Below are 107,746 nucleotides of genomic sequence, written 5' to 3'. Positions count from 1 at the left end.
TTGTTCTTAGATGAACACACTTGTTGGATGAGCTTGCTATGTCCTCGGCCAATTTCGGAGCAGAAACTTTTGGATTTTTGTCCACTTCTTTTAGTATCAAGCTGACGTCTCTGCGAGATAGTTTGCTCGGGCGACCACTGCGCGGCACATTTTCGGTGGAACCAGTGATGGTAAATGTAGGGAAAATTCCCTACATGTAGGGATTTTTGTCGAAAAAGGAGGACAGATTTTTTTTAAATTCTGTTAATGTAGGGGATTTTCAAAAAGGACAGAAAAAATTTTAAAATAGCGGGAAAAATCAAAAAAGTTCATTTAAAATAAAAAGCCGCAGATTTCATGCCAGTATTTTTTTCCTTATGGCAGCATACTTTTAAAGCGTTAATACGGCAACATTTTTTCTTCGTTAACGCTAACGCGATTTTTTCTTCGCGCGAAAATTGTTAGTTGTCCCGCGTTTCCTGGTGCTTTTCACTTTTGAATTAAGTTTGCAATTATTTTAGTTTTAGCTTTTTTTATATTTAAAATTTATATATTTTACAGAAAAGAGCTGCTCCTCTTCGACTGACTCTTTGGAGGAACACAAGGAGAAAAATTCAAGTATCGGAAACAAAAGTGGCTTGACGACGACAATTTTAGTGGCTGGTTGGAAGCTGTGGCTAACGATCCATTCAAATGAAAATGCGCTGCGTGCGACAAAGTTTCGAACTGCGGCAAGTCCGATTTTCAGAAGCACGCCGAATCAGAAATGCACCGAAAAATATGAAGGCAATAAAAAAGACTAAAATAAACAGTTTTTTTTTAAGAAAAAGCCGAGTAAACCAAATGGTTCCAGAAATTTCGAAATAAGACTTAGCATGTCCTTCGCTGAGCATAACGACGCGCTGCAAATGGTTCACCCCATTTAATCCCAATCTTAAAAGTAATCGTGCCGGATTCTGAAAAAATAGAAACTCTGTCTCGTTTTAAACAGAACTGAATGTAATGAAAAAGTCTAATTTTTAATCTTTTTGCGGTATTTTTCATTATATATGTGTTTATAATATAATAAATATTTGTATTTATACAATATATATTTTTGAAATAAAATTTCTTATTAAAGTGTCTTATAAAGTGTCAAAACTGCACCAAGCCCAAAACTTAAGCAAATAATTCAATTTTGACGTTGCAAGTGCCTCATTATAGAGGAGAAAAATATGTAGGAAATTTTGTAGGGAAAATTTTTTGAAGCGTAGGGAAAAGTAGGGAATTTTTTTGGGCTGGGTAGGGATTTTTGAAAAAATCATTTACCATCACTGGGTGGAACCACTATTTTTAAATATAATACAATGGTCTGAACTGTTGCACGACTTTAGTTTAAGATTTTTGAAATTTCACCATATAATTTTTTTTTCCTCTGCTGAATAACGAAATTTCTGACGTCAACTGATATTTCTTTTCGAGGAGCCATTGCAGATGCTTAAGTATTCAAATTGCAACTAAAATCAATATTAGCAAAGCAACAAACATAAGAAAAGGAAAGATATAGACAATCGGTATTTTACCGTTATCACAACATAGGATATGAGAGTGCAAGCTAGGAAACCGGTTCTGTATGTACACTTTTGTCAACGCTGTTTTTGCGTTTTTTTAGCACAACTTTGTTGTTTTATGTTAAAGAATGGATTTGTTTTAGTTAAGTCGATTAGAAAAAGATTTCAAATGAAATTGCATAAACACATTTTTAAGAAGTGTTTGTATGTACTTTGTAAAAAACGAAAGGGAGGGGTGTATATGTAGACTTCTGTCGGCCACGTATCTATCTCTCTCTTTGTTAAAATCTATATTAAACTCGCCTATCTTAGAACTTTTGTTGGGATCTGCAAGTACGGTTTGGCGTTCAAGTGTCCGAAAATATGTAAATTTTTTGCAAAATTTTATTTGGTTTATTTATCGTTTTTCTTAAATGCTGCATATCATTTTCAAATTTATAGGCGGAAAAACTATCTAAAGAACCAAACTGTTTTACGCAGTCTGGTAAGTGCAGCAAATTGTGTACGTTAATGCTTATTCAAAAGTCGCCATATAAATTCCCAAATAACTTTACAGATTCTTTCTAAATTTCATTTGCGACATTCAATTCTACCTTAAAAGACTTTTCGCAAGAAAGAAATGGAATTCCAGCATGCAATAAAATAAAAGGGTAGTATAAATCGTCTTTTGAAACAAATATAAGCCAATATAAAGTTTAATTCCACTAATCCACATATAAAATTTAATTCCACTAAAAACACACACAAACCTTGAACTACTTCTTCAATTTGGAAGTTTGCGGATTTAGTCTGCATAATGGAATTCTACCATTTGTCAACACTGTTAGCGTAGCTATGTACTGTAGAAATTTCTAACTATCAGTCAGCAGAGGACGCCGTACGATGGCCTTATTACCATATTGCCATACCAGATGTCGCTGTTATACGTGCGGAATTTATAGCTAACAATTCATAGATGACGCTGTACTGGAGCGGTACTAAAAATATGTGTAGTCACTTGCAAACAACCCAGTAGATGGCGCTGAAAAGGGAGCGTAAATATCATAGTTGATGAAATGGAATGGAACCAGGCTAGGGAGGGATTCACACCACAATAGTAAAAGATTTGCAAATTTGATGTGAGGAATGTAAGAGAACTTGTTTGGATTTCGACATGTAAAAATGTAAAGGAAATAAAAAATTACTGCAGAGAAAGCGCATGAACTTATAGGAAACTACAAGAAAAGCACAATTAATCAAAATAAACCAATGGGTTTCGTATATTTCTTCGAAATTCCTGCTGTTGCATAGAAGCGAAAAAGAAAGATACATACATACATAAATGTGTGCAAGAGGTCAATTTGTTTTTTTTTCACCATACCTAACGAGCGAACTTGGTATCTATCATCCTTGGTGAAAAGATCCATCATCCTTAGTTCAGCAGTACCGAAAACTCAGCAAGTGCTCAGCCTTAACTACCCAGTATGCTTTTGTAACGTACCTGAACAGTGGTATCCAACAGGTGATGTGTCTGTCTGGGGCATATGAAGGAAAACAAATTTATTTTGGAATGCAACAGAGGTATACCTATGAAATGAGACTTTCAGCTATTAGTTCATAGATGTCGCTAGAAGTATGTTTGAACCTTCCCAAATGTCGTGTTTTTTTGGTTTGTCATCTGTCAACAATATTCAGTTCATTGTTTGTTATGTTACCTATTTTAGAGGACTGCGATATAATACCTGAACATCAGTTTGGGTTTAGGAGGGGGCATGGGACTCCTGAGCAATACCACCGAATTGTTCAAATTATCAAGAATGCTTTTGAATATAAACAGTATTGCACTGCGGTATTTTTAGCTATCAAGCAAACATTCGATAAAGTTTGGCATCCAGGGTTACTCTACAAAATAAAAAATTGGCTTCCAGCTCCTTACTATTTAATTATAAAGTCATATCTTAGTGGTCGTACGTTCTATGTCCATGAAAAAGATGAATCTTCAGAGTTGTACTCAATTAATGCTGGAGTTCCTCAAGGGAGCGTATTAGGCCCCGTTCTATACACAATATTTACCGCTGACCTGCCGATTAACAGTAATATAGATGCTGCAACATATGCTGATGATACAGCTTTTATTGCCACAAACTGTAATCGTAAGGACGCATCACTTCACCTACAACAACAACTGAATATGGTTGAAAAATGGCTAATGAATTGGAAGATGGAGGTTAACACTCAGAAGTCTGTTCAGATAACGTTTACTTTGAGAACCGGGAATTGTCCTCCCGTATTTTTGAATAGCTCTACCATACCTGAAAGTGAAACTGTCAAATATCTCGGAGTACATTTGGACCGAAGAATGACCTGGAAAACCCACATTAAAGAGAAACAGAAACAACTCAAGTTTAAAACGAAAAAAATGTACTGGCTCTTAGGCTCGCGATCACAACTTAGTCTCGAAAATAAAGTACTGCTCTACAAAGCTATCTTAAAGCCAGTATGGACATATGCAATACAGCTTTGGGGAACAGCGAGTAACTCAAACATTGAAATCCTGCAAAGATACCAGGCTATGACTTTACGAAGCATTGTTGGTGCTCCTTGGTATATACAATAACTAACTTCGAAATTCACAAAGACTTAAATGTACCTTATGTTAGAAATGAAATCACCAAAGCCTCTCGAAGATATGTACCTAAACAGACTGTCGTACCATGAAAACTTACTAGCAAGGAATCTTCTACACAATAGCACGGATGTCAAACGCCTTAAAAAAATTCATATTTGAGGAAACATAATTGATTTGTAGCGAATACAACTGTTTTACAATATATTGATTGGTCTCAATGGAGCGCAATTAATCCTGTCATAATTCTTATATTTAAAACAAATTTGCTGATTGTCAACTGATAGATTGCAAATAAAATTTATTCATAATAAAAAAAAAATTGTTTGTTACGTTTCATACAACAATGCCTTTTTTCGCTCTTAAAAATGTCGAATTTCGTGCCTTCAAACTACGATTTGCGGACATCGTTGATTTTCTGTTATCAGTTGAAGAAAAACGCTTCTCAGGCTAATCAAATGCTTATAGAAGCTTATGGTGGACATGCTCTAAGTAGAGCACAGTGCTCCAGGTGGTTTGAAAAATTCCGAAGTGGTTATTTTAGCGTGGAGAACGAGGACCGTGGCCGGCCACTGAAAAAGTTTGAGGACGCCGAATTGTAAGCATTGCTGGATGAAGATAATGGTCAAACGCAAGAAATGATGGCAGAGCAGTTGGGAGTGACCCAAAAAACCATTTCCAAACGTTTGAAAAACATGGGCATGATTTTAAAGACCGAAGATGGGTGCCGCATGAACTGCCTCAAAGGCAGCAAAAGAACTGAAAAACCGCTTGTGAAATGCTGCTCTCGCGGTTTAAAAGGAGGTCTGTTTTGCATCGAATCATTACGGGTGATGAAAAATGGGTGTATTTCTCCAATCCCAATGATCGTATGGTCGGCCGACCACAAGCCAAAAACAAAGGCCAAACTAAATCGCTTCGGCCGCAAGGCAATGCTGTGTGTTTTGTGGGATCAACGTGGTATGAGTTGGTAAAAGCTATTAAAACCAGGTAAAACAGTTGACGGTGCACTTTACTAACGACAATTGGCCGATTTGAACAGCGCTACACACCGAAAACGCCCAAAATATGCCGATCGGCGTCACAAAGTAATTTTTCTTGATGACAATGCACCGCCATATCGAACAAGAGCGACCCGGGAATTGGTGGAGACGTACGATTGGGAACCGCTAGTGCATGCGGCTTACTCATTAGACTTGGCGCCTTCCGATTATCATTTGTTTGTATCGATGGGTCCCGTACTTTCTGAGCACCGCATCAATTCTCACGAAGAAGTCAACAAATGGCTCGATGATTGGTTTGCGGCCAAAGACGGCCAATTTTTTTGGCGCGGCATCTATAAATTGCCGGAGAGATGTGAAAAGTGTGTCGCTAGCGATGGCTATTATTTTGAAGATTAAATTTGTAACCATGTTTTGTTAATAAACGTTTGAAATTGAAAAAACAAGTCTCATTTCAAAAATATAATAAACATATCGCACCCTAAATACAAAAGGGTCACAACTCAAAATTTTCCACACTCGAGCTTGATTTGTTTACAGTAGCACAGAAAACAAACTATGTGACATATCACGCTGAGATTTGCCATGTAAGCTTATAACAGTCCTACCAAAAAACAAAAAATTTATTTTTGCCATATGTCATCCGCGGACCGTTTTATTGATAACGTCTCGTTCATATTTGAGCAGAAGGTACATTTTGAGTTGTGACCCTTTTGTATTTAGGGTGCGATATTTGTCTTTGAAAACTAAACTTGTATTGGAGGGCCTCTTCTTTTCGCCAAGAGTTCGCAAGTGGCGAATAGATGAAGCAACTGGTAGAAATGAACATATGTTGGCAACGCGGGAAGGGAGCTGCCTTGAATTACATGTGTTGGTAAGGCAGTGCGCCTAATGAGCTATAGCCATACTCACTAACGGCGAGTTTTACTCAATATCTTGTTGTTGCTTTCGTTATTTTGCGAGCGGGGAAATGGCGAATAGAAGGGGCCTAGCGTAAGTTGGGGTATTGTGATATGGGAGGCTAAAGTGATATACCCGCATATTTTGTTTCCTATGCATGTCTATACAAGGATCTTTCCGTGAGTACAATAGTAACAGTTTTTAAGATGCAAGGCAGCGAGGGCCAATAATGCTTAGTTTTCAATCAATGTGCGGTTGCAAATATTTCAGTGTGGGCTTTCAATGAGGATTACTCCGAAATTTACGCAGATACTTGATTCCGATGTTCCGTCAATCTGTTTAATTATAATTTAAGAAATTTTTTAAGATTCTGTAAAGCTTTTGCATTTCCATTTGCAACGTTACATCGAGCTTCCCGCAGTGATAAAGCAATTGATGCATTATTAAACACGCCACTGCGGCGAATACCGGTATTTATCCGGGATGTAGAAATTGATCTTACGTATTTAAAAGAAATACGGGCTGAGTTTTTGAGACTCACTCGTGGCGATATTCGCTCGCTTGCATTTCAAATAGCAAAGCGAAATAATATTGAGAACTCATTTTCCGCAATGAAATAATGGAATGGAAGAAATTTGTTGATTGTCACACATCCGGATGTATATATCTATATAAGTCGCAATATTTTCCATGGACCTATTTCCAAATAGGTCCTCTTAAAACCTACTACAATGGAGATATAAGGCGATTTGTGCGAAACAAGATCGAAAATTGGCACAATTCGATTTTATAGAACTTTTTGCTAAAGCTTACCTAATAGTCCAAACGGCTCAAATAGCAATAAATGAGTTCAAATGCACTGGTATTTATCCACTTGATAAAAACGTTTTTGCAAGAAAATGATTTTATATCTCAAAATCACGAAAGTTAGTTGGAAGATACGCAATGCAGAGAAGAAAACATTTCAGAAGAACCAAATGCAAGCACAAGTAGCGTAGCCATGACAAATTTCATTACGCCATGGGAGATCTCAATACCACCTCAGCTGAAACAGACTGCCAGCTACAGACGTAAACAATCGGAAGCAACAGCATTAACGACATCACAATACAAAGCACCTTTGGCGGCAAGCATCAAAAATGCTGCAAAATGTAAGAAGAGGCACAAGAACTGAGAGAAGTAAATCGTTCAGATGAAAAATGTTGAGCAGAAAGTTCACCTACAGGATCAGGCACTCGAAGTATAACAAACTTCAGACCGCTCGTGCAGCTGTTGTACGGGCATCAGGTGTCTGTTAGTTGGCTAAATGACAGTCCAGAGTATTGTTTACAAGCGCGCGGAAGCATTTTGCCGAGAGTAAACGCGAAAAAAAACAATCAGTAATGCATTTCAAACGCAAAAGTGTGATTGCATTATATTTGGCTGGAAAATCACAAACAGCGTGAGCTCGAGCACTTTAAAGTAAATAAAGTTTTCGTTTTTCGAACCATTGCTCATTATAATGATACTGGTGGCACCGCGAAACTCCATGGAGGTGGTCATCAAAAGACTGCAACATCACGTGAAATGGTTCAAAAAGTGATGAAGTGACTTGAGGGAAACCCCCGACGAAGTGCCAATCAAATGGCGAAAGAACTGAAAATATCTGACCGTAGCATCCGCCGCATATTGAAAAATGATTTCAAGTCTTATAAGATCCAAAAGGCGCCTTATAAGATCCAAAGGCGCATAATCTCACACCAAAGCAGCAACAAGTCAGACTTGAGAGAGCGAAGGCCGAAAGTGGTCAATTTCCGAACATTGTGTTTTCTGTTCATACGAAAATTTGAGTCATCGATTGGCCACCAGGAGACAGCAACCGCCACAAGCAATGGTTTGGGCCGCTGTAACCGCAGATGGGCGCTCTTCAATTGTTTTCATCGAGTCTGGCGTCAAGGTAAATGCCAAATTTTATGGGGCAGGTATTCTGGAGGTTGCTTTGAAGCCGTGAGCAGAGAAGCATTTTGGTGGCAGACCATGGAGAGGTCTCAGCACCGTCTTACAAAGCTCGAGTGAACTAAGAATGGCTAAAAAAGCAACTATCCGAACATCATAACGTCCACACAATGGCTCTTAAATTCAGCAGACGCGATTCCGTTGGATTATTCTCTTTGATATATTGTGGAGAGCAAGGGCCGAGTTAAAAGATTCACCAGTCTCAAGGTCATCGCCGGCGAGTGGGCCAAAATACCTGCAAGTTACATTCGGGCAGCTTGCGATTCGTTTCCGGATCCCCTCAAGGCTATAGTCAAATCAAATGATGGTCATATCGAGCAAAAGTAATTAATTTGTATTAATTAATTGCTAAGGATGAGTTTCTTGAGTGTGCGTAAGTGAGGTGAGCCTGAAGCCCGAACCTCTCAGCCTGATTGCGGTACGTGCAGCACATTTAACATTACATTAAGCGCTAGAGTAGGAGTGGTTCGAAGTGTCTCATTGATTCCTATGAGTGTAGACCTTTGTACTCTCTCTCTTGGGTAGGTCGACTCCAACCGCCAGTTTGCCCAGAGATTTAGTGATTGTCCCCGGAAGGACGTTATTAAAAGCCACCCCAATGTCGAGGAAAGCGCCAACTGTGAACTCTTTCTGATATAGAGACTCCCCAATATCTTTAACAATTGTATACAGGGAAGTGGAATCTAGCCTTTACAGTAAGCAGGTTGGGTATGCGACAAACGCTCCCGAGAAATTTCGCTTGTTACGTGCAGGTCAATCAGTATCTCGCGGGTTTTCAGCAAGGAAGATGAAAGGCTGATTGGCGTGAAATCCTTGGGGGATACATGTTACTGAAGTGCCACTTCCATGGAATTTTAGATAGAACTGAATGTATAATCCAAAATCACTAATGGCGAGAGACACCTATACGCGTTTGAATAGTCAAATGTGAAAGGTTAGGCTCCGCTCGAGACCGCTGAATGGTGCAATGTATTTTTCTTCTTCTTGTGGATTAGCGGGGTAGTCGCCGACGTGATTCCAGGTGAGTTCAACAAAGCGCGCCAGTCGCTTCTTCGTCGTGCTTATTTCGACCAAGTGAAGCTAAGCGCAAGATTTTTGGACCTTTGCACGTTGGCAACGGTAGCAGAGGAAGGTCTCCTCTGCGTAGGAAAGATCAGGTGGAGAAGAACTTGGCTTCACTTGATGTGCCCAACTGGTGCCGGTTAGCACAAGAAAGAAACGACTGGCGCGCTTTATTAAACTCGGCCAAAATCGCGTAAGCGGTTAACGCGCAAATTAAGAAGAAGAAGAAGCCAAGCGCTTTTTCACTTGATTTTTCCAGCGCAAAGTAGGTACTTCCTTGCTTTGCTATCACCAGCAAGTAATGTATCTAATATTTTAAAGCTTGCAGCATTTGTATCCAATGGTATGAAATGACCTAGTGCTCGGAGTAGCTGCTTCTGTATTAAGTAAGGCTCATACAGCTCATCGTTCTATCGCCTGCAGTATTTAACCTCGCCAACGCGCAAAGATCCATAAATCTTTCGTAGAAACTTTCTCTCGAGCAATCCAAGTTGTTGTCATCGCCCCAGCTTCTGCGCCATGTAATAGAAGGGACATGATGAAGAAGACTTCCACACACTCTGTTGAAATTCAGCTTCAATTGGTAAAAATAATAAGAACAAGATCGTATATGACCACATTTGGGTGTGAGGAAACGAATACTTGAACTCGAACTGGGTAATTGTAGATTTTTTTCGTTAAATGATAGAGTGGACTGTTGGAGAACTTCTTCAATAACAGCCATAAAGATTTCTCAAATATTCGAGCAACTTTCTTGAAATCGTTAAACCAGGTATATTTTTTGGAGAAAGATTTGTAAATAACCTAATACCAGCTAAAGATTTTGAAGGCTTCCGAAATAAACCATCCCTTTGCAGATGCGATATAAATCGAGTGTATAAACTAAATTTTATAAATTTAATTTCTACCATCATCGAAGCGCACACAAACACAAGCTCACACCAACACATATGCACACTTACTCGAATAGACACGATTGTTGCTCTCTGCAAGTGAATTTACAAATGCAATGCAACAATTAAAATTATTTATCGATTTGTTAAATGTACAAAAATAAACTCTCTTGTGTTTTGTTATTGTTTTGACTATTATTGTTGGCCTTGTTGCTGCTACTGCTGCTGGTGGTGATGCATACATGTACGACGCTACACCTATGCACCTACACACACGAATGCCCACATACATATAGGTAAGTACCAGCAGACAATGGGGGTTGAGAAAGTGGGTAGTAAAAGCTAGAAGCTCTCTCACTTAAATTTCCTCGCCAGGTTTTGCCACGGCTTTAGGCCAGCTTTAGGTGTGCGACGACGCGGGCGCAATACCAACCAAATACATGCATACATCTCTAGTAGAGAAGTGTGAGCGGCGTTGGGGTAAAGCAGCGCGTTGATGGGCGGTGGTGGGACGAGGTGCGAGTAAAGTTCTATGCGAAAACGAGCTGCGAATAAAATGTCTCACCCAACACAAATCCATGTCTGTGTGCCTGTACGTGTGTAACTGCCTATGCTGGCATTTGGAGAGTGCTGTCGTCACCGAGCAAGTGTGCGAGCGCTCGTGTGAGAGAGTGAGCGCCATATTTGAATAGCAACAGCAAGCAGTAGAACCGTTACAAACTTACCGTTACCCTGCGACAATCACAATTATTATTCAATTGGCATTTGATGACAACACTCGGGATAACGGGACGGCTAGCTACAGCAACATCAGCCGCGTAGCGCCAGACGCAGACACAGACACAGCAACAAAGCCAACAACAATCAACCATCAAGCTAAACACTTACACCAGCAAATACTTTGAAGTGAGTGCGGCCGTCTGCGCTTGTTTTGTGTGCGTGTGTGTGCGTATACGTGTGAGTGGGTGTTTGAAAGGAGCGTTTTTCTCGGCGAGTGGAGGAGCAACAAAATCAACAATTCGTTGGCGCCGCCGACCTCGTCCTCGTCGTGACTGAGTGCCGACTCTAACGCTACTATCACTATGACAATGATGTGGTGGCCAAATGTGACAGTGTGTGTTGTGGCGGCCATCAGCCAGCAACTGTGGCAGCACCAGAAAAGCTAAACGTTAAGAGCGTGCCACAAACGGATTTCCCGTAGGTAGAAGAGTAGACGCCATTTTTTCCTCAACGCTTGCGACATACGGCCGTGCTTGTATGTGGTCTATGTATGAGTGTGTGTGTGCGTGAATATAAGGAAAAATATATTTTATTAACGGCAGTGGAGAAGATTGCAGCGCCGCTCACTCAAAGGAGGAACACACGGCACAGTACGGAACACTTACTTTGGTTTTGGTAGTGTAATGGCAAAAGTTACGGGTAACGGTAACGGCGTCGGAGTCCGACATAATATTGGAGTCTGAGTGCGAGTCGGTGACGCTGACAGTGCCACACAAAACGATTTTTAAGGCAAAGTGTGAGAAATTGTTGTGCACAAAAAAAAAAAGAAAAATAAAAAATAAAAAGCAAACGAAGAAAAAATACTGATAAAGAAACGCCATTGGGTGGGACGCAACGCTTCTGGCGAGTGTGGAAACCTGCCGAACGGGCTTAAATACTTGTAAATAAAAGATTTGTTTGCATATTTTTTCACTTGGTTTGGCAAAGCAGAATGAAATAAATTTTAAAGTGCGTACAATTTCAGCAGCGTCGACGACGAATGCAAAGGAATTGTAACGAATTTATTGAAGTGTAAAATTCACAGGCGTGTGAGGACGGCGACAAGCCACAAACATGTCTTTGGCGATGTTGGTGAGTAGAAAAAAAGAGCAAACTTGAATTTTATATTCATTTATACATTTTAAGAAAATCAAACTAATAATGCATTCAAGCTATTTTCATCAATCTGTATATACTGATACAGTCATTACGGTATTCATATATGTATGTACACATGTATGTATATGCATATGCATTTATGTGTGAGTGTGTGTGTGCATGGTAAAATCTGACAAAAATTTTAAAAGCAAATGATACAAACATTTTTATTGATTTTTCGCCAATGAAAAACATCACTGCAGGCTGGCTAGTTGGCTTTAGCTGCAAATAAATCGTCGTCAAATCGACTAGGCTGCCAAATGCTGCGCAGCTATTTCGTCTGCTGCGCTCAGCAGCATTCCCACAGACTTTTGCTGTTACATTCTTACATTTGTATGTATGTGGACGCGCGTATGTAAGCACATTTAATAAGGTGGGCTCGAAGGCGACGGGCGGCTCAGGTGGCTGGCAGGCAAGTAGGTAATTGCATCAGAACGTTGCCACTTGCGCTCACACTGCGCACTGTCTGTCGGCTGTCTAACGATTTTTTTGTTTGATTATTTTTACTCAACTCGCTCAGCCCTTAATTTATTTTTATTTTTATGTGCTTACGCCACAACTCCTACCATTTATGTATATGTGCATGTGTGTGAGCGTATCTACCATGAATTCGCGCAAGAAGTGGGCTCACATATGGTGGCCGGAAGTGGCAGCCAGCACTGGGCGCCCTAACACAAGCCTGAAAATGTATGGGTTTGTGTATGTGTGCGTTTGCGTGTGTGCATTTTTAATCCACCTCCATTTGAAAAACTCTACACCAAACCATATCTTATTTGCGCCTTTGTTTAGCCTCTTATCCTTCGGTCATAAATTTTATCTATAACAATTTTTCAATGCAATTCCTTTGCATTCGGCAAAGCAGTGGAACAGCAAAGCAACAAAGCCACAAAGCAAATCAGACATTTGACACACATACCAGAGAACTTTTAACAACACATACTCGCACACACACACGCACAAACATACTCGCTCTAGCATTTACTCAATGTGCCGTTTATCCACTTCCTCTTTCTGCTGCTTTTCTCCTTTCTCTTTTGTCACATTGTTCTTTGCTGTTTTTATTTATGCGCCATCTCTTCATATAAACACACACACACACTTCCACGCACACTGGCGTCTTTCCACAATTCTGCCAATTTTTGTTTTGCTCTACAAATTTGCGCCCACTCTTGCCATCTCACTCTAAAGCGTTGAATTTATTGCGGCCACTTTAGCGCGTCTGAGTGAGTCGGCTAAGTTGGTAGTTTGAGTTTGTTTTGTTTACCGTTTAATGCTCTTTCGTTATACGCCGCTCGCTTTGTTCGATTCAACTTCACTTCTGCTCACTCTAAGGTGGCCGCTAGATGGCGCGCGTTTGGTATTTACGATTTGATTTTAAATTTTGTACTTTTGCGGTAGCGTTTTTTGCTTCGTGGATGGCGCACTGCTGTCTAATTGCCCTCTCACATTAATTGAAGAATTTGTACGTATGCGCAGAAATAATGAAAAATTACAAATCCAAATTGGGGTTGTACATATGTGCGCTTGTGTTAGTGCAAAGATTTTGTGTACTTGAAAATGTATCTAAATTTTCAATTTTTCACTTTAATCCACTCCTAGCCTAGAGATGGTCAAGCTGCCAAAATTTAATTTTGAGGAATTAAGCATTTAAAAAAAAATTAAGCTGAGAAATTTTTATTTAACGAATTAAACACTCAGTAGTTGAAATGAACAATAATTGCCCAATATTTATATAGTACAGCTTTTCACATTAACCCTCTTACGACCGAAAGGAGATAGGGCTTTCGGAATTTATCTTGGCATTTTATAATTAAGATCAAAAATATATCTCTAATTTATTTAAATTTTCAACATTTCACATTAACCCTCTCACAGCCGAAGGGGGGTTGACCTCCTAAAATTTACTTTGCGCAGTGCGGCACTTAATAATTGAATTCAAAAATATATCCCTAATTAAATTAAATTTTCAACATTTCACATTAACCCTCTCACAGCCGAAAAGGGGTTGAGCTTCTAAAATATAATTTGTAGAATTCGGCACTTTATAATTGAGTTAAAAGGTGATCTCGCAATGTACCTGAGATCTGAATTAGCTAAAGTACTTAAAAATTTAATTCGAAAGTATTTTATTTATTGAGGCTTCACTTTGGGTAATGAAAAGTTAAATATGTAGAGCTTCGATTTATCCACGATCTAGCGAGTAGTGAATAGAAAATAATAGAAAAATGTCCTTGAATGCATCTGATTACGCAGCCCTGCATTATTTTCGTTGTGATAAGCTGCTATGTAATATTAATTCCCTTGCCTCTCTAATTAAAGAAAAAACCCTACTCATACTTGGGAGCACTGGCCTAATCGGGTAATTGTCGTTTGTGATCTAAGCGATTATAAACTAAGCGGCAAAATCGCTTGAACATCGCTAAACTATTATTGCTTTTAAATAAACACTTTTCGCTTAGCAGGCAGCGGAGTTCTCTCGCGAGTAAAGAAGTAGTGAATCGAAAGCAGCTTACGTAAAGGCGTTCGCTTATGCTGAGAAACTAAACCTCAGTTTAGAAATATGTTTGTAGCTTTAAATTAAATTTGTTAAAAATGTTTGTATTTTGCTGCTTATAATGCTTATATTTAGATTGTAAGAGTAATCGATAAACAGTAAATAAATAAAAAGAAATAAATAAAATATGTTTTCTAATGCGATCACCCTTCGAAGGGCAATATCTGAACTTTGGGCGCGTTGCGGCCATATGAAGCTCTTTAAAAATTCGCTGGCGTTCAAAAAAAAACATTGTTTTTCGAAACAAATACGAGGGTTACCTTCTATAATTTGCGTCCAATAATGAAAACTCAGTAAACTCCAGTAATGAAAATGTCTTAGTTGTTTTTCAAAATATTCTCCTTGGAAATGAATGCACTTCTGCATTCTCAAAGCACTTTTGCCACCAATAAGTGGATACCTCCAAGCCGAGTTGCTTAAAGGCTTCAACAGGTTCTTCAGGCGTTGAAAGTGATTGACCTCGCATTTTATTTTTCATATTCGAGAACAAAAAAAAACCATTAGGTGCCAAATCAGAGCTGCAAAGTGGATAAACCATTACTTCGATCTTTTTAGTGCTCAGAAACTCTCTTGCGTGAGCCGATACGTGAGAGCTCGCATTGCCTTGGTGAAGGATGATTCGTCTTCGGCGGTTGGTTTTCCTTAATTCTCCGAAATCTTTTAGCAAACAAATGGTTGTGTAGCACTCAGAATAGAGTGTTTTAATTTCTCTAGTGGTACAGTTGCCGCATTACAAGATTTTCCAAAAAAACAGGTGACGATGTGCTTTGAGGTGATTCTTCCGCGAAAAACTTTTGTTGGACTAACCTCGTCTTAGACCATCCATACTATTTAATTGCTATTTAGTTTCCGGTTCATGTGCAGGAATCAAAGATTCGTCTTGTTACGATGACATAGACGTGCTTTGAATTTCTTTAGCATTTCCTTACACTAATCGGTACAAGTCCTTTTATGGGTACTTGTCAAATTATGCGGTATCCAATAAGAACAAATCTTTTAGACGATCAAACGTTCATGTAATATTGAATGCAGGTCCATTGACAGTAGGTCCAGTGTACTAATGCTGAAAGATGCCTCTATCTCGCGATATGTTTCTTGCACAACCACCGTTTTTGAAAGGCCTTCACGAAATTTGTCCTGCAACGATCAACGGCCACGTTAGAACTCGTTGTACCAGCATTTCGCATTGGCTAAGGTGGTGTTTAAATGCCGTAAGTCCAAGTCAGTTGATCAATGCACTCTGATCTCGATAATCCACGTCGTAAATCCTAATAGGTTCGCCTCACACACAAAGATTTCCAGGAGTTAATTCCATCTCTCGGGCGAGATGAATGGAAATGTTATACAAGGTAAAGTCTAAAATAAACAAGACTGGCGTCACAAAAATGTTTTTGATGGCACCATCTTTTCAAAACCGCGATTTATCGCATTTTAACTGATCATTTAGGCTTACGAAAGGTCTGTGCACTTTTCATTCCGCACAAGATAACTGAGGACCAAAAATTTCTCAGAGTTCAACATTCGAAAGACCTCATTAAAGAGGTGAGAAAAGACGAGAGCTTCCTTTACAATATTGTATCTGGTGATGAAACGTGGTGTTTCCAACATGAACCTGAAACTAGGCGTCAAAGTGCCGAATGGATGATCCCAGACGAGCCACCACCCAAAAAATCGCGTTTGAAGAAGTCAAAAATCAAGTCGGTGCTCATTTGTTTTTGCGATTCCAAGAGAATTGTCCACAAGGAGTTCGTGCCAACGGGCCAAACCGTCAATGCAATGCGTCGCCCTGAATACCGCGAAGGAGGAAGCTAGCGCTTATTGCAAGATAATACACCATCTCTTAGTTCCACTCTTGTGACTGATTTTCGGACTAGAAATCGCATTTTAATCATCAATCAGTCACCGTATTCGCCTGATGTGGCTCCCTGTGACTTCCACCTATTCGGAAAATTGCATTTGGTCATGAAAGAAAAACGTTTTGCGTCCGTAGATGTCATGTAAAAGTTTTTTTGTACCGACATGCTGAAGGACATTCCAATCAATGACCTAAAACACTCGAAAAGCTTTTATATCGCGCACAACAGTGTATCGAGGCCAGAGGGGTATATTTTGAATAAATAAACTCGAATTTATCAGAACAAAGCTCCTGTCGTTTCTATTTTAGCTCAGTCTTGTTTATTTTGGACTTCACCTTGTATAACTTCTCCTTAATAAAATTAAATTTAACTTTCTGTTAGCCACCTCTTAAAAACCCTCCGTTGGGCACCCAGGTCTGGTATTTTTTCGTCCTGTTCGAGGATCCTTTTTAAAGAATGGAAAATTAAATTTTAGGAAGCTAAAGTCGAAAAAGTCTGACCAGATCCGGCTGCCTAACGAAGGCTTAATATCCCTTTCATGAATCCCCAACAGTTGGAAGCATTAAATACTTGCTTCAGCGGATCTAAGTAAAATGTCAATGCTACTATCACTAGGCCATGGTACTGCATTAAATTTGTTATTAAATTCTTCAGATGTTCCTCTTTCGTGGCCATCTTAGCAAACCATCACCGGTCTTTTCTTCCTCCATTGATTTGATGGCTTTCTGGCTGTCCGCGAAGATATTTATTGTAGTTTTTGTTACGGTGTGTGTGTTAAGGTGCCCAGTTGCCTCCTTTATGGCTAAGACTTCTGGTAAACTTAAATAAAACTACATAGCCTACATTATTTTTCAGGTTGGATTCATCCGTGTAGAAATTTATTTCACCTCTTCTCCAAGGTCTTGAATTGTCTTGATTAGTCTTGAAGAGCGGGTTGAAAGTAGATTTAGGGAAAGGGTAGTCCATGTCCTGGTTATAACTACTCATAGTAAGCAGCATAGAAGCGTGGCAGAACCGGCTGGGTCTTCCATAGCGCCATACTATTAAGTCTAAGCGCTAAAGCGGAGGCCACGTGTTTCCTACCAGATTTAGAGCCGGCAAGTTGACTAGCACCTCGAGCGCTTTATTCGGAGTGGTCCTTAAAGCGCTGGTGATGCATAAAAACGCAGTTCTTAGGATCTTGCTCAGCAGTTCCGTATAACTTGCCTTTTGCGTTGATGGCCACTACACAAGTATTCCATATACTGTAGTAAAATAGGCCGAACGACCGAACTTTAAACAGTGTGATATTTTTTTTTTTCTTGTTCACTTCTCTCGGGAGCATAGCCCTCGCGACAAGACTCAGCCTTGCGTTGGTTTCGTTAATCTATTTTGACTTCTGACAGGGAAGGTTGTTAGCCTGCCGCTATCAATCCTAAGTAGTGGAAATGCCCGCCTCTCGTTGCTTAGGAACAATGCCGTCTTACTGCTTGGAGCGCCATCTGTGTTTCACATTTTTCTGGCAGAAGGATCACACAGATGTTTGAGGACTTCGCTAAATTTCGTGTGTCTGCGCTATTACCGCGATCGCCCGTTTCCTCTTGCTGGCACCACTGATGCAATGTGTAACTGTGATAGAGGTATTTATCCCCATTTGATTTCGACCTTTTTTTTTGCATGCAGTGCAATGTTGGCTCCTTGAACCCTTTTCTTAAAAATGATATAACGAACCATTAATCCTTCTTCGGCATTTACACTTTTTCTGATTTTTTTAATATGCTTTGAATTAAATAGTGTTTTACATTTTTAATAAAATAATAAATGTGTTTATAAATAATGGTAAAATTGTTTATTTTTTGCTTTAAACATAACTTTATATTTATTAATATCAATCTGATACATGACGATTAAATAAGGTCAACTGTCAACTCATTTTCTCAAAGAAAATTTATAAAAAGTAAAACAGAAATCAGAGCTACTTCTAAATACCGAATCTACTTCTCCACAGTGAAGCCAATACCAAACCTATGCCAAGGCTTAATAAAAATGTGCAACATTCCTTCGATTCACTGCGAAAATAATCATGAATGAATTTATGTATGGTAAATATGTATGTATGCCACTCAATTTCAGTTCACATAACTCCATCACACACACACACACGCTCACACCAAAATCATAACAGCACATCCGCTTTCAAGGAAGCCCTACTGACTCACTGGACGTTCACAGCAAGCTTGTTTTCCCCATCATTATCGATGCACTCCTCGAATCTCACAACCTAATTTCAATTTTCAACTTACTCAACAGGTTTCCCAACAAACAAAAAAAAAACATAAAACACAAAAAATAAAAATAAAACCAATAAAAGCTGCAAGAAGAGTAAACATTGGTAGTAAATCTGTATTGACCTTCTTGTGCTACACCACGGCATTATATCACTGTTACACACTCCTGTCAAGCCATTTGGCACACCACTTGGACATGGTCCGGCCAGCGAAACACAAGGCAACCACTGCCAGTGTAATACAAAAACGCATACATACATGCATGTACATGCATACTAACATACACTCACACACACACAAACATTCCACTCCAGCAAATCGTCAATCGAGCGCCACAAACTCGAATATTTACCATTGCTCACTACTGATCGCTGATCGCTTATTGCACGCACGCACGTAGCCCCAGTCCCCCAGTCGGCTAGACGGGCATTCAAGAATATCGCTACAACAATAAATTTCATATTTATTCGTTACGATTTTCCTGCCCAAATTGTCGTGATTGGAGCGAAGGTGAAGTGGAGTAGATGGTGTAATCCCCTCAGGTGAATCTCATGAGCTTGCGAAACCGGTTCTGACGCATTCGATGCCTACTCGTACTAATGCTCAAATGTTCACTGCGCAGCCAACTGCAATCGATTGAGGATGAACGGGGAACTCTCTTTATGTTGAGATGCTGCAATCATCATTGTTACTGTTTTTGTTGTTGCTGTTATCGTTCGTGATACTCATATTATTGCCGATCATTCACTAACTTGTTTTATACTCAAACTGTGTTGTGACTTTGATCATTGGACCTCATACGTACGTACGCCATACATACACTCATACATACATATGTACGTATGCACGCTATTGATGACGAAAGTGCTGGAGAGCAGCTACCGCGAGTATATGAATTGGTTGTTTCGTTGCCGGTCCAACCACTTCTCTTGACGTTTTGCATCGCTTCTGTCGCCGTAATGACTTTCAATTTCACTGAGTAAGGTGATTTGCACTACAAGTTTTTCTACGGGTATTATGGAATTTCCATAACTAAATAGTACACTTTCAATGGGCCAGTGAGTCAGAGTGAGGTAGTTAAGAAAAACTGGAATACATTTTTCTTGAATGATTTTAGAAATGATAAATTGGCTTTTCTGGGGGTGGAGTGTATTTGTAATCAACTATTTTTAAATACATTTTTCAAAAAGCATCATAAGGGGAACTACGTAGCTGCTATCTATTGCAGTTTGCAACTGTTTTCAACTTCTGGTAGGGCTCTCGCTTACTGATTGCATTAAGCAGAGTTTGCCAAATTTATTTCTTCACAATCTTGAAACCGCAAGCAAAGTTAATTTTTTCTCGATTACTTTTTACTGCTATCAAACGAACGGTGACGCTTGATTTTAGTGCCCTGAGTTATGACTATTGGTTCTTCCATGACAGACTACTAAATACACTTATGGTCACATAATTAAGTCATTTCATCATTTCACCATATTTGCATTATTTTTCATGCAAACAATTTTTTTCGTTAATTTTTTGTAAAAATACAGCTCATTGTATAACAAAAACCTTATGAATTCAAGTTCTAAAATTTGTATAAAATTGTCAACAATGTCAAAAGAAATCTCTTGAAGTCTCTGCTGTATTCCAATGAAAGTTTTGGAAATCTCTTGACTTTTAGCAGTTGTAAAAATTGTAAAATTTAGCAGTGCAATAGCCACTGGTCCTAACGTATGGTGCATAAGCACGGATGATGACAACGTCCGTTGAGGCGTCGTTTGCAGTGTTTGAGCGTAAGATTCTGTGGAAGATTTTTGGACCTTTAACGGAAGAGGAAAGCCTCTTCTGCGTTGGAAGGATCAAGTGGTCAAGGAATTGCCTTCATTTGGTGCGTCAGACTGGTGCCGATTAGCATAAGAAAGAAACGATTTGCGCGCTTTGTTAAACTCGGCCAAAAGTAAGCCGAGCGTAAGCGGTTATTTTAAGGGTAAAAAATACAGTTTGTACAGACCAGTTAGGGCTAATAAGAGCTAAAATTGCTACGTATAATTATTAAATAAATTAAAAAAAGGGTTTAAAAATATAAAATTCATTATTTGACACCGAAAAGTCGAAGAACTCGAGATCTCATTGAATTCGCTTAGAGCGCAGACAATAGGAGAACTACGCGCATAGTTTGTGTTAAGAAATTTAAGATGAAATGTAAATTATTGCGTAAGATCTAGCAGGGATATGAAAATGAATGCTCCCTAATAGGGATGAACAATCGATTTCTCCTTTAATTACACTAAAAACAAAAGACAGTGAGAGTGCAGACCTTCTACTCTCCAGAGATTTTAGTTAATTTAAATCAAACGGGAATTATAGTAGAGGATAGAATTTGAGAATTTTAACAACCTGAGAGCATATTTAATGAACACCTGTACACGTTCAATTCTCTCAATTGCAAATTGGCCTAGACACCAATTCTTCTTCTTCTTAATTGGCGTGATAGCCGCTTACGCGATTTTGGCCGAGTTTAACAAAGCGCGCCAGTCGTTTCTTTCTCGTGCTAACCGGCGCCAGTTGGACACACCAAGTGAAGCCAAGTCCTTCTCCACTTGATCTTTCCAACCCAAAGGATGCCTTCCTGTTCCTCTGCTACCACCAGCTGATACCGCATCGAATAGTTTCAGAGCCGGAGCGTCCATTCGGACGACATGACCCAGCCAACGTAGCCGCTGGATCTTTATTCGCTGCGCTATGTCTATGTTGTCGTAAAACTCATACAGCTCATCGTTCCATCGCCTGCGATATTCGCCGTTGGCAACGTGCAAAGATCCAAAAATCTTACGCAGAATCTTTCTCTCGAACACTCCAAGCGTCGCTTCATCAGATGTTGTCATCGTCCACGCTTCTGCGCCATACATTAGGACGGGCATGATGAGAGTCTTGTAGAGTGTTAGTTTTGTTCGTCGAGAGAGGACTTTACTGCTCAGTTGCCTACTTAGTCCAAAGTAGCACTTGTTGGCAAGAGAGATTCTAGGTTGGATTTCATGGCTGACATTCTTATCGGCGTTAATGCTGGTTCCTAAATAAACCAAGTCTTTTACGTCAACAGTGACGTGGGTGCCGATACGCGAGTGCCCCGACTGTTTGCTTGAAGACAGAAGTTACTTCGTTTTGCCCTCGTTCACGACCAGACCCTTTCGCTTTGCCTTTTATCCAGTTTGGAGAAGGCAGAACTAACAGTTCGTTTGTCAAGCCCGATGATATCAATATCATCGGCATACGCCAGCAATTGTACGCTCTTATAAAATATTGTGCCTGAGCGAGTAAGTTCTGCGGCTCGTGCGATGCTCTCCAACATCAGGTTAAAGAAGTCACACGACAGCGAGTCACCCTGTCTGAAACCTCGTTTGGTATCAAACGGCTCGGAGAGGTCCTTCCCAATTCTGACGGCGCTGCTGGTGTTAAGCAACTTCATCTTGCATAGCCGTATTAGTTTTGCGGGGATACCAAATTCAGACATCGCGGCATACAGATAACTCCTTTTTGTACTGTCGAAAACAGCTTTGAAATCGACGAAAAGATGGTATGTGTCATTCTCCTTTCATGGGTCTTTTCCAAGATTTGGCGTATTGTGAATATTTGGCCGATAGTAAGTAGTAGGTCTAAATCCACGTTGATAATATCCAATCAGTTGGTTGACGGTGGACGTCAGCCTTTTACACAATACGCTCGCTAGAACCTCATAGGCGATATTTAGAAGACCAATCCCGCGGTAATTGGCTCAGATTGCAGGATCGCCCTTCTTATGAATTGGGCAGAGCACACTTAAATTCCAATCGGCAGGTATGCTTCCATCCAACCATATTTTGCATAGAAGCTGATGCGTGCACCTTACCAGCTCCTCACCGCCATGTTTAAATAGCTCAGCCGGCAGTCCGTCGGCGCCCGTGGCTTTGTTGTTCTTTAACCGCGTTATCGCTATTCATCAGTCTATGAAGAAGTTTTAAACCCAAAATCCCATTTTCAATGTCCAGAGAAACAAGGTTTAAATAGACAAAATTCAAAGACGAAAGTAGATTAACATGGCAAGAAGAAAACGAGTTGCAGTTGCCTTGGTAGAATGCAAAATTATTTAAAATCCCCTATTTGTTTGTACTTTGCTTAACACTTTTCTTGGGAGTATTGAGATAGATACATCTGCTAATTTAAAATTCAATGAAATACAAGTTTCCGGCCACGCACTGGACATGCCGCGCCAAAACATTGCAGAGCGCCATCCATTTTAAACTATCACTCGTGAGTTTTTGTGCGCAAACTCAGTGCTAGCTTTACACCATCTGATCCAAGAATATTGAGTTTGCTTTCAACAGAATTAAGCATTTTTAAGATGCAAAGAAAAAGCAGTACATATAACACTTGATTAAAGTATGGCCGCAGACGTGGAACAGCGAACAACTGGAGACGACTGCCGGAGTCAGAAACCCACGCCATGCAGCTTAGCTAGAATGAAGTTAAGAGATTGGCGCAAAACAGACCCGCAGGTAAGAAATTCGTTGTGGCCCACACTGGAACTCTAAGAATTTATGATGGTTATTCTTACAGTTCACCAAAATTCGTTAGTTTTAAGCAGATAGTCTGAGACACTTATTTTTTGACTTATGAAGGGGCTTCTTTGCTGCAATTCTGTTATAGAATTCTTGTTTATGTAGCATAGACGTATGTCCCCGTAAGATAAAAGTAAACAAATTCAAATTTGAATGCATATAAAAAGTTGTCAAATGAATTCCCGCAATTTAGCTGCTGGTTTCCAAAGCTGTAAACCTCCAGTGAATTATCAGTTGAGGTCCTAAAATTTAAACGAACCCACGCATCGCTTAAATCTCATAATTATTATTTTTTATTCAAAAATTATTTCAATTTACAGTCTGTGTCAGAAGAAAACAACCGGTTTCTTCCTTGTAACTTTATGATATATTTCGTTCTGCTTTTTGCTGCATAACAGTCCCACTCAAGGGCTACGACGCCAGTGCTAACTCAGGTTAGTATCGTTCGAAACTTTCCCGTAAACGCAAGCAAACTAAAATAAGTGAGAAGTACGCGAAGCGTTTCGAGGCAGTATTTTTATGCACGCATTCGAAAGGGCCGAAATTATCTTACGCCGCGGCTGCAAAAGTGATTAAAAAATCAAAAAAATTTGTTGTGAAATGGAATCAGCGGTATAAAGTGTACAAAAATGTTGATGACTTTTCCGAGCGCAGCTTGAAGCGAGTGTCGACGAAAAAGCAGGATAAAGTTATCGTCCAACTTTTTATGTGGGACCCTCCTCTCCGCTAAAAAGGGAATAGATGTGAGCAGCAACACCATCGAACGTCGACTGAAGGAGGCGAACATATCCTACCGTCCTACATCATCAAAACCACTGCTCTCAGAAAAAACCCATTGGGAAACAACAAATGAAGAAAACGGCGTCACAGTATTGGGCTGACCTGCCCAGTCCCCAGACGCCAACCCTATTGAAAATGTATGGGAAACTATGAAAACGCATCTTACCGGAAGACCAGTCCATGATTTAAGGCAACTCGTGCGTCAAGTTCGCAAAATCTAGTCTACTTTGCCGACGAGCTACGCAGAAAAGCTGGTTCAAAGCATGAAGAAGATGCCAGGCTATACTCGAAAACGATGAAGATTACTCGGTTTATTGAGTAATTGCGAATCGTAGTTTTGTACATACTTTCATGCAAAAAAAATGTTTAAATTTTCTGACTGTACTTCGTATTATATGGCTACAAATAAACAAATTTTCAGAAAAATTAACTGCGGCGTTCAAAATACTTACATCATTTGGCATAGATCGGTCATTGCCAAAGCAGTATCAAACTCAGCAAATCAAACTCGCAAATCAGTCAATATTTTGCACCACTTAAGGTTTAAGAAATTGGGTATATGATGTATGCCCGGCCTGTTCAAATAACCCCAAGGATACCAACTCGCCGCAAATCTCTACAGCTCAACATTAGCCGCATTACCTTGAGAAGAATTCTGCATAAAGGCCTCGGCCTATTCCTTTATAAAATTGTAATTGCGTACAAAATTAAAGGCAAGTGAACATTCGCTCCAATACAAATATTGACTATCTGTAAGGGTGCATAGTAACTAGAAAAGGGCGCAGATGTTCCTTAATAAGTAATCTTTTCGGTTAAGACGCATTTCCATAGCGACGCCTAAGTTAATAAGAAAAATTGCTGTAGTTGCAGCTTAGAAAACACACACGTGTTCGTAAAGCAGCTACTAAATTCTTAGAATGCAACTTCTTAATTTGGGAGCGGCGACTTTCGGGCAGACCTAAATAATAGCGGCAGCGTCGGTTACCTTTCGAAGACTTCTTACGCCCATACAATTTGTATGAAGCAAACCGAAATAATGCGGCAGCAACGCGTAGCGGTTGGGAAATCTGGTGGTTGGTAATATTCACTACACTGCAAAGGAAAAAACAAAGAAACGGTTAGTGTTGAAGGTCGCTTTTTGTTGTTGCTCCTTGATTTCACCTAACGCTGCCGCGCTTGCATATTTACCTAAGTAAGTATGCCACCTTAGCATTAGAGGATTACAGACAGCGGTGCATAAATACATACATTCATACACACGTACATATGTATGAGGGTAGATACGGCAAAACAGAAAAGTAGAACTGTGTGTGTTGCTCCATTAGACTTAATGAAAATGAATTATCGCGAATATCCCGCTGCGGTAAATTCCCAACGCGAGCGCATAATTCGCGTCGGTGTGTGGAGTCCTTAACGTTGGGCAGCGAAAACGCGACACTCGGCATTGAAATTTAGGTTTATCTTTTTATTGTCACACTTTTTTTCAAAAATTAAGGCGTCAACAACGTTACAATAAACAGAAAGCACATTAGGGAGATGGCTGACCGTTGTTTTTTTTTTTTTCAAATGTATATTAAACATTTGTATGTATGTATATGGGCGTTAGATTCCGCACAAAACATCTAACAATCAATATTTCAATTTACTCTTACTGATAAAACGAAAACTAAGGTGAATACACACAAAGTGAGTTCGCTGCAGCAACTGATTAGTTTCTTCCTTACGATTTGCTGATTTGAATGTCAAAGTGTCCTGTTTCTTTGTTGTTGCCTTATTTGTTTGTTTACATTCTCGGTGAAATTTGGACAATCAAAATACCAAATTGCAAAAACAAAATACAGTACTTTCCGCTAACTACCGGCTAAGGCGAATCAAATGATCGTTCCCACTACGAAACGATCTAGATTTATATTCGGCCAAGGACTGTTGATTCAGCAGCATTCCCCGTATATTTATGGGGAATGTATATGTTGCTATAACAACAACAACAACGAATCAAATGAAAATGCACCGGCTGCAGTTTGAGAAAATACCACCTTGATCAAAAAGTTCCCGGAATATATTCAGAAATTTCAAAAGAATAAGTGCGCAACTAAGTTCTCGCTGTTTTTTTTGATGAAAATACAACGTCGTAGAAGCATGACCGGGCGGACCCCATGACTTTATTTTCTTTGGATTGCTGTAATGAATCCATTTTTCATCACCCGTCACGATGCGATGAAGAAAATCCTTCCTTTTTTGCCGCTGGAGCAGTTGCTCACAGGCGAAAAAACGACGTTCAACATCCCTTGGTTTTAACTCATAAGGAACCCAAGTCCCCTGTTTCTGAATCATTCCCAAAGCATGCAATCGATTGGAAATGGATTGGCGGGTAACTCCTAATACTGAAGCAAGCTCTTCTTGCGTTTGACACGTCTTTGACGTTCTTTGACGTCTTTGAAGTGACGGAACCAATCTCGGCACGTTGTTTCAATTAAAGCAGCATCTTCATAAACTTTTTATAGCTCTCGATGCGCTTCAGCCACCGTTTTTTTCGAATGAAAGAGAAAAATCAACACTTCCCGCAAATGACGATTATTCGGCACAAAATCAGACATTTTCACAATAGCAAAAGTATATGATACCAAAACAAAATCACTAATACATATGTCGAAGCAGTTTGTTTACCATATGTCTAAGCTCGGTTTATGAGGTTTAGGTTATGTTAGAATCGACTAGCACACACTGCTGGCGGCATCTATTGACAAACAGCAGGAACTTAGTTGCGCACCAATGCAAATTTATTCCTCAAAGGTGATATTGTTACCTTCAAAGTATTCCCATCAACAGCAACGCACAGATTTCAGCATTTGATCCAGCTCTTCAAACATTTCTGGAAATCTCTTTTCGATCAGACTCGTCATCAGAGTCGTCTTCGATTTTTCCATTACTTCCCTTCGGCTGTTAAAACGCGTTCCCTCTGGTGCTTTTTCGACTCGTAAAAACAGAAAAGAATCGGATGGAGACATAACAGGTGAATTCGATGATGCCAAATAATAATTGATCTCGAATAATCCGAATCCGAACTGGTGGGAAGGAATTAAGTTTCGCTGTCTCACAAAGTTTAGATAATAATTGTAAAAAACTAATTGGTCTTTAGGGAGAAGCTTCAATGCGTCTTTATTTGGTTTAGATATTACAATGATTTCTGCTTATTTTTCAAGGCAGTAGAAAATACTTCATTCGTCATGCTGAGTTAAATATATTTCTTAAGTAGAGAGTGGACTTGCCAGGTAACTCCTTTAGAATTCTTCCTGAGATTCCAATGTATCCTGGGAATTCATTTACGTCACATTTCGATTCAATTCACATTGCATGTTTGGAAGTTAGTAAGGCGGCAGTAATTAGGTTTCACGCCAAAATAAGAGGAGTTTGTTTGTAACCAGTCTTAGGATTTTTGACTGGAATTTTCGGAGTATCCCGGTATTAGAGTTAGCTGCAGTGCCTCAGAGCTGTGTACCATAGGTCCATATTGGTTTTAGGATAGCTGAGCAGAGTAAGAGCTTGCTTGTGAGAGAAACATATGAACTTCCATCAAGTAACCAGTATAGATTTCGTTTTTCATGTAAGTTTGCTGTCGAGATGCATGCCAAGATATTTTGTAATATAATTTTGGGGAATAATTACATTTTAGAATCTAACGGATAGGTAAGTTTTTCGTTTAAGTGTAAAGGTAACCTTAGGAGATTTGGTCTCGTTAGCTTTTATTTTGCAGTCTTTCAGCCATTGAGCTATTTTATCAAGTCCTTTCTGGAGTTTGAGGGAAGCCACTTCGGGTTGGGAGTCTATAGCGAGTAGATAGATGTCGTCTGAAAAAGTTCCGACGTTAGTTTCCGCTGTGATTGATAAATCCTGTTGTGTAAAGCTAGTAAAGTATTGGGCCTATTCTACTGCCTTAGGGAACGCGAGCTAAACTTTCATTGAGTTCAGACTGTTCTCAATTTTGTTTAACAAAGAAGTGCCGATTTTTGAGGTAGGATTTGACAAGAGTAGAATAATTAATGGGTAAAATGAGTTTGCAAAGGGAGTCGTCATGCTAAACGTGGTCGAAGACTTGAAATGTGTCGAGAAATGCGGCCGCGCAATACTTTTTCTGTTCAAAAGGATTTTTAATATTATTTACGAGTCTGTGCACCGGTTCGATGGTACCGTGTGTTTTTCTGAAGCAGCATTGGTGACTTGGGATTAGTTTTCGATCTTCAATGAAATGAAAAATGAAATGGTGATGCCCATTCTTTTGAGAAAAAGGGATTCCATAACTTAAGAGACAATGGGCAATAAGCTGATGGGGCGATAATGTGCCAATTTTTCTGCGTCACTGGCATCGAAACCCCAGTTACGTGGATTATTGGACCAGCTGACTGAGGCTGAAATATGCAGTGTAACCTCTCTCAATGAACGCCTCTGTCAGGCGAATACTTCCCTTGCACGCACATTTTTTGATACGCCAAGTTTTAGCTATCGGAACAAATTACCCTCTCGTGAGCGAGCATAACTTTTGACCGTCCAGGGAAGGTTTCACTGTATATTAATAAAATCCATATAAATACTAAAAAAAAAGAAATTGGAGGATTTTTTCAATACCTAAAATACATTAAGGAGTTAGGTTTACTCAGAGGCCCGAAAAAATTATGATTTTTAATCATTTTTTTTTGCTAGTCATTTGCTTTATTTCACAAAAATAAAAACATAGCATTAAAACAAAATTAATAATTGTAAAAGTTATCGCTGTTTGTGTCGAGCCCGTTTCTCCAGAAGTCCCTTGCGGTGATCATCATAAGTCCTTGGAGATTCATCTAAAATCAATCGGACAAAAGAAATTAGTTTTATTAATAGATAATCTTGTGCCGGATTGAAACTTTTTTTCAAAATTAACAATATGGTGGCTTCAGGAAATATTAAAAAAAAATCTAATCTTTTGAAAAAAAAATCCTTCAATCAGGCACGAATTTTTTTAAGCTTTTTAAAAGCAGTATAAATTTTATTGAAATCTATCAACCGGTTTTTAAGTTACAGTGATCACCAGTTCAAAAAACATAGTTTTGAGAAAAACGCAATCAAGTTTTGCTATCTGCTCCGGAACGTCCGTGCGTCCTTTGTTAATTGTTGACTAACTCGAAAAGTATTTGTCGGATTCACTCCAAATTATCACGCAATATTTTTAAGATATTATACTTTAAGAATGAGCAAAAAAATTAAATTTTTTGAAAATTCTGATAACCTCTAACCTCTTAAAAGTTCATTATTTCACGTAGATACGTGTATTTTTTTTTAAATATATTTGCTTAAAGTAAACTTTGCTTAAAGCAAACCGATTTTCTCCGCCTCTTGGAGTACGGCTTAAGCGCAAAATACTGTACGTTATTGTTGTTATAGCCTCACCTTTCAAAGATCACCTTCCGTGAATGCGATTTGACGAAAATAGCATTTAACAATACTAATTGTTAACCCACCCTTTAAATTGTAGCCTATTTTCCGTTGCAAACCTATTCCTCTCAGTCACGTGTTTGCTCACACTTTAGCGCAACCATTCAGAAAATATACCGCAAAAATATGGAAGTTCCAGTAACTCACTGATTTCCGGATTTTTCTAAACAAACAACAAATTCCCTATAAATTCACAAGATCACAACAATGACGTATTTGAGATTCTGCAAGTCATAGAACAAAGTAACATTTCATTGAATAGGGAGTCCCCACTTCCCACAACTTGAATTATTTCCGCAAACGGTAGCGTGTACTAGCGCATGTACATACATACATACATACATATGTGAGCACTCGTATGTAAAATATGTGGCTACAAATGTTTTGTTACCCACCAGTTTGAGCCCTTATCGTGCATCTCAAGCCGGTGAATTCAATATTTGCGCTCTCAATTCTATGAGTCACGACGCTTAGATTCAGACCCCCTTACGAATCTCAGTTAGCCGTTCGCTATGGTTCGCTGCACCTTCCGATGCCGGGATGCCGGCAGCGGTGATTGCAATAGTAATATACATACCAAGTTCTGAGCCCAATCTCGATCGCACTTATCATCTCTGCCTTTTAGGAATATTCGTAGGCTCATTATTAAACAACCACCACCGGCCACTTGCGCTGCTCATACAAACATACATACAAACGGATGTACCTACAGCTACATAGTAGGTGTGAGTGGACTGCGTGTATGTTTGTATGCAGCTATTTTAGTATGTTTGTGCTGACACTCGCATAACACCGCTTAAAAGCAAACCCAGTTTGGAGCGAAAATGAAAAGCGAAACGAAATCAATGATCATCAGTTAGCTAGCAACATAGTAGTTCAGGCAGAAAAAACAAGCAACCCACATAAAACCTGAGGAGGCGTTTTGGTATACCAAATTGACCTGCACTCTGTAGTTGCCCCTCACCCCTGCACATTGCTCGGTGATTTTGAGCTCGATAGCTGATCGACTTAGTAGCGTTGCTGTTGCTGTTGCTTTTGCTGTAGATGGTACAATGGCAGAATAACAACAACAAAAAGTTATAAAAAGTGTTGAAGGGGCAAAAAATGCACCGGCATACCAGCAGTCAATGCTTGTGAAGCAGCCGAGAGTCAGCCAGTTGACCATGCAGTTAACCCACCCTACTTGTCCGCATGTGCATACCCATTTGTACATACATACATTCATGCATACATGCATGCACATGTACGTAAGTATGTTCATACAAGCATATGGTGTGTAAATATTTTGCTGTTTTTATTGCCCCTTCTCACTCTAGCCTCCGCTCACACGTTCACCAAGCCACTCTTCTTTGCTGCTCACCCACTCAGCTGCTGGTAACGGCGCCGGCATGGTTGACCATGGCAGCGCACTGTGAAGCAATGTGGACTGAATAGACAAAAATATGGTGTGGAATGAAATTACAAAACATTATCTTTTATACAATAAAACAGTAGAAAAGTCTTGTATGCCATTGAGTGTGTGGACGATGCACCTAACGTAAGTTTGTTTTTCAGTTTATATACCGTCGTTATTGGATTTTTTTTTCGAATAGTAATTTTCAAAAGTTTTCATTGAATTTTATATCCGATCAAGGTGTAGCTTATACTTAAGTAGAGATGAGTTATAATAAATTTATTTAAGTTTAAATGGATTTAAGTTTGACCATTTATTTTAAACTGGATTTGATAGTAAAATTTTAAAGATTATAAATTTGATTTTAGCTCTAAAATACAATATTTATTCAAGAGAATGCGGGGAATTTAAAATAATTCATTTGAACCCTTTTTAGAATTTTCGTCCGGCTGTTTGTGCGTCTGAATTCACTAATCTCTGACGGACCTACAGTTTCAAGCCGACTCCGAACGGCAAATATTTTTTATGACGAGCTTTTTCATGGCAGAAATACACTCGGAGGTTTGCCGTTGCCTGCCGAGGAGCGCCCGCTATTAGAAAAATGTTTTTCTTCATTTTGGTGTTCCACCGAGATTCGAAGCTACGTTCTCTCTGAATCCCGAATGGTAGTCACGTACCAACCCATTCGGCTACGGCAACCGCTCTGATACTACTAAATGGATTTTAATGGGACTTCAATTAGTAACTAGGCAGTAACATAGGACAAAACATACCCTAAGCGAACCGGCCCACAATGGATATTTTTCGACTAATTTTGTTCTTAAATCCTAGAGAATGCAATTACTTTCTTATTTTAATAATTATTTTATTCTTAAAATGCTTGTAAATGATTTTGGAAGAGATTGTCTAGGCCCGAATTTCATTTTTTTTTATTATAATATATCAAAACACAGCCCTTGAATAGGGATACCTTTATGACAAATTTCAGAAAAACTTTAAAGATAAAAAGTTGCAAAGTTGCAATCGACGGTAATGCATCCCGACAAGTATGCAAATTTCGATCCCCCCTTAACCCGGGATTTGTTGCTAAGCAAATACAAGCACAAACGGTCACAACCGGGTAAAATTTACCACATAATATATGGTGTATAATTAATTAAGTATTTATTTTACATAGGGAGCGTGTCTTTTGTTTCTATGCAGAAAGGTACTTGAAGCGGCAGGTCGCGATATTTTGTAGAAAAAAAGTCAGAAGTGGTTTTATTACCTCTATGGAATTTTTTTCCCAGTAGCGACGAACAGCGGGCTAAGATGTGAAATCATCCCCCAACTACCTAAAACCTTAAAAACTATTTTTTTCAATCAACTTTGCTTTTGAAGTTGCTGAGCCCGAATTCGCTGTTAGTTTGTCCTTGCGGGCTCAAATTGAAGGTCAGAAGGTTTGAAGGTCAAACACAGAATATTCAGCCGAAAATTGGGGTTGCTGAGTGCGAATTCATTACCCATTTGTCCTTGAAGATCGTTGCTATTACTAGAATTCCTATGAAAATAAAAAGCGAACCGGCCGCCCAAAGCAGCTGTTCAGAAGAGACAAAAACTCCACTTTAAAGGAAATCGACCGAAATCTGAGAGAATCAGTTCTTCGAAATTGGTCCAACATATCGTCGAAAAAGTGTGCATCTAAGATCTACTAAAAGATATCTTAATAATAGCAGATATTTACGCAGCACACCGTTTAAGAAGCCTCTGATTTCAGAAAAAACCGATGCCGCCACTTGAGTTTGCACGGGAAGATATTGGCAAGGGGATGGATTTCTGGCCTAAAGTTTTATTTGCTGACGAATCGAAGTTCAATATTTTTGGAAGTGTTAGTCGGGCTAAGATGAAGAAGAAATGCGTTAAGAGAAGAAATGCGGATATGGAAATAAAAATGTGATGTCTACTGCCAAGCACGGCGTTGGAAAGATGACCTTCATTAATAGTACTATAGATCGATAAAAATATCAAAACATGTTGGAACAACTTTAGAAGCCGTCAATAGAATGCTTGCGTGTTGGGCAAGGTTGGGTTTTCCAACAAGACAATAACCCTAAGAAGCAAACTGCATTAATTGTCAAAGAATGTCTCTCATATTACGCACCCAGCCAATTAAATGCAATGCTCCAGAGTCCGAATTTAAATCAGATAGAGCATGTTTGAGCGCTTTTAGAGAGAAGAATTCGGCGAAGTATAGTAACTGATGCAAAATCGACAAGGAAGAATTGATGGAGGCATGAAACCAAATAACGCAGGAAAAGCTTCCCGAACTAGTTGGATCAGTGGCACGATGCCTTCAAGTAGTGATCGATAGCGGACGTGGAGCTACTAAATACTAAAAGTATTCAAAAATGTTAGCTTTAGAATGAATTTTTTTTTAAGCTGATTGAATTGTATGCAGACTCGAATTTTTTTTTTATTTTATTTAATACTAGCAACCCGCCCAGCTTCGCACGGGTATAAAATATATACCCTATGTCACTCACTGAAAAAATGATTAAAATCGATCCAGTAGTTGTGGCTTATTCATTACTGCCCGTGGCCCACACGCGTTAAATTTGGAGTAAAACAATTCCCCTTTTTTTATAGCATGAAGATTTCCTGCTATCTTTGGGATATCTAAATTCATACCCTACATTTTTGCATATTAACTTTTTGCATTTTTACATATGTGTTTATTTTATTTTTACAACAATTACTATATTACAGAATGTCTTTATATACAACGTTCATAGCCTTCTTGTCATTAGACAATACAAACATGTTTTCTCTAGAGGTTACTCTTGAAAGAGCGACATACAGTTGGCCATGTGAAAAACAGTCAACACTCAAATCTAAGCCTGCAACGTTGAAGGTTTGACCCTGAGATTTATTAATGGTCATTGCAAAAGATGTCTTTACCGGAAATTGTAAGCGTTTAAATTGGAATGGTAGATCCGATGGTATCAGAGGGATTCGGGGAATCAATAAATCTTCTCCGGTACCACATCCTGTGAGTATTGTGCACTCTATTATGAAAGTTTTCAGTGATTTTACCAGCAAACGCGTGCCATTGCAAAGTTTAGGTGGACTTAGGTTTCTTAATAAAATAACAGGACAACCTATTTTCAGCTCCATTTTGTGAGGAGGGAGTCCAGACGGGTTCAAAGAATTTAGAAATTCTGTAGGAAATTGAACAGCTTCTTCCAAATCGAGAACAGTATCGACCGAGTAGTATATTTTCGTCGGCGCATCAATCTTTGAAATAATCAAGTTATTTACTTTATCTACTTGTTCGTTAGTTGGTGACAGAATAGCTCTTTCTTTAAACCAAGATATTGTCTTATAACTTATGTTATCAATGTCAGGATAGACATTGTTGACTAACTCTTGGATGTTGTCTATCAAAACACAAAGGTTTTCTAGGTTAATCCTTCCCTCACTTTGTATTAATTCTCCATTGCCAACTTTTAGTAGCATCTCTGGAAATAGCCTGTTCTCACGTGAAGATGACGAAACCCTCATATTAGTTTTAAGATCTAATTTATTGACATGCGACCAAAGGTGGGATCTTTTTAGCGAAGCATTTATTTCGTCAGCACGTGTTCCTCGAGTCACAACTGGTAGGATTTGACGGAAATCTCCTGAGAACAGAGTTGTACATCCACCCATAGGTGAATTTTTGTTGTGCAAATCGCGCATTGTCCTATCCAGTGCTTCCACAGACTTCTTGTTTGACATGGTAGCTTCGTCCCAGACTATTAATGAGCAGTCACGCATCAATTTTCCTGTATTGTTCTGTCTAGAAACACTACAGACGCTGTTATCATTATCGGTGGCGATTTTCAGCGGGAGCTTGAATGTAGAGTGTGCGGTTCGGCCTCCTTCCAAAAGAGTAGCGGCAATGCCGGATGACGCAACAGCTAACGCAATTTTTCCGGTAGATCTCACTTTTTTTAAAAGCAGATTGATTAAAAATGTTTTTCCTGTGCCTCCTGGGGCATCAAGGAAAAACAATTTCCCTTCATTGTTATCAATTGTTGATAGTAATGCAGTGAATACTTTTTTCTGATCGATGTTTAATCGTGGCTCATCTTGAGCTATATTTTGTAAAAGTCTCGTTTGATCGTATGATGTTTCTCTTGTGTACTCGGCACTATTAGTTAAATCAGAGTTAGTATATTAGTATTAGCTGGCATCGGCAGCCCAAAATCCTTGATCGTTTTACCCGAAAGTAATTGCACTATTTTGTTTAATTCAAATAATGCTTCGTCAAATATGTTTTGGTCATATTGTACATCAACAGAGTTTGACTCTTGCCGTCGCCGAATCAAAATATCACTGGCCATATTTTCTTGAAATGTATTCCATAGACTAACAGAATCAGTTACTTGACAAAACACTACTATGACGGCAAATAAATATCTTAATGATGTAGCTGAACTACAAACAGCTGCTTCTGATAATGTATTTTCCCAGTGAGAATCGTCTTCCAAGAGCCCCATAGCTTTGCATGCTGCTTGATAAGTATTGTACACAACACCTTGTAAAGTTCTTAGGTGAGCAAAGGATGTCGGGTCTTTTACAATATGAAGTAACATTCTCAGATAAAAGCATTCGCTGTTGTTGGGATGAATCACATAGACTCTGCCAAGAGCATCCGTTTTTTTTACTCCGGGGAAACCATCAACCGCAGTACCTTTTTTTCGCCGTTGAAAAGCTTTAGAACTCTGGTTCCATGTATAGTAACTTGGAACTCTGTCATATGTCAGTGTTTTCGCGAAATCATCTTGAGCACATAACTTGAAGAATGCTGTCAATGTTGTATCCGGCGGGTTATTAATAACTTCTTGTATATTGTTCTCAGTGAAATATACCCTTTGTCCATTTTCTAAATGAACTGCAAGGTGGACAATTGTGGGAGACCGGTCGTGCACTTCGAATGATAAAATCCTCCATACAGCTTCAGAGCTGCAGATGTAACGTCCAGACTGATATATTTCTACTTCATTTGGTGATTGTATGCTGAAAGTGGCTTGATCACTGCCTTTATTAATGTACTTAGTAACATATTGGATTGACTTTATTGAATTGCACAACTCCACGTTGATGTGGGCATCAAAAATTTTCAAAAGGAGCGGATTATAGGGAACGATCCATCGGTTGTCAATATCAATGTTTCGGACGGTAGCAATTTGCCCACCCCCTTCTGGCGATCGTCGACGATATTTGGGGTATCCATCATCGCTAGTAATTGTTTGAGTTTGGAACGACTTCGGAAATTTTTTGCTGCATTTAGAATCTCGCATACATGGAGAATTCGGGTTTAAAGTCCCGCAAGGGCCGTGTTCCATATGTTTCTTTACGATTTCGTATAGGATAGGATTTTCATCTTTATCCGGTAATTCAGCTGAAATAACCCTGTCAATTTGGTTTGGTCTAATTTTGTTCACTAACCACACCAGCAGGTGTACATGTGGCAAGCCACGCTTCTGCCATTCTATTGTGTACATATGACAGTGCGGCGGACCGAATATATGAGACTTGTTAATGAGGTGCAGAATTTTCTGTACTTTTAAATGGAAGACTCTGTTAACTATATCGTATCTGTCTTGTGGTGAATTGGTGTTAATATTTTCTCTGATTTCCGACCAATTTGGGTTACATGTTGCAGTTATAAATAAATCAGGTTTGCCGAACTTTCTGACGTAAGCCATGGCGTCTTGCGATTGTTCGTGTAAATATCGAGGTCCACCTGTGAATGATGAATGTAGTATAACCAACTGCCCAATGCCGTTGTGGTGTTCATTCGCCTGTAAAGCATCCTGAAGATGAACGTAATTTTCGGCTCTCAATTTAGTTTGATTATTACGGATGTAGGCCAATCTCTCAGATTCAATTTTAGCATATTGATCTACCAATTATTGGTTTGTTAACATTCCATATCTAAGCAAAGTGTTGAAATCATTACGTCTTGTCATTATACGGTAGCAATAGTAGTTCATACATGACACTGTTTTACGCAGAGGTGTACCACCGATTGGGTCAACTTGAGAAATATTAATAGCATAACCATTTTCTCCACGACATAGCATCAAAGGATATTGTAAGCTGTCATAAGATCTGTGTAACTCTGAAATTTTTTGCAAATTATCATCACGACTATGCAATACAATATCTCTTTTGTCAAATTGCTGTCCGGCTATCACCACTGCTACTTCACTCGTGGAAGGCGCATTGTATCGTCCTCTGTGTTCTCCAACAGGAACTTTATTTGCATGGATTACGACATTAAAGTCAGGAGTATCTGCTGGAACACTCTCAATCGCAGTTTTGAAAGACTGTATGTAGCAATTATGAGAATGTAACATATCTTGGAGAGATCTAATCAAATCTCTATCAATTGGCCGTGCAACACTTGAACACCTCGTAGATGCTTGTGTATCTGGATCTGCAATAAAATATATTTGCAGGAATTTGTGATCATCGGGTCGAAGTGGTAGCAAGCTCCCAGCTAAGTGGTATACTTGCCCTTGAATTTTAAATGTAGGCATGAAGCCACGCTCAACGACTTGCTTACTCTTAAAAGAGGTCATTTGAAATGCGTTATTGTAATGGCGTATATAGCGCATGAAATGATTAGATTTCTGATGATCACCCGTAAGAAGAGAGTGAAGTGGTTCAGGTGGAGGGAGAATTTCTTCTAATTTGACTTTTCCTTGTAAACAACACATACCTTTCGATTCGTCCTTGAATTTCAATGCGAAGCAATGTTCACACACTACTGACATAGTACCTATTGATACTATTCGGTCGTCCTTGTAAGAAATCGAAGGATCATAATTCATGGCCGAATTTTCTTTACTCACCCATGAATTAGTAACTCGTGCTGATGATTCTCTGGCTCTCTTTTTTCGATGTCTGTCCTTATCTCGGGTGCGGCGAAGCTCACGCTCTCTTGAAGATTCTCCCTCTCTCTGAGCTCTATATCTATCCCGAAGCTGACTGAGTCGAGCCTCACGCTCTGCTGACGATTCTCTGTCCCTCTGAACCATATGCCTATCTCGATCCCGGCTGCAACGAACCTGACGCTCTACTGAAGATTCCCTCTCTCTCTCAGCTCTATATCTATCCCGCATCTGACTGCGGCGAGCCTCACGTTCCGTTGACGATTTTTCATCTCTTACTGAACGTAGTCTTCTGGCATCCACTGTACTACGACCTATGTTCGAACGACGACGTCTTCCAGCCATGACTTTATAATTTTTGTGAAAATTTACTCAGTTCTATATGTATGATTACCTATCCACAAATTGTCATATTATTAGTATGTGCCGCAGTTAAAAATATGTAAATACTTACCATTTAGGAACAAAAGATAATTACTGATGTAATATCTTGAAAAATATTTTTTTCAATTATATGCTGTAAAGAGTCATATACATAGATCTATATTAAAACAACAATGTATTTAAGGTATTTAATTGGTTAAGGATTAATGATGTACCTATTTGCTGAAATCACTTCGAAAATAAGCTATTAGTTGTCGTAAAAAGTAAATGACAAAAAATGTTATTGTATGGAATCGATAGCAAACTAAACGCGCTCCGAATCAATAAAAACTATTCAAAAACTGTATTTTAACACGTTCCCTGTCCCAATACAAAAATGCAAAATTGACCGACACGTCCAACAGCGTTTTTTGAATAATTAGTTTTTTTGTAGTCATAGGATAGCTTTAGTAATAATAATAATTAAAAAAAAACGGATTTAGGGTATTTCTACCTGAAACACATATGGTCCATGAGCGTAGAGGGACATTTTTGCTTCTGCACGTTCATGAAACACATGTGGTTTATATACCCCCTGACGCACATATGGCTCAGAACGTATCAGTGCTTATCAGGCGCACGTTTCCTGAACCATATGTGGCTCAGCAGACAGGGAACGTGTTAATTATGTGGGAATTACTAATATAGAACGTGAAAATAGCGTTTTATTTCGCTGTAAAATTGTATGTGCATATAATTACATGGAATTCAGTACATACATAGATACATATGTACATATGTCCGAAATGAAATAATGCGAGCGATTCGTAGATACATACATACATACGTCACCATACGATGTAATTCAACATTAATGAGGTGTGGTGAGATTATCGCTTAACGCCTGTTGCTTCATTCGGTTGACAGCGAACAAACACACAAACAGCTTTTTTTTGGAAAAAGAGCTGCTTTTGTTTAAACTATTTTGGTTAAATAACAAATATATCAATTTTTTTTTTGATGCAGAACGAAAGTAAATATTTCAAAGTTAAACTCTAAGAAAGTTTCATTTTAATTGGTTGATTCGTTTATGATTTATGGCCGTGAAAACAAAAAAATTATGTTTTTTTGCCACATTTTGGCCGATTGCCACGCCCCCTTTATATATTTCTTCACATTATATAGATATAAACCTTCCTCTTCAATCAATCTATCTTCAAAAAAAAACCGCATCAAAATCCGTTGCGTAGTTTTAAAGATTTAAGCGTATACGGGGACATAGGGACAGAAAAAGCGACTTTGTTTTATAATATGTAGTGATAAATTACGAAAAATTAAATTATTTAATTTTTGTAAATTTATTAGTAAATATGAATTCCGAAAAAAACTACATTGACAGGTTTTTCAATTCCCTCTTCTGTCTGGGGAATAAGAAAATATGCTGCTGTATGTAGACTAAAGTCCTTCTCTGTACAAGTAGCAATTTTCCAGCGGAGGCATTAGAAAGAGTTGATGGCAACCCCATATGGGCTAAAAATGCTGGTTGTCGGACAATTAGCTTTTTTGGGCTTGAGATTATCATAACTTTTATAATGTTTTGCGTTGAAACATTTTATTTACTTTCTGTAAATCCTATAAAATCAGTTAAAAATATTTTTCTTTTACGGAATTAATTATTTTTAGTTATATTAGATTTACTTAAAATTGCCGTTCTGCTTAAGCAATCGAACACTTTTTCATTTCGCGGACACCCAACCAGCTTTTCCCCAAGTATTATCGCGAAAGTGGCGAAAAGATAACTTCAAGAAGCTCAATTTTATGGCGCGAATGGTCGCTTTTTCATCTTCTTACCGTAAGCGTTAAGCCCACATTGACTCATATGGGGCACTGCTGAAAGTAACTTCTAGAATACACAGAAGCGTGATGCAAAAACTACTAACGAATGTTTTTCCTTTTTATTTCTAATTTATTCTAAAAAATTGCAAATATATTTCATTTTATTTATTTATTAATTTTTTTTTTAATTTTTCAATTTTTCTTAATTTTTATTTATATTTATTATGTATAGTATTGTAAAAATAAAAAAAAAATTGGTAAACCTTTTTTTATAGGAATTATCCTGCTCATTGAAGAGGCGTGAATTACCGCATGAATTTTCATTTGTACGTTTACGTTTAAGTACTTCATCTTTAGCGCAGAGGAAATGCTTTTGGAGAATTTCATTTGTGTATTTGAAACTCACTTCCAATAGGCAACCCGCTGTGCCCGCTTGAAGTTGTTTTGCAACTTTTTCATGGCATAAATGTACACAGACGTTTGTCATGGCCTGCCGATGGGCAATCGCTGTTAGAAAAAACCTGTTCTATAATTTGGTGTTTCATGCTTATGGTGGATTTCAAACCAGGGCTTCCCTATTGGTAGTCACCCACGTATCCATTCGGCTACGGAGAATATGAATTCTCGAATATTCAGGACACTTTTCGTGTGCTTTGTTTTCTTTTTCCAACAAACAAACAAATCTTTTTTATACAGAATAAGTTAAGTAACTGAAGGTAGTATAATTTGTTGTTGTAAAATAAGAACTACCTTACTAGGATATAATTAAAAAGTGAAATATAATACGAAAATGTATACAACAAATATAAAATATTTTTCCAAATTAAAAGTTATAATTCTGTGGCAGACGACGATATTTACACACTTTAGTCTTAGAAGGCTAGAGCCAGAGATTTAACTGATGAATAGAGAAAGATTTAGAGATAAACTGATGACTTAGAGAGGCCAACACACCATTGGAAAAGCTCCTATTGAACTATAATGTGGCAATGAATTAGGTTTGAAGCACTCCAGAGATTACATGAAAGTTGTAGATTCAGAAGAACTTCAGAACTGTCAGGCGAATTTTCAGTAAACTCCCTAAAAACTGGGACATCTTAAAATTTTGCAGAGTAGAGAACAAAAATGAAAGTCACATTCTTTCGCAATTCCCTACATCGATTCCCAAATTTAAAAAAATACGACACGATGAATTCCAAGGACTTAGCGTCCATACTATAGAGTTCCTTTCTACAGTCAGATTGAAAGACATTATCCAAAACCTGGAAGGATAAACAATAGATCTTAATGTTACAGTGCCCTATACCTAGCATACTTGTAATAATAAAATATAATGAGCCAGGGTATCGATAGTTCATAATATCCATTTTTCTTTTTTTTTTTGTTGGCACTCTACTCTACAGCACTCAGACAGCATTAAGTCCATTGTACTGAAACTCCGGTCTCCTTTTTAATTCCCTTCAAATCTACCCGACCTCCGAAGAAATCTGAGTAGATATTGTGGTGCCAAGGAGCCAAGGTGGTCACTTCTTAACACATCAGTGTCAAAGACCCAAGCCTGATTCGAGCGAAGGCCGGGCAGGCGCAGAGAAAGTGGTCCGTCGTCTCATTCTCCTCTCCACATGCTTAGCAGAGTGCACTGTCTGAGATGCTTACCTTTTTCATGTGTTTTGCCCAAAGAAAGTGGCCCTCATTAGTCCAACCAGCGGCTATCAGTCGGACATGACAGGTAACATCAGTTTTGCCCATCTAAAGCCTCTCTCAACCTGCCAGGCTCGCTTGTGGATTGAAGTAATCCGTTTGCTAACCGTGGCTTTGATTACGAGTATAATATACATACTTTTACATAAATATTTTAGTAGGTAAATTGAGCTAACAGCAAAGACAGTAGTAATACAAAACTTTAAGATGTAATATCAAATACGATGCTGGTGCTCTATACCAGCACCCGACTAGAATTACAGTGAGGCATGCCCGAATTAGGCAGACCTTACTGAGGCACGCCTCACTATTACCTTACCAGGCCCACGTTAGGCAAGGCAAAGATTGGTATGCCAGAATAATACCAAATTTGGTTGTGGTCACGAAAATCTGTGGCAGTGTCTCACTTAGACATAAATTGGAATCCCTAACTGATTTGTAGAAGGCATCCGAAGTATTACCGAAGTTCGGTTTTTCGAACCCGCGCCAAATGAGGCAGATGTGTGGCGATACCTTTCGGGGCTTGGGCCTAGTTTGGCTGCCTTATGAGGCGCAAATTTGGAATGCGGTCTGCCTTAATTGTGCCTAATCACCACCTTACCAAAATTTCTAGTCGGGCATCGGCGTCGACTTTTTTTTTTGATTTTACGAAAATTAATAGATCAAACTCTCATTATTCTGAGCTGAGTCATATTAAAGCCGGTCTTATACAAGTTAGAGGATGTGTTAACTAAAAGTCTACTTTATCTTAGCCACAGGCGAGTTGGTGTAGGCTTTTTGTCGAAAATATATGAGAAACGTTTTGTTCGATCTATAGCCGCTATAAGTTAAGCAAAGCCATTGAACAAAAATATGTATGTCCTTTCTATTATAAATCTAAAAATTATATACATACTTACATGCACACATTGTGTATCCTTTCTTATATATTTATATATATGTATGTATACGTGCATAAACTAATACATACACAGTTACATCACTTTTGGCTTAGTTCACATTTTTCCCTTTGCAACTACAAAGTGTTCACCTTCAAGGCATGCAACTCCTCAGATGGCCCTTCAGCATGCAAAAGCCTTCGCGCCTCACGTGATATTTGGATCTTTAGCTACCCTAACTCCTGCAAATGCAGCTCATTTTCTAGCCACCACATGCAACAAGTAAATAATTTCAAATTTTGCGCCGAGCACGTGTTTTCAATGGCGGTCTGCACATTCGTCGTTATCGGCCCGCTATTGACTAAACAAAGATAAAGCGAAAACGAGTGGGTGCCGCAATGTTGATCACAAATAAAGAAGTTTTGTATTTCCGGTCAAGTTTGTAAGTTTTGAGAAAAATTGATTTAAATTTAGTAAAGCTGTAAAAAAACAAAACAAAGATTTGCTTATAACATTTGTGGAATTAATTGAGAATTGCTGGAATGTAGATTTTTATGTTTTATAGAAGGAGAGAAATTTGTTATCATTTCTTCAAAGTTATTTTTCGGACAATGTACCTAGTCCTGCCATAAATTCTGTGACAATACAACAATGCATACGGCGAGAACAAATTTGCAGAAAAAGTTTCATTATTTTTGCTTTTGTTCGTATACATTTCTACTCATAAATTAAACTTCGCTTGTTAAAAATGGGGTGGGGAGCTAAGGAAAATCGCATTGCAGTTATTGCATTGCAAAAATGTGGTAAACGTGCAAGTGAGATTTGCGAATTACTGAAAGAACTTAATATATCGATAATATTTGCTTACCGCACGATCAATTGTTTTTCCCAAACATCTGAAGCGACAGACAGAAAAAAAAGTGTTCGTCCTCGCGTGGTTTGAACCAGTGCAGCCATAAAAGCCACTCAAGAAAGAATTCGCAGAAATCCAGGGAAATGAATGTATCGATCAGATCCATGTCAAGACTAATTAGAGATGATCTCCACATGAAAGCCTTTCGTCGCTCAACTGATAATATTTTGAAAAGGTGCTTGAGGAAAATTAGACTCGACAAATGAAAGCAGCTTTTTCGGTGGCACGCGGTCAACAGCCATGAAAATATTTCACTGTTGAAAAAGTTTTTACTCGTAATAAGCAAAACGACAAAATCTATGCTAAAACTTTTAAAGACACAAAAAATCTTGTTCCAAGGGTTCAGCGTAGTCACCATCCAACTTCTGAAATGGTTTGCTGAGGAACGTCTTGTAAAGGCGTTACATCTCTTCATTTCTGCGAAAAAGGGGTTAAGACCGGGGCAAAAGTGTACCAGGAGAATGTATTAGAAGGTGTGGGGAAGCAGTTGAGCAACTCTCTCTTCAATGGAGACCTTCGGATGGTCCAGCAAGATTTCGCTCCAGCCCATAAGGCAAAAATAACCCAGCAGTGGTTAAAGGACAAGAATCCAGGGTTCATAGCCGCAGAATATTGGCCGTCTGGAAGTCCAGATCTGAAGCCATTGAATTACAGTTTGTGATCAGTATTGGAGAACATGGCATGTCGAAGACTTTACAGAAAATTGGAGAATCTCAAACAATATTTGGTTCGAGCAGCGACGTCAATATTTATTTATTTTTGTTTTTTAGCTGGATGGCCTAGTCATTTGACGGCTTGTGTAAAAGCAAATGGACCATTTCGAATAATTAAACTTTTTTTTTAACAATTACATGGCTAAATGAAACTCACTTCATTAAGAAAAGTATTATAATTTCAAATCTATAACGGACTTAACTTATAACAGAATTTATGGCAGGACTAAGCATATAATCGCTTTTTCCGTTTGCTAGGAATAACATCAGAAACAATTATTTGTCTAATGCCTCCATTGATTGACCTAATCGGGAACTGAACGCTGGTAGCTATACTGTCTCTCTTGTGAGAACAGCGTTTTTGAATCTTTTGGATTCCGCTATTTATATATATGTACGTACATATATGTATATAAATGACGCTCTTTCCCTTATTGGGTCATGCTCCTATTTGTGATCTGTGTGACCTATGGTTTTATGCCACCTCCGAACGGCAGATGGTTTTTTTTTATGAGAAACTTTTTCGTGGCAAAAATAGACTCGGAAGTTTGCCTATTAAGAAAAAATCGTTTGCTATCTCTTCAGGTTACGTGTCCGTGGCTTCGAACCCAGGCAGTTCACAATGGTAGTCGCTCACCAACTCATGCGGCTCACCAACTCCGGTCGCCAAGTTACTTCAAGTTACTTTTTTCTATTCTTTGTTATTTCTAAGGGTGATTAAATAAAGAAACAGATTTTGCATGCTAAATTTATAAAGCGTAGAAAAAACGCAAACAAAGAAAACGAATTTGAAGGAAAGAGAAAGAAAGTGGCATAAGCACTTAAAGAAAGTCGACGAACAGGACTAGGACAAACAAAGCTGCTAAAAGACTTGGAATATATGTACATACATATGTATCCATGCATGTATGTATGTATTCACCGATTTCGGAAAATTTTAAAAATTATGTATGAGCGTACGTGCGTTTGAGCAAGGACACATTTGGCAATTGCTAGGAAAACTTGCACATAAAATAGCAAAAAGAGATACATACATACGCATACATATGTACATATGTATGTATGTATACATATTTGCTTGAAACTATACGATCTACATACACATTGCTATGAATCCCAGTAAAAATAGTCATTTCGTCGCTCTCATTTCCACTCCCAGTCTTTGGAAATTTTTTTAGGTTAGTTTAGGTTAAATGGCTGCCCTTGGTTGGGGCCCACTTGGACAAATATTCAAAATTCGTCCGTTGTGATACCATACAGGAGAGAGGAGAAAGGGGAATAGTTCAGGAGCCAGGGGTCGAAGAGATTTTAGTTTTGTCCTCGCTTTTGTATTTGTTTTTTGTGGAAATACTACTGTTGCGTTTCAGGTTTAGAAAGGGCGTCGAATTTGTTTGACTTATTTTACTACAATTTATTATGCTCTATATGGTTTTTATTTATCTTTTACTGATATCTATAGCTACTTTTTTCAATTTACGCCGTTTGTATTTAGAAAATTGCGAAGAAAGTGTGAAAGTGTGATGTAAATCATCAATTTCGATTACTTAATTTATTTCTTTATTTTATTTTTACAATTTTTTGGTTACATATTTTTTAATATTTTTTGCGATTCAAGACATCAAAGATGGAATTCGTAAGTAAGGAAATATATTTTAGATATACCTTTATTTATCATTAAATATGGCATGTTATACATTTTTTAAAATGTGAGTTTAAATATTAAAATAATTTGTGAATCGAATGAAATTGCGAATGGAAGCTAGTTATCTTCTTCTTCGTTGTCTTCTTCTTCTTTTTGTCGCTCTCAAATATTCAATTCATTGTCATCATCCTCATTATCGGTCATATTCATTTCCAAACCTTCTAGAATTTCAGGATCGTATGTGCTTTCTTCATCGGGATTACTTGGATATAGTGGAGCGTTGAGGCAAGCTTGTCCATTGCACTGGCCACAAGCTAAAGAACATAGTAGCCCTGATTTTCTGCATCCACAGCGGGAACCACAACCATTTTTGCAGTTGCAAAATATTGTGTTTAGTATTTCGGCTGGTGCTGGAGGTAATAACGTTGTTATGGGCTCCAGGATTTCATTTTCAAGCTTCCAGCCTGTACTCTGTAGGGACATCTTTAAGCTCTTTCAAAGTAAATTGAGAATCTGCATTATTTTCTATATAACTAAAAATCTTGAGTGGCTTGATCATCTTGGCAAGGGTTCTTATCTGCAGATGGTACACGGGTTAAAAAGTTGGTATAGCAAATAGTATGATACTTTGCTTCAGCGATCAAATCATACTCGTAAAGTATACGTTCCTTTATTATTTCTCCAAAGGAATCGTTTCGTTCTTCTGCTTTCTTAATTACGTTGTCTTTGAATGCATGGGTACTTACATTACTTATTGTCCGTCTATACTTATGTTTTTTTTTTCCTTTCTGCTGCTTTATTAGCCTTCATGAAAAGGATATTGTCCTGTAAGCGTGGTCGTGGTGGTCATTTTCCTGACATTATTTTCCACTATTAACGGCATACCTTCCTCTTTATAATGAAATAAACATCCAATCATTTATATTAAAAACTAGCATTTTTCTTTGAATATCAAAATAACACCTCTTAAACTTTATATAGTTTTTTTTTAATATATGCCACTTAATTATTTTTTTTTATTTTACTCTTTGTAATTTTTTTTTAGTATTTTTTACCTCATTTAATTTTTGTATTATTTATTTATTTTTATATTATTATTTTTGAAGCTTTTTATTCGTATTTTTAACATTTGTCACTTAATCTATTTTTTATTATACTCTGACTCTTTATATATTTTTTTTATAATGTTTACCTCAGTTATTTTTTATTATATTTTCGGAAGTTAACAACACACAAATTTTTTCGAAATTCACTTATTTCTTGCTCTTCTACCGACTTTAGTTTTTAAAGTCAACAAGAAAACAAAAATATTTTAATGCAATTTTATATGATACATAAATATCTCAAATGGCATTAAAATATAAAAGATTTATGTCAAAACTGGTTCTTATTAAAACATAGCACTAAGGCTGATATTAATATTGGCAAAGCGAATGTTGTTTTTTCGCAGTGACAATACAAAAAATTCATCTTCGATACTCGTTCGCCATTTTATGGCGAATTCGCTGGAGATTCCCATATCACAATTCGAGACTGCTAAATTCGCCTATATTTTCATTCGTTTCTCAAGTGACAATACCAGCTTAAAATTGTTTAAAAATAAACCCAGTTCTAAATATTTACTCAGAGTTTAACTAAACATGGGTTTAACGTAGGGCTAAGTTTTCTTGAAAACATATTCCTTTCTTGCTCACATTATAGTTTTCATAATTTATTCTTTTTTTAATTAAAATTACAAAATTAAGTAAATATTTTAATTTACTATTTTTCTTTAACAACTTCTTGTTTTCGTGCCACTGTACGGCGTCAACCGATTCTTCTTTTTTGCGCTTTAGGCGGGTGGGTTGGAGTTGAAGCCGCTAACGTTCTTTCTGTTGTTGTAGATGGTTAACATACAAAAATTAGGTAGGTAGGTAGGAGGTAGCTGTACATTGCCTGCGTCGGTTGCCTCGCTCTCGTCCACAAACAACCCAGCCGCAGCATTGTCGTTTGTTGTTCTCTCTTGCAATTTTCTTGTTTTTATTCCTATTTCGCTTTCTGCGATCATTCGGCGTAAGGTGGCTGGCGACAGCAGCGCTCGCCTGCTGTCTGTTGGTGTTGGCGTCAGCGCACGTTCGTTCTTAATACATAATACGTATGTACGCCTGACGACTTCGCCTGCTGCTGGCCATTGTGCGTTTGTTGTTGGTGGGTTTACGTTATTTTTTTTGTGTGTCGCATGTGGATTGTTGTTGGAAGTGACACTCAACTCAGCCGCCGCTAGCGTTGTCGTCGTCGCTTTTCTGTTTTCTGTTTTGAATGTGAACTGCGCTGGGGTAGGCGCTCAACCTCACGCTACCGCCTGCACAGTTTGACGGAATTCATTGTGGTGAATGGTGTTGTGTTTTCGTAAGGCGGCAAAAATAATTCGCATGTGCTCGGTGCACTTCCTAATTTCTTCTGAGCGTTTCGACCGAATATAACACCGCTAATAATAAAAGATTAAATAAAAAAAATTAATTTACTATATAAAGTACTAATAAAGAGAAAGGACTTCGAAAATGAGCTAAGATTGTGCATCCATATGAATAAAATTTAAGTGAAACACTGACAATTTGGTGTATTTGTGAGTTGCTGTGTTAAAAGTGAAATTGTCATTTATTTGTGATAAAGTGCATTTCGATAAACAGAATATCAAAATAAATAAAACAATATAAATTAACCGTTATCAACCCGTTCACACCCCCTAGCTGCTTCGTTGGATTGAGATGATGCTGACTTGGAGTTTGTAGGCAGCTTAAGGAGATTTGCAGTTTTTATTTATAGAAAAGGTATGTTTTTCATTTGATTTTTGTTTTATTTTATAAGCAATTCGAGTTACAGTTAGGTTTGAAATTTGAATAAGTATAATAAGTACAGAGCATCACTGTGGGCTGATACAGTTTTTGTTTACGGTGCTATTTATAAGGGTGGGTGGAATGTAGGCCCGTTTTTTGTATGGAAATGAATAACAGAAACGGTGAATTTTAAAAGTAACAGTTTAAGAATATGAATTAGCAGGTTGTATAAATGGATTTTATTATATTATAGTAATATTTTCTAATATTCTGGTGTATTGAACTAATTTGATTTACATATGTATATGGCAAAATTTCTCTTTGAATAAAATAATTCAAGATTTTTGTCATTGAAATTCTTTTGTGTATTGTAGTAAATGATTTATATAGGCAAAATTAAATTGAAAGATTATTATTTAATTAAGTTATTTATTTATTCATTAAAATAGTCAGTTTTTGCAAAATTTCTTTAAACCCCAAAATTAAGTGTAATTTTTATTTTCACAAAATATTTTTTAAAATGTTATATTATAAACAGAATATCCTGGAAGTCTTTGTACATCAAGGTAATTTTTCGAGTTCGCGCGAATTACTTAATTATTTAAGAATTAAATTAGCGAGTATTAGATCTGTACTCGGTATTTTGTCTGTAAAGAAATTTCTTAGAATTTGACAACATTCACTCTGAGAGAGAACAAATATCACAAGAAGAAGAAGGAAATACATACTTACATATGTTTGTGTATGCAGATATACACCGCGGAATTTTTGCAAATTAACTGAATTAAAAATTCTGTAACGCATTACCTGCAAAAATATTCAATTAGTCAAGTCCTTTTATTTGTTAAAAATCGTTGCTTCTGACCTAAAGACAAATGGGTTTTATGATAGGTCATAGCTGAATACGCGTCTACTCTCATGTTTGTATGGGTGTCAGAGGTACACATATATATATTTCAGGCTCTTGGCGATACTATTACAATGGACTACCTGTAGCTCTATTCATAACGCGACTGTTTCTAACCGCCTAAAACGTTAATTAATATAGATAAATGCATATGTATGTACTTATGTACACATATTCTAAATCTTCAGAATAACCGGAAATACTTTCTATTGTCATCATTTCATAAGATTGTTCGTTTATCAATCGCGCTGTAACTTCGTGCCTCTTCGATTCGTCAATCATTAACAAGTGGCGATTTTGAAGCAACTGGTGTAAATAAACATATGTTGGCAAGTCTGTAAAGAGCCACCAAAAATTACATTTGTTTCGAAGCACTTAATGAGTATTAGTAAGACCCCGTTTATACAGGGCAACTTTTGTTGCTTCAACTCGTTACTTGTGATGGTCGGGCTCTGCCATCACCGTTCGTGTTCTCATTCTTCTCAATGTTGTTGTTGATTTTCGACTAAAAATTAATAATTGCAATGAAGGAAGAGAATTCGCAATATTGAAGCAGCAAAAGTCTGCCTGTACGACCGCGGTCTAATGAAACTCTCTTGAAATGGGGTAGGCAGCATTGAAAATAGTGGGTTATACCAGTTGCTAGATATCTAGAAAGTCTTTGTACTTTACAAAATAAGCACTTTAAGGTTGTTTCTATAGCTGAATTTAATTTAATTTAAAAACAGGTACACCTTCAAAATAGCAGTAGCGTTACGAATGACCAAGTTTTCACATAATTTTTTTTTTCTAATAATTTTTCCTTTTTTTTAATCTTTCTTTCAAATTTTTTTTTTTTTTTAAGTTTTTATAAAGATTCCAGAGCATGTGCTTTGAATTGAAAAATTTGCTCAACACCTCAGCAAAAAAAAAATTGTCAAAGAACAAACGAGAGTTTTGAGTCACTTGAAACTTGTTCTAATATTGAATGGGTCATAAAACTACAATTTTTTTTGGAATTTTTTTTAACAAAAAAGAATCATTTTTAACAACAAACAAATTTTACGAGCAAAATTTGACAACATTTTATTTTTACCAAACTCTTGTGTAACAAAATATGTTTTTATTTATTTTTAACAAATTTTTTTTATTTATTTTTAACAAAATATGTTTCTATTTATTTTTAATAAATTTTTGTTTTATTTATTTTAACAAAATATTTATTTATTTATTTGTACCCAATTTTTTTAAATTTATTTTTAACAAAATATGTTTCTATTTATTTTTAATAAATTTTTGTTTTATTTATTTTAACAAAATATTTTTTTATTTATATTTAACAAATTTTTTTAAATTTATTTTTAACAAAATATGTTTTTATTTATTTAAAAAAAATATGTTTTTATTTATTTTTAACAAATTTTTGTTTTATTTATTTTTAGCAAAACGTTTTTTGATTTATTTTTAACAAACTATTTTTTTATTTATTTTTTACAATTTTTTTTTTATTTATTTTTAACAAAATTTTTGTTTTGTGAACAAAATATTGAAAGTTTTGAAATAAAAATTTGGTAAACATATCCGAAATAACAACAATTTGTTGAATCAAAATTTGTTTTTGCATATATAAAAATCCAAAATGTTTTGAAATTTCTCTAAAGGGAGTCCACTTTTGTTCGGACAAAAGTTACTTATCGGTGTTTGTCCATTTAAGTGAGTTTTCATTGTAGACAGTTTACCCTGAGTTGATGTACATACATACATACATGTATATGTATATAAGCCTATGCACCTCATAAAACGCATTTTAGACTTTCGCACACAAATGTTTTCCTCAGCTGTAAAAATAGCTAATGTCCCAGTTTAAAATTTCACAATTTTCAACATCGAGTTTGCTACAAAATTTCCATAGAATTTGCTTTTAGAAACACCAAATTTTAGTTAACACCTCTTTGCACTTCCTTAATTGCTAAATACGCGCTGCTCGATTTTCTACCTGTCGGCTATTTGCCCATTTCAAACGCGCTAAGTCAACCCAGTCATACAACAACCACAACCTGAGTTATGCCCGGTTGCGTGCAATGCGCATATTTTCTATCTGCGCTTCACCTCACATTCTCCCTCTCATATACTGTGTATGCATGTATGTATGTGTGTTGTGTGTTACTACACACTACTCCAACGCCAATGCTTTGGCGGAAATCGCTTGTTGCTTCTGCATCACTACCTTCTTCGCTAAGCAGCTAACATTGCAGAGTGTACTATACATCTATACATGTATTCATGTGTGTGTGTTGCGCGCGAAGTTACTTGTGCATGTGTGTGCGTTTGTTTTATGGCGTTTCCGTGGCAGCTGCAACCCACATACGAGTACCATTACCCATCAAAGCCATTGCCAATCCTCCCCAACAGCACTGCAACGAACTATTGGCTGGCTGGCCATTAAAATATGTGGCACCCAAAGCAGCGGGCGTGCTGTTGTCATCGTGGTCGTCGTTGGTGCACAATGTGTATGTAACAAGCATTCATACGAGTGCATAGTATGCATTCATGCCGGCTTTCGCCATAAACGAGGGTTACTAACAAGCTGTTCATTTGTACATACATGAATTCGTACCACCCTGCATCGACATCAGACGAAGTTTGAAAAAAATTATACAATTATTTTTTTTAAATAACAGTACGGGTTTAGCCACAACTCTGCTGCAAATTTGTTCGCTATTCCTCAAAGAAAGTTGCAACATGTTGTTTCTAATGTTGGGCCGTCCATCGCCTTCACAGCGCCACTTATGCCACCCGCTGACTGAAATAGGGTAGGCTATGGCACGCATATTCATGCATTATTGCCGATTCTTTCGTCTCCAATCTTCGCGTATAAGTGTGTGTGTGTGCGCGTGTCGTCTTTACGCTGCCTCCATCTTTGATTGTCAGCATTTTTTGCCTATCCGCCTTCCTCCTGTCTATTCCTTCCCAACGTCCGCCAGCGCGCCTATTCTCTCAACGATCGACCCATCTCTATGCAAACCGACGCTTGCCCTCCCTTCTATTCGAGCCATTTTGAAATTTCACGTACTCCTGGCTCACCATTCATCCATTCGCCTGTCGCCTTTCGCTGGGGTCTGCATTTCTACAACTCGTTTTGCTTTGCCAACTATCCCTCTATCGGAGCCCTACTCATGTTCGTTTGAGCAATGTATGTATGTATGTATGCATTTGACGCCACCACCACCACTACCATCACCATCAACTACCCAAGCGGCGGCTGCTTGAATGCCAAAGCCAACGCTAGCTTCGACGTTGGCTTTCGGCGTCACTGTCTGCCTACGCCTCCTCAGCGTCGGCAATCCAAATTGTGATCGTTGTTTTGCTTCTTTGTATTTCACTTTTGCATTTCCACCCCAGAAATACTGTTGATTTGTCTGGTTGCGTGGCTGCCAGTCGCTGAGACATGCCTATGCTCGCCTTGCGCGTGTGTTTTGAAAAATTTCCCAATTTTTTGTTGACACATGTTTAGCTGCTGTGCGGAGCGAGGGAATTAGTGTCTTGGAATTTCGTACACTTTCATATTTGGGTTGCTTCATTTTTGTGCCTTTCTTGCATTCTGTACCAAATTTGTGTGTGCATTGCACCCCCTTGCTTTGTTGCAAGCAAAAAATGTTTTATCTTTCGTAGATACGTATTGCATGCAACGTGAGTCTGAAGGTTCGAAAAGGATTGGCGCGTAAGTGGAGTTTTAAAAAAAATATTACTCAGCAAATCTAATTTGTTTTCTTTAACTCCCAACCGGGCATAGGGCTTATACAGTCTTTATGAAAATGAATTGAGACACTAGCAGCATAATCCAAGTTAAGATGCGTTAGATGTGTTAGATGTTTATCTTCTTCGGTTCTCTTTCGTGGCGAGCATCTTCTGGCTTCTTTTTCATAATGCGTTTTTTTCCAACACGGCAGGCTCACGCTGGTACCTTAAGTGGTATGTCTGATCCTTTTGAAGCAAAAAAACTATAAAGTTTATGAAAAGGTCTAAGTATCGGCGGACGCGGTCTTACATACATACATACATAAACGCATATATGTATGAGTATGATGGGAAGTAGCATTGAGAGGGAGTTGTAGATTTGCGTAACGTATTCGACTTTGGAACACATTTTACGCAGGTATGGCCAACAATTTTAGACTGAGCTTTTACTCAAATTCTTTGTCTATGAAGAACTACCTAGAAATGTGCTGCCGAGTAACGACAGTTGTCAGATTGTATGAGTTTTGCGCTTCGGCGACGGTCTACGCCGTGTGGGTTTGCGCGTGACTACCATTTGATTAACTTAGACTTGAAAACCCACAACGGACATGAAATATTAAAAGAAAGAAACGGTTTTGTTGTTGTTGTTGTGTCAGTTTACAAAACTCTGCCCAGTGCAATGAGGTCATCGGTCATCGTCGTCTATCCCATTAAACGGCAGACCCAGGAAATAGGCTCTTTCCACTCTGTAGAACTAGACGGAGATCGATTTTTGTAATAACAGCCACACCCCGACAGGTAATGCCAAACCTCAAAGTGCATTTGTGTCTTGAAAAAACTTACCTTGAAAATGGTATGCCACTCCGCAGCGACGTAAAACTGTGAGCGCCCATATTTTGTAGAACTACACCACAACCAGCGCCTCAAATTGGAGGTGAAGCTCAGCCAAACACCTAACAAAGGCTGTAGAGATCACTCCCAAGTGAATGGCGATCAGGGGCTTTCCCCTTTGTGCGGTGAAGTTTGGCTAAACACTTAACAAAGGCTGTAAGGATCACTCCCAAGTGAATGGCGATCAGGGGATTTCCCCTTTGTGCGGTGAAGTTCGGCCAAACACCTAACAAAGGCTGTAAGGATCACTCCCAAGTGAATGGCGATCAGGGGCTTTCCCCTTTGTGCGGTGAAGTTCGGCCAAACACCTAACAAAGGCTGTAAGGATCACTCCCAAGTGATTGGCTACCAGGCGCTTTCCCCACTTGAGTGGACTTCTGCACATGGAACCATCCTCCACTGCAGTATATAAGTTTTCCCAGTGAGGCCGGCTCAAAAGTTAATAAAACAGGCTGTGTGTGAGGTACTAACGTTTTTTTTTTGTTTAGTTGAAAGGTTCATGTATTCTATTCAGAATGGCATATGATATCACTGAAATGTTCGCCGCTACTTCGCGCTGGAGCACGGAACCCAGAGGTTCAAGTTCCATTGACTCTGCTGCATAGATCCGTTTAAATTTGAGCAATGGTCTGGGTTGTGTTAAATTTGAGGGCATCGGTTGATTGCAGTTTATTGAGACTTAAGAAAATCTGGTGGAACATTTTTTGCATTAGGAAAAAACTCTTCTGAAAGTGCCAAATAGAAACCAAATACTAAGCTGCGTACATTTTCGGACGCGGCAAACTGCCACTTACGCCTAAGTGAACCACCCTAATCTCAAATATTTATGATCAGCCGCCTTAAAGCTGCCTTAGTAGAAAAAAGTAGAACAGAAAAATGGATTCATGCGCCTGCTCATAACCTACCTGTTGCTACTCTTTTCCAATTACATATTCAATATTCAATAATTCATTTCCAAGTGGGTTTAGGGTTTCAAAATTGTTGCATGCGCTTTAAAGATAAACCGCTGAATCAAGCTGAAACCCCACAAGTATACCATGACTCTTCATATTTGGGCACAGATTGCCGAAGGCATTCTCACGGGCAAAGGGGAAAGTACACGCAGGATGTCCCACTAGTTAGGTATATATGCATATGTATGCGCCTACACAGCAACCCCTCAGTTGAACGACAAGCTGGCAAGTAGTGAGTCCCAACAAAGCCGGCGAACAAAGGAATTCAATTACGCACTTCCCGTGCACGTTTGCAAGACTTCGCCAACGACGACGACAACACATGTTGCACGAACATTGGGGTGGGGTGTCGAGCGACAAGCGTTAAGAGTACCTATCATGTACAGCCGTACAGTGTACATACATACAGACATATGCGCACATAAATACCCACCGCAACGAACTACCTGCTACACAAACATAGCGTCGCTTGCCCTTACTAAACGCTGCTTGTTGCTTGCAACAAAGTGTAGGAACGCAAATTTCGCTTCGAGGGTTACTTTCATTGCTGGTCGCGCTCAAAAGAAGTTTGCGTTGCAAATGCATTGAATGCCTAAAAAGTGCTATCTCATCGAAGTTTAAACAGTCAAAAATAAATCTAAATCATTGTTAATTTGTTTTTCTGTATAGGAATTTCCTGTAGTTGCGGCAGCGTGCAACACATACACACACATACACGCAAGCATACACTATAGATGAGACATATAAGTGCGGAGTGAGAAAATTGGTTGTGTTTCGGAGGGCTCTCGCTTTTAGAACCCTCAACGGTCAACTTAGTGAAGATTTTTATCCGCGAATAGTGCGAAAGTGTAGTGATTCGTTTTGGCAAAAGAACGTTCACGTTATCTGGGACACACAAAGTACGTAAGTGCTTAAAAACAAAAAAATAAAAAGCGATTCGAAACTTTTGAAAAATTGCGCGCGATCCACAAAACAGCTGTTTAGTATTCAGCAACTCAGTGATCCACTTTTGGAGGGGTGTGTTCAAACTATCACCCACACTAAAGGTAGGTGTCTTGGCTAAACGGAAGGTGGCGCTGCGAACGCAGCAACGGGTGAACCAGCTTCCTTAAAATGGAAAGTACTCCGTCGGTAACCGGTTTGGAATACGTCGGAGAGGACATTCTAAATCCGTTTGAGCGACGACCGCGTTTGTCACATTCTCCGGTGCGCTCAACTTCGTTAAATACCGCGCCCGCTCTAGGTATCACGGCCCCAGTTGAAAAAGAAAATAATGAAAATGCTTTCATGTGCCTCGGACATCTTATAAATGATCTGAAGGATATCTTTAGCAGTGGCAAACGCTCCATAAATCAAAATCTGAGAGATTTGGTGAAGGCGATTGCAACTTCCTACGATCAGGTAGCAGTAGAGATTGGAAAAGCTAAACCCCGTTCAAAAGATACGAAGTATGCGCAGACGACTCCTTCTCTCCTAACTGCGCAGCAAGCAGCAACAAAGCGGACCCATGTACGAACACCAAGCGAGGTATTACAAGGACATCCCAGGAAGGATAACGAAGTTCCTAAATCCATTGTCAATGTCTCACAAAAGACAACTATGGCAAATATGGAGGGGAAAAAGGCAACGGAGGGAGCGTGGATAACAGTAAATAAACGGCAGCGCACAAGGAGTAAACCTACTCGTCCCGATGCCATCATTGTTAGAAGCACGGGCGAATGTTCTTACGCCGAGATTTTGAAGGCAGTCAAAAACGAGGATTCTCTTAAAGGGATGAACGGGCTGGTTCAAAAAATCCGCAAAACCGCGAATGGCGATCTACTGTTCCAGTTGACTAAACCATCTGACGCGAACACGGCGAAACTACAAGCAGCGGTGGGTCTGGCTCTCTCAGGAAAGGCGGAGGTTAAATCGCTAACCGAAGAATCACTTCTCGAGATTCACGATGTTGATGAAGTAACTACGCCCGAAGAAGTTCGCGTAGCACTAAACTCGCAGCTCCTCAATCTCAACGTAGAGCCTTCGCAGATTCGCTCGATACGGAAAGCATATGGTGGTACGCAAACGGCAGTTGTTTCACTACCTTCTGAGGCCGCCAAAAACTTATTGGAAGTGGGCAAAATTCGCATTGGGTGGGTAATATGCCGCATTCGTCAGAAAATCCAACCTAGACGCTGTTTTAAATGCCTAGAATTCGGGCATATATCAAGGAATTGCACCAGCGGAACCGATCTCCAAGGAGTGTGCTTTAAATGCGGAGGAGAAGGGCATGTCGCAAAAACATGCACAAACACCCCAAAGTGCTTATTATGTGAAAAAAGACGTAACAACCGCACTGATCATGCTACCGGCGGCAATAAATGCCCGGTATTTCAAGAAGCGCTTAAAAAGATAAAACAGTTATGAGATTACTACAACTCAATCTCAACCACTGTGAAGCCGCACAAGATCTCTTGTCGCAAACAATTGCAGAGCTCAAGGTGGATGTAGCTATATTGAGCGAACCGTATAGAGAAAGGTCAGCCAACTGGACGCAAGACGCTTGCAAAAAGGCTGCAATATGGTCCTGCGGACCACATCCCTTACATCTAGAGAGCGTAGTAAAAGAAAGAAGCTTTGTTTGCGGCAAGATCTCAGATATATTTATATATAGTTGCTACATACCTCCAAGCACCCCTTTAGACGAGTTTGAGGAGATAGTAGGGAAAATTGCCATGGATGCAATGTTAAGACAGCGATTCATTATTGCAGGCGATTTTAATGCCTGGGCTATGGAGTGGGGCTCACAGCGGACTACACCAAAGGGCAGAGCACTCCTTGAAGCATTTGCATGCCTGGATATTGTTTTACTGAACAGCGGCGGGGAATATACATTCTTCAGAAATGGCTTTGGTTCAATAATAGACATCACGTTCGTCAGCTCTAACATCTACAGAGAGTCTAAATGGAAGCTTAGTGAGTGTTATACTCAAAGTGATCACTCAGCAATAATATGTGACATAGATTTACACGAATACAAACTTCAAAAACAACCATTAAGTTTGAAGCACCGAGGATGGAAAACCGGCACCTTAGATCCTGGTGTATTTAAAGAGATGTTGCCAACAAGCGAATATACAGGATGCGCGAACGACATGGCAACCAAAATTATGGGTGATATTTGTAGAGCCTGCGATGCGTCAATGTCTCGCAAGACGGCAACAAATAAACACGTTCCTGTTTACTGGTGGAACGAGAGCATTCTTTCTTTCAGGAGAGAATGCATTAAGGCCAGAAGAAGCTTCCAACGGGCAAGAGGTAGACCTAACTTCCTAGAAGCCAGAGAAACGTATAAAGCTGCGCGACGTCAACTTAAGACTGCAATAAAGGAAAGCAAGCGTAAAAGCTTTCTTGAGCTCTGCGATGATGCTGAAAACAACCCTTGGGGGACAGCATACAAGGTGGTGACCAAGAAGCTGAAGTCGGCTAAGGAATCCATATCAACATGCCCGATTTTCTTGAGTGAAGTGGTAAACACACTTTTCCCCAAGCAAAGGAAGTTAGTTTCATTAACCTCGAAGCTAATCTCACATCAGTTTCCAAGAATCTCAGCAGACGAGGTCCTTCAAGCAGTCAATAGAATTGAAAATAATAAGGCTCCTGGCCCAGACGGGGTGCCAAACGAAGTACTTAAACTGGCTTTTACCCAGACAACATCGAATTTCGTACGCCTATTTAATACATGCCTCGCAGAGGGAACGTTCCCATCGATATGGAAGCGACAAAGGTTGGTTCTACTACCCAAACCTGGCAAACCTCCCATGGAACCGTCTAGCTTCAGACCGATTTGCTTGCTCGACTCGGCAGGTAAAGTACTGGAGAGAATAATTTACCACCGCCTCGAAAACGAGATCGATTCCGCCAGGGGAATATCGGACAACCAGTTTGGCTTCAGAAAAGGAAGGTCCACCGTTGACGCGGTGAATACCGCCAAAAAAATTGCACAACAGGCAATAGGTGGTACCCGATGGCTCGAAGGTGCCAAAGAGTACTGCTTAATAGTAACATTGGATGTAAGAAATGCATTCAACACCGCAAACTGGGCCAAAATACTGGACGCACTGGACGAGATCGGAGTATCCCCCTATCTGCGAGCAATAATACGAAGCTATTTCGAAGACCGCGTACTGGATTACGAAACAGCAGTAGGCAAAAAAAGTTATAAGGTTTCAGGTGGGGTCCCTCAAGGTTCAGTCCTTGGACCACTGCTCTGGAACATCATGTACGATGGTGTTTTGCGTCTCAATACACCCAATGGTGCCAACATTATCGGCTTTGCGGACGATATAGCAGTAGTTATCACGGCGAAGAAACTGAGCGACATCTGCGAAAAAGCAAATCGGACCATAGCGTCCGTTAACTCATGGTTGGTGCAAAACGGCCTTCAACTCGCCGAGCAGAAAACGGAGTCCGTTCTCATATCGAGCCGGAAAAAAGTAGAGGTGGCAACGATACAAGTTGGCAACCACAGCATCACGACAGCACCAGAAGTTAAATATCTGGGAATAGTTATAGACAGGAGGTTGTCTTTTAAAACTCACCTGGAGTATGCGGCCAAAAAAGCATCAGCAACTGTAGCAGCCTTATCGCGAATAATGCTAAACGCCCGCGGGCCAAAACAACGGCGGCGCCAACTCCTAGCAGGCGTGGTGAAGAACCAAATACTATACGGTGCCCCTGTTTGGTACATGGCTACGCAACATCCTTCGTACTTACGCGGTATAAAGGCGGCGTATCGTTTATGTGCACTTCGAGTCTGTTCCGCCTTTAAAACGGTTTCAGAAGATGCAGCGCTGGTTATAGCAGGAATGTATCCAATAGATATATTGGCAAACGAAGCTGCAGTATTGGCCGACAGCGAAACGCAACGCATCGCAGCACGGGAAACTAGCACCCAAACTTGGCAGCAAAAATGGAATACCACAACGAAGGGCCGCTGGACACATCGCTGCATTCCAGACTTGCGAAGCTGGATTGAAAGAAAACATGGAGAAGTAGATTTTTATCTGACGCAATTTTTAACCGGGCATGGATGCTTCAAAGCATACCTCCATCGTTTCAGACATGAATCGGATCCCACTTGCGATTACTGTGGGGTAAACGCGATAGAAGACGTTCACCACGTATTCTTCGAATGTGAGCGTTTTTATGGCTCTAGATCGAAGCTTCGGCGCATATTTGATGGAAACTACGATCCAGATACATTCGTACAATCCATGCTACAAAGCAGGGAGAAATGGACGGCAGCATGCGATGTCATAGCAGAGACCATGAAAAAACTAAGGACCCTCGAAAGAGTACGACGAATGACCGGCGACTAATTCGCCTTTCCCCCCCCCACGATGTAATGCTTGGCGGTTGTCCCGTGGGGTGTGGAGTTTCGACGAAACAACAGGCTTGTCCTGGTTTCAAAGGGCCACTTGAGGGTAGCGCGCTACCACAACGCCCATGAAAAAAAAAAAAAAAAAAAATACACTATAAGTGGAAAAAAAGCAATGGCAAGTGAGGTTTGTGTGCCATCAGCACACCAGCAGTTACCAGCACCACCACCACTACCACCACCAACATTATCGCCTCGCTCACCTCGCTCGTCACGATCGGTAAACATTCCGGCGGTCTCGACCCGACCCTACTCACTGCACAACTCTACCTGCTACTTACCTGCGCCAATAGTGCAGCTGTCGCGGCGTTGCACCTTTTACCTGCTGCTGCTGCGGCTGAAATTGTTGCTTATTGCATCGTTGTTGTTGTTTGCTGTCTGCGTTTTTGGGCGCATATGCGTTTTAGCACCGCTTTTGATGGTGAACGAAATAACAACAGCACAGCGAAAAGGTCGCCTACAATGCGGATCTTCCACCCCAATTTGAGCTCTTTCTTTTGTGCCTGTGTTCCGTTGCCCATTACCTTTGCCTTAACCACTACATTTGCACTTTATGAAAAACAAACAAAGCGTAAATAGTAAGTCGCCATTCCAACTACCCAACAACCACGCCAACCCCCGCAGCATCGGAAACACCACTACGAACCAATAGTTGTGACGTGCCGATTACCACCGTCCCAATCTTTCCTGTCGCCGTTTTGTGTTTTTTGTTTTTTTGTGTTTGTGATGTGCTGCTTCATGCGCAATCAGCAGTGCTCAAACACGTTTTCGACTTGAGCATACCCCTCGATCGCCGCCCGCAGCGGCTGCTTCCGTCACACGGCCAGACGGGTGATCGTTTTTGACTGACTGTCAGCCAGTCTGACTTGGGTTGGGTTGAGTTGGTGGTTTAGTTTGCCTTGCCTTGCCTTGGCTTGGCATGACATGGGCTGGGTTGGGTTGCCTTCAACTGCGCGTATGTATGTATGTGTGTGTCGGTTGTTGGTGCGCTTGATGCGGGATTTCTGTAAATTGCCAGCCGTACCTCATCATCTCATCTTTAACTTTTTGTTGTAGCTGCTTTTGTCGTAGTCATATTTTCTGAACTTCTGTTTTTATTTTGGCCGCTCGGCCCGCAATCACCAGCTTGGCAATGGTGTTGATGATCGGCACCACCATCACCATCGCCAGCAACAGTAATAACAAAGAGCGTCAGCAAACGGCCTCGCCATCGTCGCCGTCTCGCTCTGCTATACATACATGCATACATATGTACGTATGTACATAACTCCCAAACGTCCGTTTCTCTTTTTGTGGGTCTCAATTTTCAACAACCCAACGTATTTCATTTTTTTTTTCAATATTCATTCTTTTTTCATATCCGTCTTCTTTTAAGTGCGGGTGTATTTGTGCGCTTGTATGTGCGTGTGTGTATGGACGTTTGTAAAAATGCTGAGGCGGTAGTAGCGTTGGCGGTGGTGATGGTACGCGTGTAGGTGTATTCGGGTCGGTTAGTTGTGCGGCTGATAGTTGGGTAGGTGGTTTCTTGGAATTGATAAACCTAAAAACCGTAGAAAGGAAAATAACAACGAAACCGAAATGCGCTAAATGCTGAATGCAAAGAACTTCACTATGGCGTTGAGGTGGTGGTGGTGGTGGCCGCATTATTGCCGGATGAGCGACGCGCCTGAAGGTTTTTATTTTTTTTCAAAACTGCCACACAGACAATCAACCAGTTCGTCAGCTCATGCAGTCTGCCGCCTACCAGCTTGCCTGCTTCATAACAACAAAAAAACAACAATGAAATCGAGTTCCTTTTAGCTACGGCTATGGCACTTTGTTCTCCTCCCTTCGCCTCCCTATGCTATGCGATAAATGCGTCCCGTACATTTCGTTCGTGTAGTTTGAAACAAAAGGCAAACAAATACGCAGATTGGCAGTTAACCTCACCCAAAAAGTAAGAAAATAATACATAACATGTAAACACATGCGTGTGTGTGTGTGTGTTGGGTGCCTTTGGTATGCAAGGTTACCTGCTTGCATTCATTTGCTCACTCTAAGTTTCAGTCGATCGCACCTTTAGTTCAAAGCGCAAAAGGAAAGATCCAACATTGAAAGGGTGTTTACTTAACGCGTTTGAAGAATTTCAGCGAAGACCGCTTTGTGATAATTGCTTCTTAAAGTGGCTAGACTTTTTGTGTACAAATGTATGTATGTGTGTATGCATGTACTGCGAGCGCTTCCCGAATTGACGTACATTTAAATACTTTTAGGTATAGTTTGGCGTTCGTGGCATGTTGAAAGGCAATTCACAAATATGTATAAACTAACGATTCTTTAGCGCATCTATTATCTGGAGATGTATTGTCTGAAAAATTGCCAAGCAACCTATTGCTGGCTAATCGGGGAAGGACAACTAAAAACTTCTTGAGGCCTACTGCATAATGTAATATGAAATGAAATTTAGTACGATATTTTGTATGAGAGTAACGCATTTAAATACACATTCACAAACACATACATACCTGAATTCATAGAAATATGGTTTGAAAGAAACTCAACTGCATTTTCAACTTTTTTCGACTACAGATAGGAAAGTTTTTTTTTCAAATTAAATCGCGTTACCTAGCTATACCCCCTGGTATGTTTGCCTGCCAGCATAAGCTAGCCACTAATGTATGATACATACTTACATAGGTATGTACATATGTTCTAGGATTTTTTGGCTTCACGCACATTCCTCCACAACAAGCACGAAGAAATCGGGCTAATTTGTTGGACGTTAGTGGCTAGCTCCATCCTACTAAAAACCAAATCAGGACAGTTCTAAGTTTTATTAAGTAACAATTGTGAACAATAAAACAGGGTGGTTCATCAATTTGTATTTTATATTATTTATTTTTATAAGGCATAAAAATTGCTTTATAAAAGATATGTTATGCAGGGTGCCCATGAATTAATACTTATTTTTATACTTTATAGTTAAAAATGCAAGAAAAATTACTTTATACATATTTAATAAAAAAAAAACAAATATGTTATAGAGGGTGGTCCATTAATTTTTATTTTATTTGATTTTATGCATTACAATTAAAATAAGCTAAGTAGCTACTAAAAAATTAATTTAAAAAAAGTATGTTATACAGGGTGACCCATGAATTTATATTTTATTTTATTTATTTTGATATATATTAGTATAAAGTAATTACAAATAGGATAAAAATTACTTAATAAAAATATGCTATAAAGGGTGGTGCATCAATATATATATGCAGAGAATTTAAAATAGAAAAAAAATATATTAATCAATAAAAAATATGTTATGCAGGTTGGTGCATCAATTTATGTATCATTTATTTTTATACAATAAAATTTAGGATAGAACAATAGTTTAATGAATAAAAAATATGTTATAAAGGGTGGTGCATTAATTCATATTTTATTTATTTTTATGCAGTGAAGTTTAAAACAAAAAAAAATTAATCAATAAAAAATATGTTATACAGGGTGGTGGATCAATTTATATATCATTTATTTTTATACAATGCAATTTAAAATAAAAAAAATATGTTATAAAGGGTGGTGCATTAATTTAGACTTAATTCATTTTTAATCATTACAATTAATATATGTACAATACAGGGTGGCCCATTAATATTTATTTTTATACAGTATAATTAAAACTAGATGACAAATTACTTAATAAAAATATGTTATACAGGGTGGCCCATTATTATGTATTTCATATATTTATTCATATACGGTGTAGATAAAAATAGAAAACGAATTACTTAGTAAAAAATATGATGTACAGGTAATTGTATATTATAAATTTATATATGTACATATTTATAATGCACAAGGTATAGCATTAATTTATATTTTATTTTATCTAATTAATTCATTATATTTTATTTTATTTATTTTGATATAGTGCAATTACAAATAGAATAAACATAACTTAACAAAAAAATATCTTATACAGGGTAGTGCATCAATTTATAACTTTTTTATTTTTATACAGTGTAGTTTAAAATAGAAAAATTGACTTAATAAAAAATATGTCATACGGGGTGGTGCATAAATTTATATTTTATTTCTTTTTATATAGTGAAATTTAAAATAGAAGAAAAATTACTTAATCAAAAATATATTGTATAGGGTAGTCCATCGATGTATGTATTATTTTTTTTCATATATTACATTTGAAAATACCGTAAACAAAATACTCAATAAAAAATATATTTTATATACGGTGGCCCATTAATTTATATAATTTATATTTGTATATTATAATTTAAAAAAAATCTTAATTCAAAAGGTGTTATATGGGGTGACCCATTAATTTATATTTTATTTTATTTATTCTTGTAAATTACAAATAAAAATAGCTTACAAAAAAGACTTCATAATTTTCATTTTATGCATTAAAATTAAAAATAGCATACAAAAATTACTTAATAAAAATATGTTATACAGGGTGGGCCATTATTTTTATTTTATTTATTTTTATACAGTATAGTTTAAAATAGAATAAAATTACTTCATAAAAAAATATTTTACATACATATGTAATATAGATGACCAACTAATCACTCCCAACTGCACTACTGTTATTGCTTTCTAGTATGAGAAAATGAACGTTGGGTTTTTAAAATTCCATTTACCGTTCTCGAAATGTTTTTGGAGGCGTTCATTCAAAGCCGATAATACTCACAAAGATATTCTTGTCTCGAGTTATTAAAATTGTCAATAGTTTTAGGTTAGGTTTTGTACGCATAAATAGACTCCTTTGTATCAATAAATATGCACATAACTACATAGCAGCGCTTGCAATTACAGCAAAACTGAATATAAAAACTATTATACGAAAAAGTTCATCTGAAGAATTTCCATCATCATCGAAGAAAAAGCGATCGAGTATTGAACACAATTCGACAGGAACTTACACAACTACACACAATGAAGTGTGACGATCAAGTAGAATGAAGAAAAGGATAAAAAAACAAAAAAAAAAAAAGAAAACTATACAAATTAAAGACAACCAACGGACAATAGGGGCGAACTCACCCTTAAAATGCTGTAGACACGAAGATCATTAAATAATTCACTTTGGCACATGTGTTGCCCTTGAAGCAACAGCAAGTTCGGGCACAGCATAGCATGTACATGCTCACACACACACACACGCACACACTTGAACGCAGCATAGGTTTGTGTAGCAAGACAATGGATTTGAAACGCAGGACAACAGTCCTTCTTTGTGCTTGTGTGCTTCTTTTAAAATGCCTTTAAGGAGGCGATATGCGCGCACAGCCAAACGGATTAAATGTATTCCATAGAAAAGGGACGAAACAGGACATTTAAGGATCATGCAGTTTGTGCGTGCAAATAACAAGTTGGGTGTGCGTTCGACAATCCACTGGAGCCATCAGTCGTAAGTGCTGAAGAAATTTAGCTAAAGGTACACACAAAGCGCATACAAACGCATGTAAATATGGATTGTACACACATAGGGAGTGTGCGTGTAAATATAGCCAGCCAAGTGGTGAGAGTGCTTGTGGATCTGGTGCTGCGCTGCGTAGGAAAGAAAATAATTGTCTGCCTTTTTGGGGAGGAAACACATCAGGTTGCACCTGCTGTCTGCGGATTTTTTGCCTCAAATGTTTTCGTTTGTTTGTTTTTGTTGTTTTCTCTCTTCCTTGCCTTGTCTCGTTTGCGCCTCGTTGTCGCTTTACTGTGCCCCTGGCACATTTGCTGCTTGTGGTGAAATCGGTTTTGAGTTCGAGTTAAAAAAGAAAACATTTTTTTTTCGTTAGCGCACGCAAGTATTGTACTCATACATACACAAACACATATATACATATATACATACATACACAATTTATAGGAAACTTTTTTCTTGCTTTATTTTTTACTTTTCCCGTCAACCCAACTACACACACATGCACATACCCATTTTGTGCCCTATAATTTACATAAGAAAGATGGAGTTGCTGTTGCATTGCCGTTATAGCTGGCGCTGCATATACATATGCATATATGTGTATGTATGTATGTATGCGTGTGCATGCACTGCGCGCATGCGCCCTTGAATCATCAATTTTTCCGCCCACCATCAGCGGTGGCTGCGCACTGTCATTCCAATCTGCTTGTCTCTCTGTCAGTTTGATCAGCATGCGATCTTCATCACGATCGTTTTCGAAAAATGAAAATAATAAAATTCCATCACACAAAATTCCTCTTCGTTCCAATCAAAGCGGTTAAACTACTTTTCAATTTCTTGTCTGGTCTTCATACCAAATCGCGTTCATATATCAGTTAATGGCATGAAAAACGACAGCGGCGCGCTGTGCGGAAAAAGCAACGCCACAAAGCGACTTACACACAGATTAAACTTCTCCTACATTGGCGCATTGGCGTCGTCATCAGTAACAGCAGCAGCAGCAGCAGCATCACCACCGTCAACATCGTATATGAAATGTACAAAAAATCACCAACCCACCCATCACCAAAATATAACCAAAAACAACAGCAATGCTACAGAAGTATTATTAAAATAACAGCAAAAACAAAACAAAGCAAAAAAGAGAAAAAAACCGATTTCAGTTTTTGGCTAAGTTTGCTTGCTGTAGAAGCTGTTGACGACGACGGTAATGATGTTCAACTCTTGCGGTCATTTGGTTTAGCTGGCAGCAAACGGGTGGCGATGGAGGAGGGCGAAGCGGGCATTTACTTTAATAGCAGCACTCTAAAACAGCTGCGCCATCACCACCTTGCCTTGACGCGCCTTGCCTGCAGTCAGGTCGCCGCTGCGCCACAATGCCGCGCCATAAACCCGCGCGCACTTAAGGCGTACTCTTCGTGGTAGTAGTTGTTTTCTTTTCTTTGTTGCTGTTGTTTTATTTTTTACTTCAATATCTGCGTGCTGGTTTGTTGGTTGGCAGGCGGACGCGGTTGGCAAGTTTATTTTTCAGCTGACCAAAATACCACCTGCCGCCCATGGCGCGTCTGCTCATTTACTTGCGTGCGTGTGTGCACACATAGGTCGGCTATGCGCGCATCTTGGTAAATGTGTCTGTATGTATGTATGTATACCTATGCACATGTCATGTTGTTGGCAACAAAAATACCTAAAATGACAGCAGCCAGCAACAAACCACAAATAGCCAATATAATAATAAGCCCAGTTGAAAGGGGATAGAAGCGATCGCTCAGTGACGCGCTGACGCGTTGACCGGACAAAAGCGACGAGTTACTTTTTGCTGCTATTTGGCATTTTTATTTTTGTTTTTGTGAATGTTTTAATAATTTCATTTGTCGTCTTTGTGATTGGGCTCTATACAATATTGTCATATGCCACCAATACACAGGCAACCACGCGCGCCTATTGCTGCCAGCATCATCGCTAATAATCCGAACAACCTCATTATGTGGCCGGGCAGCAAACTTACGCATGCTGCTGCCGCCTATGATTCTGTCTGAGCTGCAGACCAAAACCTGTAGGTTTACTTTAGGGAAAAAGCTTAACCTTTTTTTTTAGTTTTGTTTTTTGCGCTTTCTTTGCTTCAGCTATTTATTTTGCCTCTTCTTTGCGCTTTCGAACACATGCACATACAAGCACACACATCTTTGAAGTGTTTCGCAATTTGTCGTCCCCTCTGTGTATTGCCAATTGGGTGATCGCGCGCACATAATTTACTGTGCAAAACTCACCCACCAGCCCACACACGCACCACTTGGCGTCGATATTAGCGCGCGCTGCCTGCCTGCCTGCCCACCTCTCCACACCCAATCGCGTCTCTCTCGTCAGCATGCCACCACCTACCCACACAGACTGCTTTGCGCGTCGTCGCCTCTTAAGTTTTCAACTTTCGTGCGACTTTTAGACTTTAGATTTTATATGTTGTTTTTTTTATTTTATTTTATTTTTTTGTTTAAAAATATTTCTCTTCTCGTAGCCGGTTAGCTGTTTCTTCAGCGCGGTGGTAGTTCTATTGGCCCAACCTTAGGCGCTATGCGCGTCCGACCCACTCTACTTAGATAAATTGCTTGCTTGTGTATCTGGTTTTGGCTGCGAACGCATGAAATGTATGTTTTTATAGGCGCTGAATCAGAGTCAATGATAATTGTTCATTTGCGCTTATACACGCATAGGTGCATACATATATTTGATTGTGCAAGTATTCGTTTGGTCGCATTCGCTATTTGCTGCTGACCACGAAACACCAAATGCCAACCACCCACCTACCCACACGATTAATGATTTGGCTTTAACTGGCTACGTTTGAATAGCACAGCAAAGTGTGATGAAAACAACAAGAAACACAGGAGTTATGAAAAGTAATAATAATAATAATAAAACAAGGAATAGGTGTGACTAAGTAGGTTTGATGCCTAAGCAAACTATGAAAAATAGACAGTTTGAGTGGTACCGAAAACATTTACGTATGAGATGAGTGGGATCGCAGTACAGTATTTGGCCCGGCAATCTTCTGCATACTGAACACATGACGCTTCCAACTGAAATACATTGAGTTAATTAACTATTTGCTTCTTATTTATTTTTAATAATTTCTTTAACAAAATGCAGTTCATTCTCCTACAAAAAACGTATAAATGCAAAGTAAAATTTTTTGTAAATAAAAAAAAAATTAATAAGTTTTCATAATAATTTAAAATTTTTAATCAGAATTTTTAAAAAAATTTCAGATACACAGTCTTATTTATAATCAATTCAACTTTTCATAAAAATTTCAAATTAAAAAAAAAAATTTCAAGTACTTAATCTTATAGTCATTGAATTTTTTTATAAAAATTTCAGATGTTTTAATCAGAATTTTTAGAAAATTTTCAACTACTCAGTCTTATTGAATTTTTCATAAAAATTTCCAAATTTTTTATCAGAATTTTTAGAAAAATTTCAAGTACTCAGTCTTATAGTTTATTGAATTTTTTCATAAAAATTTCAGATTTTTTAATCAGAATTTTTAGAAAAATTTCAGGTACTCAGTCTTATAGTCCATTGAATTTTTTATAAAAATTTCAGATTTTTTAATCAGAATTTTTAGAAAATTTTCAAGTACACAGCCTTATTTATAGTCCATTGAATTTTTTCATAAAAACTTCAGATTTTTTAATCAGAATTTTTAGAACATTTTCAGGTACTCAGTCTTATTTATAGTCCATTGAATTTTTTCATAAAAATTTCAGATTTTTTAATCAGAATTTTTAGAAAAATTTCAGGTACTCAGTCTTATAGTTTATTGAATTTTTCATAAACATTTTCAATTTTTTTATCAGAATTTTTGGAAAAATTTCAGGTACACAGTCTTATAGCCCATAGAATTCTAGTCTCACAAAGTGCAAGTTTCAAGTGTCTATAAAATTCCGTTGATTTTTGAAAATTTTTCTTTGCTGACAGTGCTGGGTGTTTACTTCCTAATAAAAAAGAAAAAAAGTGTCGATCATTCGTTATCTTGCAGATGATATAACTATCCGTGTTGCACGTTCCCATGACAATCATTCCGGGACATGCGGTTACCTCGGGTAATCAGTTAACCGCCAAAGATATCCGGAATGGAATGGAATTGTAGATAGCCAACAATTTTTTAAGCTCTAGAGAAAAAACTTAAACGACAGTTTGCAGTTTGTCGAGAAAAAAAGGATGAAGTTCGTCCATTTGCAATAGGTTAGGTTAGGTAGTGATTGCTGATCTGTAAAGAGATTTCACTTAGACCCCTAGGGTCCATTGTGTTGCCAGTGCTATGTATCTGGGATCTATTTGAATTGCAAGAAGCCGGATAGCGTTAAAGAAAATGCTATGTAATATTCTCATCCTTCAAATACACAGTAGATCGCCTGTAATAACTATAGTGGGCGACTCATGGATTGTGCCTCACAATTAGTTCTCTCAGAGCTCGTAGCTCACTTCGTCTTTATCTCAGAAGGAATTTTGCTTCAACCTCAGTAAGGTTTTTTCAGAAAAGACTTCGTTGTTTGCAGCCATCAGTGCCGCATCCACGGCGCTCATGAACTTTAGTAGCGAAAACCCTGCTGGAGATGACTGTTCCCGCTGTGCTTGGCGCTAAAATTGCCTCCGATATAATTGGACGCTTCAAAGAAACGCAGTTTGCCAATTCGTCCGGCAGTTTGTTGTCTTACCGGCACCAAAATAAATTCAAGCATATTCAACCTTGCAACGGAGTTTAGTCGCAACTGGCAATCCTGGGCTATCTTTGAAGAAATGCAGATCTTTGCAATAAAGAAGGCAGATAGTTTATTCGGAGACACGTTTCGAGCTAACAACGTCGCTTTCTTTGTGGCCTCTCATTAGTGCGAGCTATCTTCGTGGAACCTAATCAGTTTGAACAGAACTCTTTGCTATCTTTGTGGAAAGGGTTGTGGGGCAAATTTTGGTAGTCGCTAATGTCATTCAGATAGCTTAATTTCTCTTTTTTTCACTGAAGTTCTCGAGCATACGAATTTTTCAATTAAAGAAATAGCGAATGAGCTCACCAGGCATGGCTCTTAAAAAAGCAAATCAGGAGGGCAGATACCTGTATACACTCACGCCTTTATGATTCATCGAGAAAAATTTATCAGTACACCAGAGTCGTGACAAAGGACCTATTGAAAAAGTGTGCTGAATGTGGGAGTCTTTGTGACCAAAATGAAACAAGAAAATTATAAATTCACACTTCAAATTGAATAGCGCGCCACTAAGAGCTCCTTTAGCTCACAACGGACACATTTCGTGGCCTAAGTAGCATCGTTGTCTCTATGTGCGATGCAGCTGCCAAACCTAACTAAGAGCTTTCACAGGGCTCACTTTTTAGCACTATGCTTTTTCGCTAATGGTTCAACAAATACGTAGAGAAGTAGGGTTGAGACGCTGCGATCAAATACTTATTCATTAGCTTTGGTTAGAACTAAAGATTAGTGGACTAAACTCCTACCTATCCAGATTGACCCCGACCTACTAAACATATGTCCAGCATGTGAAGGCATCCCGCACAACACTAACCACCTTTTTACATGTCCCATCAAACCCACTCATCTACACCCCTTTCCAACTGGACCCAACTCGTCGAAACAGGAAGTTTCCTGAGATGAGCTAGACGAAGACGACCGGTAATCTACATTGCACTGACAACATTTAGTAAGCTGCTATAACAACAACAACCAGGCGCTAGAAGTACCGGCACTCGTCAGTTGAAAGTATCGAATATCATTAATTTCTAAGATAGTTGCTTTATCTAGGTTAAAGAAATGTGCTTTCGCTTGCCTCACGTAGATGGCATTCCAAATTTTGTGCTTTCTGGCTGAGCGTAGGGATCTACCAATACTCACCGCCTAAATCTAGTCTAATCAACACCCAACCAGTTAGCTGAATTGAACCTATAGTTTATATAAGGTACTGAAAGTAAGTCCACAGCTTGAAGTAAATTCCCTGAAGGCTTTGATATACGTGATCTGAATTCTAATCGTCTTTTTTCTTCGCAAGAAGCAATACTTATCGTATTCTCACTAAGGATAAACGCGTAACGGAATACATACTAATGTACACTTGAATGTTAACCGCAGTACAGTTTTTTTTTAAATTGCCCGACTACAAAAAATTCTCATACATCCGGTAATTATGGTCAGTTGCCGCGTCGCCACAAATCACCCCCTTCCAATGCGCGCTTTGGCAAAGACGCAACACCCAACCCAACTTAAAACTCCCACAACAGCAGCAGCCGCGTTCCACTAGATTAACCCGCAAATATACACACACGCGAAATGCAGCGCATGTGAACTTATTTCACGATCAACCACCACCCACCAACAAACGATGTGAGTTGATTTCGTTGCTACTTCCCAGCGTTGATCAGCGCAGTCCAAGAGTTGGATTGAAATTTCGAAGCGCGCCTGAAAAATGATGTATATTTAGGGTAGTTTGGGAGTGTACACACTAGAATAGTGGGCGTTTGTGTGTGCGCGCCTGAGTGGTGTGGCGACTTGACGCGATAACAACGCGTCAATTTGGCCTTTCACCGCCACAGTCACCAAGAGCACTGGACGCACGCATGTACGCGCACACGCGCCAGTCCGTCAGTGACTCGAAACAATGGCAGTCACTGCACATATACACACATATTTAGGTATGTATGTATATATGCCCATTCTAGTTGTAGAAATGTAGCCATGTCAAGTTATAACCGCCAAACTGCGTAGCTCACCCTGTACAACTCCGCTATGTGGAATGATCTACCGTCATTGAGTGAGCGTCGCGTCGCGTCGCCATTTGTGCTCCTTCGTCGCGCGGGCGTCGTGGTGTGTGTATGTCTGTATATCTAGTGCACGGGTAGCTGAAGTTGATTTGACTTTTGGGTTAAGTTTCCGAGTTGGGTTGGGTAACATTGATTGTTTGCCTGCTTGGCTGTCTGATTGCTGGCTGCTTAACAACTGCACATTTATGACCCCACCAATGACAGACAGACGACGTAAACACTTGAAATGGGTTGGTTGGTGTTGGGTGGATCGTGGCCACGGAGTTGTTGCTGTTGTTGCTTTTGCTGCTATCGCTGCTACTAAATATGACTGCTTCTTTGCTGAGTTTGCGAAATTTCATGAAATTCTCGCCTAGCAAATGCTTGCCTTGTCGATCGCTACTTTTCTGCGAGTTTATGTTTCATGTGTGAATGTATGTGTGTGTGTGTGTTTATGTGCTCTTCTTTGTCTGTCGCTTTCCTCTCGCTGATTTTGGCCGGCGCGCTGGCTGTTTGACACACCGTCTCACTGCTTTTGTTGCTTGACTGATCAACAGTCTGCTTGCCCGCTGCTTTAGTTGGGTGCTGTTAACTGCCCACCCGTTTTTAAAGCACCCACCCGCCATTGCGTGTTTTTTCATCTTTTAATAATAACACCAACACCCGGCTCAAGAACAACAACAAGCGTGCATGTGCTGATATTAAAATGAAAACAGCGCAAATAAACGCTGGTTGCACAGTAGTACAAAAGTGAGGTGCGGTCGCGTAAAACATGCAAGGAATATGAGAATATTTGTACAAGTAATTATCAAACTATTTAAAAGAGAGATATTTAGTCAAGAGATCTCGACTACTTTCGAACTCTTTCGACCCGAAGGTAAACTTCCTAAAGCAGTTTTTGGGTAAATATTTACCCGCTTTCGAGACAGAAATTTTTTTTTAAATTTTATTTATATTTAAATTACACACGTCTAACTGTATACTAGATTTTGTTCTTTTTATATGAGACTGTTTTCCGTTGCACTTTTGTGCACTGAACACGCCCCTCACTTTTGTCAAACCCCGGACAAGATAGACACTTTTGGTCACCAGTATTGCATTTAGCCCACAAAAATGCATCGGAAATCGGTATTATTATATAAAAAAAATATGAATTGTAGACCTGTATTATTGAACGAATTGGTTTGAAGTGAAATTCAGATAAATGTTCTCTCTAGAACAACAGCTCACTTCAAGCTGCTCAAATTAAACCTTGCGAAAGAAATTATGAACTTATGAATGTTTTCTTTTTTATTTTATTTTTTTTGGGGATATGGCTATTTTTATGGCTCCGATGTTAAGGATTTTCTTTTAAAATTCAGAAAATTATTTTATTTGCTCAAACTGTGTGGTGTTAACTGATAATTCATTAAGATATGCATTTATAACCTCTAAATTTTACCGGAAAAAATTCCCCAAAAAATATATGTTCGCAAATAACTTTGCACAGAATACTGCGATTTGCGCCGAGTTTTTTGTATTTTGAAATTAAAATCATCTGGAAGGCTTTTACGGACATAAACTTTATAAACTTACATGAGAGGCGTGTCTAGAAGTCAAAAATTGTCAAATTAATTTTCAAACTGCAACAACTCAAAAATGGCACAACCTATTGGAGCGCTCTTTTTTTTGCTATAATACTTTAAAATGTTTACTATCTATCTGCGTTAATAAAACTCATCAATTATTTGCTATTACTATTCAAATTTTGGAAAAAAGAACAGCTTTTTCAAAAAAAATGTTCGCTGTGTGCTAAACTCCACTAAGCGGGAGTAAGCAGGTAAAGCAGAGTTGAAAAAGGTGGCACTCTGAGATTTCTATATCTGCTGATTTCGTAACTACTTTGCTTTAACGACAGTACAGCGCATGCTGAGTATTTGCCAGTATTACAAATGACAGCTGATAATCAGTAAGCTAAAGCTATTGGGTTTGAAATAGCTCCAATATGTGTGTCTCTTTCGCGAGGTTGCAAAGTTCTACCGCTTTCCTGGCTGATCCAGCAGTTGTGCCTCTCTGTCAGGAGAATTTTTTTTTTCTAATTTCAGTTCAACTCCGTCCTCTTCTCACTGTGACAGCCGTGCACAGCACCAGTGACACCCAGTCGCATCTTTCGTCAATTTAGCACGGTCGCCTGCGCCCACTTAAACGTTGTCGATTACCCTCCACGTCGTTTCATGGCCTGTCTGCCTGCCATTTGGCACGACAAAACCCATAATTTCGAAGCGATATTTTCATTTTGCCACCATAACACTCACAACAAACAACAACAATATTTTGTTGTAGTTTCGCGGCCAAGCAGTTACATATGTAACTATGTCTGTATGCGCATAAAAATGCCCGGTTGGGACTGGGTTATATTGAATTGAGTTGTGACGCGCCATACTGCGCCGCCTCAGATACGCGTGTGTTCGCGTTCGTCACACACATTTTTGATGTCACTCTTTTCGTTTGTGACTGGCCGCAAAACGCCAGCAAGCGGCTAAGAGCTAGCAACCAGCCACCAGCAATCAGCAACCAACCAACAACAACAACAACCATTAAACAGCAATAGCGACAATGTGCTGATTATAATCAGCAACAACAATGTCGGCGATCATAGCACACAAAAGCGCACCAAAAAAAAACAAAAAACAAAAAAAAAGCAAAAGGGAAACAACAACATCATAGTCACTGCTTCCTCTGCTGGCTTTGCCGCTGTTAGCCGGCACAAAAAAATAAATAAATACAAGCAGAACGGGGCAGTTAGCGCGCGGGTGTGCGCCAGCTGCAAAGACACCCTCAAAGCGCGATATCCATCAAATGCGTATATATTAAATTGTGAATTTAAGTATGTCGGGTGGCTAGGCGCAGGCAGCTGGGCGCTGGTAAGAAGGCAAAGGCAAACAACGCGCCGGCAGAAGTGATGGTCATGCATTCACCAACCCAATCGCCCAACCGGTTTTTTTTTCATTCTTTCATTTCATTATCGGTCCCTTCGTTGTCGCCTAGCAGTCGTCACCTCACCGCCCAACCTTGTGTTCAAGATCCTATACACGCGCTTTTTCGCCATCCGCGCCAACTTGCGCACACAAGCGCGCAAACAAATGCTGAGGATCGCAAGTAAACTGGGCGAAAAAACGCAAGAAAAATCAGCCGGCGCAGCTGTTTTTATATTTTGCGCTGCCTTTGCATTATCTTTGTGCGCGCTGTCGCAACTTTTAAGTTCTTTGCTAATGTGTTTGTTGCTGTTGTAAGCTTTATGTTGTTATTCCAATTTACGTGCCCATTCTCAGCCCACTCGCGCCCCATTTGTGAGAGAGTAGCGCTAACGCGTGTGTTTTCGTGCTTTTCTTTTTCTAGTTCTTGTGCGCTTATTCTTTTTTATTTCGCATTGTATGGCTTTTTTTTAACGGATATTTGTTCATATTGCATGCCTTCTTTTGCTGTTGTTTTTGTGCGGTGCGTTTCGGTGCCGATGCTGTTGGCGCTTTGTTATACATTAGTGCTCTCATTGCTGCTTCGTTGGTGTGGGGTTGTTTTAATTTCTTTCATAGTTTTCTTTTCGCTGCTGTTTTCTCTTTTAAATATCTCACCGATGTCGTTTGTCCACAAGTTCACTTTTCTTGAAACGTTGATGCTTCATTTGTTGCCCTAGACTTTCCTTACATTCATTCACAATGTTGTGTTGTTGGTTTTTTCTTCTTCTCCCATTACTCAAATCTTTTTACAGATCTTTTACAACGCGCCCTCCGCTTGCGTAGTTTTCTATTACTTCTCTGTTGATGTTTCAGGGTAGCGGTGGAGATACGTTAAATGAGTTGTGCTTACTGCTTCTAACGCCTAGAAGTATGCAATAGTATGCAATTCTCAACAAGCTGTTTTTCTTTCGCTTAGCACAATTCTGCACTTCTCAATTGGCTTAAGAATTACTAAATTCGAACTAAAACTTACTTCGCACTTGCCCTGACTATTTGTGTTGTGTGGGGGGTCGGCTCGTATCGTGCTTCCATTAATAACTGTAAAACATAGTGAAATAAAATCTGATGATTTGTATTGAAAAAAATGTTTTGTTCCTTTCTTCCTTTGCTTAGATTCTGTCGCTTCGAAACTTTTTAATATAAAATTCTAGTCTCCAGAACCAAAAATTTAAAGTTGGTCTCAAAGATAAAAATAGTCAGTAAGGTTAAGTGCAAGCCTCTTTCCATAAACTCCCAAATTCCCAAAAGTCCGAACTGAAAGCTCATTAAGTTTAATTGGCCATACCACAGACCCGCTTCCTCTCCATTCTTCGTAAGTTCGTAAGTTTATCGTGCTGCCTTCCTCGTTTTCTCTACCTGTCTGGCAAATAATTACCCGCCGGCAAACGCCTTTAGGTTCACCACACTAAAAATCCAAAAATCCACCTTAGCTCAGTTCGCTCTCAGCAGGGAAAAAATTTTACATCGAGGGAAGGAAGGACTCTTACCCTTTTATGATGTTTTGCAATAATCGCGACGTAACTTGATTAGTATTTTATATACCAGTACTCCATTTTAACTAACGGAGAACGCTACAATGCCGAGGGGCCTACGGTTTTATGCTGCTTCCGAACGGCAGATGACTTTTGTGAGAAGTCTTTTCATGGCAAGAATACTCGCACACTCGAAGGAGTGTCATTTCGTGACGGAGGGCCAACGTCATTAGAAAAAACTATTGCTATCAGTTGGTGTTTCATGCCCACAGTGGATTTCGTACCCGAACGCACCCAAATCCATCCGCTATGGTAGCTATTTTTTTTAAATAAGGCATGGAAATGTCAATAAGTGCTTGAGAAAATTGCATTGGCAACGTTGGCTGCACTACTATGGAGCCAATTAGGGTTGCCACTTGAATGAAGTTCTGTTCTGGGAATGTTTGCTAAAGCAACGAGTATATTGAGAGCTTTGATTTTTAATCAATTTTTTTTTAATGAACTCGAGTACGGCCCCCTCTTTTATTGCAGATAAGCGCCTAATCGATTTTTTCTATACACAAAAATAAACTGTTGCCAGCAAATTGATTAAATCCGGATTTCGTTACGTATGCATTTATTGGGTAATGAAATAAAAATTACAAACAAATAAAAAACACATCCACCCACTGCGGCCTACTCAGGCCAATAGCCGCAACAGCAACAGATGAATGATCTTGACTTTTGCTTGCTGTACCAGCCATTCGAAATGTCACAAAACACCCAACGATTGCAAATAAATAAAACAAATGCGAGACCGTAAGATAGTCAGGCAGGCAGGCAGACTGTGCGACTCACAGTCGCAACGCTCAGCTTCAGTGCCGCCAAAACACCAAACGCCCCCACACGGTGTGCCGCTTCGTACTGAATTGCTGAATAGGCAGGCAGTCAGCAGACCGGAATATGGGCAAATAAGACCGAAAGAAAATGCTAAAAGGGGGACACTTCAAAAAAAAAAAAAAAAAAATCTAGAACTCACACACACATATATATTTACACAAACGCACATATCCACAAATAAATAAACAACACTTGGGTAATGCAAAACAAACAACAACCACAAACAACAAAAAACGAGTGCTACTTGAGGGGGAGAACACGTTTTGATGATGTGCAAGTACGTTACAAAATCAAAAAACAAAAAGTGAAAAAACTTTGTTTGTATGTCCAACAACACTGCAGCCACCAAAATGAAGACAATGTCGCCAAAGTGGGCGACAACTGCCAGGCCACAGCGGGCGATATGCAACATAGCAAGATTACTGCGACGGCTCGTGGGTTGGTCTTTGCGTCGCTTGCGATGGGTTGAGCGAAGCACTGGCCGTCCAAATATAGTGCCCGACTGTGCGCCACGACAAACAAATCATCTGTTTTTATGCGCGTTTGTTTGCTATTTTCACGCTTGTTATTGGTAGGCATTTGCGGCACAGTAGAGTTGGCGCGCTTTTCCGTCTGCCCTTTATCGTTTTTCGCTTTTTGCGCTAGTTTTGCTGTTTTATTTTCTTAATGCGTCTGTTGTTTCGACTGTTGCATACTTTAATATTTTGTGTAAACGCGTATCCACCCACTTTGGTTTAGTGGTTATCGCCGGCCGAGGTGGGTGAGCCAGTCAGCCACAAGTTGTGCCAGTCTGACGCTGACTACTGGCTGAACAAACTGAGCTGTATAAACTTTTATTGTTGGCGTAGCATCGCAGGAGGCTTTTATGTGGAGCACACAAAGATACCTGACTTTATTTTCGCCCTCCTCTTTGTGCTGGCTCTATTGTATGGAGCTACAAAAAGTAACAACTCGCATTAAAAATGCAGACCTAAATAATAAAAGCGACATCTCTACGCACTCTCTCCTTTGCGCTTTATTTCGCTCACCCATTACGTTTACTTTCAATCTCCTTCGGTCTTCTGACTCATTTAGCGGTGGCGGTGCACTACAAAGGTCTACTGCCAAAGGCTCAAAGAAATAAAACCAACAAAGCAAGAAAGAAGAGATTTGAACAACATGGCCCGCAAACATTGAAGACATTGCTGGCAATCTTAGTAAAAATCAAAATATAAACACAAGAACTGGCTGGCTGCGCTCACGGCAAGCAGCATATCTCCGTGAGCTTGTGCAGTGTAGCTCTGCGCATTGGAATTTGTTGCACACGGCGTCAATGTGAGGCATGCAATCCATTGACAATTTGTCTTTCGAGTTTATGGTGTGCAAAGTGGGTATACTCATATTCAACTACCCTACATCCCATACCCAAATAACAAGAAAACCCTGCACGCTGCTTGTCCGATCGCCAGTGTGTACTTTAGGCATGCGTGTGTGTGTGTGTGTGTGTGTGTGGGATTGTTTGGAATTCTGGGAAGGAATTTTTCAGCAGCGCTGATTCGGGTGTTGATTGAAAAGGCATGCGATTCAAGGGAAGAAATAAGAGGAGCAAAATGCGTTTACTTATGAAGAAATTTTATTTTAACCGAATGTTAATTGATTGAGCTGAGTAACTGCAATGGAGTCTGGTATCCATTTGAGCTGTGAAATTTCACAAACAGCATTCAGGTATCCTTCGGTATCTTATGAAGCCCAGGCAGCCAGTGTTTTAAATTTAAGCGTAGCAATTATTGTTGTTCCTTTTGTAAATAAATAAAAAAGTGGAAATACCAATTCGTCCAGAACATTTTTATGCAATGGGAAAAAAATGTATGTAGAAAAATTACATTACATTAATTATGAATTATGAGTTATGTGGCAAATTATGCCACATTGCGGCATTTGTATGTGTGAAAAGAAGTAATTGCTTAAAGTTTTTATGATTTAAATATTTTCTATCACCATAATTTAGTTTATTGATCATTTTTAATATATTTTTTTAAGTTTTTTAATTCGTTATTTCTTATTTAAATTTTTTCTTATTTTAAATATTTTTTATTAACTTTTACTATCACCCTAATTTATTTTATTTGATTACATTTTCATTTAATTTTTATTTTTATTTAATTTTAGTTTTTATTTAATTTCTTCATATCTTGTATTCTTTTCGTTTTTTAGTTCGTTATTTCTTATTAAATTTTTTTCTATTTGAAATATTTTTTATAACTTTTACTATCACCTTAATTTATTTAGTTTGATTACATTTTCAATTAATTTTTATTTTTATTTAATTTTAATTTTTATTTAATTTTTTTCATATCTTGTTTTCTTTTCTTTTCTTATTTACATTTTTTTTCTATTTTAACTATTTCCTATTAATGATTTACTATCACCATAACTTTTTTTATTTAATTAATCTTAATTCGGTTTTTATTTATTTTTTACATTTCATATTTGGAAATTTATAATAATTTTATATCAAAAAATTTTTTTTTAATTTATTTGTTATTTGGTGCCTTTGTTATGATTTAAATATTTTCTATTAATGATTTACTATCATTTTTATTTCATTCTACATTTACTTCTACTATCACTTTACTAGTATTTTATTTGATTACTTTTTTATTTAATTTGTTTTTTTTTATATTTATCTTATTTAATTTTTTTTCATATTCATTTTATTTCAATTTTTTGTAGTAAATATTTTCTATTAATTTTCATCATAAATATGAAATCATATTGTTACTTTGAGCCGTAAGCCCTGGCAGCTAGTGCTCCTTTTATTGTAAAATAATAATTTATTGTTATTTTTCATATATTAAATAAATAAATAAATATTGTTACTTATCATTTGTTTATTAATCTTTTTTTACATCTTAAACAAATTTATTTTGAAATTTTCTAACAAATTTATATCAACATAGTTAAAAAAAATTTAAATTTTTAAAAATTTTAGTTTTAATTTTTTTAATTTTTTAATTTTTTTTTAATTCGTTATTTGTTTTTTAAATTAAATTTTTTTCTCATTTAAATATTTTTTATTATTGTTTTACTGTCACAAATTTTTTTTTTAATTCTTTACTATTTAATTTTTATTTTGTTTAAATATTTTCTACTTAAATTTTAATTTGTTTTGCATATCTTGTTTTCTTCTCTTTAATTTTTTTAATTCGTTGTTGGTTATATAATTGAATTTTTTTCTTTTAATAATTCTTATTAAATTTTGTTATATACTTTTTATTTGTTATTTTTTATTCGTTATATGTTATTTGTTTCAAAACAAATTTTCCCTGATTCAAATTTTTTATTCACTTATTTAGGATCACCCTAATTTATGTAATGATATAATTTTTTTTATTTTATTATAAAGGGGTTTTCAATTGGCGCGGGTCGATTTTGGCGCCCTGTGGCAACCATTTTGTTTTGGTGACATCTGTCAAATCTTTTGTTTATTATTCAGTTGTTTACGCCAAATCATCATGGCAAGTTACACGATTGAACAGCACGTTCAAATGATAAAACTTTATTATCAAAATGAGTGTTCATTAACGGAAATTTTATTCCATTTCAACACCTACCCGCCCTTATTGAAAACCCCTATATTTCATATATATTTAGATTTTTATTTTATTTTAGTCATTTAGCCATTTTTTGTTATTTCAATCTATTTTGTTATTTTATTTATTGTATACCTTTTCTTTTTGGTTTCTTTATTTTTTTCTTATTTCGTCCTTTTTTTATTTTTAGTTTAATTTATTTTGTTTTATTTAAAGTTTTAAATTTGTACTTATTTATTTTTTTTTTCCGTTTAGTTATTTATTCTATGTATTTTATTTTATATAATTTTTTTTTTTTTTTTAATTTTTTAAATTAATTTTAAAATTTTAATTGCTTATTATTATTTCTGTTTTTTTAATTTCCTTAATTTATGTTTGGCATTTTCTATGCCGTGCTATCTTTCGAATTTTCTTTATCTATTTTGTTTTATTTAGAGTCAAACAAATTTAAAGTTAAACAAATCATTTCAATCGGAAATTTTCACTGCATTCAAAACTCGTAAGATTTTTTTCAGTGCAATGTAAAAAAATATTCAATTAACTCTTCACAACAACAGCGTTGTCTCCTCCCGCATACACATTCCAAATATTTATTGCGCTTTGTGCTGGCTTCATCGCTTTATACCTTTCAAGTCAGTACACCTTTTGGTGGGTGTCAATACATCCACTGACGCGTTCGCCTTTTGTCAGTTAGCTAGGCAGACGGACAATCACACAGCTACATTTATGAATGATGACTCAGCATTTTTGTCGTAGGTGCCCAGCTTCCCGCCATTGTTGTTGGTGATGAACGCACATACATACCTAAGTACTTTGTCTGTTGATTCGTTCGTATTGCAGCGCCGACTTCCTTATCTCCGCTCAAGCACAGCAAATGCCATCCCAACACTAACCATCACCACCAATAGCACCACCACCAACAACAAATGCAAATGTAACTCCTCTCCCATTCACTTAACTTAACGCCAACTGCATTTTTTATTCGTCTTTTAATTGTATTATTGTTGTTGCTTTTTGTTGCCTTGACGCAGCGCATCATGTATCAGCAGCGTTGGTATTCCTGGAAATGTCAGTCAGCTGTCGTTGGCAATTTAACTTTTGCACGGCCGGGCACCCGTCCGCACCTTCAAAGCCAAAGTGGTGTATGAACCAATGTGCATGCATACACACAGGCACATACACATATACATCCATACGTACATGTAGTTGAGCCAAGACTAAGTGGCAAGCCACAAAATATGGACAGATGGGACTACTTACTCTGCTCAACGTTGGTAGGACAGTAAAAAACCATTTGGATATCTGCCAAGGCGGTTAAATAAAAAACCAACTAAGAAATAAAGAAAGTCACAAAAACACAAAATGAATGAGTGGAAAAATCGAAACGCAACGGATGTGCGGCTATTTCGCAAACAATTTTTTCAGTCTTATTTCGCAATATGAATGTTTTTCAATCTCACCCCCCGATATGCATACATACATACGTACATGTACATATACAACTCTATTTACTCATACATGCTTGCACACATATACATACATATGTACATGTGTACATATAACCCTTTGACTAAACCACAATCTCTTTCTCCTCCTCGTTGGGGGGTTTCTTTTTTCTCTCTGTGCTTACAGTTTGTGACGGCCGGTATTTGTAGTAGTAGCAGCATTGCAGCGAACATTTCATTTCAGCAATGGCATCATTAACACCGTCTTCAAATGTCGAAACATATGAAGATATGTTCAAAGAAATCACAAGAAAATTATATGGGGAAGAGACAGGAAATGGGCTACATACGCTGGGCACACCGGTTGCGCAGGTGGCAACCACTGGGCCCACAGCACCCGAGGGCGAGCGCTCATTCACTAATCTGGTAAGTTCAATACTGGCGATTGACTCACTGCACCATCTCACAAACACGCGCGCACACACACACGAATACAGACATACATACTACAACACTTCTCGTTATAAAGGGTCTCTCAAAAGACGCGCGAAGATATTGTTTAAAAATAAAAGAAGGAACAATTTAAATGCTTACAGGTTTCACTATTTTTAGTCAAAATACGGCTCTTAACAACTACTTGTGAAAAATGGCATCACTTAAATGTGCAGGTATAATCCTCCAAACAGTCGATTCATGAATGCCTAGTTGTTAAGAACGTCGAGATATCGATTTTGAAGGTTGTTCAGCCACACTTTGCGCTACAGCAGCAATACTCTCAATAGAACGTCCAGCTTTTGGGCTGCAAGTCCTTTTTCTATCCGCGACGCATCCATTTTCTTGAAATTTGTTCACCAACCTTTGAATGGTAGACTCAAGCGGACGATTATTTTCCCCAAAAGAAACACGTTGTTCTTCAAGATCGGCCATTTTCATAATAAGCTTCAATAATTTTAAAGCCTTGCTCTATCGCCTAAAATTGTGCATCTGCCTGCTTGACAAATATGATGACATGAAGAAACAAACCGTCTAGGAATTATTCATACTGACATCTAGGCGGCGTCACTTTGCGACACCCTTTATTTATACTCATGAACGCATACAAACACACACACACAAATGTGTAAACCTCTTACTTATTATACGCTTATCTTTTCTGTTTTTTTTTACATTTTTTTTTATCCTTCCTTTGTCTGCTGCACCTTCTTCAGCAAATCGATCGCAGCGCTGCACCCACCATCGAATATGAGAATAATGCCGTCGTTGCCAGTGGTTCGACCAATGTAGCAGCAACAGCTGCTGGCGCTACAAATGTTGTAATCCAACAACAACCCGAGGGTTCTGTGGTGGTGGCAACGACAAGCGGCAGTTTCGGCAAATCGGATGATCATTTGAGTACGGCATTTGGGCTGGCGGCGCTAATGCAGAATGGTTTTACTACCACCACCGCTACTGGCACTGGTGGCGGCGCAGACCAACAACAACAACAGCATCAACAGCAACAACAACAGCAGACACAAATCGTACAGTGGACAACACCAACGGCAACAGGTGGTAAATTGCAAAGCTATACGACTGCTACTCAACAACAGCAACATCAACAGCAGCAGCAGCAACAGCAACAACAACAGCTGCAGCCACAACCTGGTACATCTAAGTCAAAGTACGTGGCTATAAAGAGTGAATGCTTATTTATAAAGGGTTTCATTTAAACATTTGTGCGTACATATCGCTCGTTTGAATGAAGAACGTCATAACTCGAAAATTGAAAAATTAGAGAAAAATTAAATGACTTTAGAGTTTTGCATTTAATATGTCGTCGCCTTCTTCCAACGAACGAGCCATAAGTGTCACTAGGATGGATCAGCAAAAGTATTGCTACAAATAGAAGCAGGGAAGGAAATTCAATTCTACCGATTTCCAAAGTAGATAATTTCTTTGAAAATCGAAATTTAAAGCAAGGAAAAAATAGTTTCCTTAGCTCTCATGAATTTCTTCAAGTGTGTGGGGAAAATGTGGCGCACAATGAATATTTTTTTCATTTCGTACAATATTTAATTTTCAACATATTCTGATTATTTTTTTTAATTGACACATTTTTTCAGGGGCTGACGCAAGGCGTATCTAATAAAGGTGATATCGGTATGTCAGCTGATTTTTTTTTTCTTTCGAGGTTTCCCTGTGGCTATCAGCCCAGAATGAAACAAGGCGAATTCATTCTTTGTTTTCTACTTTGCCAATACTTTGCTTTGACAATCAAACATGCAAAACATTGTTGTTGGTCTAAGGCCACCACTTTTAATGAAAGCGCTTTAAACTGATGCGTATTAAACAGCCCCGCTCTGTATGACAAAAGGTATCTTCGTCTGATAGTTTTCCGCTCTCACATTGTGTTGTGAAGTTCCTAAATAAATCCACTGTGCACACATTGGATTAGAAGAAGGGTTTATTCAATATTTTTCTTAAAAAATTAAAAAAGGAGGGAACCATCTCATTCAAAAATTCGTAAAATTGTATATTCTTTTTAAATTTTTTGGGTAACAAAAATTAAAAAAAAAATAGCTCCATTCATTTTATAATTCAAATGCTGGCATTCAAAATAATAGAAGCGCGACGAATTTACTAAGTTTTAAATTTTTTTAATTTTTTTTTTATGTTTTTACAGAATGTTAATGCATTAGCGCATTTTGCAACAAAAACCATATAACTCAAAGCTCAAAACGTGTACAAAATTCACAAATTACAAAAAAAAAAAATACCAAATTTTTCAACTTTTTTTCTAACTTTTTTTTGAAAAATTTTAAAAAAATTCTGGGTATGCAGTTTTATAACCCATTCAATATTAGTATGATAAAGTGCAAGTTTCAAGGGGCCAAAATTTTCCTCGATTTTTGATATTTTTTTTCGCTGAGGTGTTGCGCATTTTTTACCATATAAAAGATATGGAGAAAATAGTCAACATTGCATGCACAAAGCAAAACAGAAAAATACTGTCAAAAACCCACGCGTTCTTTGAATGACTTCAAACTCGCACTTTATTATGTTAAAACTGAACTGGCTATAAGACTGCATGCCTCGAAGTTTTCTAAAGATTCTGATTGGAAACATGAACATTTGATGAACTTTTTTTATTGTTTATTTTTTGTGAATTTAGTACAAATTTTGCAGCTTTCAGTTATACAGTTTTTGTTGCAGAATACACTATATTTTTATAAAAATATCAACAAAGAAAATTAAAGCAAAAAAAAAAAAACAGTTAAAATTTAATAATTCAGCGCGCTGCTATTATTTCGAGCACAGGTGTATATTCACTTTTTTCGCTATAAAATAAAATGCATAAGGTTATGTATCTTATGTTATGTGCCTGTCGTATGCAAAAAATGTCGACTGTGTTACCATTAGATGAAATATTGAAGGAAAGGAAATGAAAATTTTATTGGCTTTTTTCTGGTATTTGCTTATTCGCCAATTTCACATAAATTCCGCACAAATACATATATTCTAGTCTAATATTTTACGCCTTCCAAAAGTTACCTGAAATATCCATCTTTACCCTCGCCGTTCGTCGGTCTTCTTTTTTCCCACCTTCCTTCTGTTTTTCTCCTTCCTTCTTTTTTTCTCCTTCCTTATTTCTTTCTCCGTGTCTCTGTCCTTCTTTTTGTTGCTCTTTCTTTTTCTCTCTTCTGCTTACTCCCGCTCTTACAGCTTTCTCAGTAATTTCTTTCGTGTCAAAAATTTGTTCGTTATCTCTTCTACACTCGGCCCATAGGAGTATCTCTGCAGCTCCTTTTCACACTTCGTTATAATGCTGGTTATCATGTCCTCCGTAAAGCATTCGATTACGGCATCGCGTCTACACCATTTATCTATTAACGCTTTACTCACACGTTCGTATTGCATGCGCACATGATAGTAGGTATCAAATTTCTGCGCATATTTGCGCATTTTCTCCTCATCGATATTGGGTATCTTGAGTGCCGGCTGGCGCACCAATTGATATGGATCGTAGATCTCTGAATAGTTTTGAAAACGCACCGCTTCCCAATTGATGGTCAAAACGGTATCGTAGATTTCCTTAGGATGTCCGAGTATGCCGTGACACATATCGATTAAGGTCAACTGACTATCCGGCACAATGTACTCCAACTCCAGCTGATGTATGCGCAAATCGGTGCCGCGGTACTTGCGCTCACCAATCCACAAGATGGGCAAATCCTCCGTCGATACATTGGCCAATTCCTGAATGAGTGGTGAATTTTGTGCACGATAATTACGACGCTTATAGTTCTTGCCGTAGAGCATGCTGGTCTCCGCTTGCGTGAAATTAATGTGCGCATAGCGCTTCAGCTTGAAGTGCTCGGAACGAAAGAGCCGATACATTTCCATATCGATGTAGTCATAGGCGCGCCGATGCATAGCAATCCACACCACTTGTGTGGAGAATGCCAAAAAGGCTTCATGAAAGCGCTTGTCCTTAATGGAATGTGAAATATTGACAATGGGCGTAATGTGATAGAAGCGCTTCATCTCGCCATCACCCATTATTATGGTGCTATATTCACGTGCCAACAGCAAACGATGCTGTATGAGATATGTCGAGTAGACGCGCTTAATCTCGTTCGTGTCTTCACTTTGTATTTGCGCCTTTTCGCCGGCGATCTCATCGCGTCGTATCAACACAAACTCGACCATTTTCAAATAGTACTCGAAGTAGATGATGAGCGCACGAAGGAAACGATCGACGGTGAAAGTGTGCAAGAAATGTATGAAATCGGTCGTGATGATTTCGGAGGGTGCCAGGAAGAGCACGATATTTTTTATGTCCTGCACGAGTATGACATCGGCATCGTGCGTAAGATCGGAACGTTGAAATTCCTGGCGAAATATCAGTTCCTCCAGTTGATTGACCGTCTTGCTGAAATTGAAGCCACACGTATTCACATAGTCCTCCTTAACCAATTCGGCATCTTTGGTGTCTTCAAATTCAATACGTTCCTGGTTTGCATTCCATACCCATTGGCCATTGCAAAATTTCGGCACAAAAGTGGTAGTATAAATGCGTTGCATTTTTTGCGCGCTACAGAAAAAGCAGGGGGTCTATTTTATTTGAAGTGACAAAAAAATATTTGAATGAAAAATAAAATTAAATTTGGAAAGTTAGATTATTGGAGAAATAAAAAAAAGAAAACTCGATCGTTTGTTTCACACCAACGCAGTTTTAGAAGCACATTGAGAATATGAAGAGACAAGGAAATGCAAACTAAGTCTGCCTTGGAAGACATACATGGACCCTTTCAAGAAGAGCTTAAGGCTTGCTCATTCACCTGCGAGAACTCTTCCTGGTATTACCACCCGAATTGGGGAGCCTTAGAGCATCAGGCATTTGTGGGTGAAACTACGATGAATAGTGCAAAATTTAGGTCAGGTTGAAAATAGTATTGAATCAATTATATGAAACTTGTTTAATGGATAATCGAATATACGAATTAATACACTTCAATTTTAAGACTGAGTGCGAAAGAAACTCAATAGTGAGCGCAGCAGAATATGTCGCGGTATGCCAACGACAAGTGGTCGATGCCGAATAGAGCAAAATTATGGGGTTACGGTTCAGTTGTATGTATTTCAGAATTGTATGATTGGATTTCGATGATGATGATACTTTTTGTAGCGAGTTCCTGGTTGGTTCAAGCCGAGGTTTTTGTAAACTAAAACCTTTGTTGTGAAATTGGTGCGGTTATTCATGCCTGCATTGTCCTTCTTTTGCTTTTCAGAATTTAAGAGGACAATGCAGGGATGTGTGTTTGGAGTAAACAAAATACATTCCTTTACAACTACTTAAGTAAATGAATTCCATAATTGATGATAAGACATTTTAAGTTACGTTCATAGAACGAAAATATCAAAAAGCTTAGAAAATACGGCCGTCATAGGTGAATGACGACAGTTGGGCCCGGTTTGAAAGTCCACTGTGCGCATGAAAGCAATGGCAAATCTACGAATGTACTAACAATAATAATAATTCGAGCGTACACTTCTGTTAGGTGTTTGGCCGAGCTGTATTACTGCCATGAAAAAGCACCTCTTAAAAACCATCTGCCATTTGGCGGCTGCATAAAATTGTAGTTCTCTGTTTCTGTAGCAACATCGTAGAAATATTAGAAAATAAAATGCATGCAGAACTGAACTCTCTCATGGGTAGAACTCCGTATAACAGCGGATAATGGTATACCATATGTTTCAATACGCTGGCGTTCGCTGATTGTCAAAGATTTTAGTTTTGTGCTCAGTTTTGTATTTTTGTTGGAAATGCTACTGTTGCGAATAAGATTTAGAAAGGGCGTCGTATTTGTTTTATTTATTTTACTACAATTTATTATCATTTATTTGGTGTTTATTTATTTTTTACTTAAGTAGATATGCTTTTATCAATTTAGGCCGTTTTTAATTTGAAAATTGGGGGAAAATTATAAAAAACTTAGTATTTTTTAATGTATATCTTTAATTTAGATTTCCTTGTTTTCATTTTACTATTTTTTCGTTACATATTTTTTAATATTTTTTGCTTTATTTACTTTTTATTTTACTCTGATTAATTTAAATTTTTTTTAATTTTTATTTTATGTTTGCTGTTAATTTTTTTAACCATATTTTTAATATTCGCACTTAATTTATCTTTTTTTATCACTCTGACTATTAAATTTTTTTACCTCAAAAGTTTACTATTTTTTGCAATTAGAGTTTTTTATAATTTTTTTTTTAATATAATATTTTTATTTTCAATAATTTATTTTTATTTTACTCTGACTATTTAAATTTTTTTAACACTTTTTACCTAATTTTTTTACCTCAAAAGTTTACTTTTTTTTTGCAATTAGAGTTTTTTATAATTTTTTTTTAATATTTTTATTTTCAATAATTTATTTTTATTTTACTCTGCCTATTTAAATTTTTTTAATACTTTTTACCTAATTTTTTATATTATTTTATTTTTTTTTTTTTGCTATTAAAGGTTTTTATACATATTTTTAATGTTCGTCACTTAATTTATTTTTTATTTTACTCGAACTATTGAAATTTTTTGCCTCCTTTATTTTTTTTATTTTTTGTTTTTGCTATTAAAGTTTGTATACATATTTTTTTAATATTTCTTGCTTTAAATAAATATTTCTGATTTTACTCTGACTATTTACATTTTTTTTAATATGTTTTACCGCATTCATTTTTTATTTTATTTCCACTACTTCATTTTTTTTTTTGTATAATTTTTCATCATGCAAATATTTTTTTTTAACTTTATTTTATTATTTCTTTTTTTTTGTAATTTTTTTTTTTTGTATATTTTTATTATGACTGCTTAGGTATCTTTTAAAAAACAGTTTGTACTCAATTCATTTTTTATTACATTTTTAGTATTCATTTTTTTTTTTTTATTTATATATTGTATAATATTTTCAAAATTTCTTGAATATTTTTTATTTGAATGGGCTTTTTCCCGATTGCCTTACATTATTTATTTTTTTTTTTAATGAGAAAAAAACTAATATTTTTTACTTAAGTCGTTTTCTTAATTAATTTTTACTATGTAATGGTTTTGTATATAATTTGAATAGTTTTTTATTTTTTTTTTTATATTTTTTACGTAATATTACAATTTTTACTATTTATTCTTTTATATTCTTTTACATAATTTGAATATGTTTTACTTACGTTTTTTTCCACTCACGCTTTTTTACGCTTAATTCCACCCCATTTGCTTATATAATCGATATTCTATTAATTAATTTTTTTGTTTTACTGTTTTTAGTAAAAAGCAAACAAAGTTATTTAAACGTAAATTTTTTTTCTGCACTTTCAGATCCAAAAATCGCAACGACTCCACCACCGAAATAATTTACACTAGTCCCACAACCTCCGGCAACACCATGAACACCGGCCAGGCCCAACAACAAGCGGCACCCACACCATCGAATGGCATTGCCACCGGTGCAGCCAATGCTGCTCGTGGCAGAACTAGTCGCAGACGGTCCAACGGCCACCAAAATTGCGACAATAGCAACAATAATGGCGTCGTAGCACTACGTAAACGTTACGCCTGCTCTCACTGTTCCTACTCCACCGATCGACGAGATCTCTACACTCGCCACGAGAACATACACAAAGAGGACAAGCCCTTCCAGTGTTACGCTTGCATGAAGCAATTCAATCGGGCCGATCATGTGAAGAAACATTTTCTGCGCATGCATCGCGAACTGGAATACGACATCAATAAGACTCGACGTCCCGCATCCTCAAGTACGTCCAACAATGGCGGCGTCGGTAGCAATCATCATGCCGCCGTGCGTGTCAATGTCGCTTTACCGGCGATAAACAATCAACAGGTAAACATTCCGAACGCCGGTTGTGGCTCACCCGAGCAGAAGCCCAACATCATATTCCAGGGCGCGATCGTACAACAAAATGCATTCATGGAGGCGCAACGTCAGCCCACTTCATCTATTATGAGTATTGCCGAGACTATTGAAGCAGTGGCAACGGCTGCTGATGCGCCATTGCCTCAACTCAAACAAGAGAAGCAGGATGACATCGGCGCCAGTGGCAGTGGCAATGGTGGCATTATTGGCAACTCTGGCGCTGCTAGTGGCAGTATTAAGCCGAAACGCGAGAAACGATTCAACTGCGAGTTCTGCCCGTGGTCCGGTGCCGATAGATGGGGCTTAAAGCGGCACGTGAATACGCACACAAAACCGTTTGTCTGTTTGTTGTGCGACTATAAGGCCGCGCGCTCCGAACGCTTGGCCACGCACGTGCTGAAGGTGCACGACAAACGTGTCTGCAATAAGTGCTCCTTCCTCGGCGACACGCAGGAGGAGTTCCAGGCGCACGTCAACGAAGTGCAGTGAGTATCTCTTGTTGTTGTATATTTTCCTAATTTAATTATTAATGCATATGGAATTGGCATTGAAGGCGTGCGAGAGACTGCAAGTAATCCAAGTAGCAAAGTACTAACCTCCACTAACAATTAGCTCTAAGATTTGTGTAGTGAAACTAACAAAGAAGGCAGTACCTTCAAAAACATATGCACTAAAATTTAATGATCATAATTCTTCTTTCTTCTCTTTGCTTTCCACCTCGCCTTGCGCTCGCAGTCCCAGCGATACGCGGTCGGCGCGAGGCAATCTAAATCCAACTAATCACTTAAGTAACGGCATTGCGTCCAATTCGAATTCGAGCTCGGACGTTTTGCGTACAATTGGCAACACTTTAATAACGAATAACTCAAGTGTAAATATGTTTCCAAATTCGAGTGTGGCATACTGGTAAATAAACAGTTAATACAGCTAATTCTTCCATGCCGTTAAAAAGGTAGACGGACTAGGAAAGTGAATATAGACGAAATTGTAGTAGCCAAGGAATCTTAGTAGTTTTGAAATTTATGTAATTTCGAAAATGTGTAATTTAAATAAGGGAATAAATTGAAAATTAGGAATATCTCGCAATGAGCGTTAATGAAAATGTAAAAAAAATTGATCGCAAAAAACAAAACAAAAAAAAAATTAATAGGTTTTCGGAAAGATAAAAAACTGTAATTTAAAGTAAAGTTTTCGCATAAATTTTTATTGTATTTAACTAAAAAATATAATTTCTTTCTTAAAAAAAAAATACAAAAACAAGAAGGAAAAAATCTAAAATTTTTCTATCTTCTGCCCAAAAAAGTCACACAACTCATAGTGGTGGCGGTGGCGGCGGCTCATCCACTTCCAGTAATCATGGCGGCAACGTTGGTGGTGGTGGTTCGGTTACCATTTACACCACAACAACAACGAATGATAATGGCAGCGGTAATGTGACCGGCGGTCCACTACAGGAAATCATTGTAAATCCCACTTCGATGGTGGGTTGGCGCCTAAGTGCCAATGGTTCACTAATACCGCCACACGATCTACTAACGGGCGGTTTGCCCAATGCAGCCGCACAAAAACGCGGCTCGGAACGATTATTTCAATATCTTGAGGCCGACGGAAGTGATCCGGAAGACTATGCGCGGTAAATGAAAGACAAACCAAAAAAAAAAAACAAATAGAAATGCTTTTGTTCATTTTGTGTATGTACATACACATATACATGCACACATGCATACACAGCATACAAATGGGGCGTGTACAAGTTTGTGTTTTTAGTCTTTCGTTTGTTCGTGATTTTTGGTATTTTTCTTATGCATTTTGTGTGATTTGTTTTTTTTTTTTGTTTTTTTGTTAGTTTTTTTTGTTTTTTTGGCAGCTTTGCGGCTGATTATCATTGAGTTTTTCATTTATTCCATATAATTAAATGAGAAAGTATATGAAAATTAAAAATATGAGATTTTCATTTGAAAAGTTTGAAGTTATTTTGTTTTTGTTGTGCCCCTTAGCTGTGTGAAAAACTTATAGAACGAGTTCGTCTATAAACATACATACATACCTACATATGAATACTCGAAAATTTTGGTTATTTGAAGAATTTTTCGTTGCCGATTTGTTATTTTCGCATTCTTAAAGGCCTGCTTTCTTTTTTTAATATAACATTCATTATTGAATTTTTAATGTAAATTGGTTATAATTGCTTTTTTTTTGCACATTCACACATTATTTTATTTTTACTTTTTATTTTTGTCTAACGTTGTTTAATTTATTATTTTGTTATGTGTTTAATTTCAATTTATTTGATTTTATGTTTTAATTTCTTTGATTTTATGTTTTAGAGTCTTTGATTTTATATTTCAACTTCTTTGATTTTACATTTTCATTTCTTTGATTTTATATTTTCATTTGAATTTATTACTATGTTTTATTCGCTTTGTTTTTCGTATTTTAAATTAATTTTATTTTTGTAAATATTTTTTTAATTTGATTGTTTTTTACTTATGTAATTTTATTTTTATCTGGCTTTCGTCGCTATGTATTTAATTTCATTCTGTTTCGTTTCGTTTATATTATTTTATATTTTAATTTATTTTATTTTTTAAATTGTAACTTTAATTAATTTTATTTTATGTAATAATTTTAATTTATTGCCGTGCAATATTAGTTTTATTTTAAACTCTTAATTAAGCTTACTTTTGTCTAACTTTTTTTCAATTTGATTTTTTTTTTAATTATTTTATTTAATATTTATTTTTATTTTATTTATTTAATTAGTTTTTTTTCAACTGGCTTTACCTAACTTTTTTATTTTCAAACTAATTTATTTATAATTTTATTTATTCCACTCAGTTTAATATAATTAAATTTGTTTTTACAATTTTTTATATCATTTTAGTTTTTTTATTATTTATTCTAAAATTATTATTTATTATTTAATGCAATTTAATTTAATAATTTTCCCATTTTTGACATCACTTTAATTTTTCCAACGTTTTGTTTAGTTTTCGAACAAATTTTTTTTGGTTTAACCCAATTTAATTATTTCCCACTTTTTTATATTACTTTAATTTTCTCTAACCTTTTTTTAATTCCAAAATTAATTTTTGCTTTTTAACTGAGTTTAATTTAATTACATTTGTTCCAATTTTTTATTCGACTTTTTATTTTTAATTCTAAAATATTTTTTTTATTTAACTCAATTTAATTTAATTCAATTATTTTCTCATTTTTTACATCGCTGTTTTTTAATTCTAAAATTAATTTTTATTTATTTCTCGGTTTAATTTAAATAAATTGCTTTCTAATTTGTTATTTCACATTAGTTATTTTAGTTATTTGCCAATATTTTATATCTCTTGAGTTTTTGCTTTTAATTTGTAATTCTAAAACGAATTGTTATATATTGAACTCAGTTTAATTTAATTTAATTATTTTCTATTTTTTATATCACCTTAGTTTCTTCTAAATAAATTTTTTAAGTTTAAACATTTTTTTTACTTATTTTTTTTTATTTTTTTCTACAATCTGTTTTTAATTTAAATTGTCTTTTTTATTCAACTCAATTTAATTTAATTCAATTGGTGTCTACTTTTTTATATCGCTGTAGTTTTTTTTTTTTAATTCTAAAATTAATTTTTATTTATTAACTCAGTTTTATTCAATTAAATTCGTTTCTAATTTTTTATACCACCTTAGTTTTTTTCTAAAAAAATTTTTTAATTCTAAGATATTTTTAGTTCGTTGCCAATTTTTATATGACTTTAGTTTTTTTTTAATTTGTAATTCTAAAACTCATATTTATTTATTGAACTCAGTTTAATTTAATTTAATTAATCTAAATTGTTTTATATCGCCTTCTTTTCTTCTAAATTGATTTTTTTTTAATTCTAAAATTTTTTTAATTTATTTAACACAACTTATTTTAGTTCTGCTTTATTCTCAGTTGAGTTATCTCTCTTTTTTTAATTTAATGTTTTATTATTTTTGATTTCCAGATTTTTAAAACGTTTTTTGTATTTTTTATTTTTATATACTTAACTTATCTGAATTAATTTTATTTTAAATTTGCTTGCATCGCTTTATTTTTATCTAACGGTTTTTTTGTTCAATTTAATCGATGTACTATGTTATATTAATATTATATTTCATATTGAGTTGTTTAATTTCACTTCGTTTTTTATCCATCACGTTTTTCTTTTTTTTCTATTTTTTAATTTAATTAATGTTTTATTTATTTATTATTTCATTTATTCACATTTGATTTTGTTTTATTTTATTTCTAATTAATAAATTTTTAATTTGAATAAAAATTTAATATTTTTTTTCATTAAATTTACTTTTTATTTACTATTTTACTTCACTTTTGTCTGTTTAATTTATTTGGGCAATTTTTATTTAACTTATTTTTATTTATTTTCTTTATTTTATTTAAATGTACTATTTTTTTAGCGTTTTTTAAAGTTTTTAATTAAATTTGCTTTACTGCTTATCTTCACTTCCTGTTGTTTAATATTATTATTTTTATTTTTTTAACTTTTTCGACTACACGCATACATATGCAGATACATTTATTTTCTTCTAATTGTATTCCTCTTCTCATTACGTTTGTTTTTTTTACTAATCTCTATTTTTCTCCTCTCTTCTTCTTCAAACAGTCTACTAAAAATGGACGCCATTAGTCGCAACACCGCTTCAGTCGCTCAGGATTTTCCTAAGGCGGGAGGCGTGCACGAGTTGAAAATTCCAGCTAATCATCAACTCCTGTTCAATAATAAACTGCCTTCATCACAATGGACGACCAAAGAGGCTGCGACGCTAGTCCCTTCCCTAAGTAACAACACCACCTATGCTAACAACTATCAACATCTTCTGCAGCAGCAGCAGCAACAGGAGCTCCGTATTAATTATAACCAGCAACAAATGCACAACATCAACGGTCAAATGCGTCAGCGTCAGTATTCGACCGGCGAAGACGATGAGTGTACACCATCGTCCGCCTCGTCGACATCGTCGAGTGATTATATCACATCGCCGTTAAAAATTGATGGCAAGCGACGTTCAGCTGGTTCAACAACAGCAATGCACCAACGCAGCAGAAGCAGCAAGAGCAGCAGAAAAAACAACAGCAGCGGTATGGGGAACAGTGAGCAGAGACAGGCGATATCGGCATTCTGGAGCGGAAATTTCGATTCTCCTGAAACATCAGGATCAGTAATCGGAATCATGGCAGCAGCAGCGGCTAATCACAAGCGTAAAAACCAGCCACTCTGGGGCAACGATGAAAATCGAGAGCAGCTTATTAGATCGCCTCCCGCGAATAACAATAATCACAACAAACCAATAAACTACCAGAAGAACAACAACCCACAGACGAAGAGACGCGAATATCGTCGTGAAATGATCGATAATTTGCGCAACAACATCGCAAACAAAGAGAATAACAAACAAAATGCTGCCACACTCCTCGCCGCTCTGGAATATCAGAATCTGAATAAAGTCAACTCCGCAATAGAAAATTATGTTAAAGACATGATCAACAAATATTATACCGAGACGTCTATGCCGATGGCTGCCGAAATGGCACATGAGAGACAACCGACACCAGAACCACAACCGCCACAGCAACCCTTACCAAAGCGATGCAATCGCCTGCGTAGCGAGACCGAGGGTTGCATCGAGTTTTTGCTCAATAAAGACGACATAACCCTAACTATCACACCAAAAGCGTCTGCCGGCAATGCTTCCCCGTCGAGTCCCATGCGTTCGCCGCTAATAATACCACCGCCCGCAGTGACCCTAGCACCAATCATACCCGCCCGGCCACCAACAATGCAGCAGCAGCAACAACCAATGCACCAGCCACAACCAATACGCCAGCAACAATCAATGCACCAACAGCAACCAATGCACCAACAGCAACCAATGCAGCAGCCACAACCGCAGCCAGCCTTTTCACAAATAGCTACACTATTGCCATTATTGGCGGATGCTGCTTGCCAGCAGCAGTACCTCACTGCGCCTCTGGACTTTAGCAAAAATTCTACGTACGACATGCCACCACTCATTCCGAACATACACCCGCCCATTTCCGTGCCCAAGTCGAAGACATATGAATTTTTCCCCACGCCAGAAGCGACAGTGATGCCAAAGGCAGCACAGGTTTCGGTCATCCAACCAGTACCCACACCCCTACCCGTTCAACAACAACAACAACTAAAAACTGCTGGCGGAGGCCAGAACAGCCAAGACAAGCGCTCGTCACGCAAGCAGGCACAGCCTAAGAAAATACGCGCCCCGCCGGAGGTTATAGTGGCCATGCTGCGCGACAAGTACTTGAATCGCATGGTCGATAAGAAGCTGAGCTGCCGTACGTGCGCCCAAGACAAGCGGCGCGCTGCCACAATGCTCGTATTCAACTATCACACGAACGGGTCATTAGCGCTACACAAATACTGGAAGCATTGTGCCAAGCAGCAAAGCTGTCGTTATTGCAAGCAGGCGTTCGGGCAGCGCACCAGTTTGATGTTGCACTATTGGCGTAGGCATGATGACGTAATGCAGAGCAAACGGCGAAGTGGTGTGAAGGAGATGGACAAAAAGCTGAAGAAGACGCCGAAGAGGGGAATGAAGAAGCATACTAAGCAGACGAAAAAGGCCCAGAAAGCAGGGTTGAGAGCATAGAGTGGGGTAGGAAATCAAAGATTTCACACATACGTAGGTGAATTATTTGAGTCAACTGTACAAATTAAAAATTTAATACAGTTAGTGGGGGCATAAAGTGTAGTTGAAGTGGAGACGTCTGTAGATGAATTGTGTTGCTTAATTTGAATATTTTAAACTAAAATGATATTCGCGGGCAAAGTAAATTGCACAAAAATGAATGAGAATTTAACACATTGAGCGCCATGCAACACGGCACTTTGTACGACACCCAATATTTTCTATGGTGCGCATACAAAAGTCGTGCGCTTTCATGCTACTCAAAAAAGTTTGGTCTAATTTTCACACCGCTATGATGATCTTCACCATTCTTGTTCGGCTATACAAGACAAAACGGGGACCTGAGAGCGCTCAGAAATCAATTTATGCTACAGTCAAACTTCTATAACTCGAATCACCCATACGCAAATAATATTTTCCACTTATGAAGACTTCGGTAATACTCGTAGAAATGAAACTTTACACAAAGGAAAAATGTAAAAAATAAATAAATCAGTTACATAAGGGCTTCACTCAAGAAAACAAAATAAAAACATACATTATTTAGGATTCTTAGGATTCTTCGACTTAGTGAAGCCTGTGCCAAGACTCTTATTCGCGTTATGGAACTAAAATTGAATGTCATTCGATTTAGTTCGAGTTATAGAAAACTCGAGTTGTAGAAGTTCGGGTTATCAAAGTTTGACTGTACTTCCACAGCGCGTTCTAACCAAAACCAACCTACTTTCTGGCTTTCAGACAATACTAAAAGTAACCGCCTTCCGTCCTTGAGGTTTAGCACACTAGACAGAGCTACATATTTTACTGGGCCTATCGCCCGTCCGTACATCCGCTTGTGTGAACCCCAGTGCGTAGATGAAACAAACTTTTTTCTTCCAATAACGGTCGTCACACACGCGCTCCCTCCGCTAACTCCGAGTGAATTTCTGTTATGATAAAACTTATCTTCTCATCGAAACGACCATCTGACTTTCGGAGGCGGACAAAAATTGTAGTGGTTCGAGATTCAGTTTGGCCCAAACGAGAAACTGCTGCTATCCATTTTTGTGCGCTTAAATGATAACTGGCAACACGAAAACGTCCCTGCGCCTAAAATAGTACATACAATACGTTTTGTTCCGTGTACGCCAACCTGTATATTGAAAAAATAAGAATTTTTAATTCTAGTTTTCATTTTGCTTTCGCACCAGACATCCACGACTAGTAAATGAAACTCTTTTTTGAATGGCAACTTTGGCTCTGCCTGGGTTTTGCTTTTGTGCCATGTTAAAACCCTTCTCAAGAAGGTTTGCGAAACATTGCTGGATGTGACAATTTTTAACGGTTTATTGAGCCAAGCCAGCGTTCCAATATGGCTGCAGTGTGAGATTTGTGAAAAAAACGCCTGGTTTAAACATTCCATAACGGGTTTTGGCGTGCAGTGCTAGCGTGATTGCATACATAGATCCGTTATACACATGCATAGAACCGTAGGTTGTTTTTTTATTTTTTCATATGCATTTTCATATTTTTCTCAAAAATTTCACATTCAAATTGAAAAAATTTATTTTCACTTAAATTTTTTTTTTTTTTTTTTTTTAATTTATTTAGTAGGCGTGAAACTCGTAAGTTAAGCGCTAATGAAAGCACTTTCGCTCATGAAAGGTAATATAAATATGTACATCTGGGCCGCATACAAATTTTACGAGCTTTAAATATTTAAAAAACAAAAAAATCTGGGTCCCACTCAAATTTTACGAACTATAAACATTTAAAAAACAAAAAATTCTGTGCCCCATACAAATTTTAAGAGCATAAAAATTTAAAGGCAAAAAATTTGAAATATTTAACTTTCAAAAATTTTGCGACAATTTCAATTCAAGCCGAAAGTTGCTTGAAAAACTGCTGCTCTCCATTTTTGCGCGCTTAAATGCCAACTTGCAACGCGAAAACGCCCCTGCGCCTAAAATAACACATTTCACGTTTCGTTCTGCTTTGCGAGATGGCACACAAAAAATTCCTTACATTTAAATGCTAACTACAAACATTTCCAAAAAACAAAAACAAAAACAATGTAACTGAACTTGCATACTTGAAATAAATTACTTACAAAAGTGAGCGCAGACTGTGCTTTGAAAATGCGAATAAAAGACAGAAGCCGGGAAGACAGAAAACGGCAGAAGAAAGGACGAAAGTCACTCGAATGAAATTTTCTACATCAAAATATGAATTCATATATATAGTTAATTATGCAATTTTCAGTAATTTCATTTTCATTTTTTTGTTTAATTTTAAATTTACACTAAATATACGTATTTAAGTTTCTTACTTTTAAGTTATAAAGTACCTGAAATAATTTTTCTTTGAAAACTTAAAGGAAAAGAAGTAAAACTGCGAAACTGCAGCTCAGCTTAAATTAATATTCATTATATACTCCTATATGTTAAATTTTAAATAATCTACAATATTGTATTGTATTTTATTGTATTTGGCGCCATCCAAATGAAGTCGTAAAAACGCATAATGCAGTTAGCAACTAAATACACACACACTCCCTCCCATACGCGCGCATGCAACAGGCACGTTCGGCTGCATGTGTGTGTTTAGGCGGTGTTTACACGAAGCTTTAAGTTGCTAATTTCGTTGAAAAACAAAAAGCAAATTATAACAGAAATATTTATAAACTTTAGTGGAAGTGTTAGCCTCGTTGAGTGGCTAATTTTTGTGAGAATTTATTTAATTTTTGTGGGGCGAAGAGAAAACAAATTAAATACAATGAATTTAGTTTGCCATTTGTTAAAAAACAAAAATACCAAAACATAAGAATCACACACATACACACGCATAACAAAAAGTACTTACATAAAGTACTTTCTTTACTACACAAAAACTAAAAAACAAAAAAAAAAACGAAAAAATGCGACTAAAATAAGTCTTTTTGCCATGGGTCTGCATTATTATTGAGCATACAAAGTTCAGAAATATTCTGGCAAGTTTTGTAATTCACTTACGCGTGAATTTCATGGAAATTTTATAAACGAGTGTTGGGCAGCATCGATGCTTAAAGTAGTAAATTACTCGAATCTCAGAAGTACGCGTGACTTCCCATCACTAATATACGCATTCACTTGCCACTTGAGTATTTTATTAAAAACAAAAAGAAATTATTACCTATTATTATTATTATTATTTTATAAATGAAAAAATGAATTCCAATTTTTAGTTTGTTTTTTATACTCATTTTATACTCATACGTATTTTACTCATTTTATTTTAATTATTTTATTTTAGTCAACCTAATTATATTTGATTTTACCATTTAAGTCACCCTGAAGTGGCCTTTTTCTTGCAAGAAATATTATTTGAAGAAATTTTAATCAATACACTTATATGTATGTACGATTAGTAGTAATTGCAACGCATTATACTCATTTCAATTTGACGAAATCGTCAAAGAACTACAAAAAAAAAAAAAATTATAAAAACCCATAAAAAAATTATAAAAAATAAAATACTTGATGTATTGTATGTAGCACAAGCAAAAAATGACTCACCATACGAAAGCGACTGAAAATGAAACAAGCAAATTATAATAAATTAAAATGCAACAATACAAACATGAAAAATTACAAAACAAATCGATTTTAAGCAAAATATTTAAATGAAATTTCGATAGAAAAAGCGTATTTGCGAAACGCTAGTAAAGTGAAGCACCCTAGTGTATAGTATAAAATGTTGTAAACGCCCTTTTGCAAATACAATACACAAAATTTAAAAAATCACCCAAAAGCTAATTAGGCGCATTTTGGCAAGAGAAGTAAAAAAAGAAAAAAAAAGAAAATAAAACATGCATAAAATTTGAGGTTAAGTGAAAATCCAAATTGCAAAATAATTCAATTTACAAAATTTAAGTTTAGTCAAAAGAACTTAAGTAAAATAAAGCGATGAAAAGTAGCAAAGACCAGTAATGAAATGTGAAATGAATCCACATATTCGTATGTATATCGTAACGGTAATGGAAGCGGTCAAAAGTCATTTACATACATACAAAAAAATATCTACAAAACTGAAAAAGAAAAATTTACTACAGCGTCATTGTATTGCTGAGTACGATAACTGAATGTCAAAATATTTAGTTTAAATTATATTTCTCAATATTTCAAAATAAACATATTAAAATTAGTTTAAAGTAAAAATAAACAATCGGAGTTGTTAATGAATCTGGGTGGGGGAAAACGAATGATGTAGACTGCTTGGATTTAATGAAAGTCCAGGAGCAGTGATTTACTTGATCCATTAAAGTGAGTATTTTGGAGTCTTATCGGCCGATAACTCTCCCTCCTACTCCCACTCTACACGACACACCTGGCCCCAGCCCCACCTCAGCACGGATTCCGACGAGTGCACAGCACCACCACTGCATTCACCGCCATAAATGCCCAGATAAATCGCGGGCTTAACCAAAACCGCCCCTGCGAGAGGACTGTCCTAGTAGCGTTGGACCTGAATAAGGTTTTCGATACAGTCAGCCATTCCACGCTACTAGATGATATTTATTAGTCGACGCTCCCGCCAGGGCTGAAGAGGTGGTCCGCAAACTATCTGAGCGGTCGGCACTCGTCAGTGATATTTCGAGATCAAACTTCAAAGCAGAGAAAGATTAAGCAAGGTGTACCGCAGGGTGGTGTCCTTTCTCCCTTACTTTTTAACTTCTACATCTCGAAGCTCCCCCAACCACCAGCGGGAGTCTCCCTGATCTCATACGCTAACGACTGCACGATAATGGCGTCGGGCAATGACATCGATGGCCTGTGTTCCAAAGTGAACAACTATCTCACCGACCTTTCTCGCTTTTTCACTGCGAGAAATCTCCAACTTTCCCCCACCAAGTCCACGGCGACCCTCTTCACCACCTGGACAAAAGAGGTCAAGCTGCCCCTTAAGGTAAAAGTCGATGACACACCAATTCCGACGGTAAATAATCCCAAAATTTTGGGTGTAACCTTTAACAGCTTGCTCTCCTTCTCTGCGCACACAACCGCAATTGCCACTAAAGTCCAAAATCGCTGGCCGGCAGCTCTTTGGGCAAAGACAAAGAACTGTTGCTTTCGACATTTAAGGCAATTGGCCGGCCGGTTCCAAATTATGCTGCGCCTGTCTGGTCGCCTGGAACTAGTGATTCGCAGTGGACAAAGCTACAGACATGTCAAAGCACCGCCATTCGGACAGCGACCGGATGCCTCCTGATGTCTCCCATTCAACATCTACACAACGAGGCACAAATTCTCCCAGTAGCGGAGCACAACAAACTGCTCAGCAAGCAGTTCCTGCTGGGATGTTACCAGAGGTTTCACCCTTGCAGACACCTGCTTGAGCCTGAGCCGCCTCCCAGGCACGTCAGGAAACACCTCTTAGACTACGCTGACGAAATAGGACAAAACTGACCGCAACTTACTGGACCGGACAGTATTTAGACAGTCAATAAACGACATCCACCGGGAGACCGTTACCACCTTCATGAACTCCCGTCCTGTGAATGCCGTAATCGGACTCCAACCACCACCTATTGCAGATGAAGAGCTCCAGCTTCCCCGCGAGACTCGTGTAACACTGGCACAATTACGTTCTGGATACTGTAGCAGGTTAAACTCCTACATATCCAGAATCGACCCCGACATACCAAACACATGTCCGGCATGTGAAGGAACCCCGCACGACACTAACCACCTCTTCACATGCCCCCTCAAACCGACTCATCTAACCCCCCTCTCCCTCTGGATCCAACCCGTCGAAACAGCATGTTTCCTGGGCCTACCCCTAGATGAGCTAGACGAAGACGACCGATGATATGCCTACACAGACAGGGCTACCTATGCTGTTAAAACAACAACAACAAGTATTTTTGGTTTCCACTCTATGCAATAACAATTAACAGCACGTTTCCACGGCAGTCGGTTCTACGTTACCGAAACGACCCCGAATTATATCCGGCCAAGGATTGCCACTCCGGCAGCATTCCCCGTATGTAAGTATGGGGAATGTTTATGCTGCTACAACAACAACAACAAGCATCTTCTTCTGTTAGCAATACCTTTTCTTTAGGCCCGAAACGGAATTGCAGCGAGACAGCGGGTAACGGGTTGACGGGTGGTGATCAACTGATCCACTTCCGTCGGTTAAACACAATAAAATTAATTTTTCGTTTGCTATATTTGTGAAGGTACTCGTTGAAGCTCATTATTACAAAAACAAAAAAAAACTTTTTTCTAAATTATCGATATTTTGCGTATTTTCTTATGCAAATCGAATATTATTTGCTTGTTATTTGCCCCGTGTTGCTTGTAAAAAAACAAATTTTCATTAAGTATTCAGAAAAATATCCCTGAGCCTTCAACCCGTCGGAAAAAATACAAATGAATGTAATTATTTTGGCGTAGTAAAAATAGCCGATGGCAAGAAATCCGTTTCCACCGTAATTCTGTGCAATTTCATGCTATTTTTCTAAATTTTTAGTTTTTTTGTTTGATAGCGGGTATCCGTCCACTTAACATCTTACTTGGCAAGCCTATCGTAGAACCGATACCGTTTCCTGTGATGGAAACGAGGATGTCAGCATATTCCTTATTGATTTACATTGCCATGTTCACAAACAGAGATTAGAACCCAGTTCCTGAGCTAAGTAAGACATCCAGAAGAAGAAACAGTCCAAAAATCCAAGTAATTTACTATTGAAAATGGAAAGAAAGAAAATAATGAATCAATCGTACAAACAAAATTTGTATGATGCCGATTTAAAAGGTTTTGCGCGCAACAGTGACCGAATTGTTGGCAGTCAGAACGCTGTGCTTTTGCCAAAGTTGTCACAATTTCACAGCGAACGCGACTTTTTAAAAAATCTTGCAACACAGAGTATCGGACTACAACTCGAAAAAACTGTAGCTCAAATCTCCTTTGGTTATACCCTCTCAATACGGACTTAGCCTGTCGTTAGCACACAGTTTGGGATCAGCTTATATCTCTTCGCTTCTAAGCACCTTGGTATCACTGGGTTTAACTTCTGATAAGCGCTAAGGGGATATCCAGCCGGACAGCAGGTGTCAGGGGGTATATAGATGTTAAATGTTTCGAGCTCGGCTTCGTCTGACCAGACAGCTAATTCTTTAAATTCTAAGGTACAGTCCCTGCGGTCGGTGTGTTTATCGATAAAACGATATTGCATATTATGGTGAACTATAAACGCTAGGTCACCACTAGTATCTCGCTTGCGAGTTTTTTTATTTACGTTGTAGCCCTCTCTTGTAATTAGGGAGAAACTAGCGTCTGGTTTTGTTTCTTGGACCGCAGTTATTAAAATACCATGTCGGTTCATGTATCCGGTTATATTGTCAATCTTGTTCGAATCCGTTGCAGTTCAGTTGTAATAGCCTCAAGTTCCTCAGGATGAGAGTCGCGTTTCGGGATGTGAATAGTTTTTCGTTGTTATTGTTATTGTAACAGCTTATTATAAATTTATTTTCGTCATTTCATTTTATGCTAACAACCAGATGTACGCGGTGAAAGAAAAAAAATTCAGCTGGTCTACCGATATCAACTTTAATAGACTTGTTGTTGTTGTTTTAACAACATAGTTAGCCCTGTCAGTGTAGGTATATCATCGGTCGTCTTCGTCTAGCTCATCTAAGGGTAGGCCCAGGAAACATGCTGTTTCGACAGGTTGGGTCCAGAGGGAGAGGGGGGTTAGATGAGTCGGTTTGAGGGGGCATGTGAAGAGGTGGTTAGTGTCGTGCGGGGTACCTTCACATGCCGGACATGTGTTTGGTATGTCGGGGTCAATTCTGGATAAGTAGGAGTTTAACCTGCTACAATATCCAGAATGTAATTGTGCCAATGTTACACGAGTCTCACGGGGAAGCTGGAGCTCTTCATCTGCGATAGGTGGTGGTTGGACTCCGATTACGACATTCACGGGACGGGAGTTCATGAAGGTGGTAACTGTCTCCCGGTGAATGTCGTTTATTGACTGTCTAAATACTGTCCGGTCCAGTAGGTTTCGGTCAGTTTTGTTCTATTTCGTCAGCGTAGTCAAGGAGGTGTCTCCTGACGTGCCTGGGAGGCGGCTCAGGTTCAAGCAGGTGTCTGCAGGGGTGAAACCTGCGGTAACACCCCAGCAGGAACTGCTTGCTGAGCAGTTTGTTGTGCTCCGCAACTGGGAGCATTTCTGCCTCGTTGTGTAGATGTTGGATGGGTGACATCAGGAGGCATCCGGTCGCTGTCCGAATGGCGGTATTTTGACATGTCTGAAGCTTTGTCCACTGCGAATCACTAGTTCCAGGCGACCAGACAGGCGCAGCATAGTTTAGAACCGGCCGGCCAATTGCCTTAAATGTCGAAAGCAACAGTTCTTTGTCTTTGCCCCAAGTGCTGCCGGCCAGCGGTTTGAGGACCTTGTTGCGATTTTGGATTTTTGTGGCAATTGCGGTTGTATGCGCAGAGAAGGAGAGCAAGCTGTCAAAGGTTACACCCAAAATTTTGGGGTTATTTACAGTCGGAATTGGTGTGTCATCGACTTTTACCTTAAGGGACAGCTTGACCTCCTTTGTCCAGGTGGTGAAAAGGGTCGCCGTGGACTTGGTGGGGGAAAGTTGGAGATTCCTCGCAGTGAAAAAGCGAGAAAGGTCGGTGAGGTAGTTGTTCACTTTGGAACACAGGCCATCGATGTCATTGCCCGACGCCATTATCGTGCAATCGTCAGCGTATGAGATCAAGGAAACTCCCGCTGGTGGTTGGGGGAGCTTCGAGATGTAGAAGTTAAAAAGCAAGGGTGAAAGGACACCACCCTGCGGTACGCCTTGCTTAATCTTCCTCTGCTTTGATATTTGATCTCGAAAAATCACTGACGAGTGCCGACCGCTCAGATAGTTCGCGGACCACCTCTTCAGCCCTGGCGGGAGTGTCGACTGATAAATATCATCTAGTAGCGTGGAATGGCTGACTGTATCGAAAGCCTTCTTTAGGTCCAACGCTACTAGGACAGTCCTCTCGCAGGGGCGGTTTTGGTTAAGCCCGCGATTTATCTGGGCGTTTATGGCGGTGAGTGCAGTGGTGGTGCTGTGCACTCGTCGGAATCCGTGCTGATGGGGGGCTGGGGCCAGGTGTGTCGTGTAGAGTGGGAGTAGGAGGGCTTCAAGTGTCTTCACTACTGGGGAAAGGAGAGTTATCGGCCGATAAGACTCCCCTTGGTTGGCGGGTTTCCCAGGTTTCAGTAGTGGGACCACTCTCCCTGCTTTCCACTTGTCAGGGATGATGAGAGTGGCCAGGGACAAGTTGAAGACCCTTGTGAGGTATCCTACTCCCAGGGGTCCCAGATGCTTCAGCATCAGCGCGCTTAATCCGTCAGGGCCAATGGCTTTCGATGATTTCGACTTGTTGATGCCCCCCTGAACCTCATCACCGGAGAAAGTAAGTGGCGCACTGTCGTTCGTCAGTTTATGCAGCCTTCTGGTAACACGACGTTTGGTTCTGTCGCCCGGAGGATGCAGTATGAACAGCCGGCTAAAATAGCTCGCGCATCTCTTAATAGA

General features: G+C 38.1%; 2 protein-coding genes across 5 annotated transcripts; one reads left to right on the top strand and one right to left on the bottom strand.

Annotated features, from left to right (window-relative positions):
* The first annotated feature begins 11,260 nt into the window (after positions 1 to 11,260).
* LOC128868092 (protein charlatan) lies at positions 11,261 to 101,097 on the top strand. 4 transcript variants are annotated; one of them, XM_054109822.1, is made up of 8 exons: positions 48,094 to 48,372; positions 48,497 to 48,577; positions 83,255 to 83,493; positions 84,276 to 84,727; positions 90,923 to 91,963; positions 92,214 to 92,384; positions 92,782 to 93,111; positions 96,122 to 101,097. In XM_054109822.1, the coding sequence occupies exons 3-8, from the start codon at positions 83,314 to 83,316 to the stop codon at positions 98,145 to 98,147; spliced, it is 4,200 nt and encodes a 1,399-aa protein (XP_053965797.1). In that variant the 5' UTR covers positions 48,094 to 48,372; positions 48,497 to 48,577; positions 83,255 to 83,313; the 3' UTR covers positions 98,148 to 101,097. The 4 variants fall into 4 exon arrangements, with proteins under 4 accessions (XP_053965798.1, XP_053965797.1, XP_053965800.1 ...); XM_054109823.1 differs by lacking the exons at positions 48,094 to 48,372; positions 48,497 to 48,577 and adding an exon at positions 11,261 to 11,836; XM_054109825.1 differs by lacking the exons at positions 83,255 to 83,493; positions 84,276 to 84,727 and having other exon boundaries at positions 48,095 to 48,577.
* Positions 85,898 to 88,262, bottom strand: LOC128868093 (protein phosphatase 1 regulatory subunit 36-like). The gene has a single exon (XM_054109827.1). The coding sequence runs from the start codon at positions 88,129 to 88,131 to the stop codon at positions 86,764 to 86,766; it is 1,368 nt and encodes a 455-aa protein (XP_053965802.1). The 5' UTR covers positions 88,132 to 88,262; the 3' UTR covers positions 85,898 to 86,763.
* Positions 101,098 to 107,746: the final 6,649 nt, after the last annotated feature.

Source organism: Anastrepha ludens, chromosome 6 (assembly GCF_028408465.1).
Source record: "Anastrepha ludens isolate Willacy chromosome 6, idAnaLude1.1, whole genome shotgun sequence".
NCBI lineage: Eukaryota > Metazoa > Arthropoda > Insecta > Diptera > Tephritidae > Anastrepha > Anastrepha ludens.
This window is presented reverse-complemented; position numbering and strand designations above follow the sequence as displayed.

Coding starts and splice junctions, on each gene's coding strand:
- LOC128868093 (XM_054109827.1), bottom strand. CDS start 88,131: ATGCAACGCATTTATACTACCACTTTTGTGCCGAAATTTTGCAATGGC.
- LOC128868092 (XM_054109823.1), top strand. CDS start 83,314: ATGGCATCATTAACACCGTCTTCAAATGTCGAAACATATGAAGATATG. Junction 83,494..84,275: donor AGCGCTCATTCACTAATCTG/GTAAGTTCAATA, acceptor CACCTTCTTCAG/CAAATCGATCGCAGCGCTGC. Junction 92,385..92,781: donor AATTCGAGTGTGGCATACTG/GTAAATAAACAG, acceptor TGCCCAAAAAAG/TCACACAACTCATAGTGGTG.